This window comes from Artemia sp. Qi Xiang Cuo, chromosome 1 (assembly GCF_049724085.1).
Source record: "Artemia sp. Qi Xiang Cuo chromosome 1, ASM4972408v1, whole genome shotgun sequence".
NCBI classification, from domain to species: Eukaryota; Metazoa; Arthropoda; class Branchiopoda; order Anostraca; family Artemiidae; genus Artemia; species Artemia sp. Qi Xiang Cuo.
The window spans coordinates 42,529,767-42,660,277 of NC_142794.1; the positions used below are offsets into that span (position 1 = coordinate 42,529,767).

General features: G+C 35.4%; 1 protein-coding gene across 1 annotated transcript; it reads right to left on the reverse strand.

Annotated features, from left to right (window-relative positions):
• Positions 1–646: 646 nt before the first annotated feature.
• LOC148956335 (puromycin-sensitive aminopeptidase-like) lies at positions 647–108,251 on the reverse strand. The gene is made up of 15 exons (XM_089104757.1): positions 108,084–108,251; positions 95,257–95,495; positions 92,268–92,415; positions 86,285–86,582; positions 85,378–85,526; positions 83,606–83,875; positions 76,965–77,199; positions 36,208–36,359; positions 30,583–30,702; positions 27,281–27,500; positions 20,743–20,942; positions 17,694–17,801; positions 16,153–16,275; positions 12,148–12,250; positions 647–2,577 (listed from the first exon to the last, which is right to left on the reverse strand). Exons 1-15 carry the CDS (start codon positions 108,216–108,218, stop codon positions 2,468–2,470), a joined length of 2,610 nt encoding a protein of 869 aa, XP_088960883.1. The 5' UTR covers positions 108,219–108,251; the 3' UTR covers positions 647–2,467.
• Positions 108,252–130,511: the final 22,260 nt, after the last annotated feature.

Genomic DNA, 130,511 nt, shown 5'->3' on the forward strand with positions numbered 1-130,511 from the left:
TGATAAATTTTACATTAAATTATAGTAGGTGGCTTTTGATCTAGACTACTAAAATTTCAGAAGTAATGAAGATCTTCAAGTGTGCCAGGCTGCAAAGAACGAGCTCATAGAAAAACAATAGCTCGTTTTCAGAATAATAAGGTGGCCAATACCCTTTAGTTTTGGAAACAACATTTTAACCGCACAGCGATCGTTAAATCATTTACATATCACATATCAAATCACAGCAGAAATATGTATAACGAACAGTAGCGAAAAGTTTCTCCAAATATGATACAACATTAAAGCGCGCTAGTTCGGGAAGGTTCCTAAACCATCAGAGCAATAGGTTCAGCTGCTACTAGGCTTTCCACCGGATTGGGTCATAGCATTTGTCATTGCGCGTACGCGAGGACGGAGTCATGAAGAGTGGCTTAGGTTAATGTGTTTAAAAAAAAAATTCATGTAGGGCATAGGAAATTCCTCTACTGTTCGTTAAATATATTTCTGCGCTATATATACATACATATATATATATATGTATATATATATATATATATATATATATATATATATATATATATATATATATATATATATATATATATATATATATATATATATATATATATATATATATATATATTTATATTTCTGCTGCATCAAATGCTCTGCTTCCGAAACTTCAACAAAATGATGAGTATGTTGCTTCATTCTAAAACTAGAAAGAAGAATGCCGCAGAAAAATCAAATTCGAAATTATAATTCCCTATGAAGACTCAACAAGATAGTTTGAATACTTAATCCGCTTTGAGCTAAAAAAAAAAACGTTGAGCCAATGATACTTACTGTCACTTCCTAGCCACTTGGCAAAAGGGAAGCGCCGAAGGTAAATTAAAATGAAAAAGAAAATAGCATTGAAAAGGGAAATAGGTAAGAGCCAGGAAAGAGGTATATTTTTAAACTTCATTGCTTTAAAAAATTTTCTTTATGGCCTGGCTTAGACTCGATATGTGAACTAGGAAAATCAGGTCATCAAAATTAACGGAGGGATCTTAGAGTATAGTCTAGCACAGAGTATAGACTCTATATAGGAACTAGGAAAATCAGGCCAGCAAAATCAACGAAGGTATCTTAAGAGTATAGTCTAGTATAGAGTGTAGACTCTGTATGGGAACTAAGAAAATCAGGCCGTTAAAATTGACGAAGCTGTCTTAGAGTATAGTCTAGTATAGACTCGATATGGGAACTAGGAAGACCAGGCCATCAAAATAAACGAATCTATCTTAGTGTATAGTCTAGTATAGAGTATTGACTCGAAATGGGAACTAGAAAAATCAGGACATCAAATTTAACGAAGCTTTCTTAAGAGTATAGTCCAGTGTAAGATATAGACTCGATAATTAAACTAAGAAAATCAGGCCATTAATATTAACCAGCGTATCTTATAGTCTAGTTAAGCGTTCACGACTGGAAAGTCTTTATATCTGTTATTAACATTAAGTTGTTGGCAAAAAAGTACCCAACGTTGGATGGAAAGGAGTTTCTAAATTATTTGGTGTTAAGCCTTAGGTTTAGGGAATATCCATGTGAAGGTGCAAATTTTAGTGGTTAATCAACTGCTGATTGAAGCAAAGCTAATCAAATTTAACAAATGGACTTAATCAATCTGCATTTTGAACAGCTCATTTAAAATTGCAGACTTTATACTGTCGTTGGGAAGCCAATAATTTTAATTTTTATACAAATACCACTGTTAAAGCAAATATAATCTTTCTTGATACACATTGCTATAGCATTTTTCAAAATTATACTTTTTATGCAAATCTGAATATATAATTTTCCAGCCTAAGATAGTGCCTCACAATAAACAAAATCTCGACTTTCGTCCCCTGTAAAATGTTTTCTAAAAATATCCTAAGGGTTCCTTGAGTTGATATTTTGGGTTAGGGGTATCACCCCCAATTCTTTTCTAGGTAAAAATATGATAATATGTTCTTACAAACATATTTTAAAAAATTAAACTATACAACACGAAACCATCAAGGCAGTAAGCTATTATGGGAAACATATAATGGGCCTGAATTTCCTTTAAATATGGAAATAGCTGCTATGATTCTTTTCACAAAAGCTTTGATCTTACTTTTTACACGAAAATATTACTTCTTAATTCTATAAAAGCTTTGACCTTACTTTTTACATGAAAATCTTACTTTTTCCATGAAAACTACCTCTGAGTGTAAAAGAAAAGTGACGCCCCTATTGTTACTTCAAATACCACGAGAAGAGAAAGAGTCCCTTTAGAGTGTCAAGTCTTTTTTTTTTTTTTTTTTTTTTTTTTTTTTTTTTACTGAAACAAAGAGAATTAACTTCTATCTTGCTGGCATTGGCAATACTAAAAAAGCTTCAAATCAAACCTAGTCATAATTCACTAAGAGCTACAGTTAATCCGTTAGGGCGTAAAAAAAACGAAGGTCAGACACAGGATTTACTCTGCATATTTGTCAAGGTATTTCTTCACAGACTCTCCGTCTCTTGTTAACCAACCAGCATTCAAGCGAATTGATTCTATACATTGTTTCACCGTCATCTCAACACCTAAAATAATTCAATTTGTTAAACAAATAACTAAGATATAAACTGGGTGATCATCAAATATTAAAAGGGATTAAATTTCCGTCCAGAGGTCAGAGTCAGAGCCAAAAGGTGTATACAGAACAATAGCACTTGACGCTCATTAAGGATGTTTATATTCAGCAACCCTTTGTAGTAAATGACCTGATGACAAGAATTACGAGGAACCACTTACCAGCTACCCCACAGAAGTATGATTGTACCTGGATACCCAAAGGGGGGAACTAAGATACTAGCTCTTACTTTCGACCAATGTGATTGAGATTTGACTACCACTCATTACAGATTGGCAGATAATAAAATTCCCGAAACTCTCCCCCTCCCCCATTTATAAGTCGGATCAAAGATGGAAATGTTTTAGTCTAGCTTTGAGACAAACCTTGATATACATACGAAACTTTAGAAAATTCCATGAAAACCAAAATTTAGCAATACTGAATGTTGGACTAGAGCGGTTTTTATTGAATTATTCCTGGAAAATCTGGATGAAACACAAAGTTTTTACCTCTGGTTCTCAAAGAGACAACTCCATGTTCTACACGATTCCTAAATAACATGCTTCAAAAGAAACTTATTCTCATTTTCTTTCTTTGTTGAACAATTTAGCAGGCTTGAAAAAAAATTTACAAAATCTGTCAAACTTCCTTATCTTTTCCTTATCCCTTACATTTTCTTACAAATCGCTAATCACTATAAAAAAAAGAATCTACGAAGACAGTTGTGTTGCTGCGCAACACAAAGAAATTATTGCATCACAGGAACTGGTTTGTGGTTATGTATCCATATTTTCTCTTTATCTAATAATTATTTGCATTGATGTTGAATTTCATTCTTTTGAATATATGTAACAGACTTTTCTAGCTTACCCGGCTTGCGTTGCTGCGATCTTAAAAGAAGAGAAATTAAGGAAAATTCCTCCACGGAAAATTCCATCTTGTGGAAAATCCCCCCCCCCCGCAAAAAAATCCCCCATTGTACATGGAAAATTCCCCCACGTATTAATAACGATCGCATTTATAATTACAAAAGTATTTGAAAAAATTACCCTGGAAAATTCCCCCCCCCCCACCCGAGGAAAATTCTCCTTTGAAAAAAAAAGAATCTTCCCCTAACTGCAAAAAATTTCTCAACACTTCCCTTTCATTGGGGAAGCGATTCCATAAACCAAAAAATAAATCGAAAAAGATGATAATGCACTGAATCGATAAACACGAACATCGACTTTTTTTTTTCAAACGTCATGCTTTTCACAGTAGAGTAAATTCCAGGCTGAATAAAGTTGTCGTTTACCATATATTTATATAAGTTACCTAACTAACTTATTTTGATCACATATGCCAAGAGCCGGAAGCCATTTGCAAATCAAATACGTTCTAATATGGAAAACAACCCCCCACGGAAAATTTTCCCCACATATAAAATAACGATAATATTCTTGATTTTTAAATATTAAAAACAAGGCCGTATCCGGGGTGGTAGGGTGTTTTAGCCCCCCCCTCCAAAAAAAAGATATCCGACTCGTAAAAACGTAACAAAATGAGTAAAAACAAATTTTTGATGCGTTCCTTAAATTTTTGTGTACCCCCCCCCAAAAAAAAAATCCTGGATACGGCTCTAATTAAAAAGATTGGTTAAGGAATTCAAAGAAAATGGTAGCATTAAGGCTTTTTACGACCAAAAGGTTTGAAGAAAAATTTAAACGTATAATGTAAGATTCCATTAGTTGCAGACGGAAATCATTAGTTGCATTCCATTAGTTGCAGACGAAGCCATTATTACTAGATCAATGGGCATCGACTTATGATGATCCAATGTTACCAGATTATATTACTTGAAATTAATGCGTTGGCTGCAGTGAGACTTGACATTTTATTGTCCGTTCAAATTCATGTTAGAAGTTTTGTCTTCCATAATTTAAGACAAAGGAGGAGCGATTTGTGATCCTTCTGAGTGCATTCGATCACAAGGTTAATTCTGGCAAAACATCACAATAATTTAATTATAATGACAGAATAAATAATTTTGTCCGGATACATACATTTGTATGTACGCTACGTTAAGTTATGTATATGGATATAAGGTATATACTGTATACACATACATATATCTATGTATACATATAGATACAAAAATATATTGATAGTACAGGGAGCCCGGCGGCTTCACCGCCGGGCCACGGCACGCGGCACGCGGCAGGCTTCTATATATGGATTCTCATTGTCATTTGTCTTTAAACCGCAGACAATTTGAGCCTTTTCTTGATATCGTAAAGTCATCACAGGTTCGATACAGCCACCCTGTGAAAAATACGAATTTTTCTTTAAGTCCTGACCTATTTAGATCGTTTCTGTGGCTAGTCATCGCTGTTCCTTGCTTTTCAACCGTAGATTTTATTGTCCATTTTTGCTCATTATTACCTCAGAAAGTTTTTTCCACGCCTTTTCCTTTAGCAGTTAGATTCATACATCATCTCAATTAATTTCTTAAGGCGTTATAGAAAACAAATGAGTCTTTTCCAGTTTCCTACCGCAGATCACTGTTCAAAATTTTGTTTACAATTCAATATAATTCTCACTGTCGTTTTTTCCATGCCTTTTTATTTAGCCGTTGCGATCTTCCCTTCTACTTGTTTTCAATTCCCATTTATCCGTGGTTCATTTTCATCAATCAATCCCTTAAAGATTTTAGATGGCCTTGAATTAGAATTAGCGCCTTTGTGGAATTACTTTTTTCTTGTTATTGGATCTGTAACTTTTGCACTGGCTTGGCTTTTGCCATTATGAAAAAGATAACGCCGAAACTTTTTTTTAACAGATGTAGGTTCTTTTTTTTAACAGATGTAGTATCAGGTTCTTGGCTAACGTCCTTATAAACTCTAATGTTGTTATTCATAGCTATTTCATCGCTTGAAACTTTTATAAAATGTTGAATGTCGACTTTTGCCATGGCTTGTCTTTTGTCATTATGAAATACATATCGCTGAAACTTATTTTTTTAAAATTAATTAAAAATACTTTTTCAACAAAAAAAGTTTAAAAAAAAAGTAAAGAACTCCATTAAACCAAAATGAAATAAAGAAAAATAAAGTAATTTACCTAGAAAACAACCACCACAAATCAGTGTCCACGAATAAATGAAACCTAACACAAACACGAACTAAAATAAATAAGAGTATAACTGAAAACGAGTAGAAATTAATATGAGTAGGGTTCTAAACCCCAATCTTTCTTAAAGCCAGAATATAATTTGTACTTTACTGAAAAAATTCAAATGAATTTACTGAAAAACATTTGCATTGTCAGTTTAATATACATATGCTGATATTTATTCCTTAAAATCTTAATTAAATTTTGATTTCTTAAAGTTAGAAAAATGAAAACATTTAAAAGAATTTTTTCATTAAAGTACGAATTATATTTTGGCTTTTAGAAAGCTTGGGGTTTAGAACCCTACTCATATTAATTTCTACTCGCTTTGAGTTTGACTCTAGTGTATTTTAACTTCTGTTTGTTTTGGGTTTAATTTATTTATTGATACTGATTTGTGGTAGTCGCATGTTTGGCAGGTTATTTGATTCTATTTTTGTTAATTTTGGTTTAACGGAGCTCTTCACTTTTTAAAAAAAACTTATTGTGCGTAAGGAGTTTTTAATCAGTTGCTTTTCGTTTTATAAACACATAGTCTTTTTCTGGGAGAAAGAATGAGCCTATTCTGAAGTTAAACAACCACCCCTTCCATAAAAACCTTAAATACCCCTGGGTACAGCTTACAACCTTGCCCCTTATCCCTGGGGATTGTTTCAACCCCAAAGGCCTTGCTATATAATATAGACCATTTTGAATAGAATATCTATCTCAAAATTTCTATTAGATGCATTTCAGGACAATACGACGTGTGTGGGGGGAGGGGGTAGCTTCCCTCCCATCACTTTGACTCTTAAAAAGAACTCTAAAGCGACTGATTACAAATCCAATGAGCACCCTCCGAAGTTTATATGACCACGCTTTCTATAAAAACATTGTATGTCCCCAGGGCATGACTTACAACCCTTACCCTAAGGACTGGCGGTTTTGTTATACTAAAAGACATAATTTCCAGACTGTTCTAATACGCTGAACATCATGTCTGTCTCAAAATTTTGATTGGAAGTGTTTGGGGAAGGAGAAGCATTTGCCCTTTGATCACTTTCTACCAATAAAAAAGGCACTAATCTTCTCAATTTCCAATCAAATGAGCCCTTTTTGAAGCTTCTACGACAAAACTTTCAATAAAAACCTTATATGCCCCAAGGGCATAACTTACGACCCTTGTCTTAAGGGCTGTGGCGGGAGGATTTTCATCCTCAATGACAAAATTTCCACACCTTTCAACTACGTTGAACAAAATGACCATATCAAAATATTCATCAGAAATGTTTGGGGAAATGATGGGCGTGGGGGGATTCCCCCTCCAAATACTTTCGACTATTAAAAAGAGCAACAGCCCTTTCAATTTCCAATCGAGTCAGCCCTTTTTGAAATTTTTACAACAACACTTTCTATAAAAACATTATATGCCCCCAGGGCATAACTTACAACCTTAGCCCTGAGGGCTGTGGGGGAAGGGGATGTCATCCTCAAAGACCTAATTTCAAGAACTTTCAACTGTGTTTAACAAAATGGTGGGCGTGAGAGGGGGGTTAGTTACCCTCCAATCATTTTCAAATATTAAAAAGGGCACTAACCCTCTCAATTTTCTACTGAATGAGCCCTTGTTAGTGTTTAAATGACAACGCTTTCTGGTCGCTCCATAACGACTTCATAGGTAAAAACTAAAATCTGTATCTAGGTGGTTGTGATTGGCTGGTGATTCAGATATACTTTACTCCTTGACCGGCGAGCTGTGCCTAATGGAAGGATTGTGTATAAGTCGATATTAGATGTGTTTTGATTAATGGCAGCTTTGAGAGGGGGGTTGGTTGCCCTTCGTTCAGGTTTAACCGTTAAAAAGGGCACTAGCTCTTTCAATTTCCAACTAAATGAGCCCTTTTTGAAGTTTCTACGACCACACTTTCTATAAAAACCTTATATGCCCCCAGGGCATAACTTACAACCCTTGCCCTGAGCGCTCTGGGGGGCTATCATCGTCAAAGACCTAGTTTCCAGAACTTTCAACTACGTTGAACAAAATGGTTATCTCAAAACTTTGATTGAATGTGTTTGGGGAAATGGTGGGCGTGAGAGGGGGGTTAATTACTCTTCATTCACTTTCTACTATTAAAAAGAGCACTAGCTCTTTCAATTTCCAATCGAATGAGCCCTTTTTGAAGTTTCTACAACAACGCTTTCTATAAAAACCTTATATGCCCCCAGGGCATAACTTACAACCCTTGCCCTGATGGCTGTTGGGGGTTGTCACCCTCAAAGAACTAATTTCTAAAACTCTCAACTACGTTGAACAAAATGGCTAACTGAAAATTTTGATTGGATGTGTTTGGGGAAAATTTGGGCGTTAGAGGGGGGTAAGTTGCCCTCCAATCACTTTCGAACATTAAAAAGGGCAATAGCCCTTTGAATTTCCAATCGAATGAGCCCTTTTTCAAGTTTCTACGACAAAGCTTTCTATAAAAACCTTATATGCACCCAGGGCATAACTTATCACCCTTGCCCTGAAGACCGTGGGGAGAGTGTCCTGCTCAAAGACATAATTCCCAGAGTTTTCAACTGCTTTGAACAAAATGGCTATCTCACAATTTTGAATGGATGTGTTTGGGGAAATGGTGGGCTTGGAAGGGGTGTTAGTTGCCTTCCAATCCCTTTCGACTATTAATAAGGGCACTAGCCATTTCAATTTCCAATCAAATGAGCCCTTTTTGAAGTTTCTACGACAACATTTTCTATAAAAACCTTATATACCCCCAGGGCATAACTTACAACCCTTGCCCTGAGGGATGAGGGGGTTGTAATCCTCAAAGATCTAATTTCTAGAAATTTCAACTACGTTAAACAAAATGGTTATCTCAAAATTCTGATTGGATGTGTCTGGGAAAAAGGTGTGCGTGAGAGGGGGGTTAGTTGCCCTTCAATCACTTTCGACTATTAAAAAGGGCACTAGAGCTTTGAATTTCCAATCGAATGAGCTCTTTTTCAAGTTTCTAGGACAAAGCTTTCAATGAAAACCTTATATACCTCCGGGGTATATAAGGGGCTTATCATCCTCAAAGACCAAATTTCCACAACTTTCAACTACGTTGAAAGAAATGGATATCTCAAAATTTTGATTGGTTGTGTTTGGGGAAATGGTGGGCGTGAGAGGGGGGTTATTTGCCCTTCATCACTTTCGACTATTAAAGAGGGCACTAGCTCTTTCCATTTCCCATCGAATGAGCCGTTTTTGAAGTTTCTACAACATCGCTTTCTATAAAACACCTTATATGCCCCCAGGCAATAACCGACAATCCTTGGCACGAGGGCTGTGGGGGGGGGGGGGCATGGTGGTGTCATCCTCAAAGATATAATTTCCAGAACTTTCAATTACGTTGAAAAAAAAAATGGATTTCTAGAAACTTTAATTTTATGTGCTCGTAAAAACGATAAGCGTGTGAGGGGGTTCGTTACCATTTAATTACTTTCGCCTACTAAATTGGTCACTAGCCCATTGAGCTTCCATTAAAATGAGCCTTTTTTAATGTTTGTAAAACAACATTTTCTATAAAAACCTTATATGCCCCAAGGCCAAAACTTACAACCATTGTCCTGAGGGCTGTGGGGGGGGTGTCATCCTTAAAGACCTAATTTCCAAAACTTTCAACTATGTTGAACAAAATGGCTATCTAAAAATTTGATTGGATGTGTTTGGGGAAAAGGTGGGCGTGAGAGGAAGGTTAGTTTCAATCACTTTCGACTATTAAAAAGGCACTAACCCTTTCAATTTCTAATCGAACAAGCCCCTTTTCAAGTTTCTACGACAGAGCTTTCAATATAAACCTTATATGCCCCTAGGGCATAACTTATAATCCTTGCCCTGAAGACTGTGGAGGGAATGTCCTGCTCAAAGATATAATTTCCAGAACTGTCAACTGCGTTGAACAAAATGGCTATCTCAATTTGGATTGGATGTGTTTCGATAAATGGTGGGCATGGAAGGGGTGTTAGTTACCTTCCAATCACTTTCGACTATTAGAAAGGGCACTAGCAATTTCAATGTCCTATCGAATGAACCCTTTTTGAAGTTGACTGCGAAGCCACTTTCTATAAAAACCTTATATACCCCCCGGGCATAACTTAGAACACTTGCTCTGAAGGCTGTGGGGGGATTGTCATCCTCAAATACCTAATTTCCAAACCTTTCAACTACGTTGAACAATATGTCTATCTCGAAATTTAGATTGGATGTGCTTGGGGAAATGTTGAGCGTGAGAAGGGGGTTAGTTGCCCTCCAATCACTTTGGACTATTAAAAAGGGCAATAGCCCTTTGAATTGCCAATCGCATTAGCCTTTTTTGAAGCTTCTACAACAAAGCTTTCTATAAAAACCTTATATGCCCCCAGGGCATAACTTACAACCCTTGCCCTGAGGGCTATGGGGGGAGTTTCCTCCTCAAAAACATAATTTCTATCTGGAAATCAACTACGTTGAACAAAATGGCTATCTCAAAATTTTGATTGATTGTGTTGGGGGAGATGGTGGGCTTGGAAGGGGTGTTGATTGCCTTCCAATAATTTTTGATTATTTAAAAAGGCGCTAGACATTCCACCTTCCAATCGAATCAGCCCTTTTCAAAGTTTCTACGACAACTCCTTCGATACGAAGTGCCCTGGTCTAAAGAGAAAAAAAATAATACATTGTGCCAACATTCTTCTTTAGTTAGGCAGCGCTATTGCGCTGCCTATGACAAAAGCATGGTAACCATTGATGACCTTATCCATGTCAAAATCCCAAGCCCAATTATCATTACTATCATTTTTAATTTTCGCACATTTTGACTCCGCTGTCGCTTATCTTCTAGCCCCATTTTTCTTTCTTCTTCATTTTGGGTTTTCCTTACTTCAGACAATTTGCCAATGCCCTTTCCTTTAGCTGCCCTTATTGGTATAGTTTTAAATGACGTTCCAGGTTATAGATTTGTTAATTGTTCAGGTGGTGGATCAAAAACTTCTTTTTCTTCCAACGAATTATCATTTATAATACTTATAAATTTTCGTTTTTTGGGTCTTGTCTCATTTGATACTCCAGGTTGTTGATTTTCGCCCGTTGTAAATTTAATTCTTTAGGGCTGTTCTCTTGCTCTTGTCACGTTTGATAGTTCATGTGGTTCCAAAGAATCATCAATTTAATTCTCATCAATGTCGTTTTCAATTTTGACAGGTTTTGATTCTCGCTGTCGCTTATCTTCTAACCCAATTTTTCTTTCTTCTTTGTTTTGCATTTTCATTACTTCAGACAATTTGCAATACCCTTAGCTTTAGCTGGCCTTACTGGTCTAGTTTTACATTGTGGTCCAGGTTTTAGATTTTTTAATTGTTCAGGTGGAGGGGGGGGGACTTCTTTTTCTTCCAATGAATTATATTTTCTTCCATTATACAAATAACACTTGTAAATTTTGTTTTTGGGTCATGTCACATTTGATGGTCCTAGTTGTTGATTTTAACCCATTGTGAATTTGATTCCAACACCCTTTGCTTTAACTGCACGTATTGATCTAGCCTTAAATCAGGGTCCAGTCTGTAGGTGTATCAATTGTTCAGGTGGGGGGGGGGGAGAAAAACTTCTTTTTCTTCCAACGAATTATCATTTATAAGACTTGTAAATTTTGGTTTTTTGGGTCTACCTTTAGAAGGGGCGGATCCAGGATTTTTTAGGGAGGGGGCACAAAATAGGTTGGTCCGAAAAAAATTTTTTTTGGGGGGGGGGGGCAAAATAGGTTAATCCGATAAACTTGCGTTTGGAGGAACTTTAATTAACGCAAACTTGAGTTAATTAAGTAAATTACATTACTTTAGACTACGCTAGGGAGGCGCCCCCCCCCTCGCCCCCCCCCCTCTGGATCCACCACTGACCTTTAGATAAGTTTTCATAGTGATATGTCTTTTCATACTGTTGTCTTTTCAAAGATATTTGATTATTCAAGCAAGTCCGATTTCTTTGAAAATCTTCAATTTTTTCACATAAGTGTGACAAGTGTGACTATGTCATTACAACGCCGATGTACATAAAAATTACGTCACTCACATAAATATTTTTCTCCAAAATTAAGGCTCTTAATGAATTTTCTCAAAATTCTGACCATCATTTTATTAGGCCAGAATATCCCAGGATCTCAGTTTTCCCAAAAAAGGTATTGTGTCGTTTTCGAGGAAAAATTGGGGGGGGGGGTTAAAAACTTTAAAAAACGCGTAAAAATTTGTTTATATTTTTGTTACGTTTTTACGGGTCGCACAAACATTACGGGGGGAGGGAGATTCAAACCCCCACCCCTCCCCTCTCCCTGGATACGGCCTTGAAAGTAGTGTATCTACTATTGTTACATACATACTACATAAAATGATGTATTACCTGCTGGATGTTTGCTGAAAAACTCTTCCACTTCTTTCGCACGCTCTTCTGAGGCAAAACTCGAAGTGAAGCTTTGAATTATGTTTCCAATATGCCAAGCACCCTGAAAGATATTTACCTTGCTTTGGATGTACACGTAAATTAGCACATACCCAGGGTGCCAGAAAGCAGGGTGTTTGGGGTATAATACTCCAAACACCCAGCTTTCTGGTTAGATACTAGTCTTTTAGCGCGTATAAAATGTCACTTGTGTTGCTCTTCGTAGAAAGCATATATATAAACTTAATACTTAAGTTTTCAATTAATTTCAATACCATTAATTTATAAAAACTGAGAAAATGGTGGACATCATAGAAGTCTTCTGTCTGATAAAATACCGACTCCAACACATTTTCTAAACTCCAAAATTCTCTTACTCCCAGGACTCCTCAACTAGTTTTCTTCGAACTCCCTACTTATTCCCCCACTAACACCCAGACAGAGCAGTCTCAGACATTTTTAGTATAATTGTTAATTTCAATTACCACTTCTGCCACCCTGCCTGTCCCCCCCCCGTGTTTTAAACTTTGTTTAACCCATTTCAACACCCCCCCCCCAAAAAAAAAAATTAATACACTTTAAGGTATTTTTATTTTGTTGCAATTCATACTTTTTTTTTTTTATTCTTCAGTTCTCTCTTTAATCTATTGCTTTGACAAACGTGACAGACGTTTGACATACATCACAGTATTGATTAATGACACTTTTGTCGAGTGATTTGTAGTCTGACGAGATACGGAAATCCAACACAGTTTGTTTGTGGTAGTTGTTCTTCAAAAGCAAAATATCTAACTACTTATTTGGGCCTTTACTGGTTTTATAAACATTCGGTTCCCACAAACATTAATTGAAAGTCATCATCAAGATCAGGACTAACATATGGCCTATTGGAAAAGCTCTACCTGATTTTTAGACCCAATACTTATGCATCATTGATATCAGAATCGGCTTTTTTCTATAACTTATGATTACAGAATTATAATTGACGTCGCCGGGCTAAAACATTTTTTCAAACTTCCCAATTTTTGTTCATAGACATATTGAAAAATTTCATTACCAAGCTAGAATTTTACAAGCAAAAATTATCGTAACTTGTCCCAGTCTGGCGTTAACGCTCAGTGGCCTTCTACTGGTTATTTTAATTTCTGTTTGTTTTGGGTTTCATTTATTTATTGATTATTTGTGGTAGTTGTATTCTTGGTAGATTATTTGATTCTATTTTTGTTCATTTTGGTTTAATAGAGTTCTTTACTTTTTTAAAAAATCTCATTTTGTCGAAAAACTTTTTTAATTAGTTTCTGTTCGTTTTATATTGACATAGTCTTTTTCTGGGAGAAAGACTGAGCCTCTTCTAAAGTTAAACAACCATCCCTTACATAAAAACCTTAAATACCCCTGGGCACAGCTTACAACCCTTGTCCCTAATCCCTGGAGTTTGTTTCAACCCAAAAGGCCTTGTTATATGACATTTAGACCATTTTGAACAGAATAGCCATCTAAAAATTTCTATTAGATGTATAAAGGGACAAAACGACGTGTGTGTGTGTGTGGGGGGGGGGGTGGCTTCCCTCCGATCACTTTGACCCTTAAAAAGAACTCTAGAGCGACTGATTCCAAATCCAATGATCCCCCTCCGAAGTTTATATGACCACGCTTTCTATAAAAACATTACATGTCCCCAGGGCATAACTTACAACCCTTACCCTCAGGATTGGGGGTTTTGTTATCCTCAAAGACATAATTTCCAGACCGTTCTGATACGCTGAACAAAATATCTATCTCAAAATTTTGATTGGAAGTGTTTGGGGAAATTATGGGCGGGGGGGGGGGGGGAGCATTTGCCCTTTGATCACTTTCTATTAATAAAAAAGACCCTAATCTTTACAAGCAAATGGTTATAACATTAAACATATTATACAGCATTAAAGAACCTAACTCAAGCAAAATAGAACACAAGTAGGGTTAAACAATGGTCAAAACATTAATTCTTTGATTTAACAAAATTAGATTTGAAAGGGTGCAACTGACTGTAGAGAATAACCAAAATGAGCATTTTTGTTTTACCAACTACTTGTAATTTTTAGTTTCCAATAAATAAAGAGTTATCAAGGCCTCCATAAATTGGTGTTGTAGGAAAACCAAGTCAATACCTTTGTATAATTAAGTGTCTTTTGTATATTTATTTGTCCTTACAGTGATGTATTACAGGACAGTGGGTATGAGACTATTATATATATGTAACCGTCTCTCTCTACATATATACCCCAGACATTATTAATCAGAACAGCAAAGCTCACTAAAAAAACATAATGTGGAAATACCGTGTAATATTTTTGAAAATGTTATCGTTTAATTCTCTTGTTGTGACAGGAATTGATTCAATTATTTAATATAGTCCCTAGAAATCAGGCACCCCATCCTTTACATATTTACATTTCAAATGCAAATTTATCTCGATCCTCTGCTTCCATCTCGTTAATCATAAACATTGAAAGAATTTACAAAGGATCTAATACTTTTTATCTCCGAGAATGTATTTTTTATGTGTTTAACTATATTACTTTGATTGACCTAAGCCTATACAATTATTTGTATGTTATATTGCAATTCAGCGACAAGCATTTTAGTCTAGTGATTTCTAAATCATAAGATAAGATATTTATTTCAAAAAATGACTATCACAAGCCCCGAAGGGCCGAATTCGCATTTCGGGGTCATATAATAAAAAAAGACATAGAAATAGCACAATAACTAAAAACTGGCTAAACAATGCCAAAAACAACAATATCAGAAAGGCAAAGCCATTCATTAGTCTAAAAAAACAAAAAGTGTCAAATGTAAGAAAGTTAAAAAGGCACAAATTCTAACAAAACCAAAAAAAAAAATTAAGATAAAAATAGTGTTAAAAAGGTTTAAAAGAGAGTATATAAAAAGGGGAGGGAACGGAATAACCAAACGGACACCAGCAAGAGTATCACCAGTACAAAAAAGAAAAGAAAAAAAAACTATTGGTTTATTTGATCAGTAATGAAGGGGACAAAGGTTTTTTCATACCTGGATGTTAAGCAACGTATGAGGGACAAGATAGGAACGGGCTCAAATAAAACATATGGCACATAGTGTTTGGACGGAGAGTATCCTTTGGGGAAAATATTTTCCACACAAAGGCTTGTCATTCCATTTTTTGTAAAAAGGAGGCACAACCTACCTCTCCTGTGCTCAAGTGTTACCGGCTTGGCTTTTTTTTTAGAAGGAGCGAGTAGGGTACCTAAGTTTCTTTAAAAATTATTGTTAGGGCTCTTTTTTGAATAGATTGAATTCTATCTTATTCATCACGGGAGATGCCAGGATGCCAAACTGGACAAACATATTCAAGATGCGGGCGCACAAAGGAAGTATAGATCCTTAAAGAATGGGATGGGGGGGGGGATGTTAAATTTATCCAAGAACTTAAGAAGAGACATAGATGCATTAGAACTATGGACAATGTCTTTCACATGGATGTCCTACTTTAAATTAGAGGAAATTGTAACCCCAAGTAATTTAAAGGAATACAAAGAAATATCTGGACGGATAGGGACAAGGAAGGTGGGAATAGATTTCAAGAAATTTATCGTCCTCATCATACAATCATACAATTCTTATTTTCAAAAATCAAAAATCATGCAATTTTTATTTTAATTTCTAATCTGAAGCCTGAAGGCAAGCGAGTGTTTCTAATTATAAAACTGCACACAGTCAGTAAGTTTCATTGAAAGGTGATAAATTGTATATTTAGTTTGGTAAGCACACACTATTTTGTCTCATAGCTAGGAATCGAGTTGAAACTTTTTGAAGACCTTATTAAAGGGGGGGGGGGCAGACATAATTGGCCTTATAATTTTGTGTTTGAGGTAACTAGCAGCAAAGTTTTTCTCTCGTCCTCGCCTTCTTGACTGGTTGTATATGAAACACTATTTTACTTACCGGGAATTTTTGAATAAGATCTTCATGCTTTTCTTTGTAATAGTTCCAGGCAAGCTCCTGCCCAAGCTGTGAACTCGCAACAGCACCAAGTAGCAATACCGATTCTTGTTTCCGCACATGTTCCTAAACAAAATTAGAAAGTTTAAAACTGAATGAAAGCAAAAAACAACTGGGGTCAGTAATGAATGATAGTTGAGTTTTTGTCGCAAAACCATTTTTAAGATCAAATCAGGCAATTACGACTCCAATACAGTCCAAAAACTTTAATACATGCAAAATGTGTTAAGAGTAATAAAAAAAAGAAGCAAAAATGAAAAAAAGAAAATTGTCAAAAAAAGATTGACATTCTCAGTCTGTCTTCAGCACCAAGTGAAATCAGAAGACAGAAGAAAACATATTGAAAGTTTACAATGTACAAAAAAACAACAACACACAAGAACAAAGAATAAGATATGAAGATCAAATTAATCTAAGGACCAGAAGAATATACAATCACTACTACTTACAGTTCGAATGTTATACAGCTGAACACTGTAATATTCGATAATGGCATATGGCAAAAAATTATCATGCCCATAAGAAAACAATTGACAAAACACACCCACAATAAAAAAAAAAAAAAAAAAAAAAAAAAAAAAAAAAAAAATCAAGCACAGGGCATAGAAAAAGAAAAAGAAAGAGAGAGTCTCTATAGTTCTTTAATATGCGCGTTGTATTCACTTTACCATCAAATCAATCACCCACTACTCCAAATGAGCTTCCCCTTTTAATACTTCTAGTAAAGACTACCGGAAAGGACTAAAACAAAAAAAGTAAGAACAAAATTCATATGCAATGGAATGATAAGTACGTTTATAGGTTTAAGTCTCGTCATTTGGTATATGGACTTTTCCTCTATTTTATTTTTGATTGGATTTGAGCTGTTGAATATTTTTTGTATTATTTAGTTTTCATTTTTTTTTCACGATTTTTCTTACATTCGTCTTTCTTTTCTTAGAACTAAAGTCACAGAGGATTAAACTGAGGTTCTAACCAAAATAATTACACTGTCTTCTTTTCTTTTTTTTTACTGGCTGATATTTTTTTTTCTCATTTTTCTAGGTCGCTATCACAAGAATAGTCAATCACAGAGAAAGGAAGAGCATGTTGATGAAGATAAATACCATTTAAGAGACCAAGTGGCAAATATATTCATTGGTATGTGAAAACAAGTGAAAAGGTGCAAGAATAATAAAATAAATAGTGTTAGCACTAGTGAGGGAAGAAGGGGAGGATGAGAACAAGAAGGCTTGTGTTACTTTATAAAATCCTTACCCCCCCTCAAACCCTCCGAATTTAGCTACATATAAGCAGAAAATAGAATTAGATTTTGTCAATGGAGATGTATAACTGAAGATAGTCTTTAATCTTTCCATCCTTCATTAAAAAGCAAATTATAGATTAACTTGGCCTGAATAACTATATAAATAATATATGTAACTATATAATAAATAACTATATAATATTATAAATAATAACTACTGAGTCGTTGAATAACTTACTGATTCTGAAAATTCTAAAACTTTCTGAAGGATACTCTCATCTCTAGCTTGGCCAAAGGCCGAACCGATACGCTGTCTCTCTTCTGAAGAAGATTCCTCATTGAACAGCTAAAAGGCAAAAAGATTTAATGATTTGACTAGATAAACATCCATAAATGACTACCAAGGATGCAAGAAAAGGGAAATGGATATATAAAGAGAAAATAAGGAAGAAAGAAAGGTTGGAAAGAAATAAAGACTAGGAAAATAGACCTAAGATCATGCACACTAGCTATGTCCCCGGCTTTCATATGAGCAACTGAAACTGAAAAAATGTTCTACCATCACGCCTCCATTCTCAGAAACGATATTAAATAATTCAAATAAAACATTTATATTCCCTTAGCTGATCAGCAGAGTTAGGCAAGAAATAGCTAATGGAGGTTTAATGGCATGTATATTTTCCCTCGAATTTTTAGGAATAATAATTTAGGTGAGTTTTTTTGTTAGATGGCATCACATTTTTTAGGTTGTTAATTAGGTGTTGAAATAAACAGTTGCAAAAGCTGTCTACATTTCCATAAAACTCCAATGGTTGTTAATACTGCTAATTCATCTAAGCACAAGCAGTAAAATTGCTGCAGTATTAAAATCAGTGCCTCTTCAGCATTGGGGTGTTAAATTATCAAGAGGAATCATAATTAATATTACACTTCGATCGCAAGTATTGTAAAAGTTCAGCTTGTAAAAGTACAATTACTATAATCTGATGAATATCTATCACACGTTGTGTGTCTATGGACCTCGGAGCTAGTTTTTCTCTTGTCGATATCTACCATTTTCACAAATTTGTCGATTATTGCCATTCACAAATTTGATTTTAATTTTCAAGTTTTAGTACTCGCGGTCTTACTTGTGGCTAAAGTTGGGTTGAAAAGAATATTTTTAACGTGTTACTAAAGAAGGCAAGCAGGTATAAATTTATTTAATTTATTAAGAACCTGACGAGTTTAAGCTAGTTAAGAAACTTAGATTTAAGCTAAACCTCTTAAAGCAACTTAAGTTAGGGTATTCAAATATTACTGGAAACTGGATTCGTTGTAGAACACAAGCCTTATCCAGTCTAGACTATATTCCAGCTTTTTCATAATGGCATTAGCAGTTGTTTTAATAAAAGCGATTTAGCACGAATCAAGAACGACTATTATCGGTATCTGACGTTTTAGCCTTACATCTCTCTATCTTTCCCTAATCATAAACTAATTACTTTATATTCAGAAACAGGCAACATTCAAACATTAAGTTCTATTTTACTAAATAAAACGGTGCTAAGTTTTGGCCCGTCTTGTATCTGTTCTGTCTCCTAATTACATGTTTTTGTGTCTTTTGTATATTTGATGATTTTTGTGTTTCTGATAATTTTCGTGTCTTTTGATGATTTTTTATTAACTCTTTTATTTTTTTTTAATAATTGGTAAAAAAAATAAATTATTACTTCACCAAATAGAATAGTAATTAAAAAGAGAAAAATTGCACTAAAGTTGACTAATGATTTCCTGAAAATAGTGTAGAATGAAACAAATATTTCCAACTCAATTATTTATTTTGTCCAAGAAACATGAGCAATAAACATTTCCTTGTTAACCAAATCCTTATATTACCAAGAATTAAAAAGGAATAAAAGAGAATTAAGGAATTCTTATTTCCGTAAAAACCATATGGGACTCTCCAATACTTTAACTATTAGATAAATACTACCTTTTCCCCCTTTTTATCATTATTATTTCGTTTAAGAGTTAGTCGATTAATTATTTTCGATCAAATAATTTATTTTTGGATTTAGAGCAGATTGAGAGCTTAAATTAAGCGTTCCGTATTTCGAAATGTGTCGAAAATGCCAATGACAAGAAGGACGAAAATATAAAACAGGCAGTCTTCTACTTTCGATCATTCTACTTCCGAATAATTTGTTATTTCAAACTATCAAAAACTTGCTATTTTCGAACTAATGAACTAGAAAATTATTCTCTAAACGAATAATTAGAAAACTAAAAAATTTCAAGAACGCAGGAAGATAAAAAAAAAATAAATAAAAAAAATAAAATAAAAATAAGAAATCTTTACCGACAATTAGAAAAAGGTGGTGTTAAACATAGAATCTACAACTATCTAAAGAAAACACCTGAACGCACTTAAACAACTCAATTACGTACACATATCTAAAAAAAAAACATTTGATAGAGGTTAAAAATAGTGGCTCTCCAGAAGGAGATAGGCTGAAAAAAGGGAGACATTTTTAGACTGCTAATCCTATGCACATTTTTATGATTTTGTTACGCGTTTTTGAAAATTGACCCCCCCCCCCCCTATATAGGCTTAGGCTATAGAGCATAAAATAAAAATTGTAAAATTAAATCCCTTATTTTACGCTCTTTTTTAACATATTAATCATTACCCTGACAATGCACCCCCCCCCCCTTTGGACACATATATAGAAGTAACGATATATTTGTTTGTTATTCTTTCCATTGGTTGATCCATTCTAAAAACAGTTACTCTGTGTGGAATCAGATATATTTAGTTTAGCCTGACTGTAATTGCTGAATTTTCCATAGAAAAAAAAAAAAAAAAAAAAAAAAAAAAAAGTTAGATGAGTTAAAAATGTGAGTATTAATAGAAGGAACATGATTAACGTAACTATGCTGTGGATTATAAATTAATAGTGTCATTGTTTTTTACGTTGATTTATTATAGAGCCTAGGGATGGGATAAATGAGTCACTTAGGGGGAGGGGGGTCTGGGGATGGATTGTCGAAAACACGAATAAAACCCTAAAAATGAGCATACAATTGGCAATCTAAAAATGTATCTTTTTTGTTCTAGCATTTCTGCGTCTGGAGAGCCGCTATTCTTAATCTTTACCAAAACCTTTTAAAATAGTTTTTTTTTTAAACATGTTTTTTATTTCGCTCTTCTTGCGAACACTTCGACACGCTTCAGAAACAAACATGGTTCCTGAGCATGGTAAGAGCGTGGAGGGTAAGAGTCAAAGAGCAACAAAAAGGCACACCTTTTTCAGGGTTTCAAATGTTTCTTTGTCACCAAATGCCATAACAATGCAATAGATAGCAGCCCTAAGGTCAGCTGGAATCAACTCCACGCCACCCAAGTGTCTTTTGAAGCGACGACGCGATTCCTCAAGAACAGATTTGTCACCGGCTAAACCAGCATAAAGCAGGATTCTTGCACGGAATGAACCAGTTGTAACCTCTGAAAAAAAGAAAAAAGTTGTTTAAAAAAAATATATATAATAATAATAATTTATTACCCACTATAAAAAAGAAGCGGAGTATATCAAGAAAAAAAAAAAAAAAAAAAAAAAAAAAACGCACACAAAACAATTATTTACATAAAACGACGTAAATTATTGCGCAGTAAGACCTGCAGATAACGACAGCTTTTCCGCAAACACAGTCACTTTTTCCCGTAAATCAGAGAGGCCGAATCGCGATATTAGATGCCGGTTCCGGAACCACGGAGGGAGGCACAAAAGGTACCGAGAAAATTTAAAATAATAAGTCTGGATAGAATTCAGATCTTTAGGCTTCAGAATTGGAAGAAAAACAGATAAAAAAAGAATAGAATGATCGCAAAATGAAGAATATAATTTCCCAAGCGCTTTTCTATTATGCCTCCCTCAATTTGCAGCAATTTTTGAATATCCTATCTGAATTTTTTTTTTGCATTAGAAACCGTTAGAGCCCGAAGTGTTTTGAGGTTATTAGTAATGTGAAGACCAAGCCACCGAAAAGAAGAGACACAGAGAATAGAGAAAAAACCACAGTTAAGAAGGAGACTCGCACTCGAATTAAATGAAGCATATTCGCACTTATCAACATTCAACCTAAACCCAATCCGTCTGAACTGGTCTGAGATCCAGCTAACAAAATGTGAAAGTTCTGCCTTAGAACGATTTACATGGAAAACACTATCCACATAAACGAGTTACGAGACATCAATTCCATCAGAAATAAAACTTGAAAGCAAAGATAAAAGAATCAGAGCTATACATAGCTTAAAAATTGTTGGAGAAAGCACACCACCTTGACGGACCCCACGCCGAAGAAACACCTTTGAATCAGAAACTACTCCATTACATTTTACCCGAATAAAAGAGTTCGAATACCAGTACTGTAACAAAACAACAATAGAAAGGCTAATATTGTTGGAAAAAAGGGAATAGAATGCATGTGAGTGGACTATACTATCGAAAGCTTTCGAAAGATCAAGAGCACAGATATGAAGAGGAGATATATCTTTAACAGATTGCAACAGGAGGGAAGTTAGAACACGATGGGCGTGCTGACATCCCAGCCTTTTTGAAAGCCAAATTGGTTTTCACCAAAATTAACATTTTCTGAAATGAAAGGGAGAAGAATATATTCAAAAATTTTGCTAAGAGTGCATGAAACAGTAATTGGTCGATAAGACCTACACTCTGACAAAGTTTTTCCACGCTTCAAAACCAAGGTGACTGTGCCACAGAGAAAACTGTTGGGAACCATCATAGAAGTAGATAAACATATCTGAAACAGTAGCTGAAGGTGAGCTATCAAAGTTGGGCAAACTACTTTTAGATGATAAGAAGAAATTCCGTCTTGATCAACAGAGCTAGGATTGCATGTTCTTAATAGCTTGACCAATATCAACTGTATAAACTGGTAATACATTACTCTGATAAATATGACTAGGCAAACACGACTCAAGAAAGTTACTAAAAAGCTTTTCAAGTTCCTGGTTCACCTTGCCGAAAATATCATTATAATACAACACCCAAGTATGAACTGCTATAGGACTTTCAGAAAAATCACAACTGAGCTTATCCGAATTCATAACATGAAACCACTCCTTTCTCGACGCAGGAAAATAAAAAACAGATACCCTAGACTGCCGTAAACTTTTTTTATAAGCACGCTAGGTACTTTGCTTCAGATCGAAGACAACTCCTCGATTTGGCCGACCGCAAGACACCCATAATCGTAGCCAAAACTTAGCTTTATTCTTTATAACTTTTAATTCTGGGTCCAGAACCCATTCTGGTTTTCTAGTTTTAACTTTAATCTTTTCTAGAGGTACAGCAGTCGCCTCTGCTTGTTTTAAGCACCAAATTATTTTATCATAATATTCATTTAGAGACTGCTTATCATTTGAGAAATGGTCAGTAACTTGAAGCAAATGGTAAGGAACTTTTATAGAACCCAATAACGCGGACAACGTAGTAATATAAAGTGCAAAATTAGCTCTACTCCAGTTATTCCTGTAAAACTACTTATAACTTTGTGTAAATGGTCTAGTAGAACGGGAAGCGACTAGTGAAGCAGAGAACAAAATCGGGAGGTGGTCAATATCACGATCGTCTTCGTGAACAAGAACAGTCGATACATTAATATTTGGCGAGGAAACTACACGGTCAATATTAGACTTTCCAGATTGGTGAATATATGAATAATCAACACTTTTCTCGACTATTTTATTAGCAGAAAAAGCATCAAGGACTATATCGGATCGAACTGACTGACTTGTAATATCTGTGTTGAAGTTACCAACCAGTATGAAATCATAACCCATCGATACAACAGACGAAAGAATAGCCTTAATATTTGCAGTGGCTTTCATATGCAGATTTAAAGCGGAAATAGTTTTTTTGTGGCACCAGAGATTCACATTTATCAGAACAGTACTACCAAACCAAACCTCAATGATGAATTAATCGTTGTGAAAACAAACTGAAGAGAGCAAACTCAGGTTATTCTTAACAATACACGCGAGGCCTCCAGAAGGTCTACCAAAAGTAACCTCAGCATTAGTTGTAAAAAGGAAATGATTACGACTTCTTTTTAACACGTTAATGCTAGTAGAAGTCAGGAGGTGTTCTTGAAGGCATACTATGTCAAACTGGTCACACAGTTCATCAATCATATGCTCCTTTAAACGAGTACCATTTATATTAAGCGAAACAATCGAAACAGGCACAATCATTTCTTCTTGGCAATGATATCTCTCTGCACTTTGCATCTAAGACTAAAGGAGGCATGATTTTCACCACAATTGGCACATCTTGCATCAAGCTGGCAGGGAGAATCCTTGGTAGAAATATGAGGGCCGCACAGCGTGCATACTTCGCAACCAAACTTGCACAATCAGCTACTCTATGGTCTGACGAACGGCATTTTAGACAGCACCGAGGTACCGACAAATATTCTTTCACAGATAAATATTCATACCCAATTTTAACACCATTTTGCATAGCCTTGGCTTTTGACATGGAATCACAAAACTCAAGCTTAACCGTCCCAGTGTCACCAAGCCGCATAGCTTTCCCCACACCTGGCTATCCTTGCGAAAATGAGAGGTCTAATCCCTTCGATATTCCTCTGACTATCTTGAAAAACTATTTCGTTATCACCTGGGATAGAGATTATGCTAAAGTCACTCAAATAGACTCTTTGATTTCTTCAGCAGGATATTTTTTAACATTGATTAGCCATTTGTCACCTCGCAAACTCAGCTTGGTAACTGCATCATGACAGCTCACTTTATCGAGCACTTCTTTGCGTTTTATCGGGTCGTTTAGTGTTTGCGGCGCTTAAGAGGCAACAACAGTAGTGTGAGAGTCAGTTGACGGCGTTGCACGGGCAGGCAGTGGTGGAAAGTGATTATCATACGAATCAAACATACTTGAAACACTCTTTAGGAAGTGTTCCATTCTATTCAATTTCGCGTTCAAACTCGAATAAACCAAAGCAGGGATGACAGGTACATCATTTGGAGAACGAATTACAAACATCGGTAGGTCTATGTCTTCATCATCACTTTTCACGAATACCTTTCAGATGGCTTTCCAAAGCCTTCGGCCCCTGTCTTCTCGGAAGCTCAATCCCAGGTACGGCTGTATCGTAGAGGAGTTTTTTTTTAGCTTCAATTGCACTCGCCATGTCCAGGCAAAACTGCTTTCAAATCTTCGGCATTTCGTTTTCAATCACTCAATTATAACAATTAAACTGCAAAAAATCTAAAACTGGGAAAACAATAATTTTACTATTCATTATTCACTGCACAAATCATATCAAATAGATGCCAATAAGCAAAGGAAGCGTAGTTTCCTGCTACCAGATCCCCGCAGTTTAAGGGACTAACACTCCCGGCAGGTACACCGGCCCTTGCGACAAGAAACTCCCCTCTTCTGCTCGCTGATTAGCAAAATTGAATTATAATCAGATTATCACATCAAAAAGATAGTAAAATAATGGATGACCTTATATGAGTGAGTAAATATATCCAAATGGTAAAATAGTCCGTAAATATCAATTTATTATTTCACTTATTTCGAAACTGACGGTCACTGCAATCTACTGTAATTTATTCCAAATTTAATCGGGCTTAAATATCAATAGATGTTCACAGGTCAAATGCGAAATGATAACTGATTGATATCTATTTTAAACGCCTTATTTTTATTTTATAAATCGGCTAGTTCTCAATTTACAAACTTCTTTTGATTTAAAAAAAAAAATTTAGCATTGATGGGTTTATAAGGAAACGAAAACTTTTTTTTTAGTGGAGCCTAAAGTGGTGCACAGTCCAGGCTTGACCTTACTTAAGACCATCACTAGTTTTAATAGACATATAGCCGAATATCATCAAAAGCTATTTTGTTTATTTGTTTCTATGCTGCTTTTAACCAAACAAAAAAGGTGAAAGAACTGAGTTAATCACAAATTAGTGAAAGAATCTTATTTTTTCAATATAATCGTTGACAAATTGTTCAAACTTGTACAATTTGACACTTACAATTGCGATAAATTCCGAAACCCAAAACATACCGTTACCGGCAGCAAAGGGTGTCTGATGAAAGGCATAAAAAAAAGAACACATCATGGCGCATACTCTTTTGTGAGGATCAGAGATTTTGTGTCCCCCTTCCCCATCAACACAAAATCGAAGTTATCTTGACGAACGGCCCTCCCACGATCACCAGAACTGTAACGGAAAGTTTTAATTCAATCTCCCAGCAGCGCGACAGAACCGGATGGGCTTGGCAAAAGTGTAACTTTGAACACTCATTTTCGAAGAGAAACCTGAATTTTTTATCCATGTGCACGCACAAAACCATTTTTTTGCTCCATAAATACAACTTTAACTAAAAGGAATATATTTTCAATATTTTAATTTTTACTGACGGAAAAAAAACAAGGCCAAGCTAGAGCCGATGACCCCAAAACTAGAATTCAGATTCTCTTCATACTAGCTCGGGCTTCTTGGTATGTTTTCTACCTTTGTCGGTATTTACATATAATGATAAACGGTTGTTTTTTTTTTCAATACTTACAGGCACTTGCCAAATATATGCATAAATTTTTCACATGCAACATATCCAATCTCAAAAATAGAAGAGCTGTGCGTAAAAAGTCAATTTGTCAATAGGAGAGCAGAAATATTCTAATTAGTTGACATGGACTTATCTTTTTTTATTTGGATTTTGTCAACAAGCAAGCATTTACATTATGGAAGTTAGAACAGATTTCTCCACTGGGCTTTTGTAACTTCTGCATTGGCTTTTCTTCAACCTCTTTACTCTCTTTTGGCTTTCCCAGACTTTATTTAGCTAATTATATTCTATATTGGTTTTTAACCGTCTCAACTCTTTACCTGATACATATTTCTCTGTCTTATTTCTCCATATTTGTACTCTCTTTTTTATATTTTTACTTCCCCTTCCTTCTTTATTTCCTTTAGATACAATACAAGTTGGGCAAATCCGACGTCTGTGATTACAATTTGTTTTTAGAGAGCACATCGACAGGTAATGATGGGTGCGTCCAAACTCAAATCATGAACCATGAATACAATTAAATTCACCATTTTCAAGACTATAAAGAAGAAATAAAAGCAAAATTGAACAATTGTCTACTTTTCTTTAGAGTGCAGTTTTGTTATATTTTTCGCTAATTATGTGACATTGTTGCGATCCCTGATGTGTTCACTCAAGCATACAATTTACATAAAGAAAGAAACAAACTGCATCCATACGATGTTAAATAATACCAATGCTCTATCCACCAGACAAGCAGTATAGCACTATTTAGTGAATGACTTGGTCTAAGACTTAGGTACTATTTCTTCTTGACGTTTGGCAACGCTGAATTAATTCAAGTAAGTAAGACAAGTTCAGTGAAAGTAAGAGAAATTCCGAGGTACTTTTGGGTTAGTCCTCTGTTGATACAAACCTCTTGTTTATGCTGTAGACCTTAGATCGTCCTATGCATCCAGAGGCACCTGGAGCATCAACAACAGTCTCCAGTCTTTGCGGTATCTTGCAGCCGCTAGCACATGTCCCCAACCGGGTTGTAGGAAAGTGTTGAGAGCGGAGATCTGAATGATATGTCTGGCGTTGGCTATGCTATAGAAGCAAAGCTACTAGTAGAATGCCAACGGACGTAACGTTTTTTGACCTCTGGGCATCCTATACACCGAAATCAAACATTGCTCATCAAATTTTGAACTAAAACAACGAATGCAACTAGAAACTGTAAGAAAAACAGACTTACTTTCTCCTTCTACAGCGTTCCATCCGAGCATACTTAAAACGTTTTGAAGCAATTTTCTAATATAAGAATCCATAGGCTTCTTGTAGCCCATTGTCTCACAAATATTTTGCAAACGTGATAGACCTGAACAGATAGAAGACCAGACAACATAACTATCTTCAGATTGATAGGCCCAAAATAATTCTAGTAAATCTACCGTACTAGATTTACCAGCTTGGACCTAAAAAAAGTATCAGTATTATAATTTGCAACCATTGAATACATTACACAAAAATATAACAAAAAAGTATAAAATATATTTTTTTTTTCACAGTAAAAAAGTGAGTAAGATCTTATCATATATAAAAAAAAACCATAGGTCAAGTAGAACCTCTTAGATTTTTAAACTTAGTCAGATCTAGCAACCTGCCTAGATACAGTCCTGAAAGTGATTTAAGATGCAATAGAAAAGAGGTAACAAATAAAACAGAAAATAAGAGTATACACTTAAAGGTGTAGAAAGCAGTTACGAGACCGTGTCAAAAATATTTTCCGACTCTGATTTAAAGATCCAATCGATTGTTTCGATTCTAAGACTACTCGTCGTTTTCCCTTTTTTTCATTACCGATAAAACTAAACCCTTTGGGTAACCAAACTAACAACCCATTGGTTTTAGACAGGTATGCAATAGTTGACTTTCAATTCTTTGCTCTTTCAAATTTCAGGCTGAACAACTAATAACGAAAAGCATGCTCAAAACTTAATCATGTGAAAAGAAGCCAAAATTCGTTCTCATCATTTGTACATTCTAACTTTTTTGTTTAAAGTCAAAATATGTTTTACATTCAGTGATCTTCCTATGTGGATCGGTGTTCTAAACGAATATATTAGGCTATTCATTAAAAATACATTAACAGGCTCTCCAACCTTGAAAGGCTAAATATGTAAATGCTTCTCCAGTAAATGCTTGGAGATTTCTTGGGAATCTGGCCACGAACCCTACGTAAGTCTGGTGTTAACAAAATAACGATAAAAAGTACAAACATAATCAACTATTATTACTATCTCACTGCCACACCAAGCCATATGAGGCAAAAACAGCTACATACGCTCCTCAAACATCCCAACCTGTTTAAAGCTTCCTTCTTCACCCCCTCATGACGTTTCAATTGACCTTAAATTCTTCCTTACGACCTCCTACCACCCCATTCCGGGACGAACTGTTTTTCGTTTGGCACTAGATGGTTGGCCGAAAAGGATGATCTTCTGCAATCTGTCATCCTTCATTCGCAGAACATGTCCTAGCCATCTCAACCTTTCCCTCATTATAGCCCTAGAAAGTGGTATAAAACCACATTTTTGAAACATTTTATATTTGAATTATGCATAGAAAGTCAGGGACATACAAAGGAGTAGGGGACGTTCAAGAGACGTCTATTGAGAAATCTCAATTAACGAAATATTAAGATTTCTGCAGGCTTTCTCCAATATTTTATATTTTCTGTATAATCTGCCGATTTTAAGAAGTTTTGTTGCCTTCCTAAGTTAATGCCAGCTCCGGGATGTGATCTCGTGTATGTGCCTGGTTGTAAATATGTAAGTTCTGGTATAACAAAACAATTCCATAGGATGGTCAAGATACAGCAATAGAAAGAAAAAGCAAATCAGGAAAATATATATTAACCGCAAAACTGAATAACCCTAACTTCAATGATTGATTGAGGAAAGCGATTTTTCTTATATAAAGCAAAGGAAGAAAAAAATTACATTATAGAAATTACAGCAGAAAAAACAAGTAGTAGGCCTATGAAGCAAAAGCCGTCATTTTCTTATTATTCAATTGACCTATTTCATAATATGGCGGCAAATTAAGCGGTAGTGCTGCTTGCATATTGCTCCATAAAGATTCGATTTTTTTTTGTCTCAGAGACGAACTTTACTGATTTTCGTTCAATTCAGATCGTTTGGAAAACCACGACAATCACGATTCCGACAGTCACTGGCAGGGAGTTGTACATTTAATTATTGTTCTAAATTTGAATGGATTAGATGTAGAATGGATTATTTTAATGAAATAAATATTTGAAGCAATTAACAAAGCGGTTAAACGCTGGTTTAGAATTAAAATATACCAATCATATATATATATATATATATATATATATATATATATATATATATATATATATATATATATATATATATATATATATATATATATATATATATATATATATATATATATATATATAAATGTGGAATTCATAACAAAGCAGTCTTAGAGTTTGAATTACATTTCAAAGACTAGTCCCCATTAGCTTTTACTACTTATAAACTCGTTGTAGCGTTAAACCACTTGAGAAAACACATTGTCAAGCACTCCCCCTTAATCTCATCCTGTTCTTAGCTTCTGCTTTGGCCGCCATCTCAAGATATTTCAAGCCATTTCTTGAAAAATGACTTACCCAAACGTAATCAAGGACTTCCGGCCTTTTCCTTGCCATCTTCAGTGTTCCTTAATATAACTATAGGTAAACTGTATTTGCCCATCCGAAAAATAAGCCTAAACCACTCTTTTATGATGCATTTACTGAGTGAGTCGAACCAAGTCCTTCATAAAGAGTCATATTTGGCACCACAATGCCAAGCTCTATTACTAAAATTACGCTTAAACAATTTCTGCAAAAATGTCTATCAAACCCCCCTCCTGTCTTAGTGCCATACTTTTGCAGAATATTTGCTGTCACTTTGCCACAAACGCAACACGTACTGATATTAGATAGTCCTTAGCTGTAATTTTTACTTAAGAACTCAAAAATGCTAATGTCATAGAACTCGAAGAAGCTAAGAACTGGAAACTCTACTTAAGAACTGCCACAACGTGGCAGTATGGTCTCTGAAACCAAGCGGCAAAATACACGTTTATCGATAATTCTACACCATTTGGCTATTTCAAGAATTTCGATTGATTGAATTTTGGCACTAGTTGGAGTGATTTGATTTTTTTTTTTTCTTTAACAGCCCTCCCCTATTGTAATTTGCAAGTTTTACTCTTCTTGTTCAGATTTCTTTCTCTCCTCCCATTCTCAAACTATACATTTTCCTATGCTAATAAATATCTATAGGTACTTCTGAACTTCAGACTTTTTACACAGAAGCTTTTGATGCACATATTGCTATTATTTTTCATATTTTCTCTCTGTTCTGTTTTTTTTTTTCTTCAGCGCTAGCGATGTTTTTTTTTAAGTTTATTGTTACGACAAGCACTGATTGCTTACCATTTTCGGTGAAAATAAATGATTAAATTAAAATTTGAGCTTACAAGAGCATCAAGATCAGTAACAATTCCGAGTCTGTCCAAAGGGGGCAGCGTCATTGACTTGAGAGGTGGAACAAGACGTTTCAGTAGCTCTTCACTGTATTTAACACGGTAGAATCCCAGCTACAAATATAAAAAATCATATCAAACGCCAATAAAAACGAAAATTAGTTCCTACGAGGCCATAATTTACTATAATCAACCTTATATTTGTTCGTCTGTCTCAGTAGATACATGCCTAGAATGGTATCATTTTTTATTTCTTAACAAAACTAATTTAAAGAAGAAAATTTTTCTCAAGGAAGTAAAGGGCGAAGTTGAAACTTAAAATGAACAAAAGTTAGTACTTCACAGCCTATCTAACATATGTTGATAAAAGTAATGCAAATAAATACTACCAAGATTAGATCACCTCGAACTTGTCTACAAAATAATCATAGAGTACCCTTTTCAGATCCAAACCGACAGTCAATCATTGGACTGAGCTCATTGTGCAGAAGCGATACCAAATTAAACCAAAAAAAAAAAAAAAAAAATCAAGCAACATTCCTAAAATGGTTTATTCTTATACTGTTAAAAATATCTATAAATGGTTTATTTTTACTGTACCAAAAATCCTATATTCCTACTAACATGGGGAAATATCACCAGTTTCTTTATTTGCATTAGATTTATCACTATATATTAGATAGGCAGCGAAGTAATAAATTATGTTGGTTTTAAGTTTCAACTTCCCTCTTTACTTCCCTCAGAATTTGTTTTTTTAATTAATCTAAGCCCGTTTTGAATAAAAAATCATATAGAAGGGACAAAACCATTATTGAAAAAAACCGATATCAATACACGTGACTCCAATGTGCGCGGTACCAGTACGCCCGATACCGACTTCGCTCTTTACTTTCCTCAGAAAAACTTTTTTTTTTAATAAACCTTTGCCCGTTTTTAATTAAAAACGTTTTTAATTAAAAACGTTTTTAATTAGAAATCTCATTCGCCTTCTCGCTTGTAAATCCTGCGGACATGGTGGGTCATAAATCTTTGAATTACTTTTGGTCTCCAATTGCCTTCTAGTGGCTCACATAACTGATAAGACTATCTAAATTACCCTTATTATATGACTATATGCCTTAGTTCTGCCCTGCGATGATAATCTATCATCAAGAAGCAAATATAATCATTTTTATACAACTCTGAAAAGCTTGTCAGCTTCCCCTCTACACCCCTCATATCAAGACCTATATTGAAAGCAAGGATAAACCTATTATTCAAAACCGGAACAGACTACAAGATTTGATGACCAAAACCTGTGGCTTTCATGCACTGTTTTATTTTGTTTTCCGATGTCGTGGCTATATCTACAAGGAATTAAAATCAAGTTGCCATCAAGCCATTGGCCAATTGAGGACAAAGCCAAGACAGATAGTCTGAGTGAGAGGCAAAGCTGGCATAAGGCTTTTTCAGGATTGTATAAAATGATGTCATTTTCACTTGATGATCAACAAGGCAATATTTCTATGCTACCGCTACTGCTAAAACCACCACCACTACTACTATTACCACACTACTTCATTTACAATATTGAGGGAAAATTTGAGCTATATCAAAAGATGCTATGTGCAAATATATCGTCAAAAGACCGTATCTCAAGAATTGATTTGGGTGTTAAGTTGGAACTTTCCGATAATGCTAAAAGGGGAAGATTATCTAACCAAAGGGCAATATATGCACGGTACTACTAATATTACTATCACTACTTTATTTACTACTACATCAACTGCTACTTCTATTGCAAATACTTGAAAAAAAAATAGGTTAATATTACTAATGATACTAGTACTACCGCTATTACATTAATATTACTACTAGTAATCAGTGTCATTACTAGCCAAAATGTTTGGGGGAGGGCAGAGATTTTACCGACTGGCTGGTCCTTTTTACCGACTGTTTTTGTCAAAAATTAGTATAATGTCCGTTTCGAATACAATACGTAAAATCACTGCACGACTCGATAAAACCTCTGCATTTACAGCCGAGATTAAGATTTCGGTACATATCATGTCACTATTTTAATGTTATTTATTTAAAAAAATGGAAAATAATGGCACCATCTGTAAAATCATGGCAGGAGTCGGTAAAACTGCTGCATTTACTCACCAAGTTCGAAATTTCTGTAGATGAGATGTCAGTATTTTCGTGGTATATTGAACCGAACAAAGAATTTTAAGGGCGTCAGAAAAATCGTGGCGCTAAGCGCCACGATTTTACCGACTTCTTTTTTTACTGGGTGACCAAAAATATTGGGGGTGGGGGACGCCCCCCCATAGGTGACGGCCCTGCTAGTAATGCTAATACCACTACTGTGACTACTATTTATTACGACTATGCCTAAGGATACGAAGGTGAAATTTTCAAGAAATGTTTCCTGGAGGGGGTGAACTGAATCACAAAATGCCATCTGTATACAGGTTGTCAAAAGGGCGTATCAGCAATATCTTAGGAACAGTTTGGTTTGTGAAGTTGAAACTTACAGGGCCTGTTTTGGGGGATGTGGAGCTAACCAAAAGAAAATATTTGCATTCGATTGCTACTGCTCCTATTAATACAACTATCACTGCTACTATTTTTACTACTTCTGTTACTACTACCGCCACTAAAGCTAAGGCTAGTACTATTAGTTCTACTGCTACTAGTACTATTGCTGCTACTAAAATTAAGGGTATTCAGGCAAAAATTTGGGAAATATTGAAACTGTATAGAATTAAATCGAAAAACACTGCCCAGACAGGTTGTCAAGAGGACGTTTCAAAAATGCTTCAGGAACGGTTGATGGTGTTACGTTTAAACTTTCAGCGTGTGCTGAAGGGGATGTTAAAGAAACCAAAGGTTCTATGTGCGCACTGCTACTAATGCTACTACACAAGCTAAAAGTATAAGTTGAAGCTTTCAAGGAATATTTAGGTAGATGGTGAATTCAATCAAAAAGTTCTAGTGCCCTTTTTAAGAGTCAAAATAGACTCGAGGGCAAGCAGCTCTCCTTCTAATCCCATTCATTTTCCAAACACCTCTTTCAAAAATTTTGGGACAGCCATTTTGTTCAGCATAGTAGAAAGGTCCAGTAACAATGTCTCTATGGATATTGGGTATGTCAACCCCAACCAATTATGTAACTGCCCCATAATGCTTTAAAACTAAATGTTGCTTTAAAACTAAATCAAAAGGCACTGTGCATAATAAGAGCCAAAAAGATACCTCAGGAATATATCGAGAACGACTGGGGGTATTAAGTTAAAACTTTCGGGGCTACTACTATTACTACTATTACTACTTCCACTCTTATAATTTAAATAAATTAAAAGAATATAAGTGTATCCAGGTTTTCAAAGGGCATAGATGAATTCATTTGGGAATGATATGTTTTTTTTCACGTCAACTTCAGAAGGTATAAAATTAAATTAAACAATACTATTAAACATCGGTGAAAAATTTTCTCCAACATACAAATAGCAAGCCAAACTATATATTCTTCTAGAAAAAAAAACGGAAAGATGTAAACAGCTCCATTAAACCAAAAATGAGCAAAAATAAAGTCAACTAAAGTTCCAAGCATCAAACTACCACAAATTACAAAGTACCTTTTAAATGAACTGATCCACTTTAATGAATAACAAATTATTAAAACTTCGAGTAATAAATATCGGTATACGTATATTAAACTGACAACCCACGGTAATTTTTTTTTCAGTAAAGAGTAAATTATGCTCTGGTCTTGAGAAGGCTTGGGGGTTGTCAGCCCTACTGATGTTGATTTCTGGTGGGTTTGAGTTTGACTCGGTTATTTATTGTAATTTCTCTTTATTGCGGGTTTCATTTACTTATTGATGGTGATTTGTGGTAGTTTTTTGTGGTAGGTGATTAGCATGAGCAGGGTTGACAACCCCAATGCCTTCTCAAGACCAGAACATAACTTACACTTTAATGAAAACAAAATACTTAAAAATATTTTCGCCTTTTTGAGTTTAATAAATATAAAATTACTAAGACTTTAAGGAATAAAAATCAGTATATGTATATATTAAACTGAAAAATCCACTATCATTAGCTTTGTCAGCCTTTTGAAAATCTACATACTCATAGCTCGTTTTGGTTTAATTCAACATCCACCTACATATTCCTTTAAAGTTTCACCTTAATACCCTTAGCTTACGTTGTAGCAACAGATGTAGAAGCATTAGTAGCAGTATGCTCATAGCACCTTTGGCTTCCCCAACATCTTCTTGAACACACGCTGAAAGTTTCAATTTAATACCATCAACCATTCCTGAAGCATTGCTGATACATCCTCTTAAAAACCTGTGTGGACATAGTGAGTTCTGATTTAGTTCAATACAGTTTTAATGTTCCCCAAATTTTCGCCTTAATACCCTTAGCTTTAGTAGCAGTAGTAGTAGTACCAACAGTAATAGTAACAGCATTAGTTTTAGTGGCAGTAGTAATAGTTGCAGTAGTAGTATTATGAGTGGAAGCAGTAGCAATAGGATGCAAATATTGTCTTTTGGTTAATTCGACACTCCGCAAAAAGCCCTGTAAGTTTCAACCTCACACACCAAACTGTTCCTAAGATATGGCTGGTACGCTCTTTTGACAACCTGCATACAAACGGCGTGTTGTGATTCAGTTCACCTTCCCCCATACACATAACGTGTTTCAATTTAGTTCAACACTTCCTTCAACATTCTCTGAAAGGCTCACCTGAATCCCCTTTGTCTTTTTGGAAAGTAATAATAATCTTTATGGAAAGTCAATTACATATACTATATGTAAATAATGAACGAATTTACTTACAGCCCTTGTCCCAAGGACTGTGGGGAGGAGGGGGTTGAAATACCCAAAGGCATAATTAATGAACCTTTCAATAATGCGGAAGAAAATATATGTCTCAAAACTTTGATTGGATGTTTGTTGCCCTTCAACTTAAAAATTACACTATAACTTCTAATTACCAATTAAATACTGTATCCAAAATTTATATGACCACCCATTCCATAAAAAATTATATGCCTCAAGGGCACAACTTACAACCCTTGTCCCACGGATATGGTTGGTTATATCAACCCTGGAGGCATTGTTATATGATCTTTGGACTATTTTGAACAAGACGGCTATCCTACTATTTTGATCAGATGTACTCATAAATATGACATCAATCATATGATTTTCCTTGTCAATCATACGCTTCTTGTGTAATGTTGCCTGCATCATAGACACTAAAAACGGTACAACCACTACTGAGAAAAATATGACATATCTATGCTTTTCGAATGTATTCATAAATATAACGTCACTCACACGAACCTTTTCGTCTGAATGTTTTTTGCCAATTTTCTAAAAAAAAATAAGGAGCCGTTTTCAAGAAAAACATTATAAATACATAAATAAATAAACAATTATTGCTCGTTTAAAGAGATGATTTCATAATAATCGATTTAACCGAAAACCGACTTAATCATTTCCTTGTGTTCTTGCATCAACAAAACTGTACGAACAATAGCCTACTGATTTAAAGGCACTCAAAGTATCAATAGCAAGTCTTAAGCTCCTCAATTTATAAATAAGAAAAAAGTGACCTACCTGTCCATAATTAACTTTGATCCAGCCTTCTGCTACTTTGGGGTCGATTATAACGTCTTCTGACTCTCTATCAAGCAAAAATGTAGCGAATGGCACAGTCCGATCTTTTTCTGATACGGCGGTAATTGGAACCATCCATCTCAAACCATTCTCTAGAATCAGACGAAGAATGACCCTCTTATTTACTTTTAAGCAGGCAGAGATCAGTTGCAAAAAACGACAGAGGGACTTAAGAAAGATAGGATCCATTTTAGACAAGGGTTTAACAACGATATGTGATTTCTGTCGTAAGAAGTTAAGAAATTTGTCAAACATAAATCATAGCTCTGAGTTAAAATAGCTATGTCGCTATTTTCACTTATAAAATGTAATTGTTTTTTTCGAATCGTTTTTTCAAGGCATAGGAGGCAGTGTTGACAAATAGCCAATACGATTATGACTAGTGGAATGGACTTAAACCTCCAAAAGGCGAAACTCAAAGCAAGAACCTAATCCCAACCGAATCTAATTCAGATGTAAAAATGTCTCATAATGGTATCATATGTCAAGAACGTTGCCCCCCCCCCCCCCATTATATCCGATCGAGCACAGACACAAAAAAGAAACCATATGTTTAGCTGTCGACCTGGTTCAATTAAATGAATTCCACAAGCTTGACTAATGACAAGGCTGATAACAAGAGGTCTTGAAACTCCTGTGCCCCAGCTCTATTATAGTAGGTCAGACAAGGTGGAGACCGTAAAAAGATACAATTATAAGTGTAGTCCTTACTTTCCATCAGGTATTGTTGTGATTTAACTTCCGCTTCCATTAGTAATTTAGGTACCCACTTCTACCTCCCCTAAATCTATTCAAATCAGCCATGAACTCAGAAAAGGACTTGACTTATGTCCCTGACGTCCTCAAGGGTCGCGTTGGGGCCATCTCCTTCACACGTTCCTAGATCAGTTTCCTGTACAAAGCCCGGTCATCAGCTTGTCTCAGAAGGCATAAGAGGTCATCTCCAAAGTTGTCACGCCATCTCTTCCTAGGTCTTCCAGGTGGGTAGCTACCGTGAACCCGTCCTTCGAAGGCAACTTTTGGAAGGCACCAGTTTTTCATTGGCTATATGTGGCCCAGTCACCAAGCTGCCCCAGGTGTACTTTTTCGAGAATTGTAATTTCCTGCTTCAGTTGCTTCTGAAGGTCTTCGTTCGAAACTTTGTCTTGGTATGTGATTCCGGCAATGCGTCGGAGGCATTTTGTCTCGAAAGCCGAAATTCTGCGTTCATCTTCAACTTTCAGTGTCCACGTTTCGCAGGAGTACATGGCAACATGTATGATTAGAGAGTCGAAAAGTCGAAGTTTCAGTTGCATAGATAGGTGTTTATTTTTAAAGAGGGGGAGTAGCCTCCTGAAGCTTGCACTTCCAAGGGCAATTCTTCGTTTTATGTCGTCGGAGCAGTTGTTGTCTGATGATATTAAGCTCCCTAGGTACACGAACTTGGTCACCGATTCGACTTCTTCGCCACTTACTACGACATGGACAGTGGATGGGTTTGGGTCTTTTGTGGTGCGCATCGCTTTGGTCTTCTTTGGATTTATGAACATACCAAAGCTATTTGCAGCTGTTTCAAGTTCGGAGGCTTGGGTTTGTAGATTGGATTCAGTTTCTGCTAGCTTGTCGAGGTTATCAGCATAAGCTAGGGTATCGATGTTTGTACCCTTAACGGTCACTCCTACAATGTTTTCAAGCAGGGACAGTATGGCATTTAAAAATAGCTAGAAAAGTTGCGGTGAAAGTATGCAACCTTGTAGCACGCCCGAAGTTGTAGCGAACTCTTCTGTTTGGCCTTCTGGGGTCTGAACACAGCTACAGTAATTGTCGTATATATTTTTGGCTATGTTAACTATATTTTCAGCAACCCCATAGTTGACTAGTATATGCCAAAGTCCATTTCGCCATACTAGATCAAAGGCCAGCTTAAAATCAATGAATAGTTGAAGAATTCCTTTGCCAGATTCAAGTTATCTTTCTTCAAGTTGCCTCACTACAAAGATCTGGTTGGTGGTAGACCGTCAAGGGAAAAAACCGGCCTGATAGTCGCTGAAGATATTGTCTGTTATTGCTCTGACTCAGTTTAGAAGGATCCTTGTTATAACTTTAGCTGGGTGACTTGTAAGGCTTATGGGCCGGTAATTTTCACAGTCGTTTTTAGGGCCTTTCTTGTGGAGCGGTACGATGACTGCCTTCGCCCATGCTTTTGAGAAATGGCCTGTTGACCACACGGCGACAGCCACTTTATGTAGTAGGTCCTCTATTAGAGGAGACCCAACTTTAAGCAGCTCCGCAGGGATACCATCAGGGCCTGGGGCTTTATTGTTCTTGAGACTGTGAATGGCCTCTTACCTCACTAAGTAAAGGTGGGGGGCTAGGGTCACATTCCAGCTTGGAAAATCCTGACAGCACATTAGGGTTGCAGGTAAGAAGCTGATTCAGTTTCTCTTTGAAATAGCTTTTCAATCTGTCTTTAATAGCCCTGCTGTCATTGAGGAGCTTACCATGCTTGCCCAGGATGCTTGTAGTGACGGTTGACATTTTCATTGAGAATTCTTTGATTGTTTTTTATTTTCTGTGGTTGTTTACTGACTTTAAATCCTTATCGCAGGACTCGCACTTCTCCCGTATGTAATCTCTGAGGGCAGATCAAATCTTTTTATTTTGAGTCCGCTGTATTCGCTTATACCTATTCCTATTTTATCGGTCTCACTTTTTGAATACCTGTCGCGTTTTTTCGCCAAGATATATAAAATAATATTTGATACAGAGGGTCTCTGTTTTATGTTTTTGGCCGAAGATTTCCTTAGCTTTCTCTATGAGTGCTTTGTTCAGTTTCTCAACTAGGGCATCTAAGATGTCAGGGGTTATGGTCGACGGGAGCGACTCAAGTATAGGACCAAGACTTTCTTCCAGTGACTGCAGGAAAGTGGTGCGTGTGATGGGTTCTTTCAGTTTATCGGTGTGGAGTCTTTGGATCTTATTTTTCTTTACAGGAAGGTTTTCAGTCGGAGTTTAGCCAATTTGCTCATTACAAGGACATAGTCTAAATCTACGTCTCCTCCAGGTAAGGCGGTGATATTTGTGACAGATTACTTGCAACGTTTTGAGATGAGGATATAATCAATCAGTTTTGTCTTCGTTCCATATAGGGATATCCAATTTGCCTTTCTTCACTTTCTATGTTTGAACATAGAGTTCGTAACAAAGAGATCATTATCCCTGCAGAACTCAATTAGACGTTCGCCACGTGCGTTTCGCCTCCCAAGACCGAATTTTCCTAAGACATCACTTTCAAGCTGTGTGGCTTCTCCGGTGACAGCATTGAAGTCACCCATTACTACGAGGAGATCTTTCTTTGGGACTTCATCAGTTACAGACTGAAGTTGTTGATAGAAGGTGTCAACTTCTTTATGAGGTCTTGAGGAGTCGGGGGCATACACTTGGATGGTGGTAGCGTTTTATACTTTGGCTCGCAGCCGAATCATCATAAGGCACTCTGAGACTAACTTTGCGGCTATGAGTACGCGCTTCGCTTTGCGTGTCAGGAGAAAGCCAACGCCTTGTCGGTGTTTGCCATCAGGTCTGCCAGAGTATGAAAGTATGATGTCACCGCATCGTTGTTCTCCTAAAACCAGGCAAGTGAGTTTCCGAGAGGCCAATAACGTCCCATCTGTACCCCTCGAGCTCTTTGACACTTAGCTCTAGTTTCCCAGGCTTTGCCAAAGTTCGCACATTCAAAGTCCCCAGGTAGAAAGGGGCTTTCTGTGTCAGAATAGGGGTTTCTCCTGGTAGAGTGCTATCATCCTCAATGGGAATCGTCATCGTCTGCCGAGTTCGCATATTTTCTTTTTAGGTCGTCAGATCATCGGCTGCCCCATACATAGTAACATTATCATTCACTGGTATATCTTTCCTTCCGTCGGTTACCCCAGACGCGGTAGCACGGTTTTGTCTCTTTGTTTTCAACTGATCCATAACTTAAAAGAAGAGGGTTTTATGTCTATTGTAGGACAGCGGCAAGCCACTCCTCTCTGTCTTTTGCAGGTGGCTAATTTCCTCCATCTTGAGAGTATTCCGCTCTCACAGCTTTCTACTCGCTGACTAATTTACCCATAGCTGGGACCAGGGTTTGACTCTGACGGGACGTTTCCACGCGCCGGTGGGCCCAGCACAGAACCATAAAAGGGGCCCTAGTTCCTCCTTAACTGTGTTTGGCCCCACAGTTAGGGATCCCAGTTTTATTTTAGAATCCTTAAGAACCGGGTCCCCCCTTGTTCCGCACCTTCTAGTTAGTTATTCGAAGAGTACCCTTACATATGGGGGATTTTCCCATATCTACCACATGGGGACATGCCTGAGCTGCCTAAAAGGCCTCACTTAAATTATATTTTTGCTCATTTTTTGTTTAATGGAGTTCTTTACTTTTGTTTGAAAAACTTATTTTGTGGAAACAGTTTTTTTAATTAATAGCAAGAAAACAAGACTTTCTCCTGGTCCAATCTGTATGGCCACTTAAAAAAGAGCTTTAAATTTAAATGAGCTCCCTCCGAATTATCTTTGACTTTCGTTTAATACAATCACCCATAGGAAAAAACAAAACAAATAAACATGCATCGACGATGTTTCTTCTGAAAAAAAACAACAACAAAATTCTACATTTTGAAGATTGGAGCTTGAAACCTCTACGGTAGGGTTCCCTGATATGATGTATCTAATAAAGAGATTTTCAATAAGAACGCTTGCTCTTCTTTTTTTTGGGGGGGGGGTCCCATTTTTTCAAAAATCAGACCAATCTTCTCAGATTTTTGGTTTTGGGTGGGGTAACAATAAACTAAAACAACATTAAATATTTAGAATCAGCATAAAAAGCCAATGCTGCCGGTGTAGCAATTGTCATGAGAATTCCATTTTTAATTTTGGTGAATATTGGTCCAAGTCACTTTTACTTCCAGTTTTTTTTATCACAAACTATTTGATAAGTCTTGTGACGAATTTTTCTTTGAACCTTATCATTTTATTTAGTTGAATAGGACAATAAAAAGAAAGAGGGTCAATTTGACAGCTGGATCGTAATTTTAAATTTTGTTTTTCTTTCGCTATTCTATTTTTTTTAATGTCTGAATATATAAGGGACTTAAGTTCGAGGGGAAGAATTGTCCTGTCTTGAAAGAGGTACATTTTACATGGTTATAAAATCAAAACATGGTATCTATGCAGGCAGGATGGTCTTTGAATATCTCTACTTCTTCTGTAAACTATTCTAAGGCGTAGGAAATTTCATAAAGACAAGTCTACATCTGTTATAATCTATGAAAGCAATCTTTCCGTAATTTTGGTTTGAGTTTGATTTTATTTTAAGATTAAATGCATAATAATTAAATATATTATTAATTAAACAAATTAATCCTTTTGGTTAGTTCAATATCCCCTGCAGTATGCCCTGAAAGTTTTAACTTTATACCCTAAGTCGTTCCTGAGATATTGCGGATGTGCCCTTTTAACAACCTGCAAACACATAGCATATTTTAACATAATTCAACACCAGGACATACTTTCATATTTATGTCCTGATTATATATCAGGACATACATAAAACTTTCAGGACATACTGCAGGGGATGTTGAACTAACCAAAACGCACTATGCAAACTACTACTATTATCACTACTAATACTACTATGGTTAAGGCTAAGGACAATAAGCTGAAACTTTCAGTGAATACTGAGAGAAATTTTAAACTAAATCAAAACATACTATGCACATCAAGGTTGTCAAAAAGGCATATGAGCAATATCTCAGGAACAGTGTGAGGTATTAACTTGGAACTTTCAGGGTATGTTGAGGGGGATTTTAAACTAACCAAAAGCCACTTTGCATACAACTGCTATTGGTACTACTACTGCGACTAATACTACTATAATTGAGGTTAAGGGTATTAAGGTGAAACGTATAGGAAATTTATAGGACTATGTATAGAACTTACATTGAATAGAACTTATTATTGTATAGGAACTTATAGGACTATGCATACTACTACTATTGGTACTACTACTGCCACTAATACTACTATAATTGAGGCTAAGGGTATTAAGGTGAAAATTATAGGAAATTTTGAGTGGGAACATTGAACTAAATCAAGACACACTATGTGCATGTATGTTTTCAAAAGGGTGCACCAGAAAAAATTCAGGAATGGCTTTGAGTATTAAACTAAAACTTTCAGGACATGTTGAACTAACCAAAAGGCCCATTGTGCATACTGCAACTACTCCCACTACAAAAGTTAAGGTTATAAGGGTGAAACTTATAAGGAGTGTTAAGAAGGATTTTTAACTAAATCAAAATACACTAAGTGCATATAGATTATCTAAAGGGCACATCAGCATTATCTCAGGAACAACTTAGGATATTTAGGATATTAAGTTCTTTACTTTTCTTTGAAAAACTTTTTTTGTGGAAAGTTTTTTAATTAATATAATTGACAAACACCATTTATGATGAACTATATCGGTCCTTTATGTAATAATTTAGTTCAAAGGTCAAACATCTTTGGTTTTATTTATTACAAACAAGAAAAAGCCTATTGATTTTTATTAATTGGAATAGTAAGAGACGACCCGTTCTTTACTATAATGCCGCTGGTAGTATTTTATACCAAAGCAAACATATTATTTTAATTACTATGGGCAGGAAGTTTGTTCTTTACTGTAATCCAGTGCCAAGCTATCTGTGGAATTACTAACCTATACTATAATTAAGTGGCGTATAAAATTTAGTATAGGCAAGAGGTCGTTCTTTATTATAATCTTAATTGTAACTTTATTATAACCTCTGCAACCCGGTTACTGCTGAAATCTGGATAGCTGGCCGCTACCTCTTGAACCACCATATATCAAATACCATGGGCGAGAGATCGATCTTTACTGTAAGATATTATAAAACCTTACAAATCTCTACTATAGTTAAGTGGCCTATAAAATTTATTATAGGCAAGAGGTCGTTCTTTATTATAACTTAAAAAATCAGGCAGCTAACTAAGTCCAATGTATGCAATTGTTTGTTATTCCAACGATTGTCTTTTAATGTGACTACCATTGCAACCCGGAATATATTAAAGATTTGAGTTAGTATAAGCGAGGGTTCGTTCTTTATTATAACATATCATTACCATATCATTAACTATAATTAAGTTGAGTGTCTAATCTAGTATAGGCAAGAATTCATTCTTTATTATAAAACTTTTAGTTACTATGTGCCGTGGATTGTTCTTTACTAGGTTTCAGCTATATCCGATGAAATTTATGCTATAAGAGATCATAAAACAATTAATTTGCTTTTTATACATATCTCATATGGTCTAGTGGTTTAAGATAGTTGGCTTTCAACCAACTGGATTGGGTTCGAATCACGGTGTGGGAATTGTTTTTAAACAGAAAATCAGATGAAATTAATTAGCTAATTTGACAAGACATAGGTAACTAAGGGCAAGAGTTTGTTCTTTACTATAAATATTTTTAACCCCATGAATTTCCTTTAAAATGAGACATTGAACAACTCTCTACGATGTTCCGGTGCCAAGCTATCTGTGGAATTACTAACCTATACTATAATTAAGTGGCGTTTAAAATTTAGTATAGACAAGAGGTCGTTCTTTATTATATCTGTGGAAAAGAAAGAAAGAAAAAAATATCCCGTTTGTGGAGAATAACGTGGTTAAAGTCAATTTTCTTGATTATCAAGCCAATATATTTTCTTTGTTATTCAAGCCGCAGGGCGGTAAGTTTCCTTTATAGGGGTTTCGGACAAGGCGTTTCTAATGGTGTACTTTTTGTTTTCATCTGACTCTGTTTTTAGGAGTTAGGGGTTTCTATATTTCTTAACATTGGACGTGATCGTCTCTTACTAGGTTGCTAGCTACCGCTGCAACCCGGATGAGCCATTGAACAACTCTCTACGATGTTCCAGTGCCAAGCTATCTCTAGAAACAAAAGAAAGAAAAAAATATCCCGTTTGTGCAGAATAACGTGGTTAAAGTCAATTTTCTTGATTTTCAAGCCAATATATTTTCTTTGTTATTCAAGCCAAAGGGTGGTAAGTTTCCTTTATAGGGGTTTCGGACAAGGCGGTTCTAATGGTGTACTTTTTGTTTTGATCTGACTATTTTTCTAGGAGTTAGGGGTTTTTATATTTCTTAACATTGGACGTGATCGTCTCTTACTAGGTTGCTAGCTACCGCTGCAACCCGGATGATCGTCTCTTACTAGGTTGCTAGCTACCGCTGCCACCCGGATTACACATAGGAAAAAGCCTACGGCCTTTTCTTCTTTGAAATAGTAAGAGACGAGTCTCAAACAATCAAGTAGCTAACTAATTCCAATGTATGCAAATTTTTGTTATTCCAATGATCGTCTTTTATTGCAATTCTATTCACGTCATAGCTCTAATTTATCTAGAAGGGTTTCAGACAAGGTAGTTCTAATGATGTACTTTTGTTTTGATCTGACTGTATTTTTAGGACTTTTGGGTTTTTATATTTCTTAGCATTGGACTGATCGTCTCTCGCTAGGTTGCTAGCTACTGCTGCAACCCAAATTATGAGAGGCAGCCTAGCCAAGAGGTCTAAGGAACTGGTGTTAGCCACCAGTCTCTTCGGAGGCGTGGGTTCAAATCTTACCACTGGTATACGATTATGTTTGAAAGACTGCAGTGTGAAAAGACATCAAAAATGCAGTTTTTGGTGGAAAAATTTATTCTCTTTTAGAAATAATTTATTTTAGTTACTAAAGATTTTTAACCCAATTAATTTCCTTTAAAATGAGCCATTGAACAACACTCTACGATGTTCCAGTGCCAAGCTATCTCTGGATACAAAAGAAAAAAAAAAATATCCCGTTTAAGCAAAATGTTGTAGCAGCTGCCACTTTTCTTGATTTTTAAGCCAATATATTTCCCTTGATGTTTAAACCAAGGGAAAGAAAGTTTCCTATACAGGGGTTTCGGACAAGGCGGTTCTAAGGGTGTACTTTTTGTTTTGATCTGACTCCTTTTTTAGGAGCTATGGGTTTTTATATTTATTAACATTGGACGTGATCGTCTCTTACTAGGTTGCTAGCTACCACTGCAACCCGGATATAATAACTGTACTAGCCTATACTCTAGTTAAGTGGCCTATAAAATTCAGTATAGGCAAGAGGTCGTTCTTTATTACATAAAGGATTTGATTTCAAGCCTTGGTATGTTAACGGCTACTACTACTGCTATATCCTCTGGTTAGGTATTATACATTATAAAGTAAAAAACTGCTCATCAAATAAATACTAATCAAAAAACAGCACAAACACGCTACACTACGAGCAATATCACACATCCCCATACATCCCATAGCATCCCAATACGTCCCTTCCAGTATTCACAACCAAAAAGACTAGTAAAGAATCCAACATCACGACCACAGAAGCTACTACTACTACTACCATTGCAACCACTATGGTAATGACACCATTAGTACCACTATAAAATTATAATCCCCGTATTGTAATCAGTACAATACTGCTGCTACTAATACTACTACTTCTCAGATTTGTTTTAACACTTTCAATAATACTACTGCTATAAAAGACGGACCCCCTTTTTGTCCACTTTCTGTCATTAAAGACCATTATTGTTTTGTTAATCATTGTACAGCTCCTAAAAATACTAATAGTACTGTACTACTACTTCTATTACTACCACTGTTAATGACGATTAATGCTAAAACTATGGTGTTTCGAATAACAACAAATTTTGAACAATAGATTTGCATAACTTCATTTTATTTGGACCAAAAACATATTTTTAACAAAATATTTACATATTTTTACCGTATTTCCAGCAACAACATATTTGGAGCCATATATTTACATATTTTCATCTTATTTCGAGTAACGGCACATTTTGAACGGCAAGTTTGCATATATAGTTAGTATAGGGAAGAGTTTGATCTTTATTATAATTATTATATAAATATAAATATTGCATTCACTTATTACGTCACATATGGTTATCTTTTAATGTATTATTACAAACAGGAAAAAGCCTACGGCTTTTTCATCTTTGGAATAGTAAAATACGAACCTCAACGAATTAGGCAGCTAAGTAAGTCCAATATAAGAAATTGTTTGTTCTTCGAATGATCATCTTTTAATTTGGCGTTTCTTACTAGGTTGCTAGCTACCACTTAAACCCAGATTATGTAATAGGTTGCTAGCTACCGCTGCAACCTAGATATTATTATTTGTGCTGCTATGGGCTAAGGTTCGTTCTTTCATGTAAAACTAGCAAAACAGTTTTTAAGCCTGATGAAGATTTAACTAATGTGTCAAAAGTAAGGTTGCAAGTCGACGATTTTGTTTTGGCCTTATTATAATTGGTATGGTGAAATAATAATATGCATATGGCTATTAAATCATACTTCTTTATGGTTCCATATGGTCTAGCGGCTAGGATAGTTAACTTTCACTTAACAGGCTCGGGTTCAATTCCCGGTGTGGGAAAACGCTATAATCTTCGAATATTTGAACCTTTTATAATTTATAATGATGTATAATGTAAATACTGTAATCTTAACTATAGTGAAGTTGCGTATGCAAGTTAGTATAGGGAAGAGTTCGATCTTTATTATAATACCACGAACTGTTTGATTATCATGTCTTATATGTTATCTTATATATAACATATTTTTCATAAGTCTCCGATAGTACAAAGGTAAGCATGCCCGCTTGTCACGTGGGTGACCGGGGCTAAAATCCCCGTTGGGGGGAATTTTTAATATATTTACTTTAAATATAACTGTACTAGCCTATACTATAGTTAATTGGTCTATAAAATTTAGCATAGGCAAGATGTCGTTCTTTATTATAATTTTCTTTTCAAGTTCTTTGTATTTTTCTATACTGCACAGGCAACAGATAGAATATAGAATGAAAACAAGGATTTTCATAGATTTATCAATGTTGACTATGGATTTAGCCATTTGTGTGTTGTTCGACATTGAATAAACTACCGCTGCAACCCGGATACCCCTGGAACCACCATATATCAGTTACTATGGGCGAGAGATCTCTCTATATAATAACAAGTCGACGATTTTGTTTTGGCCTTATTATAATTGGCATGGTAAAATAATAATATGCATATGGTTCTTAAATCATACTTCTTTATTGTCCCATATGGTCTAGTGGCTAGGATAGTTAACTTTCACTCAACAGGCCCGGGTTCGATTCCCGGTGTGGAAAATTTTTAAATCTATAATCTTCGAACAATTTGAACCTTTTATAATTTATATTGATGTATAATATAAATACTGTAATCTTAACTATAGTGAAGTTGCCTATGCAAGTTAGTATAGGGAAGAGTTCGATCTTTATTATAACTATTATTACGACAGAGTCTACTTGACACTTCTTCTATGTAATGACTTAGTTCCTTGTACGAGCCCTCGACTTTTAGTAGATTAATCTGTTGTATAATCTTACATTTTGATACTGCCTTATATACGCTATTAATGAAACAGTTCAAGACAGGAAAATGTGGAGCTAGTGCCCTTAGAGAACGCAAATAGCTCTGACATCCCTCATTTGGGCTACAGTATAACGAATGCCCATGCTTTCTTGTGTCCCTGTAATTGATTTCACAATAATCCAAGCCGCCAAGGTAGAAATTAACCACTTTGTCAGTTGAAAATTTTAATGCTATATTATTTTCAAGGATATCAAAAAGAATTTGACATAATTCAATATCCGTCGGATAGAGCTTGCAGATATCAGGGTGACATTGCCAAGTAACCTGCTGCCCAATTTTTGGTTTTGAATGTTTACTCAGATTGTTATAGGTGACTTCAGCCATCATAATTTCCTTGTCAGATCTAGATTCAGAGCATTCTTCAATAGTTGTCTCGTACTTTTCAGGACAGTTTGTTCTACTACACAGAGAATTTTTTGCCAAATATTCAGTAGAACTAAAAGAACTGTTTAAAACACAGTTAGAAATGCTTTTTTCTTGAGTCGGTGTTCCAGGAATTTGTTCTAAATCATTAGTCTTACAAACACATTTACTAATAACCCTAACAGGCTTGTTTTCGCCATAATTGAAAAACATTGCTTTTCCTTCGCTGTTGATAGGTATGCTTGTATATATGTTTTTATTGCTGCTACATAAACTGCAATTGCTCCTTCCAAAATTAATATACGAATTTTCAAAGAAGTACGCCTCCGTATATTCACTGTGTTGTCGAACATTTTCCATTGCATCTGTAAACTGTTCCGCAGTTGCCAATCCATACCTTGGAAGCTTTTCATTAAACTGACAACATTTCTTTTGGATATTACTATGAAGCTTTGCCAAGGAATTTCTAGCCGACTTTTCAACAGCATCCGCTCTTTCAAAGAGAATTTTAATCTGTAATTTTGAATACTTTTCGTGATCCTGGTAAAACATGCGTAAAATATTTCTCAATTTACGAAGATCAGCCTGCATTTTTGCCATCTTCTTGTATTTCTGAATGTAATTTTTCCCTTTGTCCTTATGCGTTCTTCGGTACAACCTCGCAGAGAATTTAATTTTTTCATTATAGCTTTTGTCACCCCAGTATCTACCCATTATTCTGGTAGCAACTTTTTTCTTATGTTTGTTTCGGTAATCTTCATCATTATCATACCGTTCCCTGCTCTTTTGTCTAGCCTGCTCAATTGTTGCTTCTCTATAAAGTTTATCATTGTGATAACGCTCCTTGATCTTTTGTCTAGCCTGCTCAATTCTTGCTTCTCTATAAAGTTTATCATTGTGATAACGCTCCTTGATCTTTTGTTTAGCCTGCTCAATTCTTGCTTCTCTGTAATGTTCATCATTACCATACCGTTCCTTGATCTTTTGTTTGGCTGTCTCAATTTTTGCATGTCTATAATCTTCATCATTGTGATAACACATCTTGCTGTTTTCTTTTGCTCTCTCAATTATTACTTTGCGATACGCCTGGTCGGTTGAATACCTTTGTTTTGCTCTCTCAATTATTACTTTTCGATACACCTGGTCGGTTGAATACCTTTGCTTTTTTCTTTTCAAGTTACTATCTCTGTTGTTTGTGTAGTACTCTTTCTTCAACTTGCGTATAGCCTGCTTTGATCTAACCATTATTCTAATCAAGAATGAGAGAATTTTCAGTTTTGACTTTCCTTATATACTAATTATGACGTCACTCTATTCACGTCATAGCTCTAATATAAAACTATGATGACGTTCATTATTTATCTAGTAGGGTTTCAGACAAGGTATTTCTAATGATGTACTTTTGTTTTGATCTGACTCTATTTTTAGGAGTTTTGGGTTTTTATATTTCTTAGCATTGGACTGATCGTCTATTACTAGGTTGCTAGCTACTGCTGCAACCCAAATTCACATATATATTTATTTATGAGAGGAAGCCTGGCCGAGTGGTCCAAGGCACTGGTGTTAGCCACCAGTCTCTTCAGAGGCGTGGTTTCAATTCTTACCGCTGGTATACGATTATGTTTGAAAGACTGCAGTGTGAAAAGACATCAAAATGCAGTTTTTGGAGTGGTCCAAGGCACTCGTGTTACCCACCAGTCTCTTCGGAGGCGTGGGTTCAAATCTTACCGCTGGTATACGATTATGTTTGAAAGACTGCAGTGTGAAAAGACATCAAAAATGCAGTTTTTGGTGGAAAAATTTATTCTCTTTTAGAAATAATTAATTTTAGTTACTATAGATTTTTAACCCAATTAATTTCCTTTAAAATGAGCTATTGAACAACCCTCTACGATGTTCCAGTGCCAAGCTATCTCTGGATACAAAAAAAGAAAAAAAGAAAAAAAGAAAAAAATATCCCGTTTGTGGAGAATAACGTGGTTCAAGTCAATTTTCTTGATTTTCAAGACAATATATTTCCCTTGCTGTTCAAGCCAAGGGACAGAAAGTTTCGTATACAGGGGTTTCAGACAAGGCGGTTCTAATGGTGTACTTTTTGTTTTGATCTGACTCCTTTGTTAGGAACTATGGGCTTTTATATTTCTTAACATTGGACGTGATCGTCTCTTACTAGGTTGCTAGCTACCGCTGCAACCCGGATTATTTCATGACGTCATCAGAAACAACAATATAATTTCGTGTTTTTCTATTCACGTCATAGCTCTAATATAAAGCTATGACGACATTCATTATTTATCTAGTAGGGTTTCAGACAAGGTAGTTCTAATGATGTACTTTCGTTTTGATCTTACTCTATTTTTAGGAGTTTTGTTATATTTCTTAGCATGGGACTGATCGTCTCTTACTAGGTTGCTAGCTACTGCTGCAACCCAAATTCACATATATATTTATTTATGAGAGGCAGCCTTGCCGAGTGGTCCAAGACACTGGTGTTAGCCACCAGTCTCTTCGGAGGCGTGGGTTCAAATCTTACCGCTGGTATACGATTATGTTTGAAAGACTGCAGTGTGAAAAGACATCAAAAATGCAGTTTTTGGTGGAAAAATTTATTCTCTTTTAGAAATAATTTATTTTAGTTACTATAGATTTTTAACCCAATTAATTTCCTTTAAAATGAGCTATTGAACAACCCTTTACGATGTTCCAGTGCCAAGCTATCTGTGGAAAAGAAAAAAAAAAGAAAAAAGAAAAAAAATATCCCGTTTGGGGAGAATAACGTGGTTAAAGTCAATTTTCTTGATTTTCAAGCCAATATATTTCCCTTGCTGTTCAAGCCAAGGGACAGAAAGTTTCCTATACAGGGGTTTCGGACAAGGCGGTTCTAATGGTGTACTTTTTGTTTTGATCTGACTCCTTTTTTAGGAACTATGGGTTTTTATATTTCTTAACATTGGACGTTATCGTCTCTTACTAGGTTGCTAGCTACCGCTGCAACCCGGACTAACGTATCCAATGTATGCAATGGTTTGTTATTAGAATAATTGTCTTTTAATGTAAAAATAATATTTTCATATAATTAACGCTTCTTATAACTCGTATCGAGTATTCATAACCTAACAAAAAATAAAACTAGTTTATTAATTTTCAGGTATTTTGTTAGTTTGAATGAAAAGATTAAAATTATTGCTCAGATATCATAAATATTTTTGTATTTTACATAATAACCTTAGCGATTCTAAACTGAAAAATAAAATATATATAAAATGGAATTTTTTGGTCTGAAAATACATAGTCAATCCCACATCGGGTAGTTAGAACCTAACCAAAAATAACACTAATTTTAACATTTTAAGGTATTTTTCTAGCTTGTATTGAAATATTCAAACTATTGCTCGAATACCATGGATGTTTTTGCAGTTTACACAAGCTGCAAAGAACGCACAGGTTGATCTTTGTAAATTGAGAAAAATTTTACGAATGTTTTACCGGGATTACGAAAAATATTCAAAATTAAAGATTAAAATTATCTCTGAAAGAATAGATTTTGTTGAAAAATTACCCTGAGATGCTTTCGCAAAACTTCATAGTAATATCCAAAAGAAATGTTGCATGTTTAGTGAAAAGCTTCCAAGGTATGGACCGGCAACTGTGGAACAGTTTACAGATGTAATGGGAAATCTTACACATCACTGTGAATATATGGAGGCATAATTGTCCTTTACTTAGTTTCAGCTTAAATTCGATGATCGAGCGTTCATGTAATACTAACTACATCAAGCGACTATGAAGACATTGATCAATATTATATAAAAAATTAAGTTTTTCGTAAAAAATAATTAATTAAAAAAAAAATTAAGTACAAATAGCACTAGATCTAGAGATTTCCTTTAAAATGAGCCATTGAAAAACTCTCTACGATGTTCCAGTGCCAAGCTATCTGTGGAAAAGAAGAAAGAAAGAAAAAAATATCCCATTTGTGGAGAATAACGTGGTTGAAGTCAATTTTCTTGATTTTCAAGCCAATATATTTTCTTTGTTATTCAAGCCAAAGGGCGGTAAGTTTCCTTTATAGGGGGTTTCGGACAAGGCGGTTCTAATGGTGTACTTTTTGTTTTGATCTGACTCTTTTTTTAGGAGTTAGGGGTTTTCATATTTCTTAACATTGGACGTGATCGTCTCTTACTAGGTAGCTAGCTACCGCTGCAACCCAGATGTTTTGTTCTTTACTAGGTTTCAGCAATCTCTACAGATGTGATATTGATGGAAATTACATAATCCCAATTTATGTTCCAGTTAACATGGGCTAGGTGTCGTTCTTTATTGTAATTCATTTAATTACATTACGTTTATTGTAAGGAAACTTATCACTCTTTGGCTTGAATAACAAAGAAAATATATTGGCTTGAAAATCAAGATAATTGACTTTAACCACGTTATTCTCCACAAACGGGATATTTTTTTCTTTCCGCTTTTTTTCAAATTCACATATATATATTTATGAGAGGCAGCCTGGCCGAGTGGTCCAAGGCACTGGTGTTAGCCACCAGTCTCTTCGGAGGCGTGGGTTCAAATCTTACCGCTGGTATACGATTATTATGTTTGAAAGACTGCAGTGTGAAAAGACATAAAAAATGCAGTTTTTGGTGGAAAACTTTATTCTCTTTTAGAAATAATTTATTTTAGTTACTATAGATTTGTAACCCAATTAATTTCCTTTAAAATGAGATATTGAACAACTCTCTACGATGTTCCAGGGCCAAACTATCTCTGGATACAAAAGAAAAAAAAATATCCCGGTTAGGCAGAATGTTGTAGTAGCTGCAACTTTTCTTGATTTTCAAGCCAATATATTTCCCTTGCTGTTCAAGCCAAGAGACATAAAGTTTACTATACAGGGGTTTCGGATAAGGCGGTTCTAATGGTGTACTTTTTGTTTTGATCTGATTCCTTTTTTAGGAGCTATGGGTTTTTATATTTCTTAACATTGGACGTGATCGTCTCTTACTAGGTTGCTAGCTACCGCTGCAACTCAGATACCGCTGTAACCCTGATAACAAACAGGAAAATATTACAAACAGGAAAAAGCCTACGGCTTTTTCTTCTTTGAAATAGTAAGAGACGAACCTCAAACGATCAAGTAGCTAACTAAGTCCACTGCATGCAATAACTTTTAATTCCAATGATCGTCTTTTAATGTAACACATCAGTTACTATGGGAGAGAGATCGTTCTTTAGTGTAATCTTACTAGGTTGCTAGCTACCGCTGCAACCCGGAAAACAAAGAAAAAAAAATATCCCGTTTGGGCAGAATGTTGTAGTAGCTGCCACTTTTCTTGATTTTCAAGCCAATATATTTCCCTTGCTGTTCAAGCCAAGGGACAGAAAGTTTACTATACAGGGGTTTCGGACAAGGCGGTTCTAATGGTGTACTTTTTGTTTTGATCTGACTCCTTTGTTAGGAACTATGGTTTTTTATATTTCTTAACATTGGACGTGATCGCCTCTTACTAGGTTGCTAGCTACCACTGCAACCCGGATGCTAGCTACCGCTGCAACCCAGATTCCAGTTACTATAGACTATAGTTCACTCTTTAATGTAATCAGACAAGGTGGTTCTAATGATGTACTTTTGTTTTGATCTGAGTCTATGTTTAGGGGTTCTGGGTTTTTATATTTCTTAACATTGGACGTGATCGTCTCTTACTAGGTTGCTAGCTACTGCTGCAACCCGGATTCACGTATATAGTTATGAGAGGCAGCCTGGCCTTGTGGTCCAAGGCGCTGGTGTTAGCCACCAGTCTCTTCGGAGGCGTGGGTCCAAATCTTACCGCTGGTATACAATTGTGATTTATGTACAAAAATCAAATATCTTTGAAAAGACTGCAGCATGAAAAGACATCAAAAATGTAGTTTTTCGTGGAAAAATTTATTCTCTTTTAGAAATAATTTATTTTAGTTACTATTGATTTTTAACCCAATTAATTTCCTTTAAAATGAGCTATTGAACAACTCTCTACGATGTTCCAGTGCCAAGCTATCTCTGGATACAAAAGAAGAAAAAAAAATATCCCGTTTAGGCAGAATGTTGTAGTAGCTGCAACTTTTCTTGATTTTCAAGCCAATATATTTCCCTTGCTATTCAAGCCAAGGGACAGAAAGTTTACTATACAGGGGTTTCGGATAAGGCGGTTCTAATGGTGTACTTTTTGTATTGATCTGATTCCTTTTTTAGGAGCTATGGGTTTTTATATTTCTTAACATTGGACGTGATAGTCTCTTACTAGGTTGCTAGCTACCGCTGCAACCCGGACTAGCTACCGCTGCAACCCGGATTATCAAGCCAAGGGACAGAAAGTTTACTATACAGGGGTTTTGGATAAGGCGGTTCTAATGGTGTACTTTTGTAGCAATAAAGATTTTATGGCCGTCCTAATAGCGGTAATGGAGATTGATCGCATCAAGTCTAAAATTATACCTTGAAAGCCGTGAAGTTACACCTTATAAGTTCTCCGATAGCGCCGCTTATAGCGCAAAAGATTGTGTCAACTAGGCTAGCACCACCCTCAATCAATGGGAGAAAATAGAATATGTAGACATATAAATGTGATCTCTTTTTTCTTGAGCTATCTGGAGATCAGATTCCTCTGGGAGCACTACCTTGGAGACATGCGAACTAATTAGCTATCATTAGGCTGGATACGGACATATAAAATGAAATAAACACAGGTAAAAAGCAATAGATTTATTGGGACTTACATATTTAGGTGCACAGCAGTGAGTCACTTCAAACGACAACAATGGTGACTGAGATACAACATGAAAGAATTGCCAAGCTTGAATGGCCAAAAAAATCTATCTGAATGGTCCTGATCCTGATTTACGAATAAATTCAAAAAGCACTTTTACCCCACTACCAAACGCAGTTCTTTCGTCCTGCGCTGTAAGGACTGGCTCGCAATTGGCTCACGTGGCCCAAGGATGCGAGCCCTTCGTCCAATAATCTTTCTTAACTATTTTTGATGATTTAGACGTCCACACGGTTCTTATCGTTTAAACTTCCTTAGAAATATTGTGCGTAGCACCTTTTTTATTGCTCACTGTCTTAGCGAAATCCAAAGCTTGGATAGCGCCGTTCTTTGTCTGAGGCTAACTGCAGTTTTTTTCTCTTTGCTGATTAAGGACTTTTCATTTTTGAAACTAGATTTAGCTTAATTATAGGAAGCCGGAATTATCTTTAGAAAGAAGGAACTTTATTTTGGTATTTTAAATACATCGCATTTTACTCATGGTACATATTAACCTTCCCATCAATTAATGACGCCCCGTCATTAGTAATTGCTTGCCTTTGGGCTTTTAAAATGTTCGCCATTTATAAACTATTTCCTCTACATAATTGTTTTATATTTATGTTATGGCCTAATCAGGACTGCTAAAAATTTTCTCCATTACTTTTCTTATTTTATTCCACATCCCTATCTAAAATTCATCTACCGGACTAAGATTATTCATGGTTCTAGGCTATCTACTATACTAAAGATTTTTTTTTCCTACACCTAACACTGATTATTTTTACATTTCCAACAAAGTTGGGGCTCTTCTACCTTCACATAAGTTTTTTTTTTCTTTGAATTAACTTTTTACAAGGCCCCCCTTTTTTTTTGCTGTCTATATGGCACACTACTTTCTATCTACGCTACATTAAATGAATAACTCAACAACGCTACACATAACTCTATCTGGACATCTAACACTACATACAAAAACGATTTCACACAATATTGGGTCCACCATATTCACTGGTAAAATTAAAACACTTTCACCATTGGGATTTTTGAGTTATCAAATTTAATAAGAAGTAACATGTGTAAATCCTCATCTATTTCATCACGTTTGCGTCCTTAGTGTACTCAATCCTCCTGTTTTAATTTATTTTACTTCACTCTTTTCGTCTCGGAAAAATTCTTTAAAGCAGTTACGCTACGATTTCTTCGTGGGACAGTTCAAGCACGATTGTGTTCACACGACAGGCTTTCTCTAATTGTCAACTGGGAAATGATGCTTCCAACTACAGGTGTGGGAATATGCCGTCAGAGTTCATTCTCACCTGCTTTTCGATAGTTCATAGGGTGCCTTATCTTTTGGGATATTTTGAGACACATAGAGAATGTATTCTCGCATAAAATTGTTCTTTTGTGTCTCTTATGAAATTGTTAGCTCATGGCTTGCGTCTATTAACCTTTGCGGTGATTCCTAGGTTAATCAAGGGGGAATTGAAGTTTGGATTGGGACGGGTTGACATCAAAATATAGTGACTCATTCAACATATTGTCTTTAACTTCAACTTCAAATATCATTTAAATTCAAATATCGTTAAATATCATTTAACTTCAAATATCATCACTATACAGTCAAATGATTCTGGGGTCCATAATGATTATCAAGGGCAATATTTCTGTATTTATATCTTGTACTGATCGAAGGGGTTCTCAGAATTAAACTTCAAATTGTCTTTAACTTCAACTTCAAATATCTTCAAATATCATTTAACTTCAAATATCGTTAAATATCATCTAACTTCAAATATCATCACTATACAGTCAAATGATTCTGGGGTCTATAATGATTGTCAAAGGTGATATTTATTTATTTATATCTTGTACCGATCAATGAGGTTCTCAGAATTTATTTGATTATATAGTGCAATAATGCGCTGGATACTGAGATTCAAATATCATGCTACCTGATACGTAATGTGGTTCATGGTTGAAGAAATAATAATCAAGGTAACTGTTGTTTTCGTAGACGAAGCTGGGATGAAAATCACCTGGAGTCCATGTTGAGTATTCTTCGTTGGTTGAGGTATGATGAAAATAGATGCTCCTAGGTTGTATCTGCACTGGGCAACTCATTTTAATGCTCGATATCCGATGTGTCAATCTGCTTCCTGTAATAAAAATAACAAAGCAGGATCACACGTTCTTTAAATTAAATGCTTATATTAAAATTAAGTTACAAATTGATTTGTTACATGAATTTTACGCTATGAGAAATAGTTAAATAAATTCACCAATATTAGGATAGAAAACTAAATTTTTATTGTTTTGCTTATAATAAAGCGACACTATTCTTCTTGGGAAATTCAATTCATCTACGTTTCATCTAATTTGTTATAGCCTAACGAAGTTATAAAATAGTTATTTTTCAACTTTAAGCGTGGTCTCTTATTGTACTTTCTAATATAAACTACTACATACACTCTATTTTAACTTCTTTCAACACTTAGTTAATTTTAAATTAGATTTAAAATAATCATTTAAACAGAGTTTATGCTGCATGGTTAATTTTTAAGGTATAATTTTACAACATATTTCATGCATGCATTGTTCACGCACGTCCGTGCTGTTTAAGAAACGCATGTTGCAACATCATAACCACACGGTTTTACGTATACGATACTACAATGAGAGAACAAGACATAACAAGGACGAGTGGAGACCTCTATACCCACTCGTTTTCTAATGTCTTCCCTACTTCTTGGCGTAGACGTTCTCATGGGGCTCCGGGTTTAACCTCTGCATTTCAGCTGTTTACCCGTGTTCTTCTCTTGGTTTTGTCTTCTTAGTCTTAGGATTTTTCCGTAATTAAAAGTCAATAGGGTTCTTATGGTCATGGAGGTTGCGAATACGAAAGATACGGCCAATAGTATGTTCCACCAGAAATTGGTTGAGAACAATCCGTACTTATTATCCACATACTTTAATCTCTGGTATTCATTTGTAAAAAGAGGAATCTGCAAATTTAATGCTTCTCTTATTTTTGTAAGCCTTATTGTCCCTTTATTCTTTTCTATTTTTGACCATATCAAGGTTCTTATTTCCTCGTTTCTATATTGGTAATAGTGTACGACAGGTTGATCGCCTTGAAGTTAGTTATTTTGGGACTTATTATCGTTGTGCTCGTGGTAATTAACGGCGTTCGGACGGTAGACTCTTTAGTTACGAGTCGACACCCTTGTTTTATGGTTATCGTACCCACATTTTGTAATAGTAATTCTGTTTTGTAACTTGGGTCTATTCTTTCTGTATTATTGTAACAAGACAAAGTTCCAAAAGTTTCTCTTGGACCAGAAATCATGATAGTGTTCATAAATATGAACAGGATCAGCTCATAATTAGACGCTTCTGTACTGGTATTTATTTTATTTTTTTTTTTGACATCAATCTTTGTTAGGACCTGGGTCGATTTTTTTTTTAGACAATCCCAGGGAACCGCCAAAACCCAGAAAAATAAATGCCGCGTGGGCCTTGAGTTCCTCCCCTGGCTTCCAACAAAACGTGGTCCAACACCACTTGTCGGTCTCAGTCGACCACCAGCTTCCTACCTTTGGTTATTTTCTGTTCCAACCTTTCTCTCTGATCACCAATGTTTTGACACCACTTGTATTATATATTTTTTTTTTTATTAAAATTTACTTGGTCAATTTTACTTGCACACAGTTGCATTTATAGAGGGGTTATATCGATTGGCTTTTCGATCTGTCTTTAAGTCAATTGGAAATATTTTCATCAGTTAAGTGTTTTAACCGTTCTACATCACTTTGTCATGGCTTTATCTGCGCTTTCCTGCATTTTTGTCTTTTTCGATTTTTATTGCAGCATAAGATTAAAATGTTCTCTCTGATTTTTAAAAAACTCTTCGCCGTTTAATGTAATTTGTTTCCCGCGTGTGGGTGCTGAGGTTGGCTTTGATTTCCCTACTTGTTTAGCTACTATATGGTCCGATACGCCTTCGGACTCGTTGTAACTAGTTTCCGACAAATCCGGATTAGAACTTTTAGAGGTGGCACTTTTTGAGGTATCACCTGCCCTTCCTTCGTAAATTTCTACTCCTCTGGACGTAGAAGGTTTATTCTCTAAGTCCTCGTTTTGAGTTCTCAACTCGGGAGATTTGAAAGATTCTTGAGAGCTTTGGGAGGAATCAAGAGTTTTCGCGGGGTTCCTCCACTGTTTGAATGCCATGTCTTTAGGGGGGTGGGGCATTGTTTGCACTTGGGTTTCCCTCCATGAAGTCCACTGTTTAGGCTTGACCTTGGACACAGTTATATCATGATATTGACCTTGCTGGTCATCCTTGGGAGTTTTATTCTCGGGCAATCTACTTTGACTCGTTTTTATGGGAAAATTTATTAGATCCATAGCTTCTCGCAGGTTTGTTTTAGTTAAATCTTTGGGAGGAGTTTTCTTTACAGTAATACCGGGGGTTTCTACAGCTCTGTTTAATTCTTCCTGTAAAGACAGGGGCCTTTCTATCGGTGTTGCAGGGGAAACCATATCGTCTGGAAATCTTTTGGGGGGACATGGGGTCGAAATTCTATCGAGGAAAAATTGGGTTTTTGGAGATATTGTATAATCTAATTCTCCCGCGCTCTCTGGTGACGAACTTTTTGATCTTTTTGGCGTTTTTATTCTTACTAGTATTAGGGATTTTTTCTTTGGAATAACTATATTTTTCATAGCTAAAAATTCTTCAAAATTTTCCTCATCACTGTCATTCTCGAAATAGTCTTGCTTGAAATTAAAGGATTTTAGCTCTGCCAATCTTGATCTAGGGGGCTCATTTTCTGTATCTGAAGAATCAGTGGAGGAGGGATGTGATACCCATATCTCTGGAAATTTGGCTCTTTTTATTCGACTAACATGCGCCTCGTAAGTTCTTCCACTATAGGGGTTTTCCATTTTAAAAGTATATTCGTTATCGTACTTTTTGACTATTCTGTACGGTCCAGAATATTTGTTGGAAAGTTTTTTTCCTTCCGTTTTTGCCTCGTTCTTTAGGTAAACGAAGTCTCCTACTTTGAAATCTATACTTCCCTTGACTTTGGGTTGATTTCTTAGTTCTTGGCTTATTTTACATTTTTCCAACTCTTGCCTAACTATTTTATAAGTTTTCCTCATCCTACTTATGAATTCTTGTTTGTAATCTCCTGAGCTATTATAATACTGCCAATAATCAATAATCCGAGATTCAATAAGCTAATTGTACGGGATTCTAAAATCACGACCAAAAAGTAAATAAAAAGGGTTATCCTTAGTTGTTTCTGAATAAGCAGTGTTGATTACGTTAGTTAAATAAGGTAAGAACTGATCCCAGTCGTTCTTATTGTATTTTGTATAAATACTTAATACGTTCGAAAATATTTTATGCCAATTTTCTATTTTACCATTAGCTTGTGGCTGGTACGGAGCTGTCACCATTTTCTCTATATTAAGAAAACTCATTAAATCTTTTGTTACCTTTGAAACAAAAATGCTCCCGTTATCACTCAAAATTTTATTAGGAATGCCAAATTTTAAAAATAATTTTGCTAACTCCTTACTGGTGGCATAAGCACCTTGATTTTTTAATGCTTTTGCAAAAGTAAATCCTGAAAAGTGGTCTTTAACCGAAAGAATACAAGTATGGCCTCTGCTCGAAACAGGCAAGCCTCCACTTGTTCTGTATAAGTCAAATGATATGATATCGAAGGGGTACTTTGCTACTGGGACCCTCCCCATTAAAGGATTAGGATAAGCTAGGAGGATTTTTCTTAAGTTACATGCTTCGCATGTCCTTACAAATTCTTTAAGTTTTGTCATTGCGGACGGCACGTAAAAATATCGTTTTAATTTATGGAACGTTTTTATTACTCCAAAATGCCCACCTGTATCTGAATGAAAATATTCAAATGCAGCCACTATTAAGTTTGGTGGTAATACAGGTGTTATTGAGGTTTGATTTCTATTTGCCTCAGCAGTCACGATTCTACATAGTATTTCTTCATCAAGATCATAGTAAAAATTATCTATCTCTTTTCTAAGAGTTTTGAATTTATCTGGTAACGCATCGTCATTCACAAAATAATTAATAAGCTTTCGCTATTTCGTCAGCTTTTTTGCTTTCTTTTTATATTTTCTAAAGACAAGGGACAATAGTTAACCCTATTTTCCTTTACCGTGTGCTTGACTTTGTTTTTCTTGTGTCCATGTTTGCTCTTAGCATTGATAGCGTTAACTTCATTTTCCTCAGTTTCCGACGGAATATTTTCTGGGTATCTACTTAAAAAGTCGCAAGCTGCGTTTTGTTTTCCCTTTAAATGTTCAAATTCGTAATCTAGGTCTTGGATCTTCATAATCCATCTAGCTAGAATGCCTGTGAGCTTTTTAAATATGCGCAGGTAGTGCAAAATTTTATGGTCTGATCGTATTATAAATTTTCTACCAATAAAATAGTGTCTAAATTTGTCCAAGGGGTGGATTATAGATAATAATTCTAAGTTTGTGGCTGAATAACTACTTTCACCTTTTGATAGGGTTCTACTCAAATATCATATAACTTTTTCTATTTTTTTTTTTATTAGAAGGTCATTGCAAAGGATCAAGGTTTCCTATGGGAGTAATTTGCGAAAGAATAGCCCCAATGCCTTTTGAACTAGCATCGGTCGTGACCACAAATTCTCCGTTTTCGAAATCAGGAAGTGATAAAATTGGTTCAGAAGTGAGCGCCTTTTTGAGACGGTCTAGGGAAGTTTGAGCTTCCTGGGACCAGGTAACATTTTGGGAGTTATCTTTAGTTAATTCCGTAAGGAGCTTCGCAGCTTGAGCTTATTGGCGCATGAATTCTCTAAAGTAGCTAATAAAACCCTAAATGTCTCTGAATTTTTTCATAGTTCTGGGTAGTTCGTGGTTTTAAGCAGATTTCATTTTATCAGGGTATGAGTATATCTCTACGTGTGTCAATACTACTCCTAAAAATTTAATTTTTTGTTGAAATAAATTTACTTTCTCAGACCGGCATTTTAAATTGCCTTGTCTGAACTTCTCGAACACCTTAGCTAACGTTGCTAAGCGTTGTTTAGTGTTTTCCCCCAAGCATATAACATCATCAAAAAAATGAATGATATTCTTTAAGCTTCTTAACAGGTGCAGTAAGGGTCTACATAGTGCGCTTGAACTTGTCTTCAATCCAAATGATACCCTTAAGTATTCATATGAACCACATTCAGATGCTGAAAATTCAGTTTTATGGACATCCTTTTCGGCTATTTTCACTTGGTGGTAGCCTTGGGTAAGGTCCAAAGAAGTTAAAATTTTGTTTTTGCTTGAAATTGAGTCAAGAATTTCATCTATTCTTGGTAGAGGAAATTTATCGCTAACTATTTGTTTGTTGAGGGCATCTATAATCTACTACAAGTCTAAGATCTCCGTTCTTTTTTGGTACTAAGATCACTGGTGCACTATACGGGCTAATAATTGGGCGTATAATTTCATTTTTTTCTATTTTCTTGATTTTATTTTTTAACCATTCTTTGTGCTTATACGGCACACGATATGGCTGTTTCGCTACAGGATTACCGATCATTAAAATTAAATATTCATAGAATGGTATCAGCCCGATGTCATCTTCAGATGCCGAAAATACAACTTTCAAAATACATAATAATTAGTATACTTTTTTCTTAATTTCAAAATCCGTAATATAATCCATATTAAATTTGTTTAAAAATTGAGATTTAGTTAAAGGATATTTGCTATTTGAAGTTTTGATACCGTTAACTAGGTTTCTCTTAGAATTTTCCCATGTATTTAAATCATTCTCCGTTAAAACCTGGATTTGAACTAAACAGGTCCTTTTTTTAATTGTAATTGTATCATTTTCGTGGTTATTAGTTACCCAAATAAAACCTTCTCCTTCGTCATAAGATATAATCTGTTCCTCGCATAGCAGATTTTCGGGTATTTCAGATGGTGTCGCAAACCATATTTCGGATTTGCTAACCACTGGCTCAATCATCTGTGATATTTGAATTTTTTGCATCGTTTTGGGAGGGACTTTTGTTTTCCTTATCGCGAATCCGTAATATTTGTCTTTATTTTCATTGTTCATTAGATTCATAATGGCGCTATTTTGCGCCATTGCGGCATCTTGCGGCGTCAAGTTGGGTTTCACTATATTTTTCAATAATTCCACTATTTTCTTAATTTCGTTTGACATGTACTGCCGCTTATCTCCTATTCAGATTTTTGCAAATTCAATACTTTTATTATTTAAATTTACTTCATCTCTGCAATGTCTTTCAGAATAATTGGAGAAGTTTCTGATTATTTTTTTCCTCCTTGCGAGACATGAGATTCAAAAGATTGCGACATTATACCGTCAGAAATTTTGTTTACTGTTACGTTGTTTTCGTAACCTCTGTTACGATTTCTTAAGGTAGAAATTTTTTCCCCCACTTTAGCCAGATAGACAAGCCTCTCATTTGCTACGCCTAATAGTATTCTATTGGAACTTAAGAAAATTGCGCCTATGATTGCTTCATATGGAAAGTTATCGCATATTATAAAATTTGTCTGGAAGATCCTATTGTCCCTTTTTACGTTTAGGCAAATTGAACCTTTTGCATCCAATTTATGGCCTGTCACACTAGTTAAATTGGGATTATTAGGGTTCCTCTGTCGCCTAATATGCAGAGGCAACATATTAAATACGCAAGAGTTTATGATACTAATCGTTGCACCAGAGTCTATCAAAGCCTTAAAATAAACATTTTCTACACAAAAATGATTAAATATAGGTAACTTGTTATTAATATCACTACAAGACGGCACAACCATTGTTTTGGACCTATTAAATATTCCGGGCACCCTCGGGGTCCAATTTGTATTTCTGAGGGGTATTTCTGAGGTATTTCTGAGGCCCGAAACGTTTCCCTGAGGATTTATTTCATGTCTCGGTGCCTGTAATAGGTATTCGGACAATTGATATTCCGTAGGCATATCTAATTGATTTACATCTGTCTGCCTTCGCCATATATTATTATGATAAGTTGGGTGTCTTGCGTCAGTTCCACTTACTGGTGCTGACTACCAACGCCAATGGCTTGCAAAAAGGTCATGTCCCGTTGGCAAATTTTCGTAATTTCGATATGGCATTCTTGCATTATATTGGACTTGGCGAGTATTTGGGTTTTCAAATCGGTATATTAATTTGTCTGTTGGGGGGAGGGTTATACAAGTTTAGTTGGTACGTGTTGTAGGGTACTGCTTGGCGCAATCTTCCCTGGTTATAGCCTATTGCACTACCGATGCTAAAATTTGTTCTTTAGAATAAAGGGCTGCCATAATTTTCCGTATTACAAACAGCAATTCTTGGTATGCGATTGGGAACATAACGACACTCCCTCGCGATATGCTCAGCAAGATAACAATTATAGCACCTTATTATTGTAGGGTTATTTTCGTAATTGGATAGTTTGATAGGCTGAAAACGTACTGTTTTCTGCCTAGCGAGTTCTTGCGTTTTGTTCCTTTGTGGTACTGGGGAGTTATCCCTTGAAAAGAAATTGGGGGATGCCTGATCGCCCTTGAAGTTTATGTTCGCATTTGAATCGCCTAGGCTATTTATTTTTGCTTTAGTATGATTTGCGACCATCGTATCGACTTCGATCAATCGCTCTACCTCCTGAACTGCGAGATCCAACGTCTGAATATTTTTGGAAGTTACCACTCTATATAATTTTGGAGGTAGCCCTTGCAAAAAGGTATTTAGTATGACTTTTTGATATAGTTGCCCCGAACCACTTCCGTATTTTGCCTCTACAGAAATTCGTATATTATTAATGTATTCTCTTATATTTTGTGAAAAATCAAAGCTCACTGCTCTGTGTTTTAATTTATTTATGGAACTGGTTTCTATAAACATATCTTTAAATGCTTTTAACAAGTTATCAACCGTATTTATTGGCAAATTGGCGTTATTGCCTATGGTATGTTCCATCTGTTTTAAAAAGGTTAAGGCCTGGCCTTTTAATCGTAGTAGGAGCATGTCTTTTAACGCTCCTAGGTCTGTTTTTGTTAGTTGTACAAACTGGGCCAATTGGATATTGAATTCGTCAATATCTGATTGACCATTGTACTCTGGTATAGATTTCGCTATTTCTATATTTTTCGCGACGAATTTCTGCACTATTAATAAGTCATTAAGGTCGTCCGCCATTTTTTTTTTGAATCAATTCAAAATAAATTTTTTTTTTCACTTAGCCTATTTTGGGGGAAGCTATTATCTCCTATGAGATATCTAAAGGGTTTCCCTGTAGTAGCTTAGCGGCAATAGGCCTAATCACTTTACTATATTTACTATATCACTTCACTATATGTTTGTATCTCTCCAATAATTAAATTTAAATTACAAAGTTTTATAGCCTAATTAGTTCGCAAGTTTTTCTCCAATTTCCGAGTCGCGCCATTTGTAGCAATAAAGGTTTTATGGCCGTCCTAATAGCGGTAATGGAGATTGATCGCATCAAGTCTAAAATTATACCTTGAAAGCCGTGAAGTTACACCTTATAAGTTCTCCGATAGCGCCGCTGACAACTAGGCTAGCACCGGCCTCAATTAATGGGAGAAAATAGAATATGTAGACATATAAACGTGGTCTCTTTTTTCTTGAGCTATCTGGAGATCAGATTCCTCTGGGAGCGCTACCTTGGAGACATGCGAACTAATTAGCTATCATTAGGCTGGATACGGACATATAAAATGAAATAAACACAGGTAAAAAGCAATAGATTTATTGGGACTTACATATTTAGGTGCACAGCAGTGAGTCACTTCAAACGACAACAATGGTGACTGAGATACAACATGAAAGAATTGCCAAACTTGAATGGCCAAAAAATTTTATCTGAATGGTCCTGATCCTGATTTACGAATAAATTTAAAAAGCACTTTTACCCCACTACCAAACGCAGTTCTTTAGTCCTGCGCTGTAAGGACTGGCTCGCAATTGGCTCACGTGGCCCAAAGATGCGAGTCCTTCGTCCAGTAATCTTTCTTAACTATTTTTGGATGATTTAGACGTTCAGACGGTTCTTATCGTTTAAAATTCCTTAGAAATATTGTGCGTAGCACCTTTTTTATTGCTCACTGTCTTAGCGAAATTCAAAGCTTGATAGCGCCGTTCTTTGTCTGAGGCTAACTGCGGTTTTTTTCTCTTTGCTGATTAAAGACTTTTCATTTTTGAAACTAGATTTAGCTTAATTAGAGGAAGTCGGAATTATCTTTAGAAAGAAGGAACTTTATTTTGGTATTTTAAATACATCGCATTTTACTCATGGTACACTTTTTGTTTTGATCTGATTCCTTTTTTAGGAGCTATGGGTTTTTATATTTCTTAACATTGGACGTGATCGTCTCTTACTAGCTTGCTAGCTACCGCTACAATCCTGATTATGTAATTACTGTAATAATTATGATTAACTAGACTGATCCTTTGTATAAGCGTGGCTACAACCTATGATTAAGAAGTCATTGATCAATCCTGAACATGAAATATGCAGTTTCCGTTTCAAATTGATTCAATTTTAAAAATAATTTGTCTTGGTTACGGAAGGTTTTTGACACCAATAAGTTCTTCCAAAATGAGCCATTGACACACTCTACGATGTTACAGTGCCAATTTATCTGCGAAAAAAAAATGCCGTTTAGGCAGAATGCTGTAGTAGCTGCCACTTTTCTTGATTTTCAAGAAAATATATTTTCCTTGTTGTTCAAGCCAAGGGACAAAACGTTTCATATATAGGGATAATGGACAAGGTGGTTCTAATGGTGTACTTTTTGTTTTTATCTGACTCTTTTTTAGAAGTTATGGGTTTTTATATTGCTTAACATTGGACGTGATCGTCTCTTACTAGGTTGCTGGCTACTGCTGGAACCCGGATCTGACTCTATTTTTAGGAGTTATGGGTTATTGTAGTTTCTACTAAGGGGTGTGATCATTTCTTACTAGGTTCCTACCGCTGCGACCCAAATATCTAGCTACCACTGCAACCCGGATACCATAAACTATTTTAACATTTGGTCTTTAAGAGCTTGTATGGTGCAGTGGATAGTCTGTTGGATGTCTATCCGGAAGGTTGCAGGTTCAATTCCTGCTGCAGGCAATTTTTGCACATTTGTCAATTTAAGGACTAATAATAAAATGAGCCATTAAACAAAACTTCTATTAATAAGTACTACATGAGATCCCCTTGACTTACAAAACTTATGACGAAATATATCGATCCTTTATGTAACTTTACTGTAACGTCTCTTACTAGGTTGCTAGCTACCGCTGCAGCCCGGAAATTCTTGCTGCAGGCAATTTTTTACACATTTGTCAATTTAAGGACTAATAATAAAATGAGCCATTAAACAAAACTTCTATTAATAAGTATTACATGAGATCCTCTTGACTGACAAAACTTATGACGAAATATATGGATCCTTTATGTAAAAAAATGCCCTTTGAGCAGAATGCCGTAATAGCTGCCACTTTTCTTGATTTTTAAGCCAATATATTTCCCTTGCTGTTAAAGCCAAATGGCAGAAAGTTTCCTATATAGGGGTTTTGAACAAGGCGGTTCTAATGGTGTACTTCTTGTTTTGATTTGACTCTAATTTTAGGAGTTATGGGTTATAATATTTCTTATCCGATCATCCTAAAAGACCTAATTTCCAGAACTTTCAACTATGTTGAACAGAATGGATATCTCAAAATTTTGATTGGATGTCTTTGGGGAAATTGTGGGCATGGGAGGGGGTTAGTTGCCCTTCAATCACTTTCGACTATTAAAAGGGCACTAGCCCATTTAATTTCTAATTGAATGAGCCTTTTTTGAAGTTTCTACAACATGGCTTTCTATAAAACCTTATATGCCCCCATGGCATTACTTAAGACCCTTGCTCTGATGGATGTAGGGGGGAAGGGGTTGTCATTCTTAACGACCTAAGTTCCAAAATTTTCAACAACGTCGAATAAAATGGTTATCTAAAAATTCTGAGTGGATGTGTTTTGGGGAAAGGTGGGCGTGAGAGGGGTGTTTAGTTGCCCTCAAATCCCTTTCGAGACCATTAAAAAGGGCACTAGCACTTTGAATTTTCAATCGAATGAGTCCTTTTTCAAGTTTCTACGACAAAGATTTCAATAAAAACTTATATGCCCCCAGGGCATAACTTATAACCCTTGCTATGAAGACTGTGGGGGGAGTGTTCTAATCAAAGGTATAATTTCCTGAACTTTAAACTGCATGGAACGAAATGGCTATCTCAAAATTTCGATTGGATGTTTTTGGGGAAATAGGGGGCGTGGAAGGGGTGTTAGTTCCAATCACTTTCGACTATTAAAAAGGGCACTAGCAATTTCAATTTCCAATCGAATGAGCCCTTTTCGGAGTTTCTACGACACCGCGTTCTATAAAAACCTTATATGCCCCAAGGACATAACTTACAACCCTTGCCCTGAGGGCTGTGGGGGAGGGGGGGGGGATGGTTCATCCTCAAAGACCTAATTTCCAGAACTTTCAACTAGGTTGAACAAAAGGGCTATCTTAAAATTTTGATTTTTATGTGTTTGGGGAACAGGTGGGCGTGAGAGGGGGGTTAGTTGCCCTCCAATCACTTTCGACTATTAAAAAGGACTTTAGCTCTTTGAGATTTAAATCAAACGTGTCCTTTTTGAAGTTTTTATGAAAAAATGTTAACTGAGAACCTTGTTTACCAACAGGGCATAACTTACGAACCTTGTCTTGAGAGCTTTGGGGGGGGTGTCCTTCTCAAAAGCATAATAAATTTTTAGTATTTTAATAGTCGCGATAGCATTATTTTGACATAGAAACATAATTTCTATCTGGAAATCAACTACACTGAAGAAAATGGCTATCTAAAAATGTTGATTGGATGTGTTTGGGGAAAAGGTGGGCGTGAGAGGGGGATTAGTTGCCCTCAAATCACTTTCGACTATTAAAAAGGGCACTAGACCTTTCAATTTTAAATCGAATGAGCCCTTTTTCAAGTTTCTACGACAATATCTCAACAAGATCTCAAGATCTCAACAAAAACTTATATACCCCCAGGGCATAACTTAAAACCCTTGCCCTGAAGACTGTGGGGGAGTGTCCTGCTCAAAGGAATAATTTCCTGAACTTTAAACTCCGTGGAACAAAATGGCTATCTCAAAATTTTGATTGCATGATTTTTGGGAAACGGTGGGCGCGGAAGGGGTGTTAGTTGCCTTCCAATCACTTTCGACTATTAGAAAGGGCACTAGCCATTTCAATTTCCAACCGAATGAGCCCTTTTTGAAGTTTCTACAACAACACTTTTTATAAAAACATTATATGCCCCCAGGGCATAACTTACAACCCTTACCCTTAGGGCTGTGGGGGTTGTCATCGTCAAAAACCAACTACGTCTGGAAATCAACTACGCTGAACAAAATGGCTATCTCAAAATTTTGATTGGATGTGTTTCGGGAAATGGTGGGAGTGGAAGGGGTGTTAGTTGCCTTCCATTCACTTTCGACTATTAAAAAGCGCACAAGCCTCATTTTTGTAGATTTGTGGTAGTTTCGCGCTTGGTAGATTATTTTATTTTTGCTCATTTTTTGTTTAATGGAGTTATTTACTTTTCTTTGAAAAACTTATTTTGTGGAAACAGTTTTTTTAATTAATAGCAAGAAAACAAGACTTTTTCCTGTTCCAATCTGTATGGCCACTTAAAAAAGAGCTTTAAATTTAAGTTTGAATGAGCTCCCTCCGAATTATCTTGGACCTTCGGTTTAATACAATCACCCATAGGAAACCAACAAAACAAATAAACATGCACCGACGATTTTTCTTCTGAAAAAAAAAAAGACTCCACATTTTGAAGATTGGAGCTTGAAACCTCTATGGTAGGGTTCTCTGATATGGCTTATCTAATAAAGATATTTTCAATCTATCTACCAATGGAATGATAGAAAGAACTAGAGAGAACAGTTAAACACATAAAAACACAACATAAACATGAAAAAACGTTACACAAAAAAAATACAAAAGGGAAAAAACAATAGCACCATCAGGGGGAAAACACGATCAAACAGTATCATGATTATTTTAAATAGCCCATCATACTTTTTTTTATATATTTAACCAGATTAAAAATATTTGTTGTCCCACATTAAACCTTAAACCATTATGTAAATGATACTCAAACAAAACGAATATATGGAAGCAACAAACTTTAATTTCATTAAAAAGTTATCGTTTATCCAAGGAATATGAGGAATCTTAATAAACCCCTAAACCCTCCTGGATACAGCCTTGGGTATAGCATACTTGCCCAAAATATGACTCTTCTGATAGAGGTTATGCTTTGATCTATTTATATCCTGCAATACTTTGTTATCTGTTATATTTTTTACCACTGTTATATTGTTATATCCATTGTTATTCCATTAAACACTGTTATATCCATTACCACTGTTATATCCATTAAATAAAAAATGAGCAAAAATACAATCAAATAATCTACCAAGCGCGAAACTACCACAAATCAGCATCGATAATTAAATGAAACTCAAAAAGAATAGGAAAATGTTTCTGTTCGTTTTATATTGACATAGTCTTTTCAGGGAAAAAGAAAATAATACTTTAAATTTTTTCGTTTTTTAAGACTTTATAGTTTGGCCTGCTATTTGTATGCTGGAGAAAAATTTTCAGCAATTTTTAACAACATACACCCTTTTAAAAATCTGGACACAAATAGTACCGTTTAATTTAGTTTCATACCTCCTCTAGTTGACCTGAAATGGAAAACTTGATGCCATTCGGAAAAAAATCTGCTTACTTTCTTTGATAGCTTGGATATACTTACGCTATTTTGATTTGGTTAAATTTTAAGAGCAGAAGTAGCTCCGAAAGTTTGAACATAATACCCTCAGTCGTTGTTGAGATACTGCTGAGATGCCTTATTGGGAATTAGCATTATCACAATGCATTTTGATTTAATATTATGGCAACATTTATTTTTTAAACATAAGGGGTAAAGGGGTGGGGGGGCGGGGGAGTGGGAGGGGGACTAGTTGCCCTCCAATCACATTCGATTATTAAAAAGGGCATCAGCCCTTTCTATTTTCAATCGAATGAGCCCTTTTCGAAGTTCCCACGACAACTCCTTCGATACGAAGTACCCTGGTCTAAACAACAACAATAACAAAAAATAATACATTATACCCACATTGATCTTTACTATAATAATGTCAAGCCTTCCAATCACCTTCGACTATTAAAAAGAGCACTAGGCCTTTCGATTTCCAATCGAATAAGCCCTTTTGGAAACGACAACGCTTTCTATAAAGACCTTATATGCCCCCGGGGCATAAATTACAACCCATACCCTAAGATAACCATCTGTTAGGATGGTTGTCATCCTCTAAGACCAAATTTCCAGAACTTTTAACTACTTTAAACAAAATGGTTATCTCCAAATTATAATTGGATGTGTTTGGGGAAATGGTGGGCGTGAGAGGGGCGGTCTCCAATCACTTTCAACTATTAAAAGTGGCACTAGCCCTTTCAATTTCAAACCTAATGACCTCTTTTACAGTCTCTACGACAAAACTTTCAATACAAATGTTATATGCTCCTAGGATATAACTTACAACCCTTGCCCTGAGTGCTGGGGGGGGGGGGGATGTCATTCTCAAAGACCTAATTTCAAAAACTTTATACTACGTTGAACAAAATGGCTATCAGAAAATTTTGATTGGATGTGTTTGGAGGAATGTTGGGCGTGAGAGGGGGTTAGTTACCCTCCAATCACTTTCGACTATTACAATAGCCCTCTCAATTTCCAATTGAATGAGCCCCTTTTGAAGTTTTACGACAACTCTATCTCTAAAAACCTTATATGCCCCCAGGACAGAATTTACAACCTTTGCCCTTGAGGCTCTGGGGGGGTTTGTCATCCTTAAATACATAATTTTCAGAAATTTCAATTACGTTGAACAAAATGGCAATCTCTAAACTTTGATTGAATGTTTTTGGGGAAATGGTGGGCGTCAGAGTGGGATTAATTACTCTCCACTTAATTTCGACTACCAAGGACGATAGTTTTAATAATCAGACCACTAAGCTCTTTTTGAAAGTTCTCCAACATCATCCGGTAATATAATGAACATGCCCCCAGTAAACAACAAAAAACCCTAGCAAGGAGAATTTTGCGAGATTTATAACCACAGAAGACCCTCTTTCATATATGTTTAACTACGTTGAACAAAATGGATATCTCAAAATTCTGATTGGATGTGTTTGGGAAAATGGTGGGCGTGAGAGGGGCGTTAGTCGCTATCCAATCAATTTCAACTATTAAAAAGGCAATAGCCCTTTCAATTTCCAATTGAATGAGCCCTTTTGAAGTTTCTACGACAACACTTCCAATAAAAACTTCATTTGCCCCTAGGGCATAACTTACAACCCTTGCCCTGAAGGCTGTTGGGGAAGGGGTTGTCATCCTTAGAGACCTAATTTCCAAAACTTTCAACTACGTTGAATAAAATAACTATCTAAAAATGTTGATTGGATGTATTTGGGCAAAACGTGGGCGTGAGAGGGGAGTTAGTTGCCCTCAAATCCCTTTCGACTATTAAAAAGGGTACTAGCCCTTTGAATTTCAAACTGAATGAGCTCTTTTTCAAGTTTCTACGACAAAGATTTCAATTAAAACCTTATACACCCGCAGGGCATAACTTATAACCCTTGCCCTGAGGGTTGTGGGGGAGGGTCCTCCTCAAAAACATATTTTGTATCTGGAAATCAACTATGCTGAACAAAATGGCTATCTCAAAATTTTTATTGGATGTTTTTGGGGGAATGATGGGCGGGGGGGGGGGGCTAGTTCCCCTCCAATTACTTTCGACTATTAAAAAGGGTAATAGTCCTCTCAATTTCAAATTGAATGAGATTTTTTTGAAGTTCTATAAAAACCTTCTATAAAAACCTTATATGCCCCCAGGGCATAACTTACAACCCTTGCCCTGCGGGCTGTGGGGGATTGTCCTCCTCAAAAACATATTTTCTATCAAGAAATCAACTACGCTGAACAAAATGGCTATCTCAAAATTTTGATTGCATGTGTTTGGGTTCGACTATTAAAGAGGGCACTAGCCCTTTGAATTTCCAATCGAATGAGACTTTTTTGAAGTTTCTACGACAACGCCTTCTATAAAAACCTTATATGCCCCTAGGGCATAACTTAAAACCCTTGCCCAGTGGGTTGTGGGGGAGTGTCCTCTTCAAAAATATATTTTCTATCTGGAAATCAACTACGTTGAACGAAATGACTGTCTCAGAATTTTGATTGGATGTGTTTGGGGGAACGATGGGCGTGGGGGGGGGCTAGTTACCCTCCAATCACTTTTGACTATTAAATAGGGCACTAGCCCTTTGAATTTCCAATCGAATGAGCCTGTTTTGAAGTTTCTACAACAACGCCTTCTATAAAAACTTTAAATGCCCCCAGGGCATAACTTAAAACCCTTGCCCTGAGGGTTGTGCGGGAGTGTCCTCCTCAAAAATATATTTTCTATGTGGAAATCAACTACGCTGAACAAAATGGCTATCTCAAATTTTGATTGGATGTGTTTGGGCGAATAATGGGCGTGGGGGGGGGCTTGGTGCCCTCCAATCACTTTCGACTATTAAAAAGGGCACCAGAACTCTCGATTTCCAATCGAATGAGCCCCTTTTGAAGTTTCTAGGACGACCCATTCCATTTGAAGTGCCCTGCTCTAAAGGAAAAAAATAATAAATGATACAATGTGCCAACATCGTTCTCGTACATCCCTAGGACATAACTTAAGATCCTTGCCTCAAGGGTTGTGGGGGAGTGCCCTCCTAAAAAGCATGTTTCTATCTGGAAATCATCTATGCTGAATAAAAGAGCTATATTAAAACGTTAAGTGAATGTGTAGAGGGGACTGATGGGCGTGGAGGGGGGGGGGCTAGTTACCCTCCAATCACTTTCGACTATTAAAAAGGGCACTAGCCACTCCAATTTCCAATCGAATGAGCTCTTTTCGAAGTTTCTACGCAGCCCCCCCCCCCCCGAGCCCGTGAACAAGTGCTTTTAGTTATACCCCAGGGCATATAAGGTTCTTATGGAAGGGATGGTAGTATAAACTTCAGAGTGGGCTCATTCGATTGTAAATCGAAATTTCTAGTACCCAGTTTTAAGAGTTAAAAGTGATTGGAGGGCTACGAGCCCCCCCCCCCCCCGAGGGCCCTTTTCCCCCAAATTCCTCCGATCAATATTTTGAGATTGCCATTTTGTTCAAAATAGTTTAAAAATAAAATAACGGGCAAGTATTGTAAGTTATGCATCGGGGGCAATTAAGGTTTTTATGTGAGGAATGATCGTATGAACTTCAGACGTAGCTCATTTGATTAGATATTGAAAGTTCTAGTTACTGTTTTAAGAGACAAAAGTCAACGGAGGGTATCTACCCCCCCCACCCCTCACACACACCCTCTTTTCCCCAAACGCATTCAATAAAAATTTTGAAATAGCCATTATTTTAAATAGTCAAACAATCAGATAACAATAACTTCGGGGTCAACATAATAACTCCCAGAGCCCGGGGGAAGAATTGTAAATTATGCCCGGAGGCATATAAGGTTCTAATGGAAGAGGTAAACTTCAGAGATAAAATTTTAATTCCCTTTTTGAGTCAAAAATAATGTGTGGCAACTAGCCCCCCTCCCCCTCCCTCCACCAACCGTCTTTTCACCAAATGCGTCTGATCAAACTTTTGAGATTTTCATTTTGTCCAAAATAGAGCAAAGATCATATAGTAAAATTCCGGAGATTCCACAACCCCTCAGAACGCGGAACATATAAAGTTTTTATGGAAGGAATAATCGTATAGTCGGGGCTCATTCTATTTGAAATTGAAAGTTCTAGTTCCCTTTTAAGAGTCAAAAGGGACCGATAGGCAACTAGCCCTCCTGCCTTCTTTACCTCAAATCCGTCCGATAGAATTTTTGAGATAGCCATTTTGTTAAAATAAGTCAAAAGATTGGTTAACAAAAACTCCAGGGTCGACACTAACCCTTAAAGCCCTGGGGCAAGTGTTGTACATTATGTCCAGGAGGCATATAAGGTTCTTATGCGAGGGTTTTAAAAATAGTTCAAAGATCAGATAAGCCAACCCCCCACCCCCACTCAAAAAACTTATGAACGACATATCATTCCAAAACTTAAGCGAGCTGACCTCTGGCCTTCTTTGCATGGCCCGACCCCCCCCCCCCCCGCCCAAAAAAATTGTTAGCAACATTTTATTCCAAAACTTATGGCAACTCAGCCCTGACCCGGCAATTAATTTCATCATATATCAAATATTTATTTTAATTTTATTAGTTCTTTCCAATAGTGTTCAAGACAAAAGCAACTTCACAACAAACAAGAGTTCGGATACTGCCCCCTTCCCTAACTGTAAAAGTCTAAAGCCTACTATGTCATTGGTGCTTCACTGAAAACGAATTATGTTACAAATATTTTCTTTTTCAGTTATTGCAGCATTGAAAAGGAAAATAAAATTACAGTGAAATAAAATCTTGAAGAGATTATTTTCCTACAATTAATAGAATTAAACATTAAACATTCAGTTAGATCTTATCTGCAAAAGCCGAGAATGATCAAGATAAATAGTTTTCAGCAAAGTGCCAATGAAGCCAGAAGTTTCAGACTTTTGGAGTGAGAGAAGGAGGCAAAACCCAAACCCTTGTTTGTAGATATTTTTGTTCGTTCCAAGCTTGATTTGCATATTCGATTTATCTTTCACTAGTTTTAAGACTTATTTACTCATTTATTTTAGTACCTATTGTATGTTTGTTTGCTATGATTGTATATTTAATTTCTGTTCGTTTTTGGTTTCATTTATACTTCAATAGCGAAACATTTTGTTAGTTTTAAGCTTGATTCGCATATTCAACTGAAGCTTCACTCGTTTTAAGATTTGTTCATTCATTTATATTAGGACCTGTTGTATGTTTTTTTGCTATGATTGTTTATTTAATTTCTGTTCGTTTTGGTTTTCATTTATTCTTTAATAGTAACCTTCTGGTCGTTTTGAGTTTTAGTTATTGTAGGTTTATATTTCTTCTGATCTTAAGTTTAATATGGCGTTTACTTTTATTTAAAAGACTTCTTTTTGGCAAGTTTTTTTTTCAGTTAATTTATGTCCGTTTTTGATTGCCGAAGTTCCTAGTTTTTCAAAATTTCCTATTTCTAAATAATTTTTTATTCCAAAATAAATTAACGGTATTGCCTAGAAATAATAAAATCAAGCTTAATATCCGATATTTAATTATGTTTATTACTGAAAGCTCATCAGCTCAAGATTTTATTTCACCCAGGACCAAATTTAAAGCTTTGACGCTTCTAGGCCCAAGGTTTCTGCCGCTCAGTTTCTGCAAGATTTTCAGCGAAATCCTCAGAAATTCGGGAATAGTGAAAGCTACAGGGCCTAGTGAGTCTATTGGTAAATCCTGGTCTGGTTACACTGCATTTTTCATCTTATTTTCAATATTGTAATAAGTACAAAAGAGAGTATTTGTAATATAATTCGTTTAAATAAAGAGCCAAATACGCAGTAAGCCTTATGCTTTTACCGCTAGGGAAACGGGCAGCAACCGTACGCTTATTTGTAGTGAAGAAGTTTTGGAAAGAGCTAATAAAATTAAACCAAATTCCCATCGTCTTTGAAATAGAATATCGCTAATAACTGTTTTGGTTGGGGGGGGGCGTGTAGGGAGGGCAATGTGTCAGCTCCCATGATTACACCTATTGCATGTTTAAGAATGATTCTAGGAAGACTTCACATTACCGTAAAAGTTAATTGCTTCACACACACCTACAGTAAGATACCGATTTGGTCATTATAAATAAAATTTAAATAAACATTTACCATCTTTTGATCCATCAGCAATAAATCTTTCTTGGCTAAATTCTAACTTTTGAACGTCGCCAACTTGCTTGATTGACACAGAAATGAGAGGGAAACCCATTTGTCTTGTCCACGTTGACATTACACTTTTTACAGGTAATGAGCTCGCCTCGCCAAGAGCTTCCCATAAATCTTCTGTTTTCGAGTTCTTGTAAGCAAATTTACGCAGGTACATGTTCATTCCGTTTCTAAAGAACTGAAAAAAGAAACGTAATTACGAAACTAAATCAACCCTGAACGTACATTTTATAAAGGCTAGCCTGCACAAATGAGGAGCGTGGATACAGGATTGGAAACAATAACTCATAGGGAGCATCTTTTAAAAGCGGTGAAGATTGGGCATACAAGATATTATTAGTAATACACAAGGTTTTCTTATTCAACGTTTTCTCTTTCAGAAGGTTAGCTACACAATGCAATTAAATAAAAACTTTTATTAAAAAAACAATTTTTAAACATTTTAAGAAAACGTTTATAAAACATTAAGAAAAACGTTTTATTTTTTATACTTTTTTAAAGAAGATTTTATAATAAGCAATACTCAGAACAACATTTTTGGATTGAAATACAAAAAAAAGAAAAAAAACAATTATCAGGACCGGTGTCAAAGAATAAAAATAAAACATTTTTTAAGTAAAAAAGAGTATGTAACAAGCTTCATGATTTTAGCAAGCATTTAAAAAATGTAAATAGCAAAGAATCAGCCAGTTGTTTTAAGCGATACCAAAAATTACAAAATATACATGACAAAACATAGTAACAGCAAATGTTTCATTTAATCTCAAGTGTTGTTTAATGACAAGAAAAATTGCTTAAAGCTACGAAGCAACCAGACAGATAAAATTTTCCCCTAAATTACTCATAAATTATAAACGTGATGACAGTTTTCACTTATGTTACGAGGACTTAATATTGGACATGTGATAAATCTGACAATATTCAACATTTCCCAGTTTTTTATACTAAATATTCAAATTCATCTTTTATATTTTGACTTATGCATTGTACGTTACTGTTGAAAACAATAACCTACTAAAGCCAAATTATTTTCATAAACTCTTTTGTTTCATGACACGAAAAGCTGCCTAGCTATTGAAATCTTGCTGTATTTACACCTTTTGAATCTATCACGCAGTCATAAAATCGTTTTTCCTTCAAGAGCCTGCATTAAATCCCCTCCGTTATACCCGTTATCTACACTAAATCCCCTCCGTTATTAAACTATTACCTATACTAGATAATAGGTTTATCCTACCATCAAGCTTTACTTCGGAGTCAATAGATGGCGGTTTTACTACCCTATGATTAAGTTTTACTTCGGGGGCAGAGTCAGTCCCGTTACTGTTCATAACAGTAGGATCAATTTTGATCACATTGAAATATAGGCCAATTGTCTCGTGATTTTTCAGCACAACAAAATTTCACTCAAACTGAGAAAAAGAACTGTTTAATTTTAGAATATCAGCGAAATAATCCATTGATGAGAGATGTAGACCTAGGTATGGAAAAGTAAATTTGAGTGCCTGCTGATTTTCAACTATACTATAATTGTAAAAAGACGCCGAAGAAATAGCTCCTTGGCCCTTTATAGACTGAAATAGTGGTTAAGAGAATTTTCATTTCAATCTGCAGACTCATCTTAATATTCACATTAATTCTTAGATGCAAGTGAAGAAAAGGAAGGATTATCGACTGAACAAGATCACAATTATACACTATCAACAACAGCTCACTATGAAGATCGAAGTCGAACACTCGACTTACATCAAAATCTAATAAGTCAAAAGATCTGTCTGTCCGATTGTACCTCATAAGAATATTACAAATGAGGTGATATTCCCTGCAGCAGCCATTTTAAACCCAGAATGGTTTAAATCTCAAAATCCCATCGATAGTTAAAATCTCAAAAAATTTTCACGAGCTGGTACAACGGTAATCACTCTATGAGATCTACACTGAGAGATATCTTTACCCCTTTTTATCACTGGAATGATGATACCAATCAAAACAAGTCAAGAACTAGACCATATGAAAAAAATCATATGGTATAATAGCTTAAGTGCTCAAACAGCATCACACCGCCATTCGCAAAGTAAAAAACTAGGAGACTATCCTGTCCCCTTTAATATTTATTTTAACTTTGCTAATGGAATCATAGACACTGCAGACATACACGACAAAACTAGGACGTTCGACATGCTCAGAAAGCTTTTTCTTCAAGCTCTATTCCTAGGATGCATTCAGGCTTAAAACGCAATAATAGGGCGAGGTTCGCTCAGGGTGAGGCTGGGGATCAGACGCGCAAAACTTTAAAGCATAGTAATGAGTCCCTTCTTCTGTTTATGGTTTTGTATAAGGAGGGTCTCTAAGCTTATCACTCTCGTTGCTTTTGATAAATTTCCAAAGTAGAGAAGGGAAGATTTTGATGTGAACAATATTTAGTTTTATAGTTCAAGATCGATCTGATTTTATTCCTTGTTCCCTCATTAAGCTTACTATTATCACAAGTGAAACCAAAACATTGCCCGAAAAAGTATGACTAAGCTCGGAGTTTTCGCACCCTTGCGGCATTTTGGTTTATTATAGTCATGATGCAGGGTGGAGAACTTGGTCCACAAGTCAGGTTAAAAATGGAACACACAAGAATCGTTATTTTGAATGAACCAGAAGTACAAATTCAAGCCATAAGGATCGTGAAATGGGCTTCGACAAGGTGAAAGTGATGGCAGAACATCACTATCAACTAATCAAAGGCCTACTTCACTAACAAAGATAATGAAATAAAAGGTGGTATTTTATGCCTTTAGTCAAAGCGTCACTGACAGCCCATAAAAACCACACTTTGGAAAGTAAAATCAGAATTTGCTATCCTTCTGGTTCAAATTTGGCACTTCTAGTACAGCTCAAATACCCGCCACATATACGCATACGCAAGTACACTGGTCCACAATAGTTATACTAGGTGTTACGCGTATGAGATTCCTGGACATCGTTCAACACCCTGTGACTCTTTTTGCTGAAAACTTAAGGAATATAGTACCACAAGTTTGATTTTATACCAATGTTTAAAGAAGCGTCGACAATGTTTTTTTTTTCTCAGCCATTCATAAAATCCTTCAAAATGCTTTCGAAAATATAGCAATTGTTCCAATTGGCCAAAAACTTATCTTTTCTTTGAGAGGAATGTACCGTAAAAGAAATAATCGCTTAATTTGTACACCACTTTTGATCTGACGGTTCACAAGCTGTCATACATTGTCTAAAAATCCTCCAATAGTTATTTTCTGTTTTATTGCATATTGAAGAAAATACTTGCATCAGATAAAGGGGACGTACATATGCTTGTACAAAATCACGAGAAAACAGCAAAAACTCGAAACAATAATCGGAATAAAACGATGGGGGAAAGTACTAGCGAATAGCATAAATTTCAAAATGACCCGTAAAATCAGATATAGTAGCATGTGCATAAAAAGGAAACATAAAAACGAAAAAAGAAAGAATGAACAAAAAGAATTTATGACTGCATGCTTATCAAAAATATCAAAGAGATATGATGTCTGCAGCATACCCAAGCGTAAAAAAAAGTAAAAGTAATATGAATTTTTGGGGAAAATGAGACAGGATAAGGTTTTATTTTCAAAATGGCCCTCACAAGTAAGCACGGCCAAACTTGTGTTTCATGTTAGAAAAAATTCAATGCAGTATAAGACAAAACTAGCAATATCTACAAGAAACAATATTAAAAGTCAGCCCAAAAAAAGCTCCAAATTAAATACAAAACTTAAGAAAGCTAAAAACAAGATAGTCTGTAGATCAATGACAAAAGTACTAAAGCCATTTAATAAATTGATAAAATCAGAAATATACTATAATCGCCCAAAGTAGAAACAAACTAGAAGCAAAAGAATAAACAAGAGTAAACGGGAAAATAACAATTTTAAATGGAGGAACACAGTTGAAGATGAGAGATAAACGTCCAAACAGCCGACATTCACAGCCCACAGTCCTCATAAGGGCACCGTACCGTAGAAAGGGGTAACTTTGAACGTCAGGGGTAACTTTGAACAAAATCAGTAACAAACATTAAGCGCTCTCTATCGCACGACGATGGAAACGCTCGTTCGAACTTATTGCTAAATTATTGCGAGATGGCGACTGAATCAGTTGGTAGTTCTTGAAATCAGCATCGGACAAAATCTTATCTTGTTAATTGCAAGAGAATTTAAAAGTTCAAAATTGTGAAAAAGTGCTAAAAGTAAGTTACCCTTTTTTACTTAGATAAGCTAAACTAGGACTATCATTTTGACATTTTTCTATAGCTGAGGAGCCAAATGGTTAGGTTTTCTGGTAAAATCTCTTCCTAATTCCATAGGTTCAATATGGCGGCAGTGTTCAATGTTTCCCGCAAGTATTTTGTTTTTTCGGGGTAACTTTGAACATTTGTTAAACAAAGTTAGGTTTGTCTTTCTACAATATGGATTCAATGTTCTGTGCTGGACGATTGTTAAAATTTGCGTTGAATTGGTGTAATAATAATAATAATAATTTATTTTTATCCTACTTTTAAGCAAAACAAGTGGAGTAAATGACACTAAAAAGATTATACTAAAAGAGTTTGCTCTGCTATTCAGACCTTTAGAAAACCATTGCGAATCTGTTGATCCCAGGAAAAGGCAAATCAAGTTGAGCTGTTAAACTTGGTTTTAACTACTAATTACGTTTTGGACGACTTCCTAATTCTTTCAGGCCTACTTTTTTTTCTTCTTTGATGGAAGTCCGTTAGCGGGAGTGGTGGGGTAAATCTCATCTACCAAAATTGAAGTTTCTGTATTACCTTGCTCTAATAGAGCTTTCATGAACAATTTGAAAGAGTCGTCTTTCACAGCTTGCTGTACAAAGACGGCTGACAATTGTGGTTAAAAATTTGTGGATTTTCCCCGTCTCTTTTGGAAAAACCTAGAATTGTAAAATTATTTTAGTTGTACATATTATTCCTTTGAAAATTTTGGTTTTATTTCCTTCTGGTTTCATCGTTGCCAAATACCCCTCCAGAATAATGAATGAAACAAAGGGAGCATCCCTAATGATATCCCTAATGATATGTGGTAATGCAGAAGGTAAACTGCTTCCACCATTTGTGTGCTATAAACCTATGAGCATATTTAACTCATGGCGTACAGGAGGCCCTAAAAGAGCTCGGTATGCTGTATCTAAGTCCGGATGGTTTGAGAGCGAAGTTTTTGAAGAGTGGTTTATGTCGCTGGCACTCCCTCACCTGAAGAAGAGAGCAGGAGCGAAAGTTTTTTTGGGTGACAAGCTGTCTTCCACTTTTCTGCCAAAGTGTTGAAAGTCAGCAGAGAAAACAACATTCGCTTTGTATGCCTCACCCCAAACGCTACAGATATACTGCAACCAATGGACTTTGCTTTTTTCGCTCCAATGAAAAGAGCATGGAGGAAAATGCTTGATGATTACAAAATGGACAACCCAAACGAAACCGCGGTAAGAAAAGACAAATTCCCCCAGCTTTTAAAGCTACTCCTGGAAATTCTAGCCACAAATGGAAAATCAAATCTTAAAAATGGCTTTGCCAAGTGCTTTTCACGCCCCAGTAGTCCTCCAGGACCACCCACTTTTGGCCCAGCATACTCCGCACGAGGTTGCGAACAAGGTCAGCAAAGTTTTATTGGATGTCCTGCAAGCCCACAGATTTAAAAAATCTGTGAGGAATGTCATGCGCAAACGTCTTAGCGTCGCACCAGATAAAAATATTGGAGACGCAGAGGATTCAAGTCATTCAAGTTGCGAGTCCGACACGACTGACGTCCCAGCAGGATGCGAGAGCGAGTCTGAAATGGAAGCTGATGAGTCGGTGAGCGCTGGGCTCTCTATGCTGTCGAGCGGGGCAGTAGCCACAACGGGTTCAAACTACCCACCAACCTCCGTGGATGGACGTTGGTTCATCGCGAAGTTCTTCACGGCCGTATTTACAAGTATTTTGCAGTTTTGGAGGTAGATGCTCCTTCCTCTTACGGCTCGCTAAACGTGATCTGCCAGCGAAAAAACAAGGATGGATCCTTCTATTTTCCCAGGGTGAAGGACTCAGCATCAATCCATCCTGATCAGGTACAGGGAGATCTTCCACCCCCCCCCCCCCCCGACTCACTCACGGCGCAAAATTTGTATTTTATCATGACTTTGGTCAGCTGATACTGCACTAATTTGACTCTCTTTTGCCTTTTTATTTTAGAAGTAATTCTTTTCTCCCAATAAACGAGTGTTTTTTTTTACTGGAAGTCTTACGCCAGAAGAACTCATCGACTGTTCAAAGTTAACTGTTGAAGTGTTTGAGTGTTCAAAGTTGAACACCCCTTGAGGTAACTTTGAACACCATTTTTAGATAGGTGTAGCTCTAACAACATGAAGACTAGCGGTTTGGGAGAGTTGCCATTCGGTGCAGAATGACGTATTCCCCAAACGCCGAAAATAGTTTTGAGTAAATACTAGTTTAAAGAAAAATATCACAAAAAAACATCAATTTTCATGATTTTTAGTTCAAAGTTACCCCGTTCCACGGCATATTTAAATCTACAGCTTACCTCATCACCAATGAAGTTATGAATCATGTTGATGAGCACAGAACCTTTGGAATAAGAAATTTCATCAAAAATTTCATCAATCTCGTTTGGTGACGATACAGGTACTTCAATTGGGTGTGAGCTGCGAAGACAATCAAGGTGAAAAGCTGAACCATAACAGTCAGAGAACATTGAGTTCATAAACTCGTAATCGGGTAGTAGTTTGTCCCCACTAAGATAAGAACAGAATGTTGCAAATCCTTCCTTCAGCCAAAGGTCCGTCCACCATTCCTGAAAAATTGGCAACTGGATTAAAAAAAGAACATAGTTTAATATCTACTTACATTACCAGTTATTCAATTTTTGATATGTTTCCAGTTCCCCAAGTAATAAAAATAATCTAGGTTTGCAAGTGCTTGAAAGTAATCTTCATTTCTAGCTATTCATATGGGATTAAAAAAAAACAGAACCATCAAATAACTGAGAAAAATTCTGTGTTTTCAAATTAATTGCCAAACAAAATAAGAACAGAATGTTGCAAATCCTTCCTTCAGCCAAAGGTCCGTCCACCATTCCTGAAAAATCGGCAGCTGGTTTTGAACAAGAATATAGTTAAATATCTACTTATATTACTTGTAATTCAATTTTTGATATGTTTCCAGTTCCCCAAATAATAAAAAATATTCTAGGTTTGCAAGTACTTGAAAGTAATCTTCATTTCTAGCTATTCATATGGGATTAAAAAAAAAAAAACAGAACCATCAAATGACTGAGAAAAATTCTGTGTTTTCAAATTAATTGCCAAACAAGCGTTAGTTAGTTATACAACACAGCACATATTGTTTAAAATTTCCTTTGGGCATCCACAGGTCTTAGAAAATATTGTCTAGTAATAGATGTAGAGAGTTTCTAGAGGAGGCCAAACATTTCAGACCAACAGCTTCTTTGGTAGACACATACACAAAAAAAACTATTGCACAAATGTGAAAAACATATCATATCAAATATAATCTATACATTACTGCAAAATTTCTTTTAAATGTTTTAACTTTTCTAATTTTAAGAAATCAAAAATAAATTAAGATTTTAAGGAATAAATATCAGCATGTGTATATTAAACTGACAATGCAGATTTTTTTTTCAGTAAATTTATCTGAATTTTTTTCATTAAAGTACAAAGTACATTCTGGCTTTTAGAAAGCTTGGGGCTTAGAACCGTGGTCGTAATAATTTCTGCTCGTTTTGAGCTTGACTCTTATTTATATTAATTAATGTTGGTTTTGTGTTTTATTGATTTATTAAGACCGATGTGGTGTGGTTGTATTCTTGGTAGCTTATTTGATTCGATTTTTTTTTTTTTTTTTGGTTTAATGGAGGTCTTTACTATTTTTTTTAAACTTATTTTGTTGAAAAAGTTTTTTTAATTAACGAAAAATAAACAGCAAATTGGAATTTTTGCAAATTTGTGCGTGAAACTAACATTTAAAAGATTTTAGCACACAACGACAAAAACCCGACCACCATCGGGAAATATCACCAATATTCTGAATTGCATGTTTACGTTCATCCAGACACATGTCAGATTTTAATCAAAATATTTATTTTTTTCTTTCTGAAAATTCTTTGACTAATAGCTTAGCTTGGTCTCGTTCAACCAACAAAAATATTTTATTGACGAAACACTTTTCGCTATCATTTTTTGAATAGGTGACAGGCAGTTCCAGCAGTCCCAAAAACCGGACACAATTGGGTACACAAACATCTCTCTTAAAATGCCTATCAAAAACTCGTACCATGGTAACCAGGTTTCCGAACCACATGTGTGCAAGCTCATGCATTACTGTGCTGGCAACTCTTTTCTTCCTTGCAACGGATGTTTTCACAGGGTCAACAAGTAAAGCTGTTTCGCGAAACGTCACAAGGCCCCAGTTCTCCATCGCACCTAAAAGGGGAAAAGTTTAATTCATTTTTTGGATAAACTATTGAAACCAAATCCTCAAGTCAGATTCTTTACAAGTATGGACTAAGACAAATTTTAATCTGTGGAATATAATGTCAATAATGCGACCCAAACAACAAATCATCCCCTTAGACTAACATCCTCGACATTAAGTGACAACCTATGGATTTTATACCTCAAGAGACGGGGCAAGGTCAAAGGCCTTAAAGACAAAATCCCTAAAACCAACCAAAAAGGGAGATATTCCTCCATAATCTCAAAGGACTTTCTGCAAAACGTCCATTTTTAAAAACAGATAGGAGGTTACCAATGATCTTGATATATAAGAGTCACCGTAGTTTTTCGAAATGCTATTATTTGATAATAATAAATGTGCAAGATTAACACATAACATTGTTCCAGCAAAAAAAGGAGAAAAAATTTAGAGCTGATTGCAGATTATTCAAGAAAGGTGATTTTTTTTCTAAATAGCAAGCTTCGTGACACCATCGATTTCTTGATCACATGTCACTATTCCAGGCAATCAGATAGTCACCAATTACATGAGTAGTCTGCTCATACAGCAGAAAAGACTGGCCAAGGATAATACTGCTACAAGGAGTAACATCAATAAAGTAAATGGAAATAGGATTTTACTCATCCTCAGCAAATATTTTGATGAAAAATTTAACTATCTCTAAAGTTGGAGATACAAACTAGCATTAAACTCAACTTTAACAATAAATTATTTAAATTCTTACCTCCATAGTATTCTGAAATAGCAATCATATCAGCCTTAGGAAGTGGGTAGGGTACTTTGAAGTAATCGTCAAAATATTCGAGCGTTTTCACAGCCAAATCTAGAGAAAACCTCCCTGTTTCAACCTCTCCTTTTGGGGTAAAGACCCGAACTACCACACCGCTATTTGTTTTTGATTCAATGAAGTCGGCTTCTCCAACATATACTGCTGTAATATACGTTGACATCATGGGAGTTGTGTCAAACTTTACAACGCGAAGGCTAGAATTTGTAGGATGTTCAATGCTGCTTATTTCAGGCTATAACAATATTATATTACTTAGAAACAATTGAACGAGTTAAATAGAATCAAGTTACAATTTAACTTTATCAAATTCAAGGCAAATTGCAAACAGAAAATAAAAACTGATAGACATCCGTTTTGTTTCTTCAGATATTTTTCAAAACTGGCTTACAGGCAAACAGGATCATAAACCAGTGAGAGAATGATCAAAGGTTGGGAGACGATCGTGGATCTCGTATTCCATAGCATAGATAACCGGGAACAGGATAGTATGTATTTTTACCTTCCTATAAGTTTTTATAGCTGGGATGGAGGAGAAGCGTTGAAAACTTTTTATTCATTCTCACCATGATTCAGACGGTGAGTTTAATTCCAATTGACTCAAATCATTGCAGTAAACTTCTAACCAATACTTCAAAAACTTCAAGAAATCTTTGCATTTTTGGGCATTGAAGAGTCATAATTATTACTTGCAAAAACCGTTTTGCTAGGAAAGCAAGGAATTAGTCAAATACATATATTGAAGAAAAGAGAAGAAATATGCATTGAAGCAATACCTTGACAACAACTCCCCCGCCTTCCACCCTCAAGAGACAAAAATGTAAAGTCACAAGAATTAAAAATTTATGTCTGCTATAAAAAGCTCGTGGTTGCTTTAACCCAAGGAAAATAGCATGAGAAAATCTTCCAGAGACCCCCACCAATCGGAACATTCACGCCATTTAGGATGAAGGAGGAGTTTCGCAATTTCCCCCCAAGATTTTGGAAAACACCCTTTTTATGTTCATTAAATAATTTTTTTTTAATCCTAGGTCCACTACATTATCTTGAATTGGCACCGCAGCCCGAAACTTACTTAATTTCCTATGGTGCCAGAATTAGAAGGGTACTATCCTGGTTTTAGATACCTTTGAGACCCAAATTAGCAAACTAATGCCCTGATTTCCGATACTAAGCAGCACCAGCACGGGTCAAAAAGGCCAGATTTTAATGGAAAAATTCTTGTTTTTCCTCTATCAATTTCTTTTTATCGTTATTCCTTTACTTATTATTCTGAATTTGAAATTTCTTCACTTTGTTCGTCAGAAACACAAGAAATTCCACAATAAAACAAAAAAAAATTACACAAAAACTTAGAGTACTAGAATAAAACGTGATTATATTCTTGAATTAAATACGGTATTTAAAGTTGTTTCTGAAAAACTTCCAAGACAATAAAATTTTTCCTAAAGGATTTTTTATTTTTTAAAATTTAGATTCAGGTCCTTTACATATACCGAATAAAATGTGGAATATCTCAAAGGCATTTTTTACGAGTATAGTCCATATTTGATTCAATACCCAACTTCAATGATTTCACCTTATTACCTTCCTCATAGGTCCAAATCATACTTTATTAAATGTCTGAAAAACTTTCAACTGGAACTTATTTAATATTTATTCTAAGTTATGTTGGATCGAACACAAGATGGATAAACTCATAAGGGATACTTAGAATAATCTGCACATTTTAGCGCCTTATACAAATTCATACAAAACAAAATTGATAAACTTTTGTTAATTATTGATAAACTCATTTCTATTTTTATTTATTTTAATATTTTAACTTGTTTTAATTTATGATAAACTCATATGGTAAACTCAACGCTACCAAGCAAAACGGTTTGTTTTATGCCTTCAGAGATAACTCAGGATATTTATTTATTTATTCATTTATTAAACACCCATCATTCACATAACATGATAAGACGGAGTAGAGAAAAAAGAAAAAAAAAGCAAACAAACAACATAAAACACATGCACAAGGAACCAATTACTGCCCTAACACTTGTCATAGCAACGATAATTAAGTGAAAAATTAAACATGAGATAGAATCAAATTTAAATACCACTGCACTAAATATGGTCATGACACAGACATACAAAACAATATATTGGATTAAAACAGAATACCAATCATTATGTGAAGAATAAAGTTTTCGGTTATGCTTAGCAATTAATTTAGAAATTGCATTATCAGGGTCAGCGAGTTGGAATTTTCTAATCAATGGACAATTCCGATTGTCAAGGTGGTAACCCAAGCAAATAAATAGTGAACCAAAAGAAAATGGACCGGAATTTCAGACAATCAGTTCTAGTAAATAGCTTCCAGAACGGAGCAATATACAAGATGTGAGGGGAGGATACAGCATTGAAAAGGCTAGCTAATAGTAGGTGGTTGAATCCAGATTTTGGTGCAACAATCGATGTATAAGAAGCAGATATACGTCGTGGGAGAATGTCTAGGAGCAGTGATTGGCTACGGTGTAGCGACGAGCCAGTGGGAAGACCTAGATAAACGAGACGGTCTACGGCTCTAACAGTAGCATCGCCAAGAACTATAGAGAACGGTGGCTCACCTTTCCAATTAAAAAGCACTATTTCTGACTTATCAGCATTGAAACGAAGGCCAAGTTTAAGATACTCCTGTTGAAGTGTGACAAAGACCTGATTCATTATTTGGAGTGTATGGCTGAGATTTGAAACGTCATCTGCATAACAATCTAGAGGCAGATTCAATGAAAATAGTGTCAGAGATTTGGTGCACTGGTCTTCAGCCCCCAACGCACAATTACTGAAAAGATTAGGAGAAGAAACTGCTCCTTGATGTGCACCTTTCAAGACAGGAATGAGTTTGCTATGTGGAACAGTGGGCACATTTTTATCTGGAGGTATTTTCAGGCGAATACACAGTCGAGAGCACATATCTCAAAGACAGTGAATCACCAAAGAATTTAGTCCACGTTTGGCCATTTTGAGGAGTATAACTGGGTGGATGAGGAGATCAAAGGCACGTATGATATCATGACTAGCGAGAATAAGACATTCACGTGAGGATTCAGCATCAATTACTACATTGGCAACAAATGTAAGGGGATCAGCACAACCTATTCCTCGCTTGAACCCGAACTGGTGAGAAGGAGTATAACATGTCTGTTCAAGATCAGATCGAAAAAAAAAAAATCTCGAAGACTTTGCAAAAGGAAGCCACAATCGTAATAGGTCGAAATGATGGACATTGTGAGTTTGGTTTTCCTTTTTTGGGAATTGGTATAAGATCTCCAATTCAAAAAGAAGAGGGTATAATTAGCTGTGTAAAAATTATCTGAATTAAAAGTGCCAAGTGTTGGACTAATGACTCTTCTCCAAACTTCAAATGCAAAGCACGGATGTGGTCAATAAGGTTAGATGATTTAGGCTTTCAATACCCAACGACATCTACAGTTGATGCTGTGCTAACAACGAAGTCTCTGTTGGGACTGGTAGCAAGGAAATTATGTAACTCAGTTTCAAGAAAAAATTCAAGGTTCTGATCAGGAGCAGCAAATTCGGATTCATAGTAGGCATACCATTCCTCATCAGGGATGCAGCCGTAGAGACAGGTGAAAGAGACCTATCTTTGCAAGGGATAATTCTAAAAAGAATATTTCTATCATTTTTAGCGTGTTCCGAATTGGCGTTTAATAGGTTTCGACGATGAAGAGTCAGAGCCTTAGAAAAACTTCTTTTTGTACAGAGACGAACAAGATTCACAGCACCAGTCGAAGGACGGTCGCAATCCTTCCAGAGATTGAACACAAAATTTGCTTCGAGGCAAGAAGCAACAAGATCAGGGTTCGAAGACAAGCTTGGAATAATACCATTAAGTATTTTCCGAAGTGGGACAGTTGTATTTTCGGTAAAAGGTAAAGCATGGCTGATTTCGGCTACATACATATCCAGGCAAAGTCTCATGTCATATTTTGAAAATTTAGTAGATCTTTACGGAAGGTGGAAAAGAGCCTGAACTTTACTCTGAATAAAACCCGTACAAGAAAAAAAAAATCAGAATTGATTCCAGCTCAATCACGACGGGTTTTTAGACTAGGAGAAATCACATAATTATTCTGTTCTTTAAAACCGTGAAGTTGGGCAAAGGATGTAATAAGATGGTCAAATAATTGATTGTCAGAAATAACCCTCACCACTTCAGCAGAGAGACTGCTGGATACAGCAGCATGAGATATATTAGAAGTATCGTCAAACATACTCGTTATCATTGACGTACGAGCTGATTGATAAATCCCTATTTCTGATAGGTCGCAAATAAATTCACCAGCAATTATGCGGTGCAAAACTACTCGTTTTACTTTATCCAAACATGAACCAAGCTTTTGAACAGAAAGTGCAAATAATTGATCAGATTGATCATTACCATAACCAGTTGGGAAATACACATTAACGAAGATACAACACTCGACCCTAATTGCAAGAAAACAATCACCGTCTCAAATAAACTAGAACAGATATCAGAAAGGACAAAGGAAAGTACCTTTCCTACTTAGAAAGTACCTTTACTACTTAAGATTTAGCGGGAACAAAGAATGATGAAGCCCCTTTTGATTTAAGTAAATTCACACTAAATTTATAATAAAATGCTCTTGTATAAAAATAACTGAATATTTAGAAATAAGGTCATTTAGCACTGGTAGTGTATTCAAAAAGGCTCCATTAATATTCCAAGACAAAAGGCTTAGCATCATGACCTTACTTTTGACGGTTATGATTTTCAGGGCAGTTAACAAAATAGCACACATGATCTTCCACTTTACAAGTAACACAACTTTATTGTTTTCTTGCACGGGTGATCGGAGGTAGACTTGTGGTCACTTGCTCCGCATCTTAAACATAAGGTTGGTTTCGTTCAGTTCCCAGCGACATCGACAGTAACCTAGCAGTTAAGGAACCGGCGAAGGAGAAAAATACAGAAAGGCGCTCGTACTTAACCTTGGTTGAATCATTTAGGAATCTGTCAATCTTATTTCGAGATTGGAAGTTAGATTTAGATTTTCCACAATGCGCTATTTCAGTGCAATTTGGAATACGTTCTTTAAGTTTGGGGTCGTCCAGATCATCAGGAACCTGCTTAACAGCTGCAACAAAGATGGGTTCTTTAACTGAATCCTCAAGTGAGACTTCAAAGCAGTTCGCTTTTTCAACGATTTGGCTGGCATATGTTTATTAGAAACGACAAGTTTCCATTCCCCTTTGCTTCGGCGGAGCTCGCTTATTTCTCTGTCAGCACTGGGACACAAATTATATACAAAGGTTTTTCTCTCTGCTGGACTTTTCTCTCTGCTGAACCTTTCAAATCCTTGGCAGGACTCTTGAGAACCACCACATAAGAGACTCTTGAGGCAATATATGACTGATTTAACTGTTCATGCGGTTCAGCTTGAGGCCATTTAGGCCTCAAGATACACTTTCTTCATTTGTATTTCTTTTTTTGTGAGGTTAGATTACAATTAATAAAAAAAGACATTGGTTTAATGTTATTAAATAATAAAAAACATTTAAAATAAGTATGCAAATGAACAGTTTTGAATATGGGCTTTTTTTTACAAGCAATACAAGGCAAACGTAATCGAACCTAAGGCCAGCAAGAAAAGTCATATCAAAAAACCCAGAACCGAAAATACTTTTTATTCCTTTTAAACAAGATCAGTTTACTTTTCCTATTCAAATTAATCAAGATGGCGACTACCTATTAGTAAAATACAATTAACTAATTTTGGCAAAAGTTGTCATAACAATAAAATCAAATATATAAGTTATATCATTATGGACTACTATAAGCGTTTTCAATTTAAATAAAATTATATTTTATTATATAAGAGCTTACCATGTTGTTGAGGGCCACTTTATCTTTTGGAACAACCAAAACAAACTGGAATGTGGCTTTGAAATTGGGTTCATCCCAGCAGGGGAAGCAACGTCTAGCGCCAGTTGGCTCAAACTGAGTACAAGCTGCATGTCTGACCTCCCCTTCACTGAAATAAAACACACAAACTATTATTTATATACAAGCACCAAAATTATGGAGATATTTATCCACTTGTTGGATACATATCTCTAATCAAGTATCTACAGGTGTATGAGGTCTTAAAAATCTGTATAAATGCACGTACATTTGATTTTCACGAAGGAGAGGAGTTACAAAAATACAAGTAGTTCCAATTTAGGCAATTAATTTGAAAAATAATTATAAGGTTAAGATTGGATTACGAAACAGTTATTACCCCCTTCATGATGCCCTGAAAGTTTCAGCTTGAAATATTAGAGTTGGTTGCAAAACTGGATACTGCATTTTCTAATTTTCTTGATTGGTGTTCATTAAATTTTATTGCTTTGAATTTATCGAATAATCATTTAATAATTTACGGCAGAAAGTCAAATGTTTGCCCCCGCATTACCCAAGTTACTTCATCAAAATATCTATTATCAATGTCTCGGGTGGAAATGATAATGTACCTTGGACTTATAATTGACAAAAGCTTATCTTTTAAAAAACACATTCGAAAACTATGCTGAAAGATTTCAAGGTGTATTGGTTTAATGCAGAGGTTGAAACATTATTTGCCCTACTCTGCTTTACGAAGCATTTATTTTGCTCGGATTAAGTCAAATATCAATCTTTTTTCTCTAGTAGGCCTATACTTATCTATATTTAAAAGCCATATACAACCAATACATATTTTACAAAATAAAGCCCTAAGAATCCTGAAACTTTTTATTACATCATCTATTGCACTTCCAAATAAGTCTTCTACAGTATCTTTATATAGAATACTTATTTAATTATACTTCCAGTTTCTCACCAATTTACTTTTGGAGCAATTCTTTTCAAATTTAATTTTTACATTAAAAAATTACCGCCATATTACCTCAATCAAAGTTTGTTCTCCCAACCACAAGATTTACATAATTATAACACTTAACAAAAAAAAAAAGAGTATCTAGATTGACAAGTAGGTTTCTGAGAGATCTAAATTTGTTCAATTTGTTGTCGATAGCCTAGAACTGGGATTCTCACAAGGATCTTATGGATAAATTTACTTCTATCCAATTAATAAAAAGGAATCTTAAATCTCAATGAGTTCAAAATTATCTTTAATTTGGCGTCTATTTGATAAGCTTTGTTGCTCTGGTTGAATGTGGGCCTCTTGGCTATCTTCTAGCATTAATTTATATTTGATAATATAAATTTTTGATATTTTTTTATGAATCCTGGGCTAGATGCTACTTTCATATTACTGTTGTGCTATTGTATCTAAAAATTTGTAAACAAACAAATTTTAGTTTGAAACAAAAAAAAACTTTTTGCCATTGTTTAAATATGAAAAGAAATATATTTTCAAATTCTTTTGCAGTCGTTGATTTTTTTTTATACACTCTATTTCATAAATTCTCAGGAATTTTACACTAGGGTAATTTGCTAGAATTCCTATACGAAGTTCTTTATAGTTGTCTTTGCTGACTCAATTTTACATGTGGGGATGTTCTGGGGAAATTTTCAGCAGGGTTGGAATTGTCTGGAAGGTTTTTTCTTGTGTGTGGGGGGGGGGGGGGGGGTTCCGCAGGAGAAGTTTTCCGTGGCGGAGCTCTGCGAGAAAAATTCTCCATGAGGAAATTCTCTGCGGAAGCAACTTTCTACTGGGATGAGAGAATTTCCACTAAAAATCTTCCACAGAGGAGGATTTTCAGCATGATTCAAAAACTATCAGAAATTAGTCTTTTTCAGGCAAAATTGTCTGCAAGAAATTTCCTGGGGAGATTTTCAGCAAGGATGGAATCGTCCTGGAAATTTCCAGGGGGGATTTACATAGGAAGAACTCTATTTAGAGGAATTTTTCATGAAGGGAAGGAATTTTCCATGGAAGAGAGCCGGAGTCCTTGGTATTATTTGAAAAACGATCAGAAATTAAATAAAAAAGCAATTTTTTTTTAACTGAAAGTAGGGAGCAAAATGAAAGCTCCCAACAAACAGAAATAGTTCTGTATATGAGAGGGGTTACCCCCGCCCTAGTACCTCACTCTTTACACTAAATTTTGACTATTAATCTCAATTTTTTAAGAACAACTCCTGAAACACAAGGGCCGTTTCATGAAATAACAACCTTTTTTTTAAAGTTCTAAAAAACTTTAGTTTGAAGAGCAAGGTGTTGAGGAGGGGGCAACCCCTCAAATACATAATACTTTTTGTTCGTTTTACGTTTTAATTTTACTCCTTACTTTCAGTTGAAAAAAACTTTTTCTTTTTATTTATTCAAATAAAGTGATTCCATTCAAGATGTTGCCTAGCCTACTTTTGTACCCCTTTGACCATGATAAAATTCTCAAAATGACTGTAATAAAAAGAAACACAAAATAGAAGGAATGTTAAAATGATATTGAATGAAAGAGTAAGAAACAGAAAGTGCATCCTTAAATTAGGCCTTTATATCTTTTGAAAGAGACTCCACTATTCCAAATATTTTCTTGTGGAAGGAAGGGCAACATAATTTACCAAAAGAGATCAAATTTTTGGTAAACTGCCAAAGTTTTGGAAAGTTGCCAAAACCTAAGATAATATGGAAAGTTAGAAAAATCAGGGCTGAATTAAGCAAAACTACAAAATATATCCCATAAGAACTTAAGTTTTATGGATTCGTTTTGTCTGCTGATTCGTTGAACATACATATCTATTTTTCTTTACAACAACATTTTTATTCTGAGCTATTTTTCCTACCATCAAACATTGTGATTTTTTTAACTATTCAGCTGTTCAAAAAGCTTTTTTTGGTAATCATGGAAAAAAACGCTCATAGTAGACAAAAAAAAGAAATACTCACGTTGTATACTTGGCTCTATAAAATCCATTTAGACGTGAATTTAATGTCCCAGTAAACTTTAATCGTAATATGCTTTTGCCTTTTGGTATGAGCGTGTCAAACACTATTGCAGCAGTCTCTGATTCATTGTACATAGTAGTATTGCCAATCAAAACTCTGCCATCACCAACTTCAAGCTTTGCTTCATCAATGAGCAGATCGAGTGAATTCAATATAATTTTGCTAGTAGATTCTACAACCTAGATAGAAACAATGCGGTATTCCTAAACTCTCAATATGTAGTTAAATTCAAAACAACAATTTCCCATCCAAAGCTAAGCAGAGCAGAAATTCAAGCTAGTAATTGGATGCTAGCTCCAAAGACCCAAAAATCAGTCATTTTCCTTCAGTCAGAATTAGAGAAAGTTTTTTTGATTTTCAAGGCAATGACACCATCAAATTTTCCTTTTGAAATAAAATAAAATTGTAGGCTATCTTAAGTTCTCATATAGCATACCATACCCGCTACAAGGATTTTTAGCAAGATTCATGTTAAATCTGAAAAGGTAATTACTTCTTTCTTATAAAAACGTTGTTAGTTTAGCATAAAGTATCATAATTTTATGCATTTGTAGTCCTTTGTCAAAAGCTTAAGGTAAGTAGAGGCCAATCATAGGCAATAAAAACTGACACTGCAAAACTGAAGTTAAAAAAAACCTTTGAACCAAAATAGTACTTTTCTGAAGATGCTTCTAAATATGTGAATTTTGCTAATTCAAAATATGTATTCAAAATTATTAGCACAAGAAAATATGTGCAATTTAGTAGAAAGGCGGGAAACGTTCTTAATAAGGGTTGCAATCTTGATGAAATTAAACCATCTAATCCAATATTTCTGAGAACACCTAACCAGCAGCTTTAGTCTTTCATCTACAAAAAGACAATTTGTTTTATTTTACTTAGTGAGACAGTCAGGAACTATGGTTTATTTTTTTGTTTCAATTTTGTTGTTACAGTATTTCCTTCATAGAAGGAAACCTGCTACAGAATTACTTAAATTAGGCCACAGGGAGTTATTCTAAGGTATCCACTTCTACCCCTTCTCTCTGAAACATAATTTATGTTACATAAGTTAAAGTTTTTGAAAAACATAGTTGCTTATTTTACTTGAGGGAGACAGTCAGGAACTATGGTTTATTTGTTTGTTCCCATTTTGTTGTTACAGTATCTCGTTCATAGAACAAAACCTGCCAGAGAGTCACTTAAATTAGGCCACAGGGAGTTATTCTAAAGTATCTACTTCCACCCCTTCTCTCTGAAACAGAATTTATGTTATGTAAGTTGAAATTTTTGAAAAACATAAGTTGCTGCACAAACAAAGCCCAAGAAAAACCTTTGCTAAATCCTTATTTATAAACTTTTAAACAATTTCGGAAAATATTTCTTAATTAAAAAAAATTCAAAACAGCTTTAAATCCTATTCTAATCATTGAAACAATGATCGTAAAACATACAGCTTAAGAAAATTAACTCAATCAAAAATTAAATGAATCTTTCCCCCAAATTTAAGACCAGCATAGACCTTTTGTAAACTATTGTAGTCTTTGAAATAGGAAACAAGCAGAGATAGCAGCTTGAAAAGACCCTACCATTGTATAATTCATGCTCTGGACATATTCTCAAAGCTTCATTAGTAGAGATACAGTGCAGAGGAGAAAGGACATAGGAAGAAAAACGATGTACAATTACATTCCCTATTAAATGCTCCTTCCAAATGTGATAATTTACATCCTGGTCTTTTCTTATAGAGCCAGATATAATACTAGTCTATAAGCCTAAATGAAAGTTTGCCAATTATGTTCATTTTTTTCAAATTGACTTTATTTGGAATTATGAACTAACTGTCCATAAGGAATAAGCAAAAGAAATAACAGCAAACCTTCAAAACCAGAAGATTCCTGTGTAGTTCCTTTGAATATGCGTGGCCTCAATGATGTGGGATGCAATTCAGTAAATTTTGAACGTTTTACATTAAATAACTAGAATAAAGGTGAACACACCACTTGATGTGTTGTTTTATGTTCTTTCAAAATATATTAATCACTTCCATTGCAAATTCCACTTGCCTGAGATTGAACACATCCATGATAGAGTCTGTCTATGATTTATAGGGGAAAGTGGTATATACTGCCATTTGGTACATAGTGGGTCATGCCACTTTTATGCCATCTAGCATTCTTTAAAAAATCTATAAATGGCATCAAGCATAGTTAGTTTGATGTTCAACAATCCAGATAAAAATTGTGTATGTTACAGTATTTGTTTTTGAGTAAACCTACTTCACAGTTTAGGAAACACCCCCCAAAAAAATATTTTGCTCTATAGATTTTCTTCGTTTATTCTTTTTACTGCTGTAAAATTTAGTGCTTTTGGAGCCAAACAAATGCCAAATTATCTGGTCTTGTTATGTGGCCATGTTGTGGCAACATATTCAGAAAATAAAGTAATGCTTGATTTTATTGATGGGTGTCATCTCACATACAGTGGAACAAGAAAAAATGGTCTCAATCTCATCAGTCTCAAAAAATGTCTCAGTCTCATGACCAGATGACACCCATCTACAAAATTGCAGTTCCCCAGAGATTCAGGGGCAAGGAATGTAAATTATACAATTTGTCCATATTTTACATGCATTATTTATCATTAGCAAAGGGGGGAGTGTTTGATTCTGGGTGTGTCCAAAAAGGCTAAGGGTAATGAGGCAAAATGTTGGGAAATGCTGAGGTGCATTGTGAGCTAAATTGAAAGAAACTATATGTGTCTAAGTTATCAAAAAGGCATATCTATATCCCAGCCATGTTGCCCCTCCCCCCTCCAAAGAACAGCTCTGATGGTTCCCAATACAGGCTAGCCCTAGGAACACATAAAAAGCTAATAATGAAGACCTAATTTTATAATTTGCAGCATTTTTCTATTAATTAGATTATCTTGTTTCTTTCCATTGTTACCCACTTTCCAAGTCCTTTCAAATAATACTTGCAGTCATAATTCTATTGTTCTCACTCAGGGGAAAGTAAATTTCATCAATTTGAAAACAAAGATATCTTTTTCAAAAAAAATGAACAACATCATCACAAGATTCAACAAAACAGACAAATATATGTTCAAGATATACAAGATTCCATATCAGACACAGGGACAAGGTGAACATACCAATCAATCCCCTTTAGTATGGTTTTTCTAAATATACTAATCAATTCATTTGTAAATTCATTCTCTCCTCACCTGATGGTCTTGATGGTAAAAGTTAAAGTCACCACCAAACCTTCCATAAAACTGACTAAATCCAAGCAGAAAAAAAGGAATTTTGGACATTGACCAGTGAATGTTGATATTCTCCAATTTTGGCCTTTCATGGTAAAAAATATATATGCATATAAATATATATATATTTTTTTTTTATTATTTATTAACTGAAAACCCGTCTACAAAAACATGAAAAGGACAGAGCAAAATATAAGAAAAAAAAAGAAAAGAAAACAATAGTATGAGACAAATATTGACAAAACCAATAAGATCAAATAAGAACGTCAATTATAAATAAATCAAGGATAATATAGGGACAAAATCAAGCAAAGCAAAAGCAAATTCACACATACATCAACATTATAATTATATATAAAAAAAAAAAATCAACAACAGACAAAGTTATTGCACTATAAGTGGGTATAGCTCATGACCAGCTACTTTTCTATTATGTTTTCCAATAACTCAAGAGATAGCTATTTCTGGGTCTGGAATTTTATATATTTTAACAGTAAATGAATTTCTGTGCCAAGGTGGTAGACGTAGTAAATATTTTACAAAACGAAAAAACAGTGAACAGATTTTTGACTTTTCAGATTTTGTAAATATGTCAAAATGGGGCGATGAACAATATATGGGGGAGGGCTACTGCATCGAACAGGCTAGCTAAGAGATGACGATTGAAGCGGAACTTACAAGTGACAATAGAGACGTAAGATGTTGAAATTCGACAGTTAAGATGCTCAATGAGAAGAGATCTAGTGTGACGTAAAGAGGACCCGATGGGGAGGCTTAAGTATACTATATGATCAGCAGGCTGAACCGTTGAGCTCCCAAGTGCTATTTAAGGTGGAGTAGAACTCTTCCAGTTGAAAAGAACTATTTCGGACTTCGTCAAATTGAACTGAAGCCCAACCTTGACATATGCATCTTGAAGGATAGCAACAATTTCACTGGTTTGTTTTAGCATGCGACTGAGCTTCAGAATATGATCCGCGTAGCACACAAACGACAGATCACTAAATGCCAAAACTAAAGAGGATGGACACTGCTCTTGAGGCGCAAGGATGTAATTATCCAAGAATATGAGAAAAGAAACTGCGCTTCGTCGAGTGCCCTTTAAGACTGATATGAGCCTTTTCTTAGGAATCGGAGGCAGATTTTTATCTGGCGGAAGTTTCAGTCGAATGGATAACCGTGTATACATATCCCTAAGTGTACGAATTATATCTTGGTTCAGTCCACGCCTACCAGCCTTAAGAAGCATTGCAGGGTGAATGAGTGAGCCAAATGCACGTCTTACGTCATGGCCAGCAGGAACTAGACTTACTCCTAAAGAATCAACATCAATAAGAGCGTTTGCTACTATAGTGAGAGCGTCAGCACAGCCAGTTCCTTGTTTGAAGCCAAATTGGTGTGGGGGTGTATAACAAGTTACTTCGAGTTCGTCCCTAAAGAGAAGCTCGAAGACCTTACAAAGAGAGGTTGCAACGGTGATGGGCCAAAACGAGGTACAGTGGGGAACTGCTTTTCCCTTCTTAGGGATTGGAGTAAGGTCACCGATACAGAATGCAGAGGGCACAGCGCATTGAGTGAATATCATCTGCATTAGCAGTGTGAGATGTTGGGTTAAAAGAGGGCTTCTGTTCATTAAATGCATAGCTCCCACACAATCAAAACCGCTCGAAGGTTTCAACTTTAATTTTTGGGTTGCTTTTTCTATTGCTTGAGTTGTCATGGCGTAATGTGTTTTCGGTAAAGAAGCTAAGAAGGCATTTAAATATTTATCATACTGATCCTGAAGATGGGCATCAGGAAACAAAAACTCCAATTCAAAGTGAGCATACCATTCATTGTCAGGAATATCAGAGGGATGCACAGAGTGGGTCGTGGTTACATGACTGGGAAACCAATTTGAAGAGTAGTGTACGGTCATGTCTGGCTCTAGCAGAGTTCCGATTGAAAAGCATCTTCCAATGAAAAGCAAGAGCCTTCAAAAATAGTCTTTTCGTACTGAGGCGTAGATCATTCACGATACCAGATCGCAGTTTATTGCAATCTTTCCATAGATTAAACCAAAATTTTGCTTTTCTCCATGATCTAACTAGATCAGGATTTGATGACCAACCCTTGATAATACCTTTGCGATTTCTTTGGAAAGGAACCGCTTGACTCTCGGCAAAACGAAGGGCATGGCAAATCTCAGCAGAATACATGTCCAGGCTAAGGTGTGTTTCTTTTTTTGATAAATTATCTGAAATCTGTAGAAGATGAAATGGTACTCTAATTTTATTTAGGATAAAATCCAAAGAAGACTTGAAAAGTTCACTATTAATTTTCGACCAACCATGCGAAAGTGGAGGTGTTCAAGGATTAGTTTGGTGTGTATGTTGGGGTGGTGTGTGTGTGTGAATAATAATGGAAGATTAAATGGGAAAATGGTCTGATAGCTGGTATTCACTCAAAACAGAAACTTGTTCCGTCTCGAGGTTGCAAGATATTGCGATGTGATCAAGATGTACAAGATGAAGTATGAATATAAGTAAAATCGGAATCCTTATGAACCAGTCTAACCCGATCACCAAATATACCCCTAATGAGGATTGTTTGCAGAAATTCTTGAGTATCCCTTTCCATTAAATTACAGTTAAAATCTCCAGCTACTACACACAACAGCCCTAAACGCTTAACTTTATCAAGACACAAACCTAATTTCTCACACTATATAGCAAAACAACGCTTGGATTCATCACAACAATAATCAGTAGGTAAATAAACGTCAATAAATACACACCCTTCAACTCGAACAGCCAAGAAGTGACTACTTGTTTTGAAGAGGTTAGAGCAAAGGGAAACACATACAAAAGTCCCAAGGCCCCCTGACGGCCTGCCTCTATTCTTACACTGTTGAGCAGGTACATAGTAAGACAAAGACTCCTGCAGCTTAAGTAAATTTACACTACTCTTAGTTAAGAAATGTTCTTGTATAAAAATTACATTATAATTTGCACGAAAACCATTAAGCAAAGGAAGTCTATTCACAAAAGAGCCGTTGATGTTCCAGGATAAAAACCCAACTGATGAGCTCATGGATTCACTGCCTTGCGATTTTTAGGACAACTAACGTTGCAGCATGTATGCCCAGGAACTTTGCAATCTACACAGAAAGGACTCTTCTTGCAGGCAGAGTCAGAGCTCAACTTGTGGTAACTGGCACCACATTTAGAGCAGATAGCACTGTTTAAACAATTCGCAGCTACGTGGCCTATCACGTGGCAATTAAAACAGCAACGGGGCATGAAAACAAATTCTTGAACCAGTAGTCTCTCATATCCTATTTTCAGAGAGTCTCTTAGAAATTGATCTCGTTCAGCACAAGTTTGGAAATAAACTTTGAACACATGAGACTTTCCACATTGTCCAATTTTGCTACACTTTGGGATTAAGTCTTTAAGTGTTGTGTCATTTAAATCCCTGGAACTTGCTTCAGAATGGCAACAAAGAGTGGTTCTTTGACAGAGAGATTCAGACTGGGATCAGAACGTTTTACAGTATTGGCTATTTTATTCGAGGGGGGAGTGGCACTTGCTGAGGGACGAGTGACGTTTGCAATAAAACCATCAAGTTTTCTGGACAGTTCATTAACTTTTGACACAACAGTAGAATTGACAGCTTCACCAACAATCAGAACGTCACCTGGGTTTAAAATCACAAATTTTGGGATACTGTCCTGTGAGACCAGGACATTTTGGGATGCTTAGCCTGTGAGACCAGGTTCTTACACATATCAAGAATGTTCTCTTTATCCCTAGCATGAATCACAACTTGCAATGTGACGCTTAACTCTGTGTATAGAATTTTCTTTTGCTTGTATAATTTGATTGTGATATATATATATATATATATATATATATATATATATATATACATGACTTTATTTGTGTTTGCTATAAATAAATATTTATTTATATATATATATATATATATATATATATATATATATATATATATATATATATATATATATATATATATATATATATATATATATATATATATATATATATATATATATATATATATATATATATATATATATATATATATATATACATATACATATATTTATATATATATATATATATATATATATATATATATATATATATATATATATATATATATATATATATATATATATATATATATATATATATATATATATATATATATATATATATATATATATATATATATATATATATATATATATATATATATATATATATATATAAATATAAATAAATATATATATGTATATATATATATATATATATATATATATATATATATATATATATATATGTATATATATATATATATATATATATATATATATATATATATATTAATACTATTAATACTATTCTATACTACTACCCATACTATTACTCTATAATAGTATGAGGTATAAAAAGCCATCTGTATGACTTTATTTATGTTTGCTCTATAATAGCAGGATACATAAAAAGTCATCTGTATGACTTTATTCATAATGCTTTATAGTAGAATGATATATTAAAAAGTCATCTGTATGACTTTATTGAAGTTTGCTCTATAACACAAAGGCATAAAAAGTCATATGTAGGACTACATTCATGTTTGCTCTATAATAGTATGAGGTATAAAAAGCCATCTGTATGACTTTATTTATGTTTGCTTTATACTGGCAGGATACATAAAAAGTTATCTGTATGACTTTATTCATAATACTTTGTAGTAGAATGATATATTAAAAAGTCATCTGTATGACTTTATTTATGTTTGCTCTATAATAGCAGGAGACATAAAAAGTCATCTGTATGACTTTTTTTAGGCTGCTCTATATATGAAATCATGTAGGCCTAGGCTATAAAAAAAGCCATCTGTATGACTTTTTGTTTTTTTCTCTAGACATCAATAGGGTAGGCTGATACAATTTCTCCTGTATGGCATTTTAGTGGACCATATATAAAATATGAAAACCAAAAAGTTTTCTGTATAACTTTATTCATGTTCCTCTATAATAATTTGATGTTTAAAGTCATAGAGAAGACTTTATATCATTCTCCATGTTTAAAGGAAACACAATACTGTCTTTTGTTTGACTTTATAGTGCTTTCTATTATAAAGGTAAATGACAATATTTTTAGCTTAGAGTATAAAGAACCAATGACTTTAATGGTCAAACATTGCTCACCCGGCTACTGGTAAATTTTTCAAAAATCATATTATTGACTTACAAATAAAGTAAACATACCACTCAATACCTTTTTTGTGCTCTTTCCAAATATAATAATCATTTTTGTCAGAAATGAATTCTAGCCCCACCCCTATATATACCAGTTCAGGGTAGGCTATATATTTGCACATTAGGGGGGTAGGGGTAAAGTTTAAACTTACCTCCCATTTATATTGGAGATAAAATTTACCCCCAACCCCCTAAGGTTCAAATATATACCCTGAATTGGTATATATAGGGCTGGGGGTTAAGTTCATTTCTGACAAATGATTATTATATTTGGAAAGAGCATAAAAAAGGCATCAAGTGGTATTGGTACTTGCTCAGTATAGCCTATTTGAGATTCCATAACTGACATAGGAGCATGATGAACATCCCCTGATGGTTCAATATATTGTCCAAGGAATATCTAATGACTAAAAGAAAGTGCTAAAATAGGGAATTTCTTACTTTTTAGGGTAATTTATTTGCTATTCATATTATTGATTTATGAATAAAGTAAACATACCACTTGATGCCTTTTTTTATACTATTTCCAAATGTAATAGTCTAATCATTTTTGTTGGAAATGAATTTTGCCCCCCCGCCCTCCACATACCAATTCAGGGTATATATTTGCATATTAGGGGTGGGGGGGGGGAAAGTTTAAACGTACCTAAAATATACATCACAAATAAAGTTTAACCCCCCCCCCCTAATGTGCAAATATATACCCTGAATTGGTATATATAGGGGTGGTGGTAAAATTCATTTCTGACAAAAATGATAATTATATTTGGAAAGAGCATAAAGAAAGGCATCAAGTGGTATGTTTACTTTATTCATAAGTCAATAATATGAATAACAAAAAATTACCCTTTATAGTATCCAGTATGGTTATATATATATATATATATATATATATATATATATATATATATATATATATATATATATATATATATATATATATATATATATATATATATATATATATATATATATATATATATATATATATATATATATATATATATATATATATATATATATATATATATATATATATATATATATATATATACGAGGAGCAATTCAGAAACTAACCTCCGGTTGATTGAAAAAAATACACCAAGTTAAGTAAAAATATTTTAATATATACATCTTACAACTACATCTTTGCACTATTTTTCGACATAGTCTCCATAACGATTGAGGCACTTATCGTATCTCTTCACAAGCTTTGAAATTGCTTCTGCATAAAAATCACCCGCTTGTGCCTTGAGCCAGCCTGTGACTGCATCTTTGAGCTCTTCGTCATCATCAAACCGCTGGGACCCGAGCCATTTCTTCATATGCATGAAGAGGTGATAATTGCTTGGCGGCAGATCTGGGCTGTAAGGTGGATGGTTGAAAACGTCCCACTTGAAGGACTCAAGAAGGGCTGTTGCTCTGCGAGCAGAGTGAGGACGGGCGTTACCGTGGAAAAAAATGATACCAGAAGTCAGCATACCACGGCGTTTGTTCTGTATAGTCTGTCGTAATGTTATTAGTGCTTCACAGTACACTTCTTGACTAATTGTTATCGCACGCTCTATGAATTAAACTAACAACACCCCATTGGCATCCCAAAACACCGTTGCCATCAGTTTTCTGGCAGAAAAATCTTGCCGGGCTTTTTTTGGTTTGGTAGGCAAATCTGAATGTGCCCACATCTTTGACTGTTCTTTTGTCTCAGGGTTCACGTACTTAATCCAGGTTTCGTCACCGGTCACGATTCTGTTTAACAATGGTTCTCCTTTGTCCTCATAACATGACAGAAAGTCTAATGCAGAGGCCATTCTTTGAGTTTTGTGGTGGTCGGTAAGAATTTTGGGCACCCATCGTGCACAGAACTTATGGTAACCCAATCTTGCTGTCACTATCTTGTACAAAAGAGTCTTAGAAATCTGTGGAAAATCTGTAGACAACTCTGCCATTGTGAAACGTTGATTTTCACAAACTTTTGCATCAAGTGTCTGAACGAGTTAGTCAGTCACCAAGGATGGTCTACCACTCCTCTCTTCATCATGAACGTTTTCTCGTCCACTTTTAAATAAACGTACCCATTCACGGACAACTCCTTCACTCATAACTTTTGGTCCGTACACGGCACAAAGCTCATAATGAATAGCTGCTGCAGAGTATCCTTTGGCTGTAAAAACCTTATAACAGCACGCACTTCACATTTGGCGGGATTTTCTATTGCAGCAAACATTTCAAACTACCACAATAACTAAACTAGTGCAGGTACGATGTTCACTCAACTACCGCTTGATGCCGACTGACCTGCTGAGCGTGTGAATGCACAGATGGCGCGCTACTCCCCCCACTACACGCACTGTGACCAATTGGAGGTTAGTTTCTGAATTGCCCTTGTATATATATATATATATATATATATATATATATATATATATATATATATATATATATATATATATATATGTATCCTCATTGTCACTTATCTTGTAACTGCAGACACTGCAAGCCTTTTCTTGATGTCATGACTTTTTATGCCTTTCTTTTATAGAGCAAACTTCAATAAAGTCATACAGATGACTTTTTATACCTCCTGCTAGTATATAGAGAAAATAACAAAAAGTCATACAGATGGCTTTTTATAGCCTAGGCCTACAGGATTTCATATATAGAGCACTCTAAATAAAGTCATACACATGACTTTTTGATATATCATTCTACTATAAAGCATTATGAATAAAGTCATACACATGACTTTTTATGTCTCCTGCTATTATAGAGCAAACATAAATAAAGTCATACAGTTGTCTTTTTATACCTCATACTATTATAGAGCAAACATGAATGAAGTCCTACATAATCACTTTTTATGCCTTTCTTTTATAGAGCAAACTTCAATAAAGTCATACAGATGACTTTTTATACCTCCTGCTAGTACATAGACAAAACAACAAAAAGTTAAAGTCATACAGAGGACTTTTCATGTCTCCTGTTGTTATGAGCAAACGTAGATAAATTCATACAGTTAACTTTTTAATATATAATTCTATTATAAAGCGTTATGAATTAAGTCATACATATGGTTTTTTATACCTCCCGCTCTTATAGAGCAAACTTATATAAAGTCATAAAGATGACTTTTTATACTTCCTATCATTATTGGGTAAAAATGAATAAAGTCTTACATATGATTTTTTGTTGTTTTCTCTATATATCAGTGGGGTAATATAATTTCTTCTGTATGACATTTTAATGGATCATACATTAAATAAGAAAACCAAAATGTCTTTTGTATAACTTTATTTGTACTTCTTAACAATAATTTGATGTTTAAAAAGTCATTCAGAAGACTTTATATCATTCTCCATCATTTCTCTAGAAATAGAAATATATAATTACAAACATACAAGGTATAAAAAGTCATTTGTAAAGCATAGCATATATTAAATATGTAACCTAACCTAGGTACCCTTTTCTCCCTAACCCCAAAATCAACAGTTTAAATATAGACAACACATTCGAAACCACACTAAGCATTAATTACTGCATAACAGTGTCTTGAATTAATCCATACAAAATGGGTTTTCTATTGTATCTCCAGTTTGACATATATAAAAGAGTGCATTTAACATAAGAATACCAAGTTATCTGTAGGACTTGTTCATGTTTGGTATATAATAGTACAAGGTATAAAATGTCATCTGCATTACTTTATTCATGTTTGCTCTATAATAGTGTAAGATATAAAAAGTTATCTGTATGACTTTATTCATGTTTTCTCAATAATAGTGAGATATATAAAAAGTCATCTGTATGGCTTTATTTTTGCTTGCTCTATAATAGCATGAGGTATAAAAAGTCATTTGTATGACTTTATTTATGTTTGCTCTATAAAATAATGAGGCATAAAGTCATCTGTAGGCCTATGACTTTTTATCATTCTACATAGGGCCTAATTGGGGAAAGCAAGATATTGTCTTCTGTTTGACTTTATACTGCATTCTATATAAGAGTAAATGACAATTTTCTATTGCTCAGACATAAAGAAAAATTTTTCTAGCCTATATTGTCATATGTAGGTAACCCCCAGTAGCCTAATTGTATTTGTAAACCTTTAGTAGCCAGTTTTCTTCAGAAAAGTCCATCTGCTATATATTTGGCAAAAGTCCCTCATCTTTGATTCGCAATACTTTATCTGAAAGCTGATTAATTACCTTACCATGAAAAGAAATAAGCCCAAAACTAGCCAGGATTATTTCACCTTAATTGTAATATTTGTTTCTCCAGCAAACTTAAAATCCTCCAAGTTAGGCTCTAGCATTATCTCATAATGTACTGGTATAATATTTTCAGGAATTCGTTCAAAAACTGTTTTTTCTTTTAACAATTCAGTCATAGCGGTTCCTACTATCACGTCTTAGGTTTTCAAAACTCGTGCTCTTCATGAAGGTTGCCCACTAACGGCATTGTCAACGTGCGATAAAGAGTGCTGAAAAGTTTTTTTTTCTACCGAGAAAGTGCGAGAAGCCGAGCTTTTGTCGCACAAAAGTACGTCAAAAAGTGCAAGCCTGATTTCTGTGTTCTCTGATTTCTGTGATAAGAGTTTTTGGAACTCAGTAATTAAAATCAATTCATCAAACATTAAACATCATATATTACACCATACACTATACAGATCATATTTTAAGAAGAAAAAATATTAGTTTCTTCTTCTTCTTCTATTTAACAGCAGGCGGGCTTTTCAGTAAAACTATTTAGCCCTTTTCCTTTTGCTTCACTCTGTGGGCTACAGAGCTACTGGCTTGATTGCCTCATATTTATTAGATATATTCAGATATCTTTCAGTAGATCTTTCAACTCTAGGAGTTCAAATATAAGTTGATAGATGTCGATTTCTATGCTCTGTGTGCAGGTATAGTTGGCTAGGCTCTTGGCTGATAGTGGGATTTTGTGGTGTTTGAAGTATTTTAACAGTTTACAAATCAAGGTATATTGTGCAGACGTCAGCATATTACATTCAAATAGGCAATGGTCAATGGTTTCATTATTCATATTACAATGCCTGCAAAGATGGGACAGGGGAATTGAACCACTTGAATTAGAAAGCTTATATGAGAATGCAAGGAAATTTAGTCCATTTGTTCCAGAACGAATTCTATGATAAATTTTAGAAAGATACTTATTGGGAAATGGGGAAAGGATAGGATTAATCTTATTAAAATTAATATCTGATAGCCTCCATCGATAAATATCTCTAATTGGGATTGGTCTCCCACTTGGCTGGTCAATATTTATAGCATTTTTTGCTATTTCATCAACCTGATGATTACCACTTATGCCAGAGTGGCTAGGAATGTACTGAAAGTAAGTTTTTATGCCACTTGAAGCAAGATTATCAATAATACTGAGACAATGATAAGTGTCAATGTCCAACATATATTGAGGAGCTGAGGCCAGCAACTCAAGGCTTGATAAATAGTCGGAATGGATGATAATATTATTCGAATTTTCAATCAAAGGCTGGTTTTGCTTAAGGTGTTCTAATGCCATGATTATGGCATTTAACTCAGCAGACATTATAGATAAATTATTATAGACATTATAGATAATAGTTTAAACAAAATGGAGGAGATTTACCTTTTCTTCTTCTCTAATAAGATCTGCCTAAATAAAGAGTGATGTGAAGTGTTTTTTAGACCAGAGCAATTCATATAGAAGAAGTTGTGGTAGAAACATCGAAAGGGACTGGTTTGATTGGAAATTACAAGTTCCAGTGCGCTTTTTAATAGTCGAATGTGGTTTGACGGCATCCAGCCTCTTCCATGCTCATAATGTCCCCAAATACATCCAATGAAAATTTTGTGATAGTCATTTAGATCAAATTAATTGAAAGGTTCAGTAATTATGCCTTTAAAGATGACATCCTTCCCCCCACAGCCCTCAGGGTAAGGGCTGTAATTTATACCCCAGGAGCATATAAGGCTCCAGGTGCTGATAGAGTAGTAAATGAGTTTCTTAAATATGGTGACTCTGAGGTTAGAAATAAGTTATTGAAGATTATGAACATGATTTTTGAAAAAGGGGAAGTACCTAACGATTTTTGGAAAACCTTAATGAAGCCACTTTATAAGAAAGGTGATAAAAGTGAGTGTGGTAATTATCGAGGCATTAGTCTGGTCTCTTTAGGTAGCAAATTACTTAGTAATATGATACTTTTTAGACTGAGAGATGCCGTAGACAAAGTTTTGAGAAAAGAACAGTGCGGTTTTAGAAAAGGTAGATGATGTGTTGACCAAATTTTTACTCTTTGGTTAATAATTGAGAAATGCCTAAGTTTTCAAACACCTTTGGTCCTCAGTTTTATAGATTATGAGCAAGCGTTCGATTCTGTTGATAGAGGAGCTTTAGTAAAGGTTTTATTCTTGTATGGTATTCCAGACAAATACATTAAAGTAATTAGTGCTATTTACGAGAATAACACTGCTGCGGTTAAGGTAGGAAATGAGGTTAGCAGCTGGTTTTGTATTAAATCAGGAGTTAAGCAGGGTTGTGTTCTATCCCCTTTTATATGGATTATTTTGATGGACTTTTTTTTAAGAAGCACAGGAAAGGCAACGAGAGACCACGGAATCAACTGGGGAGGAAAAAGTCTCCTGGACTTGGATTATGCTGATGATTTAAGCATCCTAGATGAAGGTGTGAGCAAAATGAATGAAGTTTTAGAGGTTTTGCGAGTTCAGGGTGCTAGAATTGGTTTGAAAATTAATGTTAAGAAGATTAAGTCACTAAGGCTAGGAATAAGTGAAGATGAAAAGGTGACGTTGGGTAACGAAAAGATTGATCAGGTATACAGCTTCACTTACCTTGGTAGTATTATTAGTAAAGATGGTTGGAGCAGTGAAGATGTTAGAAGTAGAATAGCCAAGGCTCAGGGTGTTTTTTCACAGTTGAAAAAAGTCTGGAAGAATAGGAAGATAAGTCTGCAAACCAAGATTAGAATCTTAGAAGCTACAGTGATGACTGTGGTCAAATATGGCTCTGAAGCATGGACGCTCCGAAAAGCGGATGAAGATTTGCTAGATGTTTTCCAGAGATATTGCTGAAGGATTCTTCTGAGTACCCGGCTGACTAACCGTATTTCAAACAATAGGCTATACGAAAAATGTGGTTCAATACCGCTTTGTAGGTCTATAATGAAAGAAAGCTTGAGGTGGCTAGGATATGTTGTGCGGATGAAGGATCACAGATTACCGAACATTGTTCTTTTTGGCTAACAGTCTTGGGCTAAACAGATACCAAGATGTCCACGTCTGAGATGGTAGAACATCAAAAAGAAAGATTGAAAGGAAATGGGAACTTTCTGGGTGGGTGAGAAAAGTAAGACTTTGAATAGATTGGGGTGGAGGAGGAGCGTGCGTAGCTCTGTTGGCCTCCGGTGGCTTGGTGCTGCGATGAGTTGTTAGTAGTAGTAGTAGTATATAAGGTTATATGGAAAGGATAGACGTTTAAACTTCAGAGGGGGCTCATTGGATAAGGAATCAGAAGTTATAGTGCCGTTTTCAATATTTAAATATGACTGGAGGGTAACCAGCCCCCCTATCGATGCCCATCATTTTCTCAAACACAACCAACCATACTTCTGAGATAGCCATTTTATTAAGTATATTTGAAAGATAACGTATTTATGTCTTTAGGGATGACATCCCCCCTTCACGACCCTTGGGGCAAGGGATACAAGCTATAGTTGTGGCCCATTATTAACATTTAAGGCTTTTCTAGAAAGGGTGGTCGTATATTAAATAAACTTCGGATGTGGTACATTCAATCGGAAATCTAGTGTCCTAGTGTTCTTTTTAAAGCTAAAAAGTGATAGAAGGATGACTAAGGTCGAGGCGTTGAGAACAGGACAGCCCTTTTCATATACTGAATGATTCCTGTTCGTTTTAAGTTTTAATGTCGCTTCTTACGTTCAGTTTAAAAAAGTATATATATATATATATATATATATATATATATATATATATTTTATTTAATTTCAAATCGTTTTTCGCAATTCAATGTCACAGTCATAAATTTTGACTTCACTTCTGACTAAAACCGGGGAACAACCACTCTGAAGCGGTGATCTTTCGATCTGCAGTACATTTCAATGACAAATCCTATTTGTAAACAATATAGACAAATTTCTAATATTTTAGCACTCTCCAGTATATGAAGGGGATTAGCCTCTCCTTTGTTAGTACTTTCAAAACATCTTGTTATTATTCTAATTAAATGACTCTTGTGATTCAGGTGTTTTTATTAAAGTATCAGGACAAAATTCCGACATTAGCTTAGAGAGCAAGGGGATGAAAAGGGGATAACCCCTTCGTATGCGTCATAATTTCTTTCGTTTTGTTTCTCATTACTTTCAGTAAAAAAAACTTGTTTTTTTTAATTAAATTTTTGATGGATTTTTAAATAATAGTAAGTAATCCAGCTCCACCACTACGGAAAAATGCCCCACCCTCCTACAAAGAAAGATCATCTAGACAATTCCTTCCTGGGGAAAATTTACCCCCGAAAATTACCCTTAACATCTCCACACGTAAAATTGAGTTGGCAAAGAGAAAGTAAGGCAAATAAAACGAATTTCGTATGAGAATTCTGGCATATTCCCTCAGTGTAAAATTTGCCCTGAAAATTTCAGTTCCTGGAAAGTTTCTTCCCCATAGAAGATCCCCTCAGCAAAAAGTTCATCACCCCTCCCTTACCCGAAAATGTATGCAAACTTCCCAATAATAATACTATAGCCAACGTAAGCAATGGAAAAACTTTAAAACTTAAGGACCTTCCCCTAGGTGCCGCGGGGGTCATGTTATCTCCAAAGGTATAATTTTTTGACTTTTCAACTATGCTGAACAAAATGACAATCTCAAAATTTCGATCGTACGATTTTGGGGGAATAGTCGGCATAGGAGGGAGGATAGCTGCTCTCCAGTCTTTTTGGCCACTTAAAAAGGGCATTAGAACTTTTAATTTCCTTTCAAATGATCCCTCCTCCGATGTTATAGGACCATTGGTTTGATACGACCAGCCCTAGAAAAAAAAACCTACAAAAAAAACAATAAATACGCATCTGTGATCTTTCTTCTGGCAAAAATTACTAAATTCCACATTTTTGCAGATAGGTGCTTGAAACCTCTACAGTAGGGTTCCCTGATTTGACAAATCTTGCGGTTTGGTTTCCATTAAGGCTCTTTGACATTCAGGGGGCATTTTCACATTTTTAAAAATTAGGCAAATTTTTCAGACGTTAAGCATTTGATAACTAACAATAAGCTCAATTAATCTTATATATTTGGAATCAGCATAATAGGTCAATTCTTTTGATATCAAACTTCCGTTTTTTAGAGTTTCGGCTATTGTTGAGTTGCGAACTGTTTGATCAAAAAGATAACAAGTAATAAATTCCTTTCCAGCCTTGCTAAATTATCGTGGCAACTACAAATTTACCAAAATGGTATTTTTTTCTCCTAAAACAGTTTTTTTTTTAGAAACATGTTTTTAGAACTTTGGCTACCATGCGCTCTTGAACCCTCTTAGTCTCTTTAAGGGCTAAAACTGTAAATTTCTCAAAAATACATTATTGAAGTAAAAAAGAGCATAAAAAGCAGCATCAAGTGATGTATTCAATTTCATTCTAGCTAATTTATGTTGAATACTGCATACTTACCAAAAAGGTCACCCCTTTGTTGGTATGTTGGCCTAGTAAAAAGAACACCATTCCCCGCAATCTTGATTAATGCGTAATGTTTAAATTTTACAGCCATCTGACTGCTAAGGCTGACCTAGCTAACACGTAACACTAGCAATTGCACCCTAGTAGAATTTTGATGTTGAGAATTATAAAACTTTGCTAATTGTTCTACTTTCTCTTCTTTTTTTCGGCTCTTACTTCGTTCTATGATTAAACACAAGATTAAATTGGATCAAATTCACAGCGCACTAAGTAATCTCAATTTCTAAAGTTTAGTATTTTTTCTTCGTGTCGAGGGTACTTTATTCTTTATCAGTGGACCAAATTGCTTGAACTGGTATACTGTCAACAAATTAGAGGTGACGCTATATTCTAGTCACACTACGAACACAGAAAGGTCGCTGTTGGCAATTTTTTCCTTTCACATGTTAAAGTCAAACTTCTATTAGACAAAACCGTAATACTTTGGTCCGACACTTTCTGGCTTTTCAGGGAAAAGTGCGTGTATTTGTGTCGTAGGTACTACAGTACAACAATGACCGAAAAAGTAAGACAAAAGCACAATACTGCGACAGTTGGCAACTCTGGCTCGGATAGTCTGATTATTGATAAATCCATTGTTTTTCAAGTGCATTGTTCTGTGTAGATCCTCGTACTCTATTGCGCAAATTCTCATTTTGTCCGTCGTTTTCAAGAAGAATCAAAAAGCAGAAAGGTCATGTATTTTAATTGTTTGACTCCTAATCATGATAGAACGACAGCCAAATGGTTGAACACTAACGTGGAACACCTTTCACCCTGTAAGGCTTTGATTGAATCGAGGAGACGTGCACAGAGGGCAGACGGCCTAAGATTGTATCAAATGCCAAACACTACGAAACCAAGTTCGTGTGGAAATATATATCTTATGAATGTGTTATATATGTATTATGGCGAACTATAAATATATTATTATAATTTTTGTTTTACAGCACAGGCAGTTGCTGTAGAAGAATAGCCCCCACCATTAGCAAAATAAGTGAAACGTGGAAGAATTTAGTGACTACTATTAGTAGTGACACCCAAGCAAGGTGGTGATTATAGAAGCAATAGAAAGATCAAATGTTACGAACGCATATGACCTACTCGTTGGATGTGTCAAACCTTAACAGCAGCAAGAAATTGATATAGGGGTAAATTTTGAGCGTTCCACTTTTCTGACCTTCAAATAAATAAAAAAAACTACTTAATACCTCTTTTGTATGCTCTTTCTCAATACAATAATCGCTTTTGTCACAAATTCAATTTTGAAGTAACGTAACCTTTCTAATATTACCCAAATATATAGCCCATATGATATATTTCCCATATTTTTTTTATTCTCAATTTTGTTACCGTCGAATGAATTTACGGGTAAACCGGTTTTAACGAGAGTGACGCTAACAAAGGTATACAAGCCATATCTAAAATGAGAGAAAAAATTATTATCTTTGAGGGTCCGTAAAGTCCTTTAATCTGAATTTGCGACAAAGGCGATTATCATATTTAGAAAGAGCATAAGATAAGGCATCGAGTAATATGTTGACTTTGCTCTTATGTCAGAAATGTCAACTGCTCAATATTTACTGATATAGAAACATCCCACAAGAAGTCCTTGTATTAATCTACAGTTAGGCCCAATCAAAAGGAAACCCTATTATTTTCTGAAAACAACTTTTAAAAACCCCGAAATACTTACTTATATCATTCCTAAAAGTGAATCACTTTATTTATCAACACCCCCAAACCCGAAATGTGTAAATATATATCTCAAACTATATATATTCCATGCATTTGGTAGTTATCACTCTTCTGTTCAAATAGGTTTAACGGCAAAGAAGTAACGTAAACAAAATCAAGAAACAGAAAAAAATCATGGAAAATGCATAATTTTGGCTATTTATTTGCCCATTAAGGGGTGGAGGAAAGTCAAGTGAAGTGCTTTTAGTAATAACGTAAGTAAGTATTTTAGTACTTTAAAAAATTGTATTCAGAAATCACCGCTTAAATTTACAAATTTACTTTCTCTACTCATTGACAGTACACTTTCATGGGATACTTCACCTAGTAGCTGCTGGTAACAACCAAAGTGTCATATTCTTGTAAAAGTCTCTCACCTCCCTTCACACTCCCTTTTGTATTTTTTAAAAGCAGCCATATAATGTTCTATAAGATCCGCCTGCTTGAAATAAAAAAAAAACTTTTTGGCATCCCTGCTTTCAATGAAAAAAAGCAAGATAATATCATTTAAATATAATACTTCCCTAGCCCCCTTTCCCTTTGGATACCACCTTGATAGGATACCGTCTCTACTTTAAATTTAAAAAAAAAACTTTTTGGTATCCCTGCTTTAAATAAAAAAATTCAAGGCCCTATCACTTAAATATAATAACACCCTAGCCCCCCCTCTGGATACCATCTTGATAGGAAACCATCTCTGCTTTAGATTTAAAAAAATTAATTTATTGACCTCCCCGCTTTCAAAAAAAAAAATCGAAGCATTATCATTTAAGTATGATAGTTCCCTACCCCAAACTGCCAGAGGGGGGCCTAGGGTAGTGACCAAACTCTCATATTCTTGTAAAAGACTCTCACCTCCCTTTACACTTCCTTTGGTATTTTTTTAAAGCAGCCATATAATGTTTTATAAGATCCGTCTCTGCTTTAAATTACAAAAAAAAATACTTTTTGGCATCCCTACTTTCAATAAAAAAATTCGAAATATTATCATTAAAATGTAATACCTCCCTACTCCCCCTCTGGATATCACCTTGATAGGATACCGTCTCAGCTTTACATTAAAAAACAATTTACTTCGTAACTAACTAGGTCACCATATGGTTCAAACAGATACGCGAAATAACATTAAACAGTTTAGTGCTCCTTGAACAAAAATTGAGCGTATGAGTAAAGGTGTACAATGACAACAGCAAAAATGTCGAAATTATTCAGATATACCTCAAATTATTGGAAAACTGGGTCACAGATTCGCCGTGGCATTCAATAAGATTCAAATAATCTAATTAAAGGGGAGCACACACAAAAGCCAAATTAGGCCAGTAGCCTATGAGAAATTGTAAAATACCAAAGACAATGAACAAATCCCGATGAGGGGCCCAGGGTCTATCAAAATATTTCAATGGTTTCCCAGGGAATTTGATATCATTTTCTTCCGTCTACACTTCAAATGAAAAAAAAATATCTCTTGGCATCCCTACTTTCAATTTAAAAAAAGTGAGGTATTATCATTTTAAAATGATTATTCCCTATCCCATCCCCTACAGGCAATAATTAACAATTTTTAATGAATCATATTTTTGGGATAACTTCCGTTTCAATCTTTAATTCCCCAACATTGCACATAGCTTAGTCTATAGCTAAATTTTGTCTCAAACAGAAAGTTTTTTTTAGGGGGGGGGGCAGAGTAAAAATTTTTCAGAAAGAAGATTGTATTTTCTTTACTCTATCAAAAATTGCGTATTAAAAATTAAGGAAATATTTTTTAAAAACAGAAAAAGAAAACAAAATTCTTCACACTTACGATTCAGCTGTAGAAACAACCTATCGACTATCATTTTCAAATCCAACTGAAGCTTTATAATAGTGAATGCGTTCTATTCATTTTAAAAATAAAATTCTTGACTACAAATGACGTAAGAAATAGCAATTGGGAAACTGCATTCGAAATTATTTAATCTCATTTCTCGTTTCAAAGACGATAATTTTTTCAACATATGAAAAACTGTGTATATTGCAATCGCATATGTCTGGTTTCTATGCAAAGTAACAAAAGAGACAAAAATTAACGATCAAGAGAGTAGTGAAGAATTATGGTTTGCAAAGTAATATTTAGCAGGGAAAGTCACCGGTGATAAATTGCTAGGGGTGTCACCGTGATTGGGTGATTGTCGGGGATTCGGGGAACAAAATTTTTTTTCGGGGTGACGAGTAGATTTTTGGGGAAATATCCGAAAATTCGGGGATAGTGCAAGCCTTGCTTGATTTTTAATAAAAAAAAAATCAAAATACTAAACCACACGAGAAAGAAAAGCTCCGACTTTGCTATTGACGCAATAAGGAATTACCACAAAACTAATTCAAAGTCAGCCGAACGCCACTGCCTCTGCCAGTGGTGGCGAGCCTGCGGCATGCCGGTGGCGTAGCTACATTTCGGCGGTGGTCAACCGGGTCTCTCGTTGGTGGCGTTTGGTCGAACCACTGGCGCGGCGCCGGGGTCTAGTGGAGGTATACTGTGTATTATAATTCAGTTCAACAGTCCCTGAAAGTTTCAATTTAGTACCTTCCGCTTTTTTAGAAGCTGCAGATGTATCATTCTGACAACCTTGATGCACTGGGAGTCTTCTGATTGGCTTCAACATCCTCCTCAAAATTCTCTGAAAATACCAACTTAAAACTATTCCTGAATCCCGAGTTATTGCAGTTTCGCCCTTTTGGAAAGCGGGATTCACAAAGTTTCTGTGGTTATATTTCAACATCCCCCTCAATATTCCCTAAAAAGCTAAATTAAATTTCCTTAGGCTTTGTTGAGATATTGTAGATGCACTGTTTTGATATTTTGGATACATATATCAACTTACGATTTACTTCAACATCCCATGAAAGCCTAAAATAAATACTGTTGGCCATCCCTGAGAAATTTTTCCATATGCCCTCTCAACCACCTGTACTCATATAATGTCTTTTAGTTTAGTTTAACTTTTCACCTAAGCTCCTCTGAAATTTTCAACATAATACCTAAAATTGTTCCTGATATTTTTCATGTGTTTTAATTTGACAACTTGACTTCACTTAAAAGTCTATCGATTGAGTTCGATATTCCTTGAACATTTCAACTTACTTCCCTTAGCTATTCCTGAAATTTTGTAGGTCCAGTATAAACTTAAAAACTTTTTTGCATGCTGACCAATGGTCTGCGTTACGCAGATAGGAATCTCCTGATTCAATACCTTCGGCCGGGAGTGAAATGTGTGGTTGGGGGCAAACTGTCCGACGTAGGTACAGTATGCCCTTTTTAAAACCTGGATGCACTTAATGTCTTTTTATTTAATTCAGCACTCCAAGAAAATATTAACTATACATTTAACTGTCAGTAGTGATGGGGTTCCGGGTCCCAAGAGGCTCGTAGGTACTATTCTTTTCTTCTTTGCCGTTAATCGCGAAGAAGGTTTTTCGGCGATCCCTCAGAGAAAGACCCAGGTGCATGTTACGTCATAGGGAATAGTAGTGGGGTGGGTCCAGACCATGTGACAGCCCTACCCAGGATTCTTGTGACATCCCAGGATTCTGTAACAGCCCTTCCAGGATTCCCGTGACATGCCCTGTAATGTCACGATATCCATAAATGTTTCCCATGGGATTCGTCTGACACCCATACGAAAAATACCATAGGATTTCCATGATACAGATAGGAAAATAGCATAGGATTCCTGTGACATGCCATGTTCCTAGCTGGCAGACTTCCCAAGACACCCCCAGGTGTTCAAATATTTCCTTTCGCAACCGCCAATTTGTATGGATTCGCAGCCATTTTTGGCAAATCGTTTTTTATATATGTATTATTCCCCTCTCTAAAAATAGAAGCCCCTATAATGGAGTTTAGACGTCTATTGTGGAAGATGCCGATGATTCAAGAGACAAGGTGATGCAATTATTAAAAAAGTATTAAAAAAGAGTTCAGTGTGTTAAAATCATAGACATTTTAATGGATGCTTATACACTATTGGATATTGAAAGCGTTAGCGGAATGGAGCCCAGAGTGCCTAGAGTAGCAGTGGAAATTACAAGGGTTTGCCGAATAACCATAGAATGAGACAAGATGTACGCACGATACGCTATGTCATTAGGCAAATTCAAGCTGAAAGAACAATTATGATCCGCTGATAAACTGAATATACTGCATATAGAGAAACTACAAGACGGATTAAATGCGTTAGCAAAATATATTGAAGAGAACAATCTATCTAAAACTGTTTGTTACTAGCGAGATTCCTTTACTCTGTATTTTGTAGTGAGAGTGTTAAAATGACTGGATTTGAGAACCAGAACATCTTACGCAATCTAGTAAAATTGGAAATGTGGTTAATTTTAGATGATGATTTTCTAGAATTATCTCTTCAAGTAAAACTGCTGGAGAAATGCTTAACGATATAATGGGAACTGATTCCCCATCTTTGGACCATGAAACTTTGTCGTCGTGGCCCAGCTGCTTTTACCCAATTTATAGATATATTAATTGAGACAAAATTACATTGTGGTTTCAGCTTTATCCATTACTTAGATGGCCATTTTGTAAAAAATGATGTCTAAACAAGTTTTGTGACGTCACTTCTCCTAGAATACATTCTATTGATCGTGAGTCAGTTTCATTTTGTAAGCAAGACAGTCAACATCGAAAAATGTTTTAAACATGTCCATTATACATAGTCGTTCAATCAAGGATTTTCACCATAGATTTTTTGGAATTCACTGTAAGTATGTCCACAACATCGGAAAACAAAATATTATAGTGCATGAAAACACAGCTTTAAGTTGATAAATCTTGTACCCGCATCCGATTTTGAATAATACATTTTTCACTTTGCTCAAGTAAATTTTTAATGTGAAGTGTGTAGAATGTATACGGTAGCCCAAGAGGATAAAATATTCTATATCGCATCTTGTTTGAAAGTTGTATAGGCAATGCCCCGTCTTTACACTTGATTGACTGCTATTAATAATGATAATGTTATTGTTAACGTGTTGAGTATGCTCCAGGAAATTCAAAGGCATGCACTAGGATTTATATTTGGACATTTAAGGATCCAAATTGAATAAATTGATTATTTGATTCCTGTTCATGGTGCCAAGTCTAATAGAACAATGCCATCAGGGGTAATTTCCGACAGGTTTCAAATTAATTTGGCGAGATTAATGCAATACTTCCTTCCAATAGCTCGGAAAAGGTACATTCTAAACGCACAGTGCCCCTTTGGACAATGCTCCTATCTTGAGTACTGGACAAATCCATTACAATGATACCATGGTTTTTCGCAAACATTCTTTGGTTATACCATTTTCGAATAATTGTGAATCTCGATCTAAGGATTGCATTGTCAATTCATATAGGGTCCTGTAGGATTTATCAAAGGATAAATTGTATAGTGGAGTTTCATTTACTTTACACACAAAAGTTGAAAGTCCAAACATTTCAAATTTATGTGGGGAATTTGACCATGATCCAACGGTTCAAGTACTTTTTACAAAAGCCAATGCAAGTTATGAAAGAATTTCACTATTGATAATTGATGAATCAGTAGAGATACACGTACTCATAGCAATATTGCGTTGATTCGTGATTGCATTAGGAACGAGCATTTTGATATTATTTCCAGAGGCTCTTAATTTTTCAATTGCAAAGGCAACATAATCTTAACTTGTTGTTTTCGTACTTGAAGTATTGCTGACGTGAGAGAGTCTTACATTGGCTGCAGTGCCAACTAGCTTTCGCAAAATAAAATTAGATGGTGCGAGTTGTAGCTTTATATCAATCTTAACACTGGGAGGCAACCCTTGAGTTATATTAAATATCTCATGATTTAGTTTACCAACTAAATGCAAATTTTTAGTTGTCACATCTCTATGAATGTCAGTGTGTCAGTGTCAGTGTCCATTTTTTATTCATATCCAATACCCACACCTCTCAAGAGCTTATGAGACATTGGAGTCATCAGTGTTAATTGTATATTACTTGCACAGTTTGAAAGATTATTGCTCGTGAGCACCAACGTTCCATTTATGTTGATACTTTTTTGTCTAAACAAATTGCGTAGTACACAATTATAATAGGATAGCCCCTCGGCTCCACTCGATGTTTCATTGTTAGGTTTTTTAACAATGACAAGTAAATCTACAAACGTTGAAGTTAAATCTATGAAATAATCTTCATTGGAATAAATTTGAAAACGAATATTATCATAGAGCGGTTGTTGCGGATAAAATTGTTCATAGTATCCGTGTTTTACACTGACAACTACAATTTCAGCGTTGAAAAGATTTAAAGATGATAGGGGTAAACATCAGAGTCGAAATTTACCACTGCGCCCTTGTCGGAAAAAGTCAATTGGTCTTACTGTTATATCATATGTACAATCCATTCCAAAAAGTTCGAAATAGTGGATTGTATCAAATTGAAAAGGTTTTAGAGACTCGAACTCGAAAGGTTAAGCATTATTTGCTTGTTTGCTGGCTAGGATACAACTCTGATTAAGATTCCTGGATACCCGCTGAGGACATTCATAATGTCTAATGATTTTTATGTGACATTTTTGTTCATTGTTTCTGACCCTCTCTATGACGATTTGAATAAAACGAGCGATTTTTGGACACAATTTTCCCCTGCCATTAAATTTGTGGGAAGGTATGAAGTTACTCATGTAGATTGTATACTCAAAAATACATTTGATATCAAATGATTATTCCTCCCTCTAACAATATAATCCCCATATTGGAGTTTAGATCCGTCTTCCGTCTATTCTGGAAGATGCTCAGGATTCCAGTGACCAAGTAACGCAATCTTGTTTCAGTATTAAAAAAGATTTCACCGTGTCAAAATCATAGATATTATAATGGATTCTTATACATGATTGGACATTGAAGGCGTCAGTGAAATGGAACCTAAAGTGCCTAAAGTAGCAGTGGAAATTACAAGGGGTTCCCGACTAACCCTAGAATGGGACAAGATGTATGCATGATATGTTATATCATTAAGCAAATTCAAGTCGGATGAACAATTATGCTTTGAGGCTAAAGTGAATAAAGTACATATACAGAGACTACAAGACGGATTAATTGCATTAGCAAAATATATTTAAGGGAACAATTTATAAAAAGGAGTTTGTTAATAGCGACATTTTTATTTGCTAGTTTGAGTGTTAAAAATGCTTGGATATGAGAACCAAAAATTCTTACGGAATCAAGTAAAATTGGAAAAGTGGTTAATTTTAGATGATGATTTTCGAGAGTTATCACTTCAACGGAAGCTTCTCGAGAAATGCTTAACGATATAATGAGAACTGATTCCCCATCTTATGACCATGAAACATTGTCGTTGTGGCCCAGTTGCATTATTTATAGACATGTTAATTAAAATAAAATGATATTGTGGTTTACTTTTGTAATTCAGCTAGAAATCGTTTCTAAACAAGTTGTGTGATATCACTCCCCCTAGAAGGCATTTTATTGATCGTGAGTCAGTTTCTTTTTGGAGGTGAGACAGTTAAAATAAAAAAAAATGTTTTACATATATCCATTATGCTTGTATACATTGGGCAGCTGGTCATCTTGCGAGAATTGTACTTTTGCTGGTGACTATAATGAAAAGTGTAGATTATGCAATCCATGTAAATTGCATGAAGGATACGCTGTGGAAACTAAAGACTCTAATTCCTGTCTTTAAGAGATTTGTGACTCTCATACTAGAGATATCTTATTCTTCAATTGTCAATATGATAAATGTGATCAATGGTAAAATACTTACCCTGGCAGGATTGCAAAAACCCTAAACGTGAGTTCAGTTTATTTTTAAGAGACTGGTGTCGTCGTGGTTTTAAATTATTTTGGGAAAAAGAACCTGGCCTACACTTCTATTGCTGGAATAATAAAAGAGTCTAGTAAAATGAAGTTGCAATATATTATAGAAAATGTGACCCTTACTTTGCATGCCAAGATGAATACAAGTTAAATCCTGACGAGTTGCATTAACTTACCATTTCTGATGATTACTTATACGTAGAAGAAGAGATCAAAGGCAGCACGATCGCGCTGCCTCAGTAAAGAACGATGTGGGCACAATGTATTATTATTTTTTTCTTTTCCATACCCGGGCACTTCGTATCGAAGGAGTTGTCGTAAAAACTTCGAAAAGGGCTCATTCGATTGGAAATTGGAGTGGCTAGTGCCTTTTTTAATATTCGAAAGTGATTGGAGGGCAAATAGCCCCCCCCACGTCCATCATTCCCACAAAAATATCCAATCAAAATTTTGAGATAGCCATTTTCTTCAGCGTAGTTGATTTCCAGATATAAAATATGGTTTTGAGGAGGACACTCCCCCACAACACTCAGGGCAAGGGTTTTTAGTTATGCCCTGAGGGCATATAAGAACGACGTTGGCACAATGTATCATTTATTACTTTTTTCCTTTAGAGCAGGGCACTTCATATGGAAGGGGTCATCTTAGAAACTTTCAAATGTGCTCATTCGATTGGAAATCGAGAGTTCTAGGGCCCTTTTTAATAGTCGAAAGTCATTGGAGGGCAACTAGCCCCCTCCCACATCCATCATCCCCCAAAACACATCCAATCAGAAATTTGAGACATCCATTTTGTTCAGCATAGTTGATTTCCAGATAGAAATATGTTTTTGAGGAGGACACTCCCCCACACCCCTCACGGCAAGGGTTTTAAGTTATGCCCTGGGGGCATGTAAGGTTTTTATAGAAGGCGTTGTCAAAGAAATTTCAAAAAAGGCTCATTCTATCGGAAATTCATGGGGCTAGTGCCCTTTTTAATAGTCGAAAGTGATGGGAGGGCAACTAGCCCTCCCCCCAGGCCCATTATTCCTCCAAACACATCCAATAAAAATTTTGAGAAAGCTATTTTGTTCAGCGTAGTTGATTTCCAGATAGAAAATATGTTTTTGAGGAGGATGAGCCCTCAGGGCAAGGGCTTTAAGTTATGCCCTGGGGGCATATAAGGTTTTCATAGAAGGTAACCCCCCTTTCACGCCCACCTTTCCCCCAAATACATCCAATAAAAATTTTTAGATAGCCATTTCATTCAACGTAGCAGAAAATTCCGGAAATAAGGTCTTTAAGGATGAAAACTCCTCCCCCACATCCCTCAGAGAAAGGGTTGTAAGTTGTGTCCAAGGGACATATAAAGTTTTTATTGAAAGCGTTGTCGTAGAAACTTCAAAAGGGCTCATTCACATTCAATTGGAAATTAAAAGGGCTAGTAGCTTTAATAATAATTGAGAGTGATTGGATAGCGACTAACGCCCTCTCACGCCCACCATTTTCCAAAACAAATCCAATCAAAATTTTGAGATATCCATTTTTTTCAACGTAGTTGAATGTCTTGGAAATTAGGTCTTTTAGGATGATAACCCCCTCAGAGCCCTCAGTGCAAGGGTTGTAACTTATGGCCTGGGGGCATATAAGGTTAATATAGAAATTTGTTGTGTAAATCATAGGCAGCGCGATCGCGCTGCCTAAGTAAATAACGGGGACACTCGAGAACAAGACAAGAACTGGGGACTAAGTAAAGAGGAGGACACTCCCCCACAACCCTCAGGGCAAGGGTTTTAAGTTATGCCCTGGGGGCATATAAGAACGATGTTGGCACAATGTATTATTTATAATTTTTTTCTTTTAGAACAGGGCACTTTGTATCGAAGAATTTGTCGTAGAAACTTCAAAAAGGGCTCATTCAATTGGAAATTGGTGTAGCTTGTGCCCTTTTTAATAGTCGAAAGTGATTAGAAGGCGACTAACACCTCTTCCACCCCCACCATTTCCCGAAACACATCCAATCAAAATTTTGAGATAGCCATTTTGTTCAGCGTAGTTGATTTCCCATTATAAATTATGTTTTTTAGGAGGACAGTCCCTCACAATTCTTAGGGCAAGGGTCATAAGTTATTCCCTTGGGGCATATAAGGTTTTTCATAGAAGGCGTCTTCTTAGAAACTTCAAAAAAGGCTAATTTGAATGGAAATTCAAAGGGCTAGTGCCGTTTTTAATAGTCGAAAGTGATTAGAGGGCAACTAACCTGCCTCTCATGCCCACCTTTTCCCCAAACATGTCTAATCAAAACTTTGAGATAGCCATTTTACTCAACGTAGTTTTAAGCTCTGAAAATTAGCTCTTTGAGGGTGACACCCCCCCCCCCCACAGCCCTCAGGGCAAGGGTTGTAGATTACGCCCAGAGGGCATATAAGATTTTTATATAACGCGTCGTCGTAGAAACTCCAAAAGTGCCCATTCGATTGAAAATTCTAATGGCCTTTTTAATAGTCGAAAGTGATTGGAAAGCAACTAAAACTCCTTCCACGCCCACCATTTCCCCAAACACATCCAATAAAGATTTTGATACATCTATTTTGTTCCACGCAGTTCAAATTTCAGGAAATTATACCTTTGAGCAGGACACTCCCCCCACAGTCTTCAAGGCAAGGATTATAAGTTATGCCCTGGGAGCATATAAGGTTTTTATTGGAATCTTTGTCGTAGAAACTTGAAAAAGGGCTTATTCGATTGGAAATTGAAAGGGCTAGTGCCCTTTTTAATAGTCAAAAGTGATTTGAGGGCAACTAACCCCCCTCTCGCGCCCATCTTTTCCCCAAACAAATCCAATCAAAATTTTTGATAGCCATTTGATTCAACGTAGTTGAAAGTTTTGGAAATTAGGTCTTTAAGGACGAGGACCCCTCCCCCCACAGCCCTCAGGGCAAGGGTTGTAAGTTACGTCCTGGAGGCATATAAGGTTTTTATTGAAAGCGTAAAAACTTCAAAAGGGCTCATTCAATTGGACATTGAAAGGGCTAGTGCCTTTTTTAATAGTTGAAAGAGATTAGAGAGCGACTAACGCCCTTTATTGAAGGCAAATTGAAAAAAAATTGCACTTTACTGAAAAAAATTTAAATATTTTTACTTTTATAACTTTAATTAATCAAATAATATTAACATTTTAATTACTAAATATCAGTATATGTATATAAAACTGACATTTATTTATCGATGCTGATTTGTGGTAGTTTCACGCTTGGTAGATTATTTGATTTTATTTTTGCTCATTTTTGGTTTAATGGAGTTCTTTACTTTTCTTAGCAAAACTTATTTTGTGGAAATTTTTTTTATTTAATCTAAAAGGACACAGTGTTTTGTTCATACACATTTTATTAATAAAAAAATTTATATGCATTTTTAAAGTATTTCACTTTTAGGGTACCAAAATTTATATTGTATAGGTAGGAAAGAGTATTTTCAACTAGAAAGTCGTTCAATTGAGGATTGTCACCATAAATCTTGAGGAATTCACTGTAAGTATATCCGCGACATCGGAAAACAAAAAATAATAATGTAAAAAATCACAGCTTTTGGTTGATTAAGCTTGTACCCGCTTCCGATTTTGAATAATGGATTTTCCACTTTGTTCAAGAAAATGTTTAATTTGAGGCGTGTAGAATGTATACGGTAGGCCAAGTGGATCAAAAAATTCTATATTATTTCTTGTTTGAAAGATGCATAACCAATGTCCAGATGCAAAAGTCTTTACATTTGATGAGCTTCTGTTAACAATAATAATGGTATTTTTAACATGTTGAATATGCTCCAAGAAATCCGACGGCATGCAATAGGGTTTTTATTTGGATATGTAAAGATTCAAATTGAATACATTGATTAGTTTTTTTGTGTTCATGGTGCCAAGTCTAATAGAAAACTGCAATCAGGGGTAAATTCCGAATAGGGTTCTAATTGATTTAGTGAGAAAACGCACGCTACCCGTTCGTACAATACTGATACATTGAGTACCGGACAAATCCAATACAATGATATCATGAGCTTTGGCAAACATTTCTTCGGTTATACCATTTTCGAAAAATTGTGAATGTCGATCTACGGATTGCATTTTGAATTCATATAGGGTCCTGTAGAATTTATCAAAGGATAAACTTTAGGGCGGAATTCCAATTAATTTACATACAAGCGATGAAAGTCCAAACAGTTCAAATTTATGTGGAGAATTTGTCCATGATCCAACGGCACTAGCACTTTTTACAAAAACCAAAGTAAGTTTTGAAGGAATTTCACCATTTTTGAATGATGAATCAGTATAGGTACGCGTACCCGTAGCAATATAGTGTTGAGTCGTGATTGTATAAGGAACGAGCAATTTGATATTATTTCCAGAGGCTCTTAATTTTTCAATTGCTAAGGCAACAGAACTCATAACTTGCTGTTTTCGTACATGAAACATTTTTTAACAATGACATATATGTATGTATGTATTTCCAAAAAAAGCCATTGGGCCATAGGAAAAGAAGAAAAAAAAACAGAACATAAAAATAACAAAACAAACAAAAACACAAATAAATTAAAACGAAAAAAAATAATCAAACAAATTAAAAAGAAAAAACGTACTTATATATAAATCTTCACGAAAATATATATAAAGAGATACATCTTTCACGATATATCAGCCGTTCATCAACATACTTAGCCAAATTCCATAATGTCATTTTAACTTGTGATCCTACAATCCCTTCCACCAACCTTCTATCGGCCACCACTAACGATAAACATTCATTTCTCAGATCCACCAATTCCTTGCCATTCCCCCAAAAATAAAAAATATCCTCATCATCTTCCTCACACATCGGACAAGGGACTGGGTTAACACTATGAACCCTAAATTTCCTCTCGCTCTCCCCAATATCAATCAACCCTCCCCTTAAATTAAAAATCCATTTTATTTCTTCCCCTTTCAACCCCAACTTAAAAGAAACTTCTTCCCCCCCCCAAGTGTCCTTCACTGTACTATAAAAACTCAGAGATCCAGAGGCCTCCTTCCGAGGCCTCTACCACTGCTGTACTCCTTGCTCATTTACCCCTTCTTTTACCTTATCAACCACTGTATCCGAATTCGATCTCTGACCTGCATGCCAAAAATACGAATATCCTACTTCATCTAAAATTTTCTTAATTTCTTGTGGCCACCCTACCTCTATCTTATCCTCAAGCAAACTTGAATGCGCTTCTTTCGCTAGCCTATTTTTACTTCTTAAAATTTTCATCCAAAACTTCACTATTCTTGTTAACCTATTTTTTCTTAACCTACTTAGTCTTATATCCCCCTCCAGTACAACACTGTGAGTGAATTTATGGGTCCTAAAAACTTAAAATTAAATTCATACACATATTTCCCTTTTGTACTCTATGCTTAACCTCCTGTGTATACTTACCATTCCAAAAAACTTAACTCCTAAATACATGATTTTTTTAAATCTCTGTAAAATCACCTTTAAATCTAAATTCATCATCTTTTCTAATTTTTGACCATTCCTAAAAACTATAATTACTGTTTTCTTCTTATTTAATTCTAGTCCTTTCATATCCAAATATTCCTCCATTATGTTTAACAATGTTTGCATTTCTTTTGCCGACTCTGCTATGAGAACAATATCATCAGCAAACAAAGCATGCATATTTTCGAAACACTTATCAGTATTTCCAGAGCGTTTTTCACCTTGAAAAAATCAGCTATATCATTAATATACAAGTTGAACAAAATCTGTGACAGTGGCCATCTCTGTTTAAACCTATTCACGTCAAAATTCTTCCGGCTACCTTACCTAGCATTCTAACAACTAGCCCTACTGAACTATATATCCCTACAATTAATCTAGCAAAATTTACAGGCAATCCAATCTCAAAAAGTCGCTTAACTAGCAGAGCTCTGATAACATTATCAAAAGCCCCTCTTAAGTCCAGGAACGTTACATAAATCCTACCCCCTCTTTTCATGCTTCCTTTTCTAACTATAATATGCAAAATAAAAACCTGCTTCATATTACCTCCTTCTTTCCTAAAGCTACCGTGCGCCTCTATTAATTTCCCTACTTCTTCTGTAAATCATGAGGCAGGATATTAGTTTGAGGAAACCTTCTTGCAAGATAATATACTAACTCTTCTTTAAAAGAAATATCGACTTTGCTTTCCTGCAACCCATAAATTACAAAGTTCTTCCTTCAAGCTTCCTTCTCTAGAATTCATATACAGGAGTATACTTAGTGTACTTAGTTTCTATACCAGTATATTCCAAGGTACCATTTTGCGTACGCCCCCGTACCAAACAGGTTTTTTTGTTAGGTAAACAGGTCATTAGACTCGGTCATTACATACTTTGTCAAGAGGAATGAGTACAATACATCTTTCAAAGAGGAACGAGTACGCAATACTAGGTCCTAGCGTGATTGATTTTTTTGATAAGTGTCTTTAGTCAAGACTAGTTTTTTGGGAATGTGTCGTTGCTAAAGCTAACTCTCATTGGAAAAAGGGGTATAACGCTTTTTGTTTTTGATAAGAATTGCACAATGAATGTATCGTTTGACGTGGGCATTTTTTATGAGCCAATCAGAGATTGTTCAATATATGATAACTTGATTTGTGGTTGGGATTTGAATAAAAGAAATGGTTATGTTATTTGCTTGCATGTATAGAAATTCCCCAGTTATTTGCTTGCGTGTATAGAAATCCCCATGTTATTTGCTTGCATGTATAGGAACTCCCATGTTATTTGCTTGCATGTATAGGAATTCCCACGTTATTTTGCTTGCGGGTATAGGAATTCCCATGTTATTTGCTTGCATGTATAGGAATTCCCATGTTATTTGCTTGCATGTATAGGAATCCCCATGTTATTTGCTTGCGTTTATAGGAATTCCCATGTTATTTGCTTGCAGGTATAGATATTCCCTTGTTATTTGCTTGCATGTATAGGAATTCCCATGTTATTTGCTTGCGTGTATAGGAATTCACATGTTATTTGCTTGCATGTATAGGAATTCCCAGGTTATTTGCTTGCGTGTATATGAATTCCCATGTTATTTGCTTGCTTGTATAGGAATTCGCTTGTTATTTGCTTGCGTGTATAGGAATTCCCATCTTATTTGCTTGCATGTATAGGAATTCCAATGTTATTTGCTTGCGTGTATAGGAATTCCGATGTTATTTGCTTGCTTGTATAGGACTTCCCATGGTATTTTATTTCATGTATAGGAATTCCCAAGTTATTTGCTTGCGTGTATAGGAACTCCCAGGTTATTGGCTTGCGTGTATAGGAATTCCCATGTTATTTGCTTGCATGTATAGGAA

Coding starts and splice junctions, on each gene's coding strand:
- LOC148956335 (XM_089104757.1), bottom strand. CDS start 108,218: ATGACTGAATTGTTAAAAGAAAAAACAGTTTTTGAACGAATTCCTGAA. Junction 85,527..86,284: donor TATTTCAGAATACTATGGAG/GTAAGAATTTAA, acceptor TTCCCCTTTTAG/GTGCGATGGAGAACTGGGGC. Junction 27,501..30,582: donor TTACTGATCTTGATGCTCTT/GTAAGCTCAAAT, acceptor TACTTTTTTTAG/GTCCAAGCTGGTAAATCTAG.